Raw genomic sequence first — 144,179 nt, 5'->3', positions numbered from 1 at the left:
CCAGTTCGGGGGGACAAGAGCAAATTGAAAAAAATAAAAATAAATTGCGGCCCCTCCCCCGACTCACGGCACCCCCCCCCCCCCCCCAGCGTGACTCGTGGGGGGACGGGGGCACACAGGGCTAGTGTGGTGGCTGGTCTCCTGCTCTGTGTCACATGGGACGTGCACCACATGACAGATGCCGTCCCATGTGTGAAGGGGACCTTTTCTTTACTGGCCTCCCCCACTCCCATCTTGCTTCTCTTTGATCTATACTTAATGTTGCGGCTAGACTTATCTTACTCTCTTTTCGCTGCACATTTGCCTCCCCTTTCTGCCAGGTCCTCTCCAACTCCACTGCTCCCTATATTTCCAACCTCATCTCCATACATGCTCCCTGCTGCCCTCTTCGATCAGCCAATGATCATCACCTTTCCTCCCCTTTGGTAACCACATTTCACTCCCTTTTTCAAGATTTCTCCTGTGCTGCCCGCCAGCACTGGAATGATCTCCCTCATTTTATCAGACTATCCCCCTAGCCTGTACAGCTTCAAATGGTCATTGAAAACCCACTTGTTTAGAAATACCTACCAGTGCTCCACTTAACCATTTCATCATGTAATATACCTCACCCTCTTTAATCCTCCCACTCTTGCTTGTTGCCATCAAATCACCTTACATTGGCTCACCCTCATGTGTCAACTTTGTGTCTGCCCCTTTCACTTTAGATTATAAGCGCTAGTGGCAGGGCTCTCTTCCCTCCTGTCCTCATTGCATATAACTTTTGCTCACCAGCTACACTGTGCACCTCCTCCCTGGGCTCTCTGTCCATTGTCTCCACTTCTCCATTGTCTTTGCACCTTTCAGTGACTCATAATCCTTGCTAGTGGGCACAAGTTTCAGCCTGCGCTGTATAATACCAATATGCCCTTGCATCCCAGTAGCTGTGTTGATAACTGTAGTGTTATTTGTTTACTGTATTATACCAAGTACTGTATTGTTGTTTGCCCTCTGTATAGTGCTGCGGACCTTATGTGGTGCCATATAAGTAAAGGCTAATAATAATATAACATAATAAGAACAAAACGGAAAATAGTATACCGAACCAAAGTTTGTTGGCAACTATAGTGCCTCAGTGTTTGCAGAGTTACTATTACAAATCCTCTCAGTGATTTATTTGACGTTGTATTTTCTGTAGAGTTAATATTTTATTATGTGAATTAGTCACTTGTAAAGCTTTCAAAGCTGTCATACTAAAATAACTAATGAGCACTCTTAATGTACTGCATATTGTTTTCTTTAATATCAAGCTAATCTCTGAAACATAAGCATTAGTTTGTAGACCTATCATTGGGACCATCAACTGTGATAAATGAAAATATTTGGCAAGTTTTTTATTATTTATTTTATTTTCTTACATCATGGTATTATCACTAATCAATAGGAAATACGCTGTAAAGAAACATTAAAAAAATATAATAAGACACCTAGAACAGGAGAAGATTTATATTCCAGCATACACCATACAGCAAAATCCACATTTGAGTGGGCTAAATAAGAAAAAAAAAAAACAATGTATTGGCTAGTCCCAGTCAAAGCCCAGACTGCAATTAATTGTAATTGCAGCTTAAGGTACTTCTATCAATCATTAAAACACGGTGGTGGATCCTTATGTAATCAATTATTGCCTGCTTGTTATTTGCAATTAAATAAGAAAAATCTATATATTTGGGTTTTTTTGCCATTAGATATTAGAGTAAAATATGTTGATCAGTATTAAGAATTCCCACATAAATCCATCTGATTCCATGATGTAAGAAAATAAAATGTAAAAATGCCAAAGGGGCTGAATACTTTGTATAGCTTTGTATGTGTGTTTTGTTTTTTACTGCTTAAATGTGATTTGTTTGGGAGAGGCCAGTGATCTATTATATACACTCTAAACCAGGCCTGTCCAACCTGCGGCCCTCCAGATGTTGGGAAACTACAAGTCCCAGCATGCCCTTCCAGCTATCAACAGGTTGTCTACTGGCAAAGCATGCTGGGGCTTGTAGTTTCACAACATCTGGAGGGCCGCAGGTTGGACAGGCCTGCTCTAAACCAATGTAACTAAAAGCCTGAAAGACAAGGCACTTTAATGACCTAGAGCTTCTCATGTGTTCTATCCCAACATTAGAAACAAACAGCACATTTGGGAAAGTTGCTGGGAAGGACCATAGTCATACAGGTAGGTTGTGCTGAGACATGATTTGGAATGAAAAAATCAGTTGCAATCAGGTGTGGAACACATAGGGCTTGAGTCATTAAGGCAAAAAAAAGAGTAAATGTTCTCTGGGACAAACCATGTTTCAATGCAAGGGGTGCAAATTAGTTTATTATTTTGAAAATAAGTTAAGTACTGGCTGTTTTTTTCATCTAACACACAAATACTTTATTATTACACTGAAATTTAATGTTCATCTAGGACATGCCCTACCCCAACTATAAATCTGTTCCCACATTTTAAATTTACCTCCCCCTCCAATGCAACATGGTTTTGCCCAGGTGCAAATGATACTCCTTTTTTATGCTTTGCTCTCCTTAATGACTCAGGCCCATAGAGTTCACAATGCATATAATCACATGTGTACATTGTAGCTATGCTTCTGTAAATGAACACCAGCAGACACAGGAGTGCAGAATATTAATCATGTCAGTTAACCCCTATGATGTATCTATACTTTTACAAATAGCTGTTACATGTGCATCTTACACTATCCTAGCTGTAGTTTTCCTATAAACGAGTGTGTCCTATCCTGCACCGACTAATCGTAACAAACATTTCTATCACTTTTATTATTTGCACAAATCAGTTTTATGTGTACTCGTACCTTCCAAGAGACTGCAATCATTCATCTCCAACATCTCTTTCCTTCTCTTGCTGGGGTCATTTCAGGCAAAGCTGTGTTTTCATTCTAAGGGTTTTTTTTCACCTGTTTTGTGCAGTTCTCTTAAGCACTTATTTCCTCCCCCAGAAAGTTTGGTATGTGAATATCAAGTCCCTGAATGAGCCTTGTTACAGATTCTTCTTTAGATAGGTAAGAATTTTACTACAGATCTTTACAGAAGCTTTGAATTGTCACAAGGAGCAAATGATTAAAAATATAGATTAAGGAACCTATCATTATCAAAGAAGTGTTTAGATTTGCATGTAGTTTTGTTAATCTCATACATATATGCATAATGTGATAACATGTATAACAACCGAGCACAGATTATATCTCAAGGTGGCAGGTATGTGTAAAGAAGATATAGCCCAAAAGAAAATTTAAGAGGTTCACAGTGGCCTAGTGGTTAGCACTTCTGCCTCACAGCACTGGGGTCATGCGTTTGATTCCTGACTATGGCCTTATCTGTGTGGAGTTTGTATGTGTTTGCGTGGGTTTCCTCCAGGTGCTCTCGTTTCCTCCCACACTCCAAAAACATACTGGTAGGTTAATTGGCTGCTATCAAAATTGACCCTAGTCTCTCTCTCTCTCTGTCTGTCTGTCTGTCTCCCTCTCTGTCTGTGTGTGTATGTTAGGGAATTTAGACTGTAAGCTACAATGGGGCAGGGACTGATGTGAATGAGTTCTCTGTACAACACTGCGGAATTAGTGGCGCTATATAAATAAATGATGATGATGTATTACGAAGATGCAAAAATGTGAACCGCAGTGTAAATTACATTTTTGTGAAATCATCCATTTGTGCTGGAAGTACACAGATTTAGGTACAAAACTTTGACTTTTCTGATGGCAGTAGGTGGCTGAAGCTGAGCTAATCAGGGTGCTCCTTGCTGAATGTGAGCTTGTATTGTGCCCGCATGTAAAATAGAGATTTAATTTTGCAGGGTGAGATAGTTAAATGAGTCGTCAATGAGCTACAAATCATGTCCCCACAAAGGACTTGATTTGTAGCAGAGATCAGCCTATATCTTCAATAGGAAGCCATTTTCTCCTCCCAGGTGCACTGTATACTTAACATGTGGTACCCCAAAGCCCTGTTGAACAGCACAGATGCTTTTAAAACGCAGGGCTACAAGGGATTAATTGTGCTCCTGAAAACTTGTGCCCAGGAGTGATTGAGCCCAGGAGGAGGATGAAGGCCCTGATTGGCTGGGGGAGTAACAGGAAGAGGATGTGCAGGAAGGAGGAGAGAGAGCAGTATGGTAGAAGGAACAAGGGGGAGGACGTGCTGCCGAGCAGAGACAAGAGTGAGCTGCTGCCAGAACTGTGACATTGCCAGCAAAGCGGACGGAGAACAGCTGGGGACATGCAGCGGGGTGCCAAAGACAGTCTCCACTAACTGCAGAACCGTCTCACGGTAAAACCCTAGCCTGCAGTGTACTGCACACACCCCAGTGTCATAGGGAAGAGTGATGAGAGAATCTATCCAAAACTGACATTGCATTCTTGTACAAGGAAGGATTGTGAGAGCTTTTCCCCCAGACCATACCTTTACACAGGCTGCAGGGAACAATTAAGACGGTCGTTTCAGCTATATCCTGTGTGTGTGCTGATATCTGGACACCATACCCTGTTGCAGAGCACATGTGCTGACAGAGATTCATTGACTGTTGAGAGAACAGCGCCATCTTGTGGCTGAAATGAGCAACAGCCCTGCTTTCTACTATAATACTTAACCCTTGATGGAAACCTCTGCAGGACATTGGAACACTACCAAATTCCTGTGCACAGGTCAGCCCAGGACTGAGTGGAAAATATGGTAACGTTACCAGGGATAATATTGGTGCACCAAATGTTTTAGATGATGTTAATGTTATGTGATTTACCTAAGAATTGATTTATTAATATTGAAGGTGTGACATTCAGTGTTAGTGGTACCGCTGCAATTCAAGTTAACTCAGCAGTAGAAGTGGGGCGCCTGACCCATAGGGAATAGCACGGTACCCCAAACACCTGAATAAGAAGTAGCCCTCTAGTGGGCGCGGTAGTGACCGTAAGAGTCTTGATGGGTTATTATTGATGGTTTTTGCATCATCACCAGTCAGATATTGTTAACGTGAAAGTAGTAACTGTGATTACCAGTGTGCCTTATTAGACAATGTGCATTGAAGATGTTATCGTTATTCTGCCTTATACTCACCAGGTGTATGTCATATGTTAAATGCTATTGTGCTCTATGCTGATCAGACGCATTATTTTGTCATTACTATTGAGCTGAAGGGGTCAGTGGCGCGGTGTCTTACCGAAACTATCCTTACCGCATTCTCAATAAACCCAAGTTGTTTGACCAATCCTTGTCCCTTTCATTGAAGTATTTATCTCCTGACCACTGGATATCCGAACAGAAAAGAACCTGACTCGTGTCTGGAGGACAAGGTAAGGGAAGGATTCCCATCAGTACTCGACCACCACAAACACACATTATAGACTCTATTCTACCAATGTAATAAAACATTCAAATGTATGATAGTAATACATGGAAAAAAGAGGTGCCAATGTCAGCTCATACTCATGATTTATTTAAGACATAGATGAGGCTTGCCCAGCAGTATTTGAGAAGGAGAAATGAAAGGATGAAATGAATGAAGGGGAGTGGTCCAAATTGATAGTAGGTAGCAGTTACATGTCTATTCTTGCTACAATGCAAAAGTCACATTTGCGCACAACTGAGCAACCAAGGCACCAGAGTACGTTTTTCCAGTTCATAAATTAACACCCGCGTTAAACCTTTTTAGTGGAAACCTTTGTTTGTTCCGTTTCCTATTTTTAGGGAAAACCTAAATGTGTCCTAAGTGGCTGTGCAATGACAAAGGCAGGGATATATAGGGGCACATTTATCAATCTTATCATAAAGTGAAAAATAGTTTTCAATCCTTATCGCATTGATAAGGATTGAATTATTTCTCAAGTTTCTGTAAAACGCAACACAGAAGCAGCAGTTCCGATAAACTGCTGTTTCTGTGATAAAAAAATCACTTACCCCGCCTCTTCGCAACGCGATGTCCACGGATCTCCTCCAGGTCCTCTTCATTTTTCTTTACACTGGAATTGTGCATCGAACTGCACATGCGCACAGACATCCCCGCTCTGTCTCTAGCGGTGAGAGACAGGGAGGGATCATGTGATCCCTCCACATATGCGCTGTCCAGCTCTGCTCTTCGGAGCAGAGCTGACAACGCTGAAATCTTTCAATTATGATAATGTACGCTAGCTTCAGCTTTTTTTCGAAACTTGTTAGATTGCGGTTGGGAGCAGTCACCATACTGTAGAATGGTGACTGCTCCCAAAAACTAAAAGGAATGCTAAGCAGCAGATATCCACGATATCTGCTGCGATGCACCCTTCTTAAATATGCGGGGGACAAAGAGGGACATGTATTTTACAGTAAGTGCACAATAGTGCACTATCACAATTTGTTAAATATGCTCCATAATGTTTTACCAAACTACCCTGTTTCTCCCTTTAAAGCTACATTTGCCTCATTAAAATGGCTTTGTAGAGAGGGTGTGAATGGAAGGACCAAACCTAAGCGGCAGTCTGCATGATTGCGGCTTCTTGTCGGCTCTCCTGCTCAAACACATCTTCAGCAATGTCACACAGCCCCCACAGCACAACGGGATGGACCATTTTACAATAGGTGGTAATACAGCTTTAGCATATACTTGCTCTTCGTTCAGTTACAATTACACAACACTATTCATTTTTCTCTGTCAAAACTTTTGTTGAGAATTTCGATCTTTGCATTCTGTGGTATCTCCCATTGTCCCCCTGTGTCCTTTTGTATCTCTATGCTATTCTGTGTACTGTACATGGTATGCTGGGCAGTATATGACATAATTGAGTATTAAGAATTCAGAACCAGACTACAAGATTTGAGATGGACAGCTGGGCTTACAGTTTATGTATAAGTCAAAAAGCATGCATTTTTCATACATAATATTGTTTGGAGCTAATGGATTTGGAATATCTGCAAATATCAATAGTTGTTTTTATAGTTGTGTATATTTTACTTTAGATACAGTGTCCTTTTCTCCTAGAGGTTCATCTTGTCAAAACCGCTATTGTACAGTTAGAGCTACATCAGTGTTACAGCTTTGCTTTTTTCTCTTTTTAACGAACCTTAAGAAAAATGTAAATAAACCAAAATAAATCTGTGTATTTGGCAGAAAGCTTCCCAAAGAACTGCATATATATATATATATATGCCAACTTTTATTACCTCCCCTGGGAGATCCCAGAGGGAAGGTCAGGTGTCAAGTGTGGGAGGGGCGTAGAGACGCACTCGTGTCACAGCTATGTAATGCTGCCTAGCGGGAGTGGGGGCCTGATGATGCATATTGCATCATTAAGCCACATCCTCGTCTCTTTCGGGAGGACTCTCCAAAATTCAGGTGCCTCCCAGACTTTCCAGAGTATAGGCAAACATGACTGCATAAGATATAGTGATTTCAGATTGTGCAAAACAAATACAAATCTGTCAGAAATCAAGGGCCTGATTCATTAAGGATCTTAACTTGAGAAACTTCTTATTTCAGTCTCCTGGACAAAACCATGTTACAATGCAAGGGGTGCAAATTAGTATTCTGTTTTGCACATAAGTTATATACTGCCTGTTTTTTCATGTAGCACACAAATATCAACTTTAAATTTCAGTGTACAAATAAGCTATCAAGTATTTGTGTGCTACATGAAAAAACAGTCAGTATTTAACTTATGTGCAAAACAGAATACTAATTTGCACCCCTTGCATTGTAACATGGTTTTGTCCAGGAGACTGAAATAAGAAGTTTCTCAAGTTAAGATCCTTAATGAATCATGCTCCAAGTCTGCAATGAAGAAGTGGACAAGATGTAAATACAGAGTTCTTTCTGTAGAAGTACAGGTCTGAATTACACCTTGTGCCATGGGAAATCAGGGTTGTTGTAATAACCAGGGGAACGATAGAAACACTAAACATGTCCAGCATGTAAATGCCCAGAACCCCCATCGATATTGTTACATTTACAGTGCATACAGTAGAGCACATGAGCTATTCCCTAATGATAACTATCTTTATTTCACTACGTGAAAATACAATAAACTTAGACTTGCAATGAAGTTAATAAACACAAAATATATACCACGATTTAAAAACTATTTTTCTGGTCACCACTTACTCCCTATGGGCCTGAGTCATTAAGGAAAGTAAGGCAAAAAAAAGGAGTAAATCTTCCCCTGGACAAACCATGCTACAATGCAAGGGGTGCAAATTAGTTTATTATTTTGCACATAAGCTAAATACTGGCTGTTTTTTTCATATAGCACAGAAATACTTAATTTAGTTTTCAACTGAAATTTAAAGTTGATCTAGGACATGTCCTACCCCAACTATAAATCTGTCCCTACATTTTAAATTTACCTTCCCCTCCAACGAAACATGGTTTTGCCCAGGTGCAAAGTTACTCCTTTTTTATGCTTTGCTTTTCTTAATGACTCAGGCTCAATGTGTCTTTACAATTCCCCTTATGTTGCTGTCTTGCTTCTGGCAGTGGTCTGTACAATCCTGTGTAGTTGGATCAGACAAGGATATTATCTTGTAACAGTGCCATAGGTTCCGAAACAAATGTACATTGCATTCAAAGCAAGTTTGTTTTTTTTTGACTGTCCATTTCATTGACATTATAAAATGACACAATGAGTGAACTGGTATCAGATATTGCAGCTGTATTGCAAGTGTGCCAAATAAAGTGAAGACCCTGGCCAGACATGTTTTAAAACAAAGAAACATTGCACGTGACAAAGGCCTCTGTGAGGAATTTCACTCATGGTGGGCTGCTTCGTGGGGAACCCCATTGGTTGTGGTGCCCCATGGTCCACATGAACCCCCACCGAAGCTTAGGACGTTATTGGTCCATGCAGTCACTTTCCTCCATTCATAATGCAGCTCAGCTGAGGCTGTGGATGGGCCATCCACCCCACCAAAAACAACTGTGATATCCTGTTCTATTACCTGTCTTGTTTTACTGTGCATGAGTTTGTGTTATAAAAAATTAATAATTTATTAATTGATTATCAAGAGACAGTGGGATCTATATATTAAAATGCAGCAATAAGGCTGATTTTCTGTAGCCGGAAATCATATATCACTGCAATTTACTATTAAATTATTGCTAGGGCAGCTGAGCAATATTAAGCTTCCATGGCAACAATGGCCCAGAGAGGTAAGGGAGCCGAGTGCGCTGTGACTGTTTCTGTGCGTTATGCACTTAAAGCTTGTTTCTGCATATATTTGCCCACTCCTTAGAGAGAACATAACACGCATTTGAAACCTAGCTTAAAGTGTACCTGCCATCATACAGTAAGAATTACTAATTTAAATAGCACTTTGTCTATTAACTCCCCTCGCCTACCACCACCACTATATATCTCCTTTACTCTTCAATATATAGGTACCAATAGGTAACAGCCTATGTATGCAACCATCACAGACCTTATTTCCTGGTGGTACCACTATCTCTCCCTCCCAATGCCACACACATAATACTCGATTAGTTATATCATTCATATGATGCCATTGTGATTCAGGCTGACCCTTTGAGTTGTCTGACATAGGTGGTGATAGGGGGTGGCACTCCAATATGAATTTGAAATTAGTTTACACTGTACCTATTGGTAACTTAGAACAATTGCTAGTTTGGTTATGGGGAACACTGCAGTAAATGTTAGAAAAGTACAATTAGCCATACCCCACACTTCTAAGTGCACGATTGTGCCATTTGTCTAAATTAAACATTCTACATTTATAAGTCCCAGAGTTAACATACACTTATTAAAGTCCTCTAATTGGCACAGCACTAATATCCCTGTTCTACTTGGAATAAAACTTGTCAAAATATTCCATCTATGTTTTCCGGATGTTCTACAGAATCTTTGTTCAAGAGAGAGCTTGGTAACCTATTATGACAATATTGAACTTCCTCAGTGCTTTACATAGAACAGAACCAGAATTGGCATTCTGAAACCATTTTTTAATTCAAATGGCACCAGCCTCTCTGATGGAATGTGTTTGTTTCCTTTTCATAGCTCCTGAAGGAGTATAATTTCTGGCACTTGTCACTATGAATTTATCACTTAGCAGAAAAGATAACAATTGGTGAAACAATTGCTTCCATTATTTTTAAATCTAGTATCTGATCATTTATTCTGTTGCCATGAACTTTGCTAAGTCTATCTTGATTCACAATGCTTATTTTTAAATAATTTAAATTCCTTAAGCATCCAAATTAATAGAATAATAAAGTAACCAGAGCTTGCACTGGCAGTCGGGAGGGGGGGCAAAATGGAGGAGTCTTCATTGACCCCCTTGCGTTCTTTTACACTGAACGCAAGTAAATACAACACAAGGTCCTACATGAGTTCTACTTCATGTGTTTAATGACAACTAAATCTCCACTAATACATTTATGCTTAAAGTGGCTTAGTGGTTAGCACTTCTGCCACACAGCACTGGGGTCATGAGTTTGATTAACGACCATGGCCTTATCTGTGTGGAGTTTGTATGTTCTCCCAGTGTTGGCGTGGGTTTCCTCCAGTTGCTCTAGTTTCCTTCCACATTCCAAAAACATACTAGTAGTTTAATTGGCTGCTATGTAGTCTTTCAAGGTCTGTGTTTGTTTATGTATGTATGTTAGGGAATTTAGACTGTAAGCTCCAATGGTATAGGGACTGATGTGAGTGAGTTCTCTGTACAGCGTTGCAGAATTAGTGGCGCTATATAAATAGATGACGATGATAAAAGTTACTCTGCTTCAACAGAACTTCAGATAGTTGTATATTTGTGTTTGTTATAAAGTTGAATTTGCACTATTGTTCTCTGTTACCATTCTCTGACTATAAAACGCTGACTGCAGTGTCAGGGCACAGAATTAAATGCCATAAATTAGTCACAGTCTTGGAACTATTGATGACATTGGTTTGCACATATGCATTGCTAGAACAGCCAATTGGTCTGAAAACAAAGTTTAGAAGTTTAGACTATGTAATATAGAGAGATTCGTGCTTGAATTTTGTTTATATTTGGACTGACCTTAAATAAATCGTCCAATTCTCGAGCTCTGAAAGACTTACCACTGAGTCAGGAACAGTTGTTTTGAGTTTGGTCACTTGTTATATTCCTTTAGCACAGTCCTGGAATAGGGATGACGAAATGCTACTTTAACCCGAGAAGACATGCAGTGTGAGTTGATGTATATACTATTATAAAATATTACCCTAGCAGTGTCAGCATTCAGCCTGCTCGAGCTAGCCAGATCCAGTTTCAGTCTGGGGTTGAGGAAAGGGTCAGACTTGTTACCACATACCATGAGAATCTCTTTTTCATCAAATAAAACTTGGTGGGAACTTACAGCTCTCCCACCTTTTCATACTTGATAACACGCATTTTTTTTCCCATGTGAGATGCTGGCAATAGCTACCACCTAGGATTTATGTAAAAGAACTGTGGTATGTTCAGGAGCAAGTCCCTGGATAAGACAATAGCTGAGATGTTCCTTTTTTTCTAAGAAGCATTATTCATCTTCAAAATTGCTATTTATTTGCATGTGCCAAAACTGCTACATAGCTTTCAGTCAATTTCAGCTTCACTGTTTATCATGACTTTGTTTGTATTTCAATGTCATTTTGTTATGATCACGCAGACTCCACTAGCCTTTGCTTGACATTGAATGGTTTTGTGTTTGTTGGGGAACAGAAGGTGCACTATATCATTTAACTAGGCAATAGTGCAGCTTTACAGTTTACAGTTCTCATATGTCCCTCTGTGGTTTTTGTTCAAGATCATTTAAAGTCTTTATCAGCCTGCTTATTACATTATCTTTATAGTAAGATTTAGCTCACCAGAATATGTTTACATTAATAAGACCAAGGGGTCTAGTTATTAAAAAGCGGTCATAGAGCTGGTTTTATTTCGCATCTTGTCACAGTGATAGAAAACCTCCAATCGACATGATTTGCAAGAAAATATCACCATTACAGCTGAGCGATACTCAGTAATAATGGCTGGCAGTGATAAGAGTAGTCTTACCACTTCGCCGGGCCAGTTATTGTGGATTTTCGCATATGTGATTGGAGCAGATACCACTGTGATCCTTGTTAAATAGGATTCTCTGCTTAATAAATAGAGTCCCAAATGTTCATGAAAAATTTGGAAAATTCTACTACAATTGCCAAGCCATGAGCTTGGGGAACAGACCGGGTGCTCCGGTTTCCTCCCACATTCCAAAAGCATACTAGTAGGTTAATTGGCTGATAACAAATTGTCCCTAGTCTGTGTTTCTGTCTGTCTGTCTATGTGTGTGTGTGTTAGGGAATTTAGACTGTAAGCCCCAATGGGGCAGGGACTGATGTGAGTGAGTTCTCTGTACAGCACTGCAGAATTAGTGGCGCTATATAAATAAATGATGATGATGATGATGATAGGGAGCATGAAAGGAGTGCACTTCCATCAGGTGATTCTTTTTTATGTCTACTCAAAACAACAAAGACAAAAAATAGTCAAAAGAGTAGATAATATATGTATGTCATGGCTGCTTGTGGGATGAACATGTTTTTATAATAAAGTAGAATTGCAGTGTGACACTGTCCAGTAGTCTGATGTGTGTTGATGGCCTTGATGTCTGCCTACCGTACACTATGAGGGTTGTGACTAAGTTTTACAGTGCTCAGTGTTAAGCCTGCTCCTTCTCTAGAGTATATTAGATATATTATATTTTGTAACTCCCAATGGTGTATACCATATTGATGCAATTATTAGGCAATCAGGGGCAAAAGAGGATGTAAAAGTGTTTTTCAGGTTTATATTGATATATACAGTACAACAATCAGCCACAATGTTAAAACCACCGACAAGTGAAGTGAATAACATTGATTATCTCATTACAATGGCATTTACCACCTACCTGAACATTGTTGCAGAGCAAGTACACCCCTTCATGGCAGCGGTATCCCTGATGGTATTGGCCTCTTTCAGTAGGATAATGCGCCCTTCCACACTGCAGATATTGTTCAGGAATGGTTAGAGAAACATGGCAAATAGATCAAGGTGCTGCCTTGGCCTCCAAAGTTTCCAGATCTCAATTCGATCAAGCATTTGTGGGGTGTGCTGGAAAAATAAGTCCGAGCCATGGAGACCACACCTCGCAACTTACAGGACTTAAAGGATCTGCTGCTAACGTCTTGGTGCCAAACACTACAGGGCACCTTCAGAGGTCCTTTAGAGTCCATACCTCGATGGGTCAGAGTTGTTTTGGCAGCATGAGGGGGACCTACACAATATTAGGCAGGTGATTTTAATGTTGTGGCTGATCGGTGTACATTGCCAACTTAAGCAATGATTGTTGTCTCATTTATTTATTGTTCCTTCTCCTTCTCCTTCTCCTTCTCCTTCTCCTTCTCCTTCTCCTTCTCTAGGCAAAATATATACTGTATAGAAAATCTACACAGTAACAACACAGCAGATTCCCACCATATGTACATGTTACTCTCAGCCAGCTGTCAGTGCAGGCAGGAAGAAGGAAGCACAGACAGGAGAGATGTTCCAGTACCAAGATGAGCATGAAAAAATTGTTCAGAGACTGTGCGCAGGTTTTAGCTAGTGATTCATGCCCAGGAGGGATATGCTTATTGATGCAAGCACAGAAAATAATTTAATATTTCTGGGGGCAGTCCCCTTTTTCCAGTCTCGCCAAGGTGCACCTCTTAGTCGTCCTGGTGACGTGATTTTATCCAGCCCCACGTAAACAGATTTATACTGCACAGTTTTCTACAACATAGATAACAAAAAGAGCAACAGAGCTTGAATATGGCAATGGAGGTGTATGAGGCATGTAAAATGTCATTCACGAAAGTGCAGAACCACGGACCTACATTGCAAATTATATTTTGTAACTTCACGCACTTATTTTGTGTGTATTATAGCGGATAGACTACCAGGCAAAAATGTTTGCATCTGAGTGTGCAGTGTTGTATCGCTTGATGAGAAGAACTAGTCGGAAGTACTAACATTCCCCTTCCCATAAAAACACCCTAAGATTATTGGGAGGGATATCCTGCTCACCGTGGATACACCTCCCAATAATCCTAGCAGTCTAGACAAAAGTCTTCAGTTCCTTTGCAGCAAGACCCACAGAATCGGGACTGTCCCCCCTAAATCGGGACGGTTGGAAGGTATGCGCCTTTTGCACCTTCCAAGCATATTTCATATGGGAGAATATTCTAGGCATATTTTAACCAATATAACAAAAACAAATGCATTATAAGGATAAAGAAATGAGGTTGTACTAGTGTAAGCTGTGTCCAGTGCTATTTAGCGCTGGGGAACCTTTGGTGAGATTATGGTAAGCAGTAAAGTTTTCAGACCATTTTGAAAGATTTGAAGGCTGGACGAGAGTCTGATCAAGTGTAGTAAGGATTTCAATAAGTTGGTAGCGGCATAGGAGAAGTCTTGTTGGCTGGACTGAAAGGTAGTTACAAGGGACGAGGTGCAGGTCAGAGGTATATCTAAGATGGCATGGAGAGTATTGTCACGGGCACTAGGAGTCTTTACCCAGGGATCACCAGGTGATAGGCTTACCAGAGCAGTATAGGTGGTAATATGGTACTCTGGTAGCAGGGTGATCACGGAACAGGAAATAGCAGATGATGAGATGCTCAGGAAAGTCTATGACTAGCAGCACTGGCAATATGGAGGTAGTAATACACGAGGAACTGTATGGACAAAGGACACGTGAAGGTAGTCAGTGGTCTGCGGTAGCAAGTTGTACCACTGCTATAGTGAGGAGGAATGTCCAACAGAAACGAGGAGGTGATGAGAGTCAGCGGTCTGCGGATAGCAAGTTGTACCGCTGTCTGAGTGAAGGAATGGAATCCAAGTGGAGGTATCCGGGGAGTCAGTGGTCTGCGTTAGCAAGTTGTACCACTGCTATGTGAGAGGATACTGGAACAGGTGAAACTGTAAACAGGAGTCAGTGGTCTGCCACTAGCAAGTTGTACTACTGAATATATATGTGAGGAGGTGCACGGGGAGAGACTGCAACACAATATATACACGGGCACCTTGACTTTGATCCACAGTAATATGCACAATATAAATGTATAAATGACTGAACAACACTGCCAATATAGAAAGTCTCTTGAAGTAATCCGGCATGAGATAACACAGTCAATGATGGCAATAGACTCAGCGGATAGTACACTCCAGAGGAGAACCAACACAGTCCAGCAAGGTATGCAATACACAGCACAGTCAATGGGAAGTATGCATACCGTGGTTCAGGAGAAGGCAGTCAGAGGAGTGCAGAGATACCTGAAGGGCAGGAGGCCAGCAGGATACAAGTCCCTGGATGGGTGAAGCAGGGGTCTAGCAGGTGCAGCGCACAGGTAGGTAGACCAGCAGGGAACACAGGAAGGCGTGGAGAGCGGATCAGCAGTAGATGGATGAGTAGTGCTGAGGAGTAGCAGCAGCGGGTCTCTGCGGGAACACGGAGGTAGCCAATAGCAACCAGCAGGTGCAGTAACGATGGGACACGGGAGAGCAGAGTTGAACAGGCACTGTTGATCACGGAGAATAGCGGGTAGCAATAGTGGAGGCAGACACAAGGAAACACGGGAGCGTTGACAAGGACTGAAGACTGAAGCGCACAGAGGCAGCGGATAGGAATCAGCCAAACAGTCACGATGAAACACAGACGGGTTGCAGGTTGAAGACTGTAGTGCACGGAGGCAGCGGATAGGAATCAGCTAGCAGTCACGATGATGAAACACAGACGAGTTGCAGGTTGAAGACTGTAGTGCACGGAGGCAGCGGATAGGAATCAGCCAAACAGTCACGATGATGAAACACAGACGAGTTGCAGGTTGAAGCCTGTAGTGCACGGAGGCAGCGGATAGGAATCAGCTGGCAGTCACAATCATGAACAGGTGAGTGGATGTGGTTGAAGCCTGTAATGCACGGAGGCAGCGGATAGGCATCAGCTAACAGTCCCAATGATACATGGTAGAGTTGAAGTGATTAGAAGACTGTAGTGCACGGAGGCAGCGGATAGGAATCAGCTCACAGTCACGATGATACAGTAGATGGTAGAAGTGGTATGGGAACCACAGTAGCAGAAGTGGTTTGGAAACCACAGAGGTAGTAGTGGTTTGAAAACCACAGGAATCAGCAGGGCTGAATAAACAAGGAAACACAGGAACACCTTCAGAGACTCATGGGGAATGAGACTCCAAGATCAGGCAACGTGGTGTTGACCACAGGTGCTTAATATAGGGAGGTTGCCTGATCTGCCAATTAAGTTAAAGGAACATACACTGGAGGTATAGAAAGGGCTGCGCATGCGCAGTCCCTCAGGATGGAGGACGGCCACGGTTCCTAAATGTCCGGGAAGAAGCACTCACAGTCCGGTGAGTGACAGTACCCCCCCTTTTAAAGGTGGGCACAGAACGCCTGGAACCGGGCTTGTCCGGATTTTTGGAATAAAACTTCTTCAGAAGGGCAGGAGCATTAAGATCTTCAGCTTTGATCCATGAACGCTCTTCAGGACCAAAGCCCTTCCAATGAACGAGGAAACGGAGGACTCCTCGCGAAATTTTTGCATCCAATACCTCAGTAATCTCGAAATCCTCCTCCTGATGAACTTGAACTGGCTGCGGTGCTGAGGAAGGAGTCGAGAAACGGTTGATGATAAGAGGTTTGAGCAAGGACACATGGAAGGCATTGGAGATCCGAAGATTCTTAGGAAGAAGAAGTTTAACACATACTGGATTGATAACTTGAATGATCCTATATGGACCAATAAAACGAGGGGCGAATTTCATAGATGGAACCTTCAAACGAATATTTTTGGTAGATAACCAGACACGATCTCCAATTTTTAGTGGTGGAATAGCCCGCCTCTTCTTATCTGCGAAAGACTTATATTTGCTAGATGTCTTCTTTAAACAGGTTTTGACCTGAGACCAGATATTTTTGAAGGTCTGACAAGCAGTCTCCACAGCAGGAACTTGGGTGGGCGGGAGGGCAGGAAATTCCGGAAAAGACGGATGGTGACCGTAGACCACAAAGAATGGAGTTTTGGATGATGACTCATGGTACATGTTGTTATGGGCGAATTCAGCCCAAGGGAGCAATTCTACCCAGTTGTCTTGGTTGGCTGAAGAGAACATCCTAATAAAAGTCTCAAGATCTTGATTGACTCGTTCCGTTTGTCCGTTAGATTGCGGATGGTAAGACGATGAGAGTGCTAATCGTATGCCCAAGGTTTTACAAAGGGCCCGCCAGAATCTGGAAACGAATTGTACTCCTCTATCTGACACAATCTCAGACGGACATCCATGGATGCGGAAGATTTCTTTAATGAAATGTTCAGCCAGAGTAGACGAGGAAGGTAAACCGGACAGAGGGACGAAATGAGCCATCTTCGAAAATCTGTCTACCACTACCCAAATAGTATTGTGATTCTTACTTGGTGGCAAATCAGTAACGAAATCCATACTAATATGGGTCCAAGGCTTGGACGGAATGGGTAGTGGTCGCAGCAACCCTGCTGGAGTTCTGCGGGAGGATTTGAACTGAGAACATAAATCACAGGAAGCAATAAACTCTTTGACGTCTCTCCTCATTGAAGGCCACCAGTAACTACGAGAGAGAATCTCAAAGGTCTTATGTTCACCGGCGTGTCCAGAAAAACGAGAGGCATGGAACCACGAAAGGATTTTCCTCCTCAGAGTAGGAGGCACGAGGGTCTTCCCAAATGGTAGCATTTTGGTGGATGAAGCAGCCAGAGAAATACATTTGGGGTCTAGAATAGCATGGTTGGGAACCTCTTCTACATCAGAGGACGTCACAAAAGCTCGAGATAGAGCGTCAGCTTTCTTGTTCTTAGCAGCTGGTTTGAAGGTTATAATTAATTCAAAACGGGAAAAGAAAAGAGACCATCTTGCTTGACGAGGGTTCAAGCATTGAGCAGATTGCAAATATGACAAGTTCTTATGATCCGTGAAGATCGTCACCGGATGGCGAGCTCCTTCCAACAAGTATCTCCATTCCTCTAATGCAGCTTTGATGGCCAGCAACTCCTTGTCCCCGATAGTATAGTTTTTCTCTGCGGGCAGAAGACCCCGAGAGTAGAAGGCACAAGGATGTAATTTTTGTTGCTCCGAGCGTTGGGAGAGAATAGCTCCTAAGCCCACATTAGAGGCATCTACTTCTAGGAAGAAGGGGAGTGTCACATCAGGTTGTCGCAGAATGGGAGCAGACGAGAAGGACTCTTTGAGGATTTGAAAGGCTTGGAGAGCCTCAGATGACCATTGCTTAGTATTAGCCCCTTTCCCAGAATTTCCTGCCCTCCCGCCCACCCAAGTTCCTGCTGTTGAGACTTTGTGTCAAACCTTCAAAAATATTTGGGCTCGGCTAAAAACCTGTTTAAAGAAGACATCTGCCAGATATAAGTCTTTTGCGGACAAAAAGAGACGGGCTATTCCACCATTGAAAGTCGGAGACCGGGTGTGGCTATCTACTAAGAATATTCGTTTGAAGGTTCCATCCATGAAATTTGCTCCCCGTTTTATTGGTCCATATAGGATCATTCAAGTTATAAATCCAGTTTGCTTCAAACTTTTACTTCCCAAGAGTCTTCATATTTCCAACGCCTTCCATGTTTCCTTGCTCAAACCTCTCATCATCAACCGTTTCTCGGTCCCTCCTTCAGCACCTCGGCCACTTCAAGTTCATCAGGAGGAAGACTTTGAGATTACTCAGGTTTTGGATGCTAAAATTTCGCGAGGAGTTCTTCGTTTCCTCGTGCATTGGAAAGGCTTTGGTCCTGAGGAGCAATCATGGATCAAAGCTGAAGATCTCAACGCTCCAGCCCTCTTGAAAAAGTTCTATACCAAATTTCCGGACAAACCCGGTTCCAGGTGTTCTGTGCCCACCTTTAAAAGGGGGGGTACTGTCACTCACCAGACTGTGAGTGCTACTTCTAAGGTAGCTAGGAACCGTGTCCGTCCATTATAATGAGGTACTGCGCATGTGCAGTCCCTTTTAACCTTCAGTTCTGTTCCTTTAACTTAATTGGCTGATCAGGCAACACTCCCTATATTAAGCACCTGTGGTCAATACCACGTGGCCTGATCTTACTGTCACGGGCACTAGGAGTCTTTACCCAGGGATCACCAGGTGATAGGCTTACCAGAGCAGTATAGGTGGTAATATGGTACTCTGGTAGCAGGGTGATCACGGAACAGGAAATAGCAGATGATGAGATGCTCAGGAAAGTCTATGACTAGCAGCACTGGCAATATGGAGGTAGTAATACACGAGGAACTGTATGGACAAAGGACACGTGAAGGTAGTCAGTGGTCTGCGGTAGCAAGTTGTACCACTGCTATAGTGAGGAGGAATGTCCAACAGAAACGAGGAGGTGATGAGAGTCAGCGGTCTGCGGATAGCAAGTTGTACCGCTGTCTGAGTGAAGGAATGGAATCCAAGTGGAGGTATCCGGGGAGTCAGTGGTCTGCGTTAGCAAGTTGTACCACTGCTATGTGAGAGGATACTGGAACAGGTGAAACTGTAAACAGGAGTCAGTGGTCTGCCACTAGCAAGTTGTACTACTGAATATATATGTGAGGAGGTGCACGGGGAGAGACTGCAACACAATATATACACGGGCACCTTGACTTTGATCCACAGTAATATGCACAATATAAATGTATAAATGACTGAACAACACTGCCAATATAGAAAGTCTCTTGAAGTAATCCGGCATGAGATAACACAGTCAATGATGGCAATAGACTCAGCGGATAGTACACTCCAGAGGAGAACCAACACAGTCCAGCAAGGTATGCAATACACAGCACAGTCAATGGGAAGTATGCATACCGTGGTTCAGGAGAAGGCAGTCAGAGGAGTGCAGAGATACCTGAAGGGCAGGAGGCCAGCAGGATACAAGTCCCTGGATGGGTGAAGCAGGGGTCTAGCAGGTGCAGCGCACAGGTAGGTAGACCAGCAGGGAACACAGGAAGGCGTGGAGAGCGGATCAGCAGTAGATGGATGAGTAGTGCTGAGGAGTAGCAGCAGCGGGTCTCTGCGGGAACACGGAGGTAGCCAATAGCAACCAGCAGGTGCAGTAACGATGGGACACGGGAGAGCAGAGTTGAACAGGCACTGTTGATCACGGAGAATAGCGGGTAGCAATAGTGGAGGCAGACACAAGGAAACACGGGAGCGTTGACAAGGACTGAAGACTGAAGCGCACAGAGGCAGCGGATAGGAATCAGCCAAACAGTCACGATGAAACACAGACGGGTTGCAGGTTGAAGACTGTAGTGCACGGAGGCAGCGGATAGGAATCAGCTAGCAGTCACGATGATGAAACACAGACGAGTTGCAGGTTGAAGACTGTAGTGCACGGAGGCAGCGGATAGGAATCAGCCAAACAGTCACGATGATGAAACACAGACGAGTTGCAGGTTGAAGCCTGTAGTGCACGGAGGCAGCGGATAGGAATCAGCTGGCAGTCACAATCATGAACAGGTGAGTGGATGTGGTTGAAGCCTGTAATGCACGGAGGCAGCGGATAGGCATCAGCTAACAGTCCCAATGATACATGGTAGAGTTGAAGTGATTAGAAGACTGTAGTGCACGGAGGCAGCGGATAGGAATCAGCTCACAGTCACGATGATACAGTAGATGGTAGAAGTGGTATGGGAACCACAGTAGCAGAAGTGGTTTGGAAACCACAGAGGTAGAAGTGGTTTGAAAACCACAGGAATCAGCAGGGCTGAATAAACAAGGAAACACAGGAACACCTTCAGAGACTCATGGGGAATGAGACTCCAAGATCAGGCAACGTGGTGTTGACCACAGGTGCTTAATATAGGGAGGTTGCCTGATCTGCCAATTAAGTTAAAGGAACATACACTGGAGGTATAGAAAGGGCTGCGCATGCGCAGTCCCTCAGGATGGAGGACGGCCACGGTTCCTAAATGTCCGGGAAGAAGCACTCACAGTCCGGTGAGTGACAAGTATTTTGAGATGAGGTTTTGCTGGCGCTATATAAATTAAATGTTGATGATGATTATAAGGTTTGAAATGTATGAATGGGTGGTGTAGTTGAGGGCTTTGTAGGTGGGAGTTAGTCAATTGAATTGTGTTCTGGAGAATATAGAGAGCCAGTGTAGGTATTTTCAGAGTGGTGCAGCTAATATTGAGCTGCTAGAGGGGAAAGATCAGTCATACTATGGCACTTAGGATTTATTGAAGCAGGGATAGATGACTGAGGGTAATATCATCTAGGAAGAGGTTGCAGTAATTGAAGCAGGAGATGATGAGAACATAGATAAGAGTTTTGGTTGCATCTTGGGTACGAATGGATTGTATTCTATCAATATTTAGAAGGTGGAGGCAACAGAACTGGGTTTGGAAGACTCAGGAAATGGTGAAGTTGTTGACGTTTAAAAAAAATTGAAGAGAGGTGATGACTCTGGGAGGAGGTGAGTTGAGTAGCTTTGTTTTGGACATGTTAAGCTTGTTGAGAATTTCAGAGAGACAGTTGGCCATAAAATATAGAAGAGAACGGGATAAATCAGGAGGAGAGGCAGATTTGGGTGTCATCAACATAGAGGTGGTACTAGAGACCGAGTGAGAGAATTAATTCCCCAAGAGAAGAGGTGTATGGTGAGAAAAGCAGAGTCATGAGACTCCAACAGATAATGGGTGAGAGATGTGCAAGAGTTGACAAGTGAACCAGGAAAGACCTGTGTCATGAGGGCCAATGAAGTGTGGGGCACATTATTTTCTGGTTTAAAATGGGACGGTGATGGTGTGTTCACAGTATAATAATTATGTAATATGTTGATTAAAACTGCAAACAAGAATATATACAGTGTTGCAATTGAAATCTAACACACTGGGCAATTAATAGCTGTATAACACTTTTTCCATCTTTTAACACTTATCTCACACATATCACATAGTACAGTTATGCATATATATATAACAAAATCTAAGATTACATGGCCAGCTCATCTACTCGTATAAATTTTATTGGTGTCAATAGCACAGTGCTGATTTCTGGCCATCAGTTGCTAAGCACAGTCTATATAAAAGTAAACAGATGCAAACATTGACTATGTTCAAGAACGGGTTTACATTTATCAATACCCACATCCTTTCTCCATATACCTTCCTTAACATTCATGTTCCTTGTTTTCCTTACCTTGTATAACTTGAAGTCTTTAGCAAGTAATTTATCAATTATATTGTCAATGCCTTCATTCATTTGAGTTGTGATGGTCCCTAGGGATTTTCTGTGATCAGACTGCTCTGTTCTCATCAGTTGAAAGATTAGTAGTAAGAGAGGGAAAATCTAAGCTAGCCCCTTCTGTCCCAGACATGATGATTTATGTCATTCAATATGCTCCTTTTCTGATTGGTGCATTTGGGGAATGTTGGTACTGCATGAATAAAAGGATGATTGCATCCAGAATGTAAAAACCTGGGGTCCCTGAATATGTTACAATGCTACTTATTTAAGGGGTTCTAAAAACTTGTGTAACACATGCTAAATTGTTTAATTTTAGACCAAACTCATAACACAGTGGTTTGGTCTGGAGAATGCCCTCTAAACATCATTATGGGGCCTGTGTGCTCTGTTAACCACCTGGCACCACTCTATCATTGTATTACAAACTGGCCCTCGATAGCTTAGCTGATGAGTGCAAGGAATTCAAACCGGTTAAGGTTGCCTTGTGAAATGTTTGCATGTGCTATTGCATGGGTTCCCCGTCGAGCTCATAATTCCAAGAAATGTGGTCAGATTGCTGAAACATATACTTTCTACGTTTCTGCTTGCACTTACAATGGACCAGCGTCACTTGGCTCAAACTCTGACACTCTTCTAAATTGCAGAATTGCTCCAGATTGTTCCCTGATCTGTGAGTATATTAAATCAACTGAAATGGCGACATTCTCATCCATTCCACAAATCAACATAAAAATGTATGTGTCATGCACACTATAAAATATAAATAGTCTCCTATAAATATTGTCAAAGTAGAAGTCACTACTTTAAACATTTGCTGTAAGAAAATGGGATTTTTTTAAAAAATATTAATTTAAGTACATTCTACTGCCTCAGTTTGTCTCATGACAGGTACAACACTGTCTACAATTATCTCTTCCATCTCCAATAATCCCTGTTACAAACAATCTGGATCTGAGTGTTTAAATGTCCTAGAAACCTGTTTTTGAATTCTGGGATTTTGTATTCACATGGTAAAATTTTTGTGTCTTTAGCTATAGTTTTTCCTTTTGACAACGCAGGTGATTTTATTAATTTTACTATGGGGTAACAGTAAAGAAAATTTAGAAATTCTCCAGTATCACATCATTAGGATTATTTGACCCTTTTAAGAGTAAAATGGCAATACATACATATAGGATATTTGGGGGCATATTCAATTGTCCGCGGCGTTAAAACTACTACCGTTAGTATTTAGCTGAAATCCAGCGAGAAAATTACCGTAATAGCGAGAGATTTCCGGCGTTTCCGCCGACAACTGAATGTGCCCCTTGGTGTTGATATTTGCTTACTATGAGAAACACACGCTACCTCGCCACATTCTCTTTGTTATATTAGTAAACACTTTTCTTAATGTTAATACACTTCTTTTGGACCTTACAAAGATATATTGCTATATTACTTCACAATAGGGTTATTGGGACCATTTCAGACATAGAAAGTAAGTGGAAATTTATGTTCTGTATATGCGCTAATTAGTAGCTAGGACATATTGTGCATACTTTGAAAGCTATTATCCTTGTATTATGTAAGGGGGGATTTTAATTTAGACTTTCCCAAATGTGGTCACACAGTTGGCAACTTTGGGGAAAGTAGGCCAGAATGGATGGAAAGCCTGCTTGTGTGGGCTTCCACTGACCACCAATGGTGGCATAAGTGATTAAAATCAAATCTTTGTTTGTGTGCTCTCACCACTACATTAATGTTGCCCCATGCGATTTGGTCATTTGGCACAAACAACCACCCAGTTTGGCTACCCACTTGTGTAGGAAAACTAAGCACAGTTGTTTCTGTGTGATTTTAATGTGTGTGGCCTGTTTATTGGTTTAAAAGAAAATTAAGAAAAATGAAAGTGTTTTAATTCTAGTTTATTTCAGTAAGCAGAACTCAATGAAATTTATATTAAATGCTTTTATTTTTTATTTTACACATTTAAAAATGGGTGGGGGGGGGTGTATAAACATATGTTTTATGGCTTTCTTGGCAATCACTAGCAATATTAACAGGAGTGTTTGACTTCATTTTGCACTTCTTAAATTCATTTCTCCACAAGATCTAAAAATGGGCCACTCTGGCCATAATTTAGCTAATTAGCACTTTACGTATAGACAACCCACAAACAGTGTAGTTACTTTTGGGACATTTACAATTGAATTTTCAATACATGAGCTCCATGGAACAATTCGAGAAATATTTCACTGTATGTGCTAGCTGAAAAAGCCGTTTTATGTAAAGTATAAAGTATAAGCTATTTTTCAGAGCTAAATTTTAATGGTCCAAAAAACTCAGCAGAGATTGTTTTTATTGTAAAATCTATAGCTCTGTTAATTGTAAGGAGTAAATGTATCATTGCTGGATATTGGGAGCATAGCGATGGATCCAGAGAGACTTCTCCACCAGTGATGGAGACCTATGGAGTCCATTGGAAAGATAACCCAGCGCTAAATCGAGATAGCCTGAATTTTTTAAGGCTGGTTAAACGCGTCAGAACACAGTCCCCATAGAAGATTATAGGGGCTGCAGTGACCAGTGTAAAATAGGTTAAGGCAGGAGAAATCTCTGATTTCTGCTTTCACCCCTTAATAAATTTAATGAATGGATGCGGTAACCATTCTCTGGATAAAACCGTAGTTTTCTCCGGATTTTTGGCTCATCACAACTTAATAAATAGACCCCTAACTTTAAAATACATGATCGTTTCAATAAATAATATCATTTGAAAAAATGCTTTTTTCGTTAAATATCTCCTGTTAGAAGAAGGATTGTGGTGGTACAAGTACTGCTGCAATCCTAGTTAAAAAGGTTTCTGGAGAGACAAATCTGTTCTACGTCTGGGTCTATCACTGGCAATAGGCAGTGACCCTTTGATAGATAGGGAGAACCCTTGTCTCCTGCAAAAACTCCAATTTGCTACCAAAATAGGTATTTTTCATCATGATAAATAAGCTTGTATAAGGTGGATGTTCTTAAGCATTCCCGATTTTGATATTAAAGTCCTATCTACTGTTTGCTCTACTAATAAATATTTGAAATCTTATCTGTCTGGTTGTTGCAAGGTTACTTCCCTTTGGTGTCCTACTGCCATGTCTAGTGGTTAAATAATACAGCATTATGTACTGGTGAAATGGGCTCAGCTAAAAGCTACACAATTGTGTACCTTTTAACTGAGTCCAAGTAACAGGCCAAAGGTCAAGGGCAACTAGCAAACAATCAGGGTCCAGAAAAGCCAAGGGTCAGTAACAGAGAAACAATCCAAAGTCAGGAGACAATAACAAAGCAGGTCAGCAACACAAATCAGGGCCATCTTCACAACATTATGGGCCCCCGGGCAAAGCAGTGCACTGGGGCCCCTACATATTATATATATATATATATATATTACCACTAAATTTCTAAGCTACACAGGCACTTATAAGTGTGCAACCACAAAGTGATAGTGACAGAAAAAATAATTTGTATACTCAGTACATGAGATGGCAGCTCCCAATACATTCGACACCTATCTGCAGGTATCAGCCTAATAAAATACAAAAAGAGAAAGGGGCGCCAACATAGTGCATTAAATATATAACATCTTTGGGATAGTCCACAAATGTGCAATTCCCGTACCAGAAATTCAAATTCAAATAGCCTTGAATGAGTGCTCATAGACCTTCACATGAATATGGTCTGTAACGGACCGCTGTAACGTCCTGACTCCAACAAGGTCTTCTCCCAGAGTAATAGCACCACTTTGAATTGGCTAGAACTCAAAAAGAAGCCAATATAGTATAATACCATCACAATAAGTGAAAATAATAGAAAATTTTAATACAAAAGAGGCAATATAGCCTCAACTGCAGCTTAAGTATAATATGCTCGTACATAAAACACAATATAAAACAGCTTATCTGTCCAGTCTCTCGTGCAAAGATGAAACAGCATGCGGGGCAAGGTTAGCCAGTAAAACCACACTGATGCACCAGTACGGAACAGCGTGCAAAACGAATACCCAACGCGTTTCGTCCTTTCAATAAAGACTTTCTCAAGGGATAAGATTAGTACATCCATGCTGATCTTAAATAGACAGAGAATCCTCCTAATTAGGATATCGCCGGGAGATGGGCGGAGTCCAACAGGCGCAATACCTCACTTCCGGTATCTCACTTCCGGTCGGTGGACAGTGTAAATAAAGTTGCAAAGATTGACAAGCAACTGAAAAAAACTAAAAAAAGACTGAAACAAGTGCAAACGCATAACAGCGCATGCAATGACCTATGTCATAAACAAATAGCGAGACAAAGCTAGGTAAAAGGAGGAACCACTTTCCAATACTATTAATAGCCAGAGGAAATAATTACTCATACATATTCAAGGAAATGAATAACAATCACAATGGGGTACATATAAAATGCAACCCTATCTAGTACATATAACTCCTATCTAAACAAAAACACATACTGTGCATTAGAAGGGCTCAAAGTACTGTTGAACATGATAATGAATTCCAATACATCCAATTAATCTTAAATAGTCAATTGAATGGTAATCACAAAAAAAGTGAAAGTCATGCAACACAATCCTGACTAATACATATGGCTCCTAACTAAACAAAAATACATAATAAAAAGCTAGGATAATAGTGTCAAGATAGCATAACAATTAATAATACACAAACAAAGGGCATGAATCAATCATACCGATTGTATGATTACCCATATTAAAGCAGAATTGACCTACAAAAGAAGAAAAAATTAATAGCATATCATCAAACACCTCAAAAAAAGGCCATTAGATGAGAAAAGATGTCATTTCAAAAGCTTCATTTAGGCCTTTCGGCGCTAGAGTGTCAAGTTTATAGACCCAATACATTTTTCTACTACTCAGTTTCTTAGCCAAATCTCCACCACGTGCACCCAACACCACGTGTTCAATGCCTTTAAACCTCAGACCACTCGGGCCTGCATTATGACATGTAAGGAAGTGTCTATAAACAGTATGTAGTTCGGACTTATTTTTAATAGCCCTCACATGTTCCTGGAGGTGCAATTTTAAAGCCCTTTTTGTTTTCCCTACATATACCTTACCACAGGGGCATTCTAACAAGTAGATGACTGAAGTAGTTTTACAGTCAATTCGATCTTGAATTTTAAATTCTCTTTGATTTGAGGAATCCATGAAAGTTTTATTAAGAGGAGATAATAATCTACACATATTACAGTTATTACACCTGTAAGCACCTTTCCCTAGTTCAGCTAGGAAGGTTTCCTTAGTACCCTTTGCATCTCTCAAAAGGCTAGGTGCTAACAATGACTTCAGATTTTTAGTTTTCTTGAATACAATATCCGGTTTTTGTGAGACCATAGAACCCAAAACTGGATCCATAAGAATCAGTTTCCAGTGTTTATTTAAAACCGATTTAATCCTCTTCTCGTCCCTACTAAATTCTGTAATAAATGGGACAATTTCATTTTTCCCTTTCTCATTCTTATTTTTATACACCAGCATATCATTTCTCTCTATACCATCAGTTTTAGATAGCGCATCCAAGATGATCTGCTCAGGATAACATCTATCTCTGAATCTTTCAGCATAAACATGTGATTGTTCTCTATATATAGTTTCATCAGAACAGTTCCGTTTAACACGATTGAACTGAGATCTAGGAATATTATTTTTCCACTTAACAAGATGGCAGCTATCATAATGTAGATAGCTGTTCGAGTCCACTTCTTTAATGAATGTTTTTGTATGGATCTTATCACCCTCACATCGGAGATCTAAATCTAAAAATTCTATATTTGTATCACTAACCTTTGATGTGAATCTCAAATTCAGTTCATTCATATTAATATAGCACAAGAAGTCCTTCAGAGATTGTAAAGTGCCATCCCATATCAAAATGATATCATCTATATATCTGCGGTAGAATATAATATTAGCAACAAAGGGGTTATTTTCACCAAAGATGTAGTCCATTTCCCACTTACCCATAAAAAGGTTGGCGAAACTAGGGGCGAATATTGTCCCCATCGCCGTCCCGCAGATTTGCAGAAAAAATTCGTCCAAAAACTTAAAATAATTCCGAGATAGTATGAACCCAATTAATTTGCATATAAACTCTTTATGACAATCATCTAAATCACTATCTAATTGCAGAAAGTGATTGATGGCTTCTATCCCTTTGGTGTGATCAATGGAAGTGTACAAGGCCTGTACATCTACCGTTACCCATTTGAGACTGGGTTCCCATTGGATCCCGTCCAAAAGTTGTAACAAAGAAGTGGAATCCTTCAGGAATGCTGGTAAATGATTCACGTATTTCTCAATAAAGAAATCAACATACTGTGAAGCATGGGATGTAAGAGAACCTATCCCTGCTATAATGGGCCTCCCAGGAGGCTTCTCTAGAGATTTATGCACCTTAGGCAAGTGATAGAAAATTGGGATTATTGGTGATTCCTGCAAGAGGAATTGAAATTCATCACGAGTAAGTATATTTAGTTTTAGCGCCTCATATAATATAACCTTCAACTCCTCAACAAAAACTACTGTAGGATCTTTAGCAAGTTTTTTATAAGACACTTCATCACTTAGTAGTCTCAATGCTTCTGAAACATAATCACTTTTTATTTAGGATAACGATCCCCCTCTCCCTTTGTCAGCTTGCTTGATTACAATATCTTCATTACTCATTAGTTTATCAAGCGCTTGTTTTTCCTGATATGAAATATTTTTCTTATATTTTTTGGGTCTAATAGTTTGGCATAGCTCCTTCTTAACAAGCTGATAAAACATTTCAACATGACTCCCCTTAGACTCAAGTGGATAGAATTTAGAGGGCAACTTCAGTCCGGTGGCTGATTTATTTGTATTCACATACTCTATATCTTTATCACTATTTTTTATAAAATGCCTCTTAAGGGTGAGCCTTCTAATGAAACTATTAAGATCCAAAAAAAGGTGAAAATCATTGGAACTATTAGTGGGAGCAAATGATAATCCTCTGCTTAATAGTTTAAGTTCATCTTGGGTAAGACTATAGTCTGACAAATTAAAAATACCAAGTGGTCTAGGATCTAAAAATTTTTTCAGAAATGTCTTCTCTTTCTTTCTCTTGTTTCCTCCTCGTCTACCTCTTCGTCTAGGTACCTCCTTTTCATGGGAGAAGCTATATTGATATTTTCTCTTAGATTACATTTTCTGTATACCGTGTCCTCCTTTGGTGTTTGTGTGGGGGATAAAAAATCCTCCTCTGTACTCCAGAACCTATCCCTCTGTAATGGTGAGAACCTATTTCTAAGTTCTAGATGTTGCGGTGTTCTCCTATTCATACGAGGACCACGGGATTTTGGAGGTATAGGGACCCAATCATTTCTTTTTCTAAAATTAAATCTAAAGTTAGTCAGATCCATCTGTTTATTTCCTTGGATATTATTGCTAGGGCCCTCCTCAGCCTGCGGTTTTGCCCAACAGTATACTTGATTACTTTCATAGTCTCTTTTATCTCGTTGATATTTCCTCTCTTTCCTCCCTACAACCTCTGACTCCAACCTATCAAGTTTTTTTATGTAATACTTTTTCATTAATTTTATAATCCTCCTTAGGTTTATATAATTCAGCCTTAGTCTCTTTATCTTTTAACTCCAATTGAACTTTTTTAAGATTCTTTTGTTTCTCAGAAACAATCAGTCTCATTAGATTGATAGAACATTCATCAAGTGTCCTATCCCACTCTTTCATAAATAATGGATCCTCCAGACCAAAAGACGGAATCTTTTTAAATCTTAATCCTCTTGGAATCCTTTTATTTTTAATGTACTCCTCTAACCCAGCTATGTCCCACCACAGTCTGATTTCTTTAGCCAGTACCTTCTCAAGATTCCAAAAAAATGAATCTAATGAATCATCTTCATATCCTAATATATTGGTATCATTAAAAATCCTCTGACAATATTCATGTCTCCTACTGTCAAAATTCTCTGATCGAAACATATTAAAAATATTATAAAATAAACAATATTATAGAATTAGCAGCCCAGCTCAGAAGTGCAGATAAATACACCAAATTCCCACCAAATTTCTAAGCTACACAGGCGCTTATAAGTGTGCAACCACAAAGTGATAGTGACAGAAAAAATAATTTGTATACTCAGTACATGAGATGGCAGCTCCCAATACATTCGACACCTATCTGCAGGTATCAGCCTAATAAAATACAAAAAGAGAAAGGGGCGCCAACATAGTGCATTAAATATATAACATCTTTGGGATAGTCCACAAATGTGCAATTCCCGTACCAGAAATTCAAATTCAAATAGCCTTGAATGAGTGTTCATAGACCTTCACATGAATATGGTCTGTAACGGACCGCTGTAGTGTAACGTCCTGACTCCAACAAGGTCTTCTCCCAGAGTAATAGCACCACTTTGAATTGGCTAGAACTCAAAAAGAAGCCAATATAGTATAATACCATCACAACAAGTGAAAATAATAGAAAATTTTAATACAAAAGAGGCAATATAGCCTCAACTGCAGCTTAAGTATAATATGCTCGTACATAAAACACAATATAAAACAGCTTATCTGTCCAGTCTCTCGTGCAAAGATGAAACAGCATGCGGGGCAAGGTTAGCCAGTAAAACCACACTGATGCACCAGTCCGGAACAGCGTGCAAAACGAAATACCAACGCGTTTCGTCCTTTCAATAAAGACTTTCTCAAGGGATAAGATTAGTACATTCATGCTGATCTTAAATAGACAGAGAATCCTCCTAATTAGGATATCGCCGGGAGATGGGCGGAGTCCAACAGGCGTGATACCTCACTTCCGGTATCTCACTTCCGGTCGGCGGACAGTGTAAATAAAGTTGCAAACATTGACAAGCAACTGAAAAAAACTACAAAAAGACTGAAACAAGTGCAAACGCATAAAAGCTCATGCAATGACCTATGTCATATAGATATAGATATAGATGTATATGGGGCCCCCTTGCCCGTGGGGCCCCCGCGCACATGCCCATTGTGCCCAATGGAAAAGATGGCCCTGACACAAATTGAGAGCTATAACCAGCAGGGAGACTAAGCCCTCCCTGCTTATATACATAGGGGAGCCAATCATGATGCAGGGAGCACAGATACAACAATCAGCCTCAGAGGCTGTTTAATTGATTAAAAACACTGGCGCATGCGCCTGGCTGCCTCTCATGCAGGGATGCGGCGTTTCACACCCAGAGCTTCCCGACCGTTGTCTCGACAATACCCGGGGCAAAGAGCAAGGATCGTCATGGAGATGGCTGGGACACGGACCTGCAGGAGACAGTGAGCCGTGGCGACTTCACTTCTCCCTCCGATCCTGAGAGAAGTGTTACAGTTGTGCTGTGTGTGCATTACACATTTTCTCTCTTGAGGATGCAGTGCTTCCACCCAAGTCTTCTCTGCTGCACTCTGTGGGGATATGGGTGGCTTGTCCTACCAGAGGACGATTTGGGAAGCCCCATTGAATTCACACAGACCTCAGGAATAAAAAAAACACAGCATATTACTGAAAATCATGGTGGTGCATTTATTAAAAGTAAACGGTATTGGGAAGGTAGATTTAAATTTAACCAGCGGCGGTAGCTGAATTTAGACTTTGGGCGCCTGGGGGCAATTAAGACAGGGGGGCCCCTACGGTTGAAAATGAAGAGCATATTGTCATCATTCACAAGAGAGAGTTACAAGTAGGTGGTAAATATTAAACAGGTACCCAGACCAATTCTATCATAAATGGAATACTTATTTAACACATATACTAATACAATAGTGCAGTACAGTGGTCAAAGTAGAAATTTAGAAGTGGTAGTTTGGAAAATGACATCTCTCTTTCTCTCCCCCTCTCCCTTTCTTCCTGCTCTCCCCCTTATATATATATAGAGAGAGAGAGAGAAAGATATATATATATATATATATATGTGTGTGTGTGTGTGTGTATGTATATATGTGTGTGTGTATATATATATGACTAGCAGCCTATTTTAAAGGGGAAAAAAATGCAGGTGGCCCAGTGACCCAGCCATAGATTACACACTATGGGACTGGCCCAGAGGGGCAGATGCCCCCCTGCCCCCCAGCCCAGCCTGCCCCTGGTTTGAATTAAGATGCATTGTTGCTGTCATAGGAGGTAGATTAATGGATTAATACATGGCTCTGAATTTCCCGCCCGTCCATGGAAAGATTGTCCATCACCAGGAGAACATCTACTGGAAAGACTTTTATTGGACTTGCTTTTATGTTATGCCAGTCGCTGAAGCTATTTCTAAAAGCTTAATTGAATCTGAGCATGGACTTCAACATTTCAGTGGCAAAATAATCTGGTGTTATGTAATCATAATGTGTTCTAGTCCCTTCATAAATTAAACTGATGTATTTATAATCTGCTTTTATGCTTAAAATACCATACTAAATGAGTATTGATGCAAATGAAAGCAGTATCATGTTGCCATTGTAGAAAGCATTTGTCAGACCCCATGCAGGATACAGAGGACAGTTCTGGGCATCAGTTGTTAAAAAGAATAATATGCAATTTGAAAGTGCACATAAATAAGCTAAATAAGTGGCAGAATTGATTTATAAATCAAAATAATGTACTGTACAATTATATTTAGAATATAAAAAATAGTATGTGCTCATCGAAAGCCTTTGGGCCTGATTTAGCGTTTACACATTTGAGCCCTGGACGTACATGTGTATATTGAGTGGCACATATCACAAGATACATCCAACCTACAACACAGCAGAATTTCTACATTAGGCATACAGATCCATAGACTTATGCCCCAAGATTGCATAGAGAGACAGCTTGATAGCGTTATTAGTAAATGCAAAAGTCGCATTAACCTATTTGTACACAATATAATATAATGAAGAGTTATACACACAAGAGAGAGTTTCCATATAGCCTCATATTTGTTGTTAAATGCTTTTAAATTCCAATGGGAATCTTTCCTGCGATAGTCCAAATGGAAATTGCGAATAAAAATTCAGAATAGAGGGCCACAAGCAGCTAGATAGTTTTGCAGATGTCGTCATCACGTACCTTTATACTATGCCTAAAAGACACGCCTCTAAATAGTGTATCTAGGGTTGTGTCCAAGTCTAATTAGATAGCATCTTGAGGGGGTGCTGAATTCAACCTGACCTTGCCCACCCCATTCTGTCTTTCCAGGAATAAGGGCTGCAAGACTAGGATATGTTCAAATTTAAATGCTGATGCATTTTGGGGCACATGAGCAGTAAAGAAATGTTTGTAGTGGAGACTGCAATATTGCAGTTCCCTTTGCCAGTGTTTGGGCCCAAGGCAAAGATGACAAGTTGCACTCTGGGTTCCTCATATCAGATGACAAATCTGGTGATACTGCATAAAGTACTGTACTTGATTTGAAAAAAAAAATAGTATGCATGTTTTACAAACTTTTGAAGTAAGTAGTCAGAGATGGCATAACATTTGCAGTAAGTTACCGGTAGTTAAAACTTTACATTGGAGCTAAAGTCATCACTATTCATACCGTTTTGTTTTTATTTGGTGGTTGTTGTTACAGATACAGCACACTCAGGAGAAATTGGCACTAAGAAAAAAGTAAAGAGACTCTTGAGCTTTCAGAGGTATTTTCATGCATCAAGACTTCTCCGTGGAATTGTGCCACAAGCCTCACTGCATTTATTGGATGAAGACTATCTTGGCCAAGCACGGGTAAGCATGAAAAGACAGCTCTCAATATTCACAATGCTTACAATCAAGTCTCCCAAAAGGCAGAGGTTGTATTTATCATGTCAACTGCTCAGAGCATGCTGCTCATTTTTAAATAAAGAAAAACAAAACAACTTTTTCTTGAATTTAAGGTTGCAGAATATTGTGGCATACACATTTACAGCTAAATGTTAAACTTTGCAGAATATGAAGGGGTTTCATTCATTTTTAACTCAGAGTAATGTATAAATTGCTATAATTTAGTGCGGTTTGAAGTAACTGTTTTAAACTGCACTTAATGTCTAGAAACAGAGCAATTAAAAAAGCATGTTATACTAAACTCAGTGCTTTAGCGCAGGCCTGTCCAACCTGCGGCCCTCCAGATCTTGTGAAACTACAAGCCCCAGCATGCTTTGCTGGTAGACAACCAGTTGATAGCTGAAAGGGCATGCTGGGACTTGTAGTTTCACAACATCTGGAGGGCCGCAGGTTGGACAGGCCTGCTTTAGCGTCTGCAAAGGGAGTAATGGTAAACACATACACGTGAAGATAGCAAGAGCAGAGACCTGCAATGTTAACCACTGTCCAGCTGCACTTCTGTTCAGGGACTTACCTCCCAGTGTTCACCTCCACAACAGTGATTGCAGAATGTGTAACAATATGGAGATACCAAAGAAAAATCAACCTTGCCTAGATCAAGCCATGTTGATTTATTGAAAATAATTAAAAATTGTAATCGATTGCCTGTTGAAGGGCATGCTCCCCAAAACGCATAGCATGGGAATACTTTGGATCCTTGTTAACCTCGTTCACGGTCAGTCGCTAAATGTCCAAAGGTTATATAATCTGCAATTTTTTATATATTTTAATAAATCAACATGGCTTTATCTATGTGAGGTTTATTGCACTCTAGCACTCCTGATATTGCTATACATACTATACACAATGTTATGTGTGAACTTCTGGACAACATTTAAATTGCAGGCACCACTGATGCCTAATCATGTCCATCAAGAAGGTTATTGCCAGAAAGAATTAGAAGAGATATATATTGGGAGATCAAAACGGAATACTATCCTAGCCTTACTGCTAACCTTTACTTAGCCCATATTACATCATTTGCTCCAGTAAAAAAAAGAAAGATCAGATGATCACTTTTATTACACTTACAGCTACTGTGTATGACAGTGTTTTACCATACAGGAGCAATATAGGAGCAAATCATTAACTTGGAAAAAACATGTATTAAAAGGTTTTTCTTTCTAACCAAGCAATCCGTATGGAAGCTTCCACACCTACTGATAAGACGCAGTACACAGTTAGATATGTAATCCCTAACACAGCCCACTCTAGGGATAAAGAAACAAAACTCACTAGTTCCGCCATCGCATAGTTTTAACTTGAACCCATAATCTTTTAGTATATGGGCATTCCCAGAGACAATGGTATAAGGACACAATTTGGTAGGCACATTTAGGGCAGTTTGCGTAGCTTTTCAGTCATACATTATGGGACCTGTAGAGTGACAGCCCCTTTAAAGAAGCCTGAACAAATATTTTTCAGTATGTTCTAGCAGTCAAGTTATGTTTATCATAGATAAATACATTTCTGATTGTGTCCAATTGTAGTTGTGGGAAGTGTGCCAGCCAGGGAGACATCCCTGTCTCCTGTCTGCTGAAACATGGGGAGTAAACATGATATTATAAAATGTGGAGATCTTGTTGTTGCTACATCTAGAGGGTTGTTCCAATCGACTACAGGCAGTGGGGATAGTTGTGGCTGCATAGTGTTGTACCTGTTATACAGCGTCAGAGCTTTTATAGAGATAATATCTGCCTGCACCCAATGATTAAATAGATGCATGTCATGTTGGAAATCTAGATTTCTAAGGAAGGGTAAAATGAATGACTATCTACATGCAAGCCGTCATTTAAGTCTTATTTTGTTCCATACCGACCAGGTTGTCATTAATTGGGGATTATTCACATTTGGAATAAGTTGCTAGAAGCTTATTCTTACTGTTTTTATGATTAAAATATTGAAGGCTTACTAGGTGAACAGCGAATCAACGCAATTAAATGAATGTCATGTTATGTAGACCACACTACAATATGAACATTTGTCTGAAGCTCTGTGTATGTCACATAATGAAAGTCTGTGGGACTCCTGTCCACCCCACTGTGAATTATTGCTTCGAATTCTAGTTCCGTTCCTGGGTGTATTAAGGTAGTATTTTAGTGCACACCAGTTCTGTTAAATATTAACTTATAACATTACATTTTTGGTACATATACATTATACACAATATTTTCTTTCTGAGACATGTTGTATATAATATGTAAATAATGTACATTAGGTTACCTGCACAATTACTTATAGTTGAGAAAAAAGCCACACTGTAATATAATCATTTTTGTTTTATTAACAGCATATGCTATCTAAAGTGGGAATGTGGAATTTTGACATTTTCCTGTTTGACCGCCTGACAAATGGTAAGTTGGATATATTACATACAGATGTAGCATATGTCAAATTGTCTTTTAATGCCGGCTGATTTTAATATTCTTTTGCATGCTGCTACTTCAAGGAAACACATTACATCATGTCAAGTGTGTTTTCCAAACTGCAATATTGAAATTCACTGGAATATATTATTCTGCCACCTTTGAGAGAATCATGCTACACTTGTCAGATGAATGAATGGTATTCAGTGCATTCGTACTGTGCCTTATTAATCAAATTAATATTTTTAGTGTCCAGGCTCAAATTAGTACATCACAGTCATCTGTGGTCTAAGCAGAGGTATCAGTCACTTGCAGAAAAAACACATGTGGCTGAATAGTGGCGAGCTGCAAGTGATTGACAGCATGCCCCACAACCACCAATAAAATTCTCAACCAGGTCCAGCTCCTGGTAACCTGGGCTGGCTTCCACTCTAACATAGAGAACACGGATGTCTGTTATAGTAAAACTGGCAAGCACATGGCTCTGCCTCTAAGGGTAGGAGGCCACAGAAAACATTGTGCCCTTTCCCCAGGGGCTACAAGTTCTGTGCTGGCTAGTGATGGGACTGTTCACGACCTGGTCATACACATTTTTCATATAAAGTTAATTAAATATAAAACTCAACAAAACCTGTATTTACCACTTTATTAAATAAAAAAAAATTATTTCTTGGTCCATTGTAGCCCAATAGAAAATATATTTTTTTTTCCAGATCCAAATGGAAAACAAACAAACAAAAAAAAAAAGAAAAAACCTAGAAAAATCCACTTAACAAAGCAACCCAACTGCACACTACACAAAATGATCAAAGCCAATATTCCCTGGGAGTCCTCTTCCCTCCCACCCAACCACAAGCATTCTCCCACTTTGGACAACTGGCTAGCTTTGAGAGGGGATACCAGCTAGTCCATGTTTTAATCAGTTAGCAGCAGTCATTAATAGTGAGTGATTGTGTCGTTTATATGAGGATTTTTTTGGGGGGGGGGGGGGAGGGGAGAGGTTTTCTTGTTTTTTCACCATTTCTACTACAACAGACCATTTTTTAAAATTTAATAAAGTGGTGAATGATGGTTTTGGGAGTCTTTTTTTCCAAATAAAAATGTATTTATCTTTATTTTAACTTTTTGGTATAATGGGCAAGGTAGGGACCTGATCATATTGAATTTCCCAGTCCCCACAGCCCAGTAAAGTACGGAAGAGTACAGGGTTGGTAGATCCTAGAGACATCAGTCCTGCTATGATTAGCTAGGGACTGGTTTCACTAACAAAGGGGGACCCGACACTTTCTCTGTTGTAGTGGAAACCAATCTATGCCATCAAGGATTGGGGCTGGTTTAGGCTTTGGGGACACTGCTCATTTTTAAATCATATTTTTATTTTTTTTCAATAATAGTTTTTATTGAAATTTTGCAATTTACATAACATAAATAAAACAAACCAAAAAGGGGGAATAAGGGGAGGAGGGAGGGAAGGTATAGAGGGAGGAAAGTACAAGTACATTTGAAATATTCCAGCAATTACAGGCTATGCAATGGTTATCCAATCAAGTTACAGATACAGTCCCAGCCTTACCCAGGGGCTCTATTACTGCTGAGAAGACACTGATGGGTCTGCCGTAGCTTGAGAGCCAGAATGTTGGCTTATATAATCATTCTAAATAAACCATATTGTATGTGGTGAGACCGAGGCAGAAGAATATGGGACACCCAATGTCAAATCATTTATTTTTTAATACACATTGCAGCATCTCTGGTCTAATGGGAGACAATTAGAATTATTAAGCCGTATGTGTGTTTTTTCTGCAAGTGATTGACAGTTACCTCCACTCAGACTTCTGGCTGGAACCTCATATATATACAATACTAAAACAACAAACCACGTGGTTACACATAGTAAAAGTTATCAGTAGTTTGGTGTTTAACATTAAGATGACACCTAGAGAAATTGTAATTGACAATTGCTACATTTGTATATCACATTACCTGAAATGTACTTCATATTACCTAATGTGTAGAGCAATCTGGTGAATTTACCTCATTTACTCCTATCAACAAATAGTGGCATTGTTGTGTTTGATACATAAACTTTGTAAAAGAATGCAATAAGTAAGGAGAAGAAACCTTGCTTTCACAACTCCATAACCACTTCTGCTTGTGTCTAGACCTGGGAGTGGTTCTGGAAGCAAAGCAGTGTCTTTTGGATGCTGCCTTCTCTTTACACTCATGTTCAACTGCATGTGAATGCTAGGGATTCAATAGAGTTTCCTCCATTGACCCTTCCCGAACTGCAGGTGTGAACACTTGTTACATACCATGTGTCAAACGTGTTGTGCTTGAGAACAGTTGCCACATGCATTTTTATAACTGACCTGTGAGATACAGCTGTCTTGATGTCAGATATCTCTGAAGATTTAGTCTGCTTAGAGACATGTATCTTGTCCAACAAGGTGATCATAAGGAGATTAACTGAGCATGCAGCATTAACAGTGATGCCTGCAATCCTGGCTTAACAGTATAGTGCATTGCATAACAAAAATCTAATCAGCTTGAATCTGTCAGCAGATGGTGATAGTTTAAAATAGACACTTATGTGGCTTCAAGTAATTTACAGAAGATCTTATATATATAGAGCAGCAGGAGGTCATTTGGACAATGTATACTAAAGAAAATTCTCATTAGGCAAACCCATATTCACATGCTAGGGGCCCTGTGGCAGAGCTCTTCATGACAATGTCGGTATTGGTGTCTTAATGTTGTTGTTGGTATTTAGATGGGAACAGTTAAACTGATGGCTAAATTATCTACATGGCTTGTGATTCAAAGGACTACCATATGTTAGATACCACCAGCTTTGAATTGATCAGTTGCCAAAGGATCCACTGTTGGTGCTTAAGCCTAAATTGGCCCATAATCATTTCTGACTCAAGGAAACTTTATATTTACCCTAAAGTTCCAAAACCAATAATTTAATCAAATTATTGTATGTTATTGTTTCTGTAGTATAAAATGTAATTTTGTGATGTGTCCTATCATCTCCAGGCTGGCACTGGAAAGACCAGTCCTCCAGACATATAGCTGAAAAACCTAATTACTTAAAACATAGCTCAGTCAATAGTTTTTTTTTATAAATCTCAAAATACAGGACTCCTTACCATGTGCCATTCAACATACTTAATGAGACCTGTAGTAGAACGCTATTGTTTGTACCGAACTGGCAAAAAAGTTGCAGTAATGTTAAAAGTAATAAGTAAATTGAATAGTTGACACAAAACAGCTTAAAGTGTGCACAGGCCAGAGAAAATGTGTATACACACATCAGAGTTTCCAAGTTCTATAATAACCTAGAACTCCTGTATGAGTAGTATTGATTTTTTCTGATCCATCTCTGCAATGAACATAAAGAACTTTCGGTAACCGTATTACCTTTCTGCCAGCTGTAGAATGAATACACTTTTGTGATACACAATATTGCCCATATTCATTGGCTCACAGTCAGCGCTGCAGACAACAGTCATGTATTATAGTGGAAATGTCAAAAATAGAAAAGGTAAACAATCCTGCACCTTGGGGTACCAGGAGACTAATCTGTTGTAGTTAGAAATAATAGCTATCCCCTCCACACCATCCTTACTCTCTAGAGTTGTGAAAAAACTGTTGAAAAATGTGATTAACGATGTAAAAAATGTCTATTTTTGAAAACATATTTTGTAAATAATGCATATACAAACAGCATATTTCTTCTCTACAAGGTAACAGCCTAGTAACATTGCTGTGTCATCTATTCAACGTCCACGGGCTTATCCATCACTTCCAGCTTGACATGGTGAAACTACACAGATTTCTAGGTAGGTCTACTTTTATTAATGCAATCACAAAATTGACTGGGATCCGTCGCAATACACGTTTCTAACAATAGTTACATATCTATGTTCTTCCATTGGCCTGAAATAAGGGTGAATGCCCCTTTTTCCACTTTGTTTTATTTAAGCCAACAGCATAGTGTAATTTGCATGTAAATAACATGTTTCACAAATTCTCATAACCACAAGAATCCTACAGTATTGTATCTTTTATTAACTTAACATCATATACCATATAACACTGGGCAAAAACTCAGGAAGGGACCAAAGGTGTCCCAAGATAGGAAGGGACACAAAAGCTTCTGGTATAGGTCCTGTTGTCCCAATGTGTGAAAGTCTTTTTAGTCAAAATCACAGAGATTCTTTCAAATGTAGACTCCCAAATGTTGGGTAACAAAGTTGCATCCTTGTGGTTATATTGCTAAAATCCATGTCAGAAACAGTGGTTTTGAAATCAAATTCAGTCAGTTGATTAGAAGAAGAGTTTACTGAAAGTGAATTTAATAGGTACTTGGTATAATAATCCAGAGATGGTGATGTCCTAAACATTCCGTTTCTACTGTGACCTTCAATCCTCTGGGCATAATGTACAACCTTGTACAGAAGGATCCCCACAACTTAGTAAGATTTAATAAATCAAAATATATCCAACATTTCCCTGGGTCCTGTTTTATTTTGCTTTGTGGTTATGCTACAGCAATTGTGTACTGCTATCTAATAAACTAATTCTTAATCATATTTTATAAAGTTAGTTTTGTAAGTCCCTCATCTCTCCTATATGCTATATTAGGCTGTGTTGAGTTTGATGGAGTGAGGGCATTCCATGCAAAGTACAGAGTAAGTTGCATCGGTGTGCCTGGTAATGGTAGCAAACATGAGGCTTGGGTTGAAGGGATGAAAAGGGCACATCTTTGTTGGTTTTTAATGCTTTGTTTTAAGGCAGCACATCCATTTCCGCTCTGCAAGATAGTTTGCACCACCTCGGCTTTCATCCTATACTTTTAAATGGTTACATTTTGTGATATTTCTGGGTGCACTTTGTCCAATGTGTGTATATATATACACACACACACATATCTCTCTCTCTCTTTATATATATATATATATATATATATATATATATATATATAGTATATTTAACTTTTTTTCTTTCTTCTGTTAAAATGACATTGCTTAACATAAATATAATGACTCACCAACATTATTAATTATTCATTGTAGTTATGGTTCAAGAAGATTACCACAGCCAAAACCCATATCATAATGCTGTCCATGCTGCAGACGTCACACAAGCTATGCACTGCTATTTGAAAGAGCCCAAGGTATGATCTACTGTCTAATAACAGGGTGTGTGTGTGTTGTTTAATTGCATTTCTAATGCTAATAATAGGTTTTTAAAAGCTAATAGGTATAAAGACCCTTCCTTATTGTTGTCTATATAGTTTCACTACTTCCGACAATATTTTCATGATCTTAAAATCATTTATTTTGACCTTACTATACTTGTGGGATGTGATAGGACTTAATTGACCCTGGTACATTTTAACAAGTTGAACGTTCATTGCCTGCCATATTAGTAATATTACTAAACTACAAGAATGTGGAAACTATCCATTAGTGATAAGAGTCTGTAACCATCCTGTAATGTGTTTGCTTTCCACAATTTATTTTAGCTTATTAACCATTACACTACTCAGAGCCATGACAGACACACTATGGCGCCCTAGGATTAGTATGATTTCTGGGCCTCAGACATTGCTGTTACTCTGCCTCTCTCCATATTTTGGGCCTGGTTCATCTTTGGACATAAGTCCCTTTGTGTGCTGTATCTTACGTGAAATCGCTCTGGGGATGCACAGAAACTGACTTTACTCCTAAGAACGTGTCTACATGTAATTCATGTCTGAACGCAAATGACACTACTGTCTAAGACTAGAGATTCTGGGTTTCTCTTAAGTACGTGGTTTTTAGCCGTATCATTTGCACCAGCTACAGGGTGGATGTAAGTGCTGACTGATAATGATGACGAACATGGCATAGTCTTTGTTTTAAAAACTACACATATGGGTTCTACTAGATAGCACAGAACATGTGTCTGCACGTAAGATTAAAAAAAATTAAAAACAGATTTTTATTAATGATTATAGTATTATGTGTTGGTAATTTCATTTATTTCATACGTTCTGGTGGGACTTTATATTGCACATATGCATGTGTGTATCCTCTATCCTTAACATATGACATATACTGTTCAGGTAGAGCGTAATTATACCCAGATTCAATTGAAAACGAATCTTGAGATCCACTTGCATTTGAATACGGGCCCACGTACACTCAAGTTCCCTGCTTGTTTTAAAAACATAACTTGCTTGTAGGTTGCGTTCAAAAATTAATCAGGCCCTATGTGTTTATTAAAATATACGTCATCATTTAACATCAATGGCTGTAATCCTAGCTTTGCATCTACAAGTTCTCAGAATAGTTCTGTGATAAGCAATGTGAAAGAAAATAGTTGGATCACATGTCATTACCCTGGCTCTAGACTTTCCTTAAATGCCTTGGGCTCACTGCTACTCCAGGGAAGTGCAGTTTTGGCTGATGCTGACTTGAGGGCTATTGTAGGGCTGTGTTGTCTAGGGCAGCCATACAGAAATATTCAAATATACCAAGATTCATAGGAATACATTCTGTCAATTATTTGGAAGTGTTTTTCAGCAAAAAGGAAACGTGATGCTTTTGTGGACTTTTGTGTCCCAGTTGCCCGTTTTAAAAAATCTGGGTGCCCTTGCTGAGCTATATCTCCATTGACACAAAGTACAGATCTCTCCATGCCTGCTTCAATCCATATTACATCAGTTAGAACATACAAATCTGCTGTACTTGTACCTACACTTTGCAGACAAGTAAAGCTCTGCTTGCTTCTCACAGCTTGCCAGCTATCTCAGCCCTCTGGACGTAATGCTCGGGCTGCTAGCAGCAGCAGCACATGATGTGGATCATCCAGGAGTTAACCAGCCATTTTTGATAAAAACTAAACATCATCTTGCAAGTCTGTACCAGGTGAGAGTGACTGTGGGATTCATGTGGGGAGGAGGATTTGTCTTGTATTTTTCTTAGGAGCAATGGCCGTCCTATCAATATGTAACTGCAAATTATTATTTTTGTGCAATGCAGTATTGACTGATCAGCTTTCTACCCAGAGCACTGGTTATAATAACATATTATGCCTTTACCATGTGCTGTTTCTGATATTAACGTCTATGAGCCTGTAGATGCATCTCTTTGTGCGCTTTTCTCACCACCCTTGTTACACTTATTCCACCAAAAGGTGCACTGTGACTTTTGCCCTTACTAGTCATGCACCACGAAGAAAGCTACAAAGAGCAGATGGGACACTATGGCATGTAGAACTGTATGATAATTTAACTGGTTGTCTCACAAACAGCTCATTGTAAACACACAACACACGAGAATTGATAGAGCACGGGCATGACGCCAAGCTGTGGTAGTGTAATGCCAAATGACTGGTTTTACATAATAAGTTTGGGATAAATAAACAGGCACTATTAGTATAAAATAACGATTACTTGAAGAGTCTGTGGTTGACATTTATCGTGGTTGTTTCCTTCAATAGAACACATCTGTTTTAGAGAACCACCACTGGAGGTCCACTGTTGGCATGCTGAGGGAATCAAGGCTATTAGCACATCTCTCAAAGGAAACAACGTAAGTAGTATGAAACAACAGGACATTGCTCTTCATGTAACTCGTCAGATTTAAAATGCAAAAGAGATTCTTAAGCACAGAGCAAATGTCTTAAAGCAGAAGATACATGATCTATAATACCATTCTTCTGATGTACAACTAAACAGACTTCTAGTTTTTTGGTCTTACCGTGTGATGTTATTACTTCAGGCAGGATATCGAACAGCAGTTGGGCTCCTTGATATTATCAACAGACATCAATCGTCAGAATGAGTTTCTTGGTCGTTTTAAAGATCACCTCGACAACAAAGATCTCATCTTGACTGATCCAGATCACAGACATTTTATGTTACAGGTAATAATAGCTCAGTCCACACAGACAGTTAAATGTCCAATTGCTACCTGAACACGTAGACCATGCACTGGTACATAGCTCAGGAATGTCATTTCTATTCAGTCCAGAGCTGTCACCTCGGATTCTGCCATTCACATTAATAGGTCAGAAACAATGAGAAACCATGATTTACTACTGTGGTGCATGGTACCATGATCTGGACATACAGAGTCCATTAACCTTTTACTCCGTTTGGATGTTTATTTACACACCAAGTTATATACTGTACATTAATTGTAAATTAACTGATTTTGAGTCCTGGTACATTTACAGATTAATAAATGGCACAAAACCCACCATCACCGAACCATTGTGTTTTGCAGATTGCCCTGAAGTGCGCTGACATCTGCAATCCTTGCCGTGTGTGGGAACTGAGCAAGCAGTGGAGTGAAAGGGTCTGCGAAGAATTCTACAGACAAGGTTAGATATTGCCAGAAATTCAAAGCAGCTAGTCCCTCGGACAAACCAATACCTCCCATCTGTTTATTTAAGCAGAGGCCAAAATGTCCACTTAGTTCAAGGCTAAGTTTCTGAATCAGTTAGCAAACTAAAAGTAAATTAGCATTTGCTCATTTCCTTTCTGTAATAGAGCAGAAGTTAGGAAATATAGACTGTGCATTGCAGACTCAGAGATTTAGTGTTCCTAGTAAACTGAGCCTCAGGATTTACATATCCTTGTATGCAGTCATCTATGCTTACCGACCACTACTGCTTGAGTGAAGTACCCCTCTCTGCTTCCTGTACTTGCTCCACATCCTGAAATGTGGCTCTGCTGTGTTTATTTTACCGACTCACATCTAAGGCCAAATTATGTAGACAACATGAAAAGTTTTTGTTAGCATTAGTGTCCAAAACAGCATACATATTTTAATGTTATTATAATAATGGAATAATATTGAGATACTTTACATTTGATAAATATGTTAGTGTATATACATACTTCTAGTCATATGTTATTTTGGTTAAATTAGAACGCCACTGAAACACTATATTTTAAAAGCTTAATGTCTTGTCCATTTCTTGGCTGCACCATTCCTCTGTTTACCCAAGGCTTTGTGAACTGCATGTGGATCCTAACAGTTCCCAGCACATGAGCTTATACAACTGTTCGCTGCCTTTAGTCTGCGCCTGTCGCTTTAGTTTGATGCATGAATTAAATTGGTTGGAGGGGGGGAGTGTAGGTATTCTAGTGACATACGTCGAATAAATCTTTCCTGAAAGGATAAACAAAGCTTGTGCCAGTACTTTGGGATGTACTCATGGGTGGTACGTGCAATGGAAATGCAGGATGCTCACCACTCACTGTCAATTGACATGCAGATCCCCACAGGTACTGTAAGAACAGTTACAAAATGTCACATTCACACTTCGGCCAGCCTTGCAGGTTAAGATCACTTTGCTGCGACCATTAGGTGTAACAACAAGGACACTCTGAAGTGTGTCACATCCTTTAAATGTAGAGCACCTCATGGAAGCACAATATAACGATTATACATCCCTAGAACAAAGGCTTTATGTGCAGATGCAAGTTAAAAACACATCTTCAATGTGTGTGTATATATATATATATATATATATATATATATAAGCCACAAGAATAATGTTTACTATCTATAAATCGTTCCATTTATTAATAATTGAGTAAGAGAAGATGTATAATAAATCAATATATTTACTGCTAAAGCACCATACAATATTAAAACATATATTGGTCCCTATGATTTGTTATGAAACCACAGTCTCTCAAAACGTCCATAAAAGTTAGTGATATTAGTGTCAGTCTCAGTAATCACCATTCTCAATGAGTTCTTAAATAATAATTTGCAAACCATTCTCAATGTTAGTGCAAAGTCTCTATATATGTTGCAAACGCAGGAGCATGGCTCATACAGAACACCTGGCCTCCCAATTTGCTCCCCTGGGGAACCCAAATCAAGCAGCAAACAACCGCATATCCAATAATAAAGCTGGGAGCCGTGGCCAGCCAGCAGTTGTTTGACCGTGGCCTACCGGCTGCGGCCTAGTATTTGCCATTGGCGTCAGTTTATCTCTGGCTGCAGCTCCCAAGTGTTGGCACTTGCCAGAACCACGCCCCGTATGAAGTTATAATACTGCCAGGAGATGCCCAGACAGTCTAGCTGGTAAACCAGCTTCACATTCCAGCAGTCTGCTGCTAATAATCAGGCTCCATCCTTAAGAGGTCCTTTAAACCAGGTGGATTCAAAGGCTTCCATGGCCTGTGTAAAAACTGAGAACCCAGCTTGAGGCCTACCACCAAGACAGGTGCAGCGAGTACAGACTTTGAACAAACTGTTAACAGAACTATAACTATCTTAAAACATTTGAAAAGTATACTACTTCACCTACCTAATATTTACTGGTGTAACCTATTGGCAGAACATATGGGCCGATGTCTGTAATAGGTGTTAGCAGAATGTGAGAAGGATGTTAGGCCACACGTTAGTAACTTAATCAGATTGATGGTGTATTATCACAGGATATAGTGAAGTAACGTCTGTAATGCAGGATACAGGATATATGTACCTTACAGGTAAACAACAATCTTGTGTACAGCAGTATGGAGCAGGTCTTGTGGAACACAGATACACATATATATGTAGTCTCAGTGAGACTTCGATGTACCACACAGCCATGAAGTACATATACTATTTATTATATATAGGACAGACAGTGCAGCACATGTAAGATGCACCCCTGTGCAGAGTCCAAAATTAGCACAGTTACATACGCAGCAGCGTTACAGCCATGCTGCTAGCCGGATATACAGAAATGGGAGAGAGAGACAGGAACGGGGGGCATAGAGGGCATGCATGCACAGTAAGTTAAACCAGACAGGACGCGGTGGCACCCCACTTCTGGTTACTTGACCACCAGGGAAGGAGACGGACCATAGCGCTCCTCTTCAACAATATTGCAGTTACAGCTTTACAGAAAGTGATATCGCCTCACTACAACCCAACAACAAAGCTTTGTTGCCTCCAAGAGGCCATTCGTGAAATGACAGTTTTGTATTCTTCAAGGAAAACAGAAGACAACAATTTCCTTATAAAGAACTCCACTCTTCAATTTTCACTTCTCATAAAGTAAATTGTTCTCATTCAAGAGTTGACGTCTTAATGGTACATAAACGATTTCTTAGAAAAATTCTATTGCTGTGAGTTGTATTTCTGCAACCTAAATATCCAGTGGGCATGTAATGTGTATGCAGTCAGTTAGTAAGGTAATGGCTGAGAACTAAACACAAGCTTTTTATATTTGCTTCCTAGGAGACCTTGAACGGAAGTTTGGCCTAGAAATAAGTCCACTTTGCAATCAACAGAAGGATTTAATTCCTAGTATACAAGTTGGTAAGTACACCTAAACTCTTTCATATGTTTTACAGATATAATAGATTAAATGGTTAGCAGATATATTGTATCTATATATAATATATACATTTAATAATATACATTTGGCACGCAAAGCAATGATACATCCAATGACATGCTTACTGTAATCCTGCTCATGGAGACCTGGGTTATTTTAATAATGGACAAAATGGGCATCCTGAGCCAAATGGTAGTACTGGGAATGTATTGAGTCGTTATTGTAGCTTTCAGCATAGAAAAAAATACAGGGGCCCATAAGTGTGGAAACAGAAATGAGGAATGAAATATTAATCAAGTGTCTCCTCATATGATCTGGGTGTGGTTGAAAACTTTTTAGGGTCTGCGGCCATCTTGAAGTCGGCCAACTTATTTTATTTCCATTTTAAAAGAGTATTTCCACACTTATGGACATAAGGCATAAGGATTGGTACCACTTACACCTCAAAAGAATCTCTCTCTCCCTCTCCTCTCTCTTCTTTTTTGTTTTCTTTTGTGTCAGTGAAATACAATCCAGTATCACAATGTGTATGTATTTTCTGTCATTTCACCTATGAGTTTGGTTTTTCATGTTTTTCAAGATGTTTACCTTATCACCTTACATATTTATTTTCAATTTCTCAAAGGCTTCATAACCTACATTGCAGAGCCACTGTTTGTGGAGTGGGCAAGATTTACGGGGGACACTCCTCTATCTGTAAATATGCTAAATCACCTCAGGAAGAACAAGTCCAAGTGGAGGGCCCTATTACACAAGCAGCGCAGCAAGAGCAATGATCGCTTGGGACCGGTAACTGAAGGCAAAGAAGACCAAAAGATCAGTGAAGGTGGCGCCCCCTAGTGACAATGTCTTCTTCTCTGTAGCAATGCTGTCCTTTTCTTTGCTGCTTTCAATGAAGAGGGATTCATATAAGGCGCAGGTTGCCTGTTGTTGCCACAACAGGTTTAAGGAAGTTCAGAAGGAAGCAGAGTATAGTTATCTGGGTAATCTACTGCTCAGTCTGGTATCTTATTATATCAGCCTTTATTATGTCAGTATGAGCAAGACCAGCATCCCTAATTTCCAGTGATCAAACTGAATGACGGAGAACTGAGGACACAAAGATATGTGGATATGTTCCTGGATGAACTTTGCAACTAGAATACGCCATATCCAGAGTAATGTAGCAGCATATAGCACTTTCGGAACTACTTCTCAGAGCTTAGTGCAGCTATCCCCAACCTCTGGAGTACCACGCCACCACGTCCGCAAGAGTAAACAACCACACAAAAAAACACCAGCAACAACTGGACTCAGACGAGATCTGTCTGAGAGGACAACTTTGTAATATTATTATTATGTAAAAGATCACAAATAAGATACTCTTTTTTATTTTTACATTTTATATTCTCTAGATCAGAACAAAATGTAAATGTAAATGAAGCACTACCCAAACTACCCTACAAATGTACAGACACTTTTGAATGTTTTCACACCACTTTGGATTAACGAGCAGTGTGTCTCTTTCTGTAAAAGGAGAACAATGGCCACATAAACTGTTGGCAGGACGTGTTTGGCTTTTTTTTTTTCAACAACACATGGCCACTGTATCATTGGTATGACAGAGGGTTTATAAATGTAATTGCAACAGATGTATTTTTGCATCTGTACCTTTTTCTGTATATACTGAGCTACTGATCCTCATGCCAAATACTGTCGCATTGTGAAAACTGCTACCTGTACAGATATTGGCACTGTGAACAGAATACTGTTACTCTTAACGAAAAATATATATTATAGTATCTGTAAATATGGTACATAGAAGATTTCTAAAAGAATGCTCATGTTAAGGCCTTAAATTTTAACTTGTCATGTTTCAATTGTTGTATTTTCCACATAATTCACCAATGCCTTTTGTCAAACCTCCGCAGTTTCTCTATTAATAGTCACCATGAAACCAGACAGAAGGGCTCATTTATTAACAATGTCTTTAGGTACAAAACTTATACACAGCAATCCATCAGCAATCGGCTTTCAGCAAATAATTGTTACCTGTCTAGTGCAAATTAGTCAGTGAGTGTCTGATTGATTGCTATGGTTTAGTGGAACTTTTGCACCTAAATGCAATGTTAGTAACTAGAGAGTATTAGAAATTCTGTACTTCACAAGCATTCCACAAGGAATAGATTATGTACTACTAATGAATAGATTTTAAATGACCCCTGTAGTTAGAACTGAGTTTGTCATAGGGTACTTGATAGTTCCCAGGTGAAACTGACCTTCAACCTCAATCGAGCACATCTCTTGATATTGAACAACAAAAATTAGTTTTGAACCTATTAGTAATTCTTGACCTTAGAGAAATCAACATTTTATAAAGCAATCCACAAACGTGCATGGCAAGGTGCTGTGCAGCTACTGTACCACAAGACACACACCAGCTCTAATACCATAGTGTACTGTATAGTCACCACACCAAGAGACACACCAGCTCCAACACCATTAGACACTGTGTAGCTACTACACCAAGACACACACCAGCTCCAACACCATTAGACACTGTGTGGCTACTACACCAAGACACACACCAGCTCCAACACCATTAGACACTGTGTGGCTACTACACCAAGACACACACCAGCTCCAACACCATTAGACACTGTGTGGCTACTACACCAAGACACACACCAGCTCCAACACCATTAGACACTGTGTGGCTACTACACCAAGACACACACCAGCTCTAACACCATTAGACACTGTGTGGCTACTACACCAAGACACACACCAACTCCAACACCATTAGACACTGTGTGGCTACTGCACCAAGACACACACCAGCTCCAACACCATTAGGCACTGTGTGGCTACTGTACCAAGACACACACCAGCTCCAACACCATTAGGCACTGTGTGGCTACTACACCAAGACACATACCAGCTCCAACACCACTGGTCACCGTGAGATATTCTGCAGCTCTAGCTTCAGCAATAGTTCTATTACTACTACATCATCTATGAACTAGAGAGGGAGAGCTGAGAGCAAGGCATAGGTGTTGTAGGACTCTTCTGATGGAGTCCGGCCATAACATAACAGCTAATGGGGCAGGCAGATAGTGTAATCCTGGAGAGTGAGCAAGACATTTTTAAGAATGGTGGATTTAAAATTAAAAAATATTTTAAATTTATGTTTACTGGTCCTTTAATGTTGAGAGTATATTAGGAACTATTAGTTGTTAGAGTTTAATTGAGACATATACCATAGCACCCTTCATCTGCAAGCTGTTTAACTATTCTGTATTATTTCTTTTGCATTCTACATATATAGAAATCATCAAAAAATCCTTCTGCTATGCGACACAATGTACCCATTGCATACCATGCGTGTTTGCTGTCTTATTATCAGTTCCATACACTTGGTTTATGGTTACTTTTTGCATGCAGCGCTTGTATACATTTATATCTTGTATTTTAATAACAATTCATGGCTTACGTTTCAGAAAAGCTTGTGTCTCATTAACTTAGCTGTTTTGTTGATGAATTTGTTTAACATAGTACACATGGGACCTCATCTAGAGTCGGACGCAAAGTCTATTTTAGGGGCAAGTGTCCAAAATGCAGGCGGATTTGGTGCTTTCTGCACATGCATGATAGTGTTTTTTTGTTGGATGCGCCTAAAACGGACTTTGCGTCCAACTCTAAATGAGGTCCATGATCTTTAATCCCTAGCACAAACATGGAAAGGAAACTAACATAACAGACCTCCATACCGCCAAATGATAACAAAATGATTTGCAAAACATTGTTAAAACTATTCTGTCTAACAATTAAAACACAACTGTTAAACTCTCCAACTTTTCTACAACATATCGGGGTTCTATATTGAAACCTGCTCAAAACATCTCTAAATGATAATGGTTGGCTGCTTGTCAAGAGCTATTGTCATAATGTGATCAATGAGAGCTACTTAGGGGATGGGGGAGGGTGAAAACATGGATTAGTTGCTTTGCAAAGTGTCTTGATTTATTTGGGCTGGATTCTGCTTTGGTCAAGAATATGTGTTAAAATCAGCATGTGTAAGTGCTCTTTTTTTCAAGATTTAAGCGGGAAAATAAAATAAATAATGATGAATTGTCAATTTGGGGATATGAATTTAAATACATGGGTGGTATCCTGTAAGAGTGCGTTTTCATACTCCACCTTATGGATTAATTATGTAAGGGTAAAGAAATTGCACACTTAAACCACTTACATATAGAATTACTTTTAAAAGATTAAGGCTTCATGGTATTTTTGTATAATATTCTCTCTGATAATAAAAGGCATTTCTGTCTTACATTATTTTCTTCTATAAAAGCACACATCAAATTATCCTTTGTTGTTGACCATTCTCTTCAATCAGTGAATGCATCATGGAAGAAAAAAATGAAGTTCATATGTATAAGTAGTTTTTTTTTCTTTTTTCAATCTACTGAAGATTACATAAAGATACAGAAATTATATGTACAAACAGGTATAAAAAAGTATAATATTCACTTTTTTTTTAAGAACTTTAAACAATCAGGTATCTGTATCAAAGGGGGTAGAAGGATAGGTGGGAGTGGTGTCCTCATGGTTTTGCTCATAGACCTATGTGCCCGCAAAAATCTAAAAATAGTTATATTAGTGAGCAGCGACAAAGCCCGTTGACCAGCAAATATGGTTGCCAATTGTAATTCTATCAGGATCGCAGAATGGACTCACCCCTCTAGCAGTTAGCGGCTATCAGGGGAATCTTTAGTAATATAATCACCTATACCAAATTGCTGTAGAACGGTCTGAACAAGACATAGAGGTATCATTCATTGCCATATAAAAGTCTATTCTGGAGTACAAGTTTTTTAGTATCTGGTATTGTCTCTTGTCTTCTGGTTGCTGTAAGCACTATATTTTATATCTTCCCATGATGTTTTATCAGCCACATGTAAAGCACTGTGAAAGAAGTAGTTCACCCACAGCTAGGGTTCTGAGGACTGTAAGAAAATAATACTTTGTGAGAACAGTTGTCAGGAAGAAACATGGTTTGATGACATTATATTTATTTGATTTATCATGCAGATGGGCACAGTATGAAGACTTATGAGTGCCTGTCAAACAGTGCAATACCCACATTCCCAAATAGTGATTTGACTTGACCTAATTTTGATTTGTCTGACAGCTTCACAGAAACAACACCTTTGAAATCTCATTGTTTAAAAGGCTACTAGAAATATCTCATCATCAACCAAAATTCAAAATGGTCAAAATTGTCGGACAATGTTACATACTGATGAACACAACTATATACAAGTAATTAGCTCTTTCTGCCATTCCAGTAGGTTGGTATATATGGTCTGATCGTGCTATTTTATTGGAGGTTATTATACTATATATGTAACCTTATTATGTTAGAGGGGATTGTATACATAACATGTATGGGATTGTTTATGTAACATAGAGAAAGTATACCTTATCAATTAACATGGTTCAGTTACTATGAAAATGCATATCATGAGTGCCTACCATGTCACAATGCAACATCACTAGAATGAATCCTACCATAGCAGAATTCAATCATTTGTCTGCAAACTAGTATTCATTTTTACATTTTATGTTAATGTGTAAATTATGTATATCACTGACAAGACAGAAACAACACAAAGCAAGTAGGTATGGACATCATTGGGCAATATAGTTGTTGTTAGACTCTGCCTCCCATGAATCTTTGTCCCCCGCAGATAAAGCTTTGTGGGAAATATAGTCCACCCACAGCTTGTGTGCTGAAGACTGAAAATAGACAAAAATATGTAAGAATGTAAAACAATTTAGGATTGTGCACTTTAAAGCCACACATAGACAAATAATATTTTTTGGTGAACTCAAACAATTGTCATGATGTGAAAAATTAAAAGACATTACATTTTTTTGGGTAGATGTGCACATTCATCAACCCAAGTTGGTGGTGCTTCCCCCTGAGCAGGTAAATACACAGAGAGATTGATGGACGTCTGTCTAACAATGTAATACACACAGACAAAATGTTACAGTTGCCAAAATAACTATTAGTCTCGCGATATTTTTCGCATATAAGTAAATGTGATTTTCTTCAAATGAAAAGTACATTTTCTCAGTATTTAATCGTTAAATTATTATTATTGCAGATTTAATATTTACCAAATTGCATTACTTAAGAAATTAATATTTTATTTTTCTCTGTAGCTGATACTCTGTTAATTGAGTGACAACTATAGTTATTACCCCAAATCAAATTACTTTCGCACTGGTTATACACAATGGGAAAGATCCAATTCTAAAAGAAATTGCCACATAGTATCCCGCAACAGCCGCGAGACACTACGCTGAGATTTTTTTTCGCGCCCCACAGAGGTGCAAGCAAAAGTAAGCGTTACTTTTTACCGTATATAAGTAGGGCCACAATGTTCTCAGGAACATCACGCCCAATTGAATATGCCCCAATGAGTGGTTTGCTTCATGATTTTATTTCTACATGAATTATGTCACCTGGTACATAATGGTCTGTCCCTGCTCTTTATGACTATTTTTTAACTTGTGGTAAGCTGGGATGAATAAATGAATGAATGTTTAAAAAGGTGCCATCCACTCTAAAAATGAAGTGTATATCTTTAACATTAACCACTCTGATTACATGTAAGAAGACATCAGAGTTGTTCGTTTTTCACTAGGGTTTTGATTCAAGCTGCTATTATTGATATATAGTTTGATAGGCGTTATAAGATTACCACGGTAACCACAGTCATATGATATGATGTAGTGAGCAGACAGATTTTGGAAAGATTTTAGCATAAAACCACACCCACCCTTTCACTGCCATCATTTGACCAATGTGGAGATCGGTGACTGACTGGCACAGATTACCAAAAAAGGTTACACTCTTGTGGGAAGAAACAGAAACCAAATATCTCCATTTCGGAGACTCAGTGGCAGCCATATAAATCTCCCCACTGAGCAATTTTGCAAAGGGAAAGTGAGTTAAAGGAGAATATACTGATAAAATGAGCCTGAGCTTAATATTAAAAAATTACAAAAGTTCCTATTAAAGCAAAATAAAGTTTATAAGTGATTGCACATTTAAGTTGTGAATTCACCTGAAAGACTTAACAGTTCATAGTCTAAAAAGCTACTAGAAATATCAGCCTAAATTCAAAATGGTCAAAAATGTACAAACATTGATAGATACTGATAAAAAAGTAGTATGTTATACATACAACCATTAACAAACACCTAATTATAATAATCCATTTTAATCACCTTAACTCAAAAAAACAAAAATAATTTGAAAAAGAAAATCTATTTCTCTCTCCCTCACATTGTTGGTTCTCTCATCTCCTTGTTGGTAGGGGTGTTATTCAATTTTTTTTACAAGGGCCAATCAAAATTATGATTTCACTAATAGTTGGAAAACATACTTTACCCTGTATAAAAGATTTTTAACCATTCTGTAGTAAAGAAAACGTAAATTGGCGCACCTCTCAGTATTTCAAATGGCCAAAGAGGGAAGCACGATATAGATCTATAGGTTATAATTTCTGAAATGTCCTCTGAAATGTAGAAAGACAAAAGATTTGGTGTAGAAAACTGCATTTTCTTGCACTGACAGATGCACAAACCTGCATTAATAGTGACTGATGCGAGATGCCCGCATTCCATACAGCAGGATATTGGTTGATGTTACTAACGGCCTATAAAGAAATCTTGATAAATGTTTGGGAAATGGTAACATCAGGTAAAAAGACATTTCATGCTAATATAAATGCCATCTGTATATTAGTTTCCTTCCCTCCAACAGCAAAAACACAATTTGTAAGTCTGTAAAATACATTCAGATAAACTCCATTAAACATCCATACTACATCTGCATGTTAAAAATGGCCAATTTAGAAGGTATAGTTTCTCCATACTGATTACATGTTCATTAAAAAATATTACCTTTTACTAAAATTATTGGTGTGCCCAAAAGCCATCAAAGTTCATTTACAAAAAGGTCTAGCTTTTTTTAAATGTAATATAAATATTTTTTTATTGCTCCTAAATAATCAACATGTATATAATGGCTGCACCAAACAATAATATTATTATTATGTGTTGACCACATATTTCTCTTATTATCAAAGACTGAGATCCCTACCTGGGGGAGCAATGTTGTTTGTAGCATAGCTCTCAATTCACATTCGCAGTACAGGAACCTATGTAAATCAACAACCTATCCAGGAAACTACAGCCAAGGTAGTATAGAATATATCCATATATATGTGAATATATGCATTTTGCATTTTCCAACAAAGCATTGCAATGCTTGAAAATAAGGTGAGAACATCTTCTTTCCCTTTAAGAACTGTGTTGCAAAGTAGAAATGTACCCATTAACTTTCTTATGTGTGTAATGAGATATGTTGATGTAAATGACGAGTGCAGGAAACTCCCTATTGGATGAAAATTATCATTGTTAAATTTTTGTGCATATAACTGAGACACAGACAAGTTGTGTCCTTCTTGAAGGGAAGGGGGAGAGGGGGGCCTGGGGCAGGAGACAGAAAGTGACCCATATTGCAGTTTACCATGGTAGGTAATTATGGGAAGGACTGCAGCGATATCTAGCTATAATGGTTCAACAACTGTATACCTCCGCTGCTTATTTCCTCTTACGTTGTGTACTGAAATCTGCTATATTACATTTCATATTGGCCAGCAACTTCCACTTAATAGCCACATTGGTCTTATATTCAGATGTTCTGCAGAGTTGACTGTGTAGCACAAGGTAGAAGCTTCATCAACTTCTCAGTGCTGGCCATCATGTGCTAAAACAAGACTGGCCTATGGAGTAATAGCCTCTCTTGCTGGCATTTAACTATTCCTAGCTTCTTTTGCATTACCTCTCTCAGCAGGCTCTGAGAGCTAAACCTCTGAATATAAAGTAAAGAAGTGTACTTATCACCTACAAAAACTGTAGCCTGCAATTATGTGGGTTCAGACAATATGTATGAGAATGTAGCCCTTTAAATCACAAGGTGCTAGTGACACAATGAGACACAATGGGGGGCGAGACTGGGCTCAGCAGCCTATTAGGAACGTTTTAAAGGGAAACAAATGCAAATGCAAAAATTGTAGCCCACTATGAGACTGGCCTGGTGAGCAGATGTCCCCTTGCCCGCCTTCAGATAACAAAACAACTGTATTCACTGGGTAAGCTATGGGCAAACTCTAAAGCTTACATAAAATGTGTCATTGTTTTTGTTCTCCAGACACTGATGATTTGCCCCTTAAGTATGCAAATAGAACAGTTAATCATATTATAAGTAACCAAATGTTATGGTTCATTTACCTTCATCCAGTCTGTCCTTAATCGGGGATATATGTCTGGCCATGTTACATACAGACGTTTATTTATACTATCTGTAATTACATCAACGAATATATAGAATGATTGGTACATAAATGGAAATACAAATGCCTGTCCATAGTCTGGCTTTTAAGAAGAATGTTAAACAGTATAATGCAACAGGAAATGAGGATTGTTCTCTTGTAAAGGTCTGTTCTTATTGGTTAAACTTTACATAAAGGATAATGGCTGTTGTGAAGTATATACTGTTATTCTTTGTACAGTACTTGTATAAATCTTGTTTATTGTAGAGCATTTTATATGTCACACAAGTCCAGTTGAAAAGAACTGATATGCAGTGATGCCAAGAATTAAAGCAGAGACTTAACTGTATCTTTCAACAATGCTGCTGTAAACTATCCTTCAAATCAAGAGATGACAACTAATAAAATGATAAGAGGACTTCTGTGTGGGCCTTACAGTTAATTTGCTAGGAGTGATAACAGATTTATCTTTGTTTTGAAATATCTGTTGATATTTGACAAATAAGACAGAGTATGGACAAATGCTGTTATTTGTTATTATAGAACCTCATGCAGATTACTATAGACCCTTATGTCTACTATCTCTTATAGATGAAAAATATGACCTCTATAATTACACAATGCATATATTAGCACTGCGCCCTTAAAAGCACTTTAATAAGATCAAGATCACTGCTCTGCAAATTAAAGTGGACTTGACAACTGTATTTCCTACAACATAAGCATGAATTACATTCCGAAGGTTACTATGTATTCTGAGCCGCATGTATGTTAAGATAGGTGCGATTTAGAGTAGTACAAAATGTGTACATGTACCTTAGATAAGCTTAAAGCGTATCATTCGTTTAAAGCTTATGATACAGTCATATTTCTAATTGGGAGGGTTTCCCATGACCTGAACTAAGAAGATGGAAAATAGAAATAGAAAGGTGAATGAGGGCATTTAATTATTTTTATTTTAAAACCAGTGTCTGTGTGTTATTATTGGTGCACTACAGGCCCCAGCGGTGCCCTGTCAGCAATGTGTATGCTGGTGCTTGTAGTATTATGTGCATCAGCATTGCAGGCATTTAAAGGTGGCCTGGACATGCTGGGATCTGTAGTGTACCACGGACAAAATGGTTAATTATATTATTTACCAAATTAACCAACACCCACTGCCCAGGGATGTGGCAATAGCCTATTTTATTTATATGGTGCCAGCAAACATGCAGCGCTGTACAGAGAATATTTGTCATTCACATCAGTCCCAGCCCCAATGGAGCTTACAGTCTAAATGTCCTACACACACACACACACACATTCATTTTGACAGTGCTGGAACTGATCATTTCCAGAGGGACCCCATGATTTTTCTTCCCCCAATTTTACCAGTACTAAGTACTATGCAGGCAGCACTAGGGCCAGTTATACTTGTATGAGTATCCCATTTATTTTTGTATTTATTTTTAAGTGATTTTTTTTTTTAATTATTCCATGCAGGGACCATAAATATAAATCTTCAGCCAGGGTGGAAGCATCTGCAACAGTGTTTTCACTACAGAGAAAGAGGGGAAGGGGCCGCAGTTAAGCTGTAAGTATATTCATAAGAATGAGGTAGATACAAGTACATTTACAGAGGAGAAGGTCCTAGCAGAACTCTCAAAACTGAGAGTGGCTTAATCAATGCAGTCAGATGGGATAAATCCAAGGATACTAAAAGAGCTTATAGCAGGGCCGTAACTAGGGCTGTGCAATAGGGGGCGACCGCCCAGAGCGCAACGCTGAAGGGGGGCGCAGTTTAGGAAGGTTTTAGGTTCATTTGGTTAAAATTGAGGGCTAGTGGGGCGGCATTTGTCATTCTTGCCCCAGGCACTAGAATTGTATATTACGGCTCTGGCTTATAGGGGTGCTGGTAACACCAATAACAGAATAATTCAACCAGTCACTAGCTACAGGAATATTTACAGAGGACCGGAAAAGAGCGAATGTAGTCCCACTGCACTAAAGTGGAAGCAAGGAAGAGGCAAGTAATACAGACCAGTGAGCCTTACATCAGTAGTAGGGAAATTGATGGAAACACTGTTAAAAAAAGAGTTGTAGAATATCTCAATTCCAGTAACTTACAGAATCACAAACAGCATGGATTTACTGGGGGAAGATCGTGTCAAACAAATCGTACTGACTTTTTTGACTGCGTTACAAAAGTAATAGATCAAGAGGGATCGGAGATGTAGCTTAACTAGATTTTAGTAAGGCTTTTGACACTGTCCCACATCGCAGACTGTTAAATAGCCTCAAAAGCTTGGGATTGGAATCTAAGATGGATAAGATCTTGGTTGCAGGATAGAAAACAGAGTGTTATAGTAGATGAAGTGCATTCACAGGAGGGAAAGGTTACCAGTGGAGTACCCCAAAGATCTGTACTTGGACCAGTGCTTTTTAATATCTTTATTGGTGACATTGCAAATAGCATTGAAGGGAAAGATATGCAACATGGTAGACACACCAGGAGGGGTAAAATAAATGATCGATTATATAGGTCAAGGGTGGGGAACATCAGGCTGGAGGGCCATATAAGGCCCGCAAAATAATTTGGTCTGGCCCTGCCAAGGGCTGGCGGAACACGTAAGCGGGTTAAGCAAGGTGGAGGTCACAAGCCTGACAGGTGCTCCCCCCGACTGCAATCCCTGCTTCTCCGCCGGCCCAAAAGATTCTGTACACTGAATGTTGGACATGATGTCATCGCGCCCAACAGTTGCAGTGAGGAGCGCACCGAGAGGAGCCGTGAACAACACAGAAGAGAAAAAGAGTACCTGAAGAAGAGAAAACGGAAGGGGTATGTATCTATAATATTGGGACTGTCCCAAGATAGAAAAATTCTGCACAGAAATAGTTAGAATTGTTAAAATTATTATATTATATAACAGGCTAATTTTTAAGTTGATAATTTTGTGTGGCCCGCAAATGATGTTATAAATATCCAAATGGCTCTCATCCATCTTATGGTCAATAATCTCTTTGGGATTGCCAGTGTTATTGGTTATATAGTTAAAATGTCAAAAAGTTTCTTAGACACCATAGAGCCCCAAAATCATGAACTACCCCACAAGCATTTCTCCCCTTCACTTACCTTTTGATTGCCTTCGTTATTCTCTTCTGTTTTCTTTTCTTTAAGTTGTTTGCGGCTCCTTTCTATGCACTCCTCACTGCCAACTGTCGTGCCTGATGATGTCACGCCCGACATTCAAAGAGCAGGGAGGAGGGGAGGAGTGTACCGGTCTGTCAGAGAGGTATTTTTTTATTTTATTTTTCTATTTCTTTTGGGCTGGCGGAGAAGAGGGGGATGGCAGTCGGGAGGAGCGTCTCTCATGTTTGGTGCCCCCCACATTGCTTATCCCGCTTACTGTGTCAGAGCCAATGATTTCGCAGTCCTTATACAGCCCGCAGACTGAACTTTCCTCTACGTGTTCTGTAAATGTGTGCCTCTGCTAATGAAGTGTGGCATAGGGGTAAAGTAAAATGAGTCTGAACCGGTAAATATTAAAATGGTTTTAATAAAAGCACACAACACAGAACAGGACAATCTGCAATATGGTCTCACTTGGGAAAGGATATTATGATAGTGTCATATACTATCAAAGTGTAGACTGTTAAAGTCAAATTTTTAAAATTATATGAAAGATCAATCTGAATCAATGCATATTTATAATCATATCTTGTATGATGATATCGCAATTAAACGCACACATTTGTGTTAGTTGCTATCGTATTGTACACTGTTGTGATCACATCTGATTTATTAATATTATTGTTTCACTGTGTATAAAATCAGACTTTATATAACATTATGCCAAGTACACATATGTAACTCTTTAATGACAAGGGTCTGAGGGGGGATACTTGTGTAACCAGCATCTGGTCAGTGTTCAGGGGGGTTGAGCAGTAGGTTACATACACAGTTACTATGGAGAAGGACCCAAGCCTCAAGAACAGAGAACTGAAGAGCTGACCTAGAGTGAACCGTGTTATTGGCTGTCCCTGGGCTTTGATCTATAGAACAGTGACCAGTGCAACTATGACTGAAACTCCTGTTATGCAATCGACCCCCAAGCATCCTCTTGTACCTCTTGTATTTATATAAATATCTCAGCAATGTCCTTTGAACAGCAGAGTATTCTGAAGCTTCATGCTGGTACTAGCCTCGCTTGAGCACTTTATTGACGCTACTTTTGAACTTACTGTTATTTAAGAAATAAACTTTTTGTGCTTTGTAACCACAACCTGATTGGACATTCAATTATTTACCTTTAATATATTAGACAGTGTTTTATGTACAGTATATACAGGGGTAAACTAATATGGATGTCAAAAAGAAAAATACTCACTTGGCCCCAATTGATTTGGATGAAAACAAACCGTGAAATAATCTGCTTCTCAACAATTGATAAGGAAATAATAATAAAAAAACTCAGACAATTTTGAGGAGCACTCATGTCATGCAATATGGCAGACAGTGATAAGCAATAGTTTAATAAGTCTAATAGGGGAAACAGTTTGGCAAATTCAATGGAAAGGGTATCTCCGCTACTGAATATAATTCTGCTTGCGCATGCGCAGTTTGACACCAGGCGAGCAGTTAGCTGCGCAGCTGCCTTGGTTACATTTTTAATAAATATAAAATTTTCTAACGCCTTAGGGAGTAATAGAAGATCATCTTAACAGAGGGGTTTTAATAAATAGACCCCATAGTTTAAATCATAGTTACTTTTTCTTTGTTAAACAGCTGGGGAGACATACACCAAGTAGTACACATAATTCTTTCTTTTCTCAAGTAGAATATACCCAACTTAAAAGCTTATGAAGCTCTTCAGCTACATCTTTTGTTTAAGGCAAGTTGCATTCACACTTTGTTAGAAGCTGAATCAGGCCCAGTATCTTTTTTTTTTAAAAAAAAAATTTTATTGCGCAAAGAAATAAAGAAATAAGCAAGTTTACATCATATCAAATAATTGCAACATATTCTCTCAATGTACAAAAGATATTTTTCTTTTTTTTTTTTATCATACATGTAACATAAATAAGAAGAAAATAAAAGAAGAGAAAAGGAGATAGAATGCAAAAGGGAAAAGGGTAAGAAATAAAACAGGGAAGGGGGAACTGAGACTGACCAAGTTACTAAATAATGTGGTCTCCTGGTGTTTCTCATGGTACATTCCACAACTTCCCATTAATACCAGTTATCTGGCTATTCGCCAATCATTCTTGTTCTGGATAAAACTTATCCAACTCAACCTCCATCCTCATAAATTCCTCAGTAAAGACCACCTAGTATCCTCAAAAACCTGCAATATATGGAGCCAAGTCGATTCTTCCAGAGTGTCTATATATGTACCCAGGGCCATCTTAACAACATTATGGGCCCCCGGGCAAAGCAGTGCACCGGGGCCCCTAGATATAGATATATAGACGTATACAGATACAGATATAGATATAGAGAGATAGAGATAGATGTACTTGCTCAGTGACCCTTGTAGGTTTTTTTGCAGGTTTTTTTCTTTTGCAGGATTATTTATTCTCATTAAGAGCCGTGCCTATGGGGCCCCCTTGCCCGTGGGGCCCCCGGGCAGCTGCCCATCGTGCCCAATGGAAAAGATGGCCCTGTATGTACCCCATTTAGCATGAAAGCGCTCCACTCCTTTTCCTAAATCATGGAAGGTGGTTTGTCTATCAAAATACAATGTTTCCATCAACTCTGATGTAACCTCCAATATCGATGGGGTCTTTTTGGATGTCCAATTGCCTAGAATGGCTTTATTTGCTAAGGTGACCACGATTGTGAGTAACGGTATAATTCGCAAACCTTCTATCTGATCTTTCCAAGAATCAAAGACTGCGAACAATAGTACTTCATAATGAGCAGACACTTGTATTTTAAAGGTAAAATTTATATATGTTACCAGTTTATTCCAAAAACTTAGCAATCCTTGGACATGACCATATATTGTGTATCAGAGAGGCCTGAGCTTTCTGACATTTCGGACATATACCTGATTCTGTTGTTACCATAAATCGCCTCTGCAATTGTGATATATATGACCTATTAAATGTTTTGATATGGACCTCCTGGAGTCTGGCAGAACTGAGAGCTTTCATTGTATGCTTCGTATAACATAACATCTCTCCTGGAGGTCGTAGATTCGGGAGGTCTTGCTTCCAAGACTCCCATGTTTTGGCCCACACCTTATCAAGTTCAACATCAATTATGTCAGCATACAAATATTTGATCTTAAACCTATTTATTCTAGCAAAGACTAAGGTTGCTTCTAAATCACCTGTGCCTTCAACATCATTGCTTAATAACCATTCTCGTTGCTTGCTCAAAGCATTGTGTCGGATTTGTAAATAGATATAAAACTGATATTTGGGAAGGCAAGCTTTTCTCGTAGTTGCTGAAAAGAGTATATCGTGCCCCCTGGGTCAAAGAAATCTTTCACCGCCATAATTCCTTTCTCTCTCCAAGCTGTGAACATCTTATTTTCAAGTGAGGGTGAGAATTCTGGGTTACCCCAAAGTGGTAGGTATTTTGTAAATTTCGGGTAACTTTTAAACTTTTTATTTATTGCTATCCAGGCAGTGTACGTGTCTCTAAATAAAATGTTGTGTAGTTTTACCAATGGTACCTTTGCTCTGGGTAAATGAAGTAAGGCGGCCGGGGCATATGGATAGAAACATTCTTCCTCTAGAGATTTATTAGTAAAATGCTCAATCCCCAACAACCAGTCTGAGATGTATTGAAACATAGCAGATCTATTAAACGCTTGTATATCTGGGAAATCCAGCCCTCCCTTGGTCTTTGATAATATCAGTCTTTTCCTGGCCATTTTCGGCTTCTTATTTTGCCATATAAACTGGCTAAACAAAGTATTGCACTTCGCTATATCTCTCTTAGCTACTGCTATTGGGAGCATCAACATAGGATATGATAGCTTGGGAAAAATTATGTTTTTGATGATTATTATCCTTCCCATTAATGATACTCGTAGGTGTTTCCAGTTATTAAGCTGGGTCTGGATTTTGCTGATAATAGGGTTATAGTTGCATTGATATAATTTGTGGGGGGAGGTGGTCACCTGTATTCCCAAGTATTTTATTGTATTGTTCACTACTCGAAATATTCCAAAATCATGTTGTTCGCTATCAATTGTTTGAGGGTTACCTAAATACAATATCTCTGATTTGTTAAAGTTTATTTTATAGCCTGTAAAAGAGCTAAACCTTTTTATCATGTCTAGGATTATTGGAATCGTATCTTCGGGCTTGGAGATGAAGAGAATCATGTCATCTGCGAATACAGACAGCTTTACATCCTTTTTCCTTACTGTAATTCCTGAAAATGCCTGATTTTGCCTAAGAGCTATGGCTCTAACGCCAGTGCAGACAGAGTGGTGACAACGGGCAGCCTTGGCGTGTCCCTCTACATATATGAACCGGAGGAGATGCATGGCCATTCACCACTATCTGTGACAAAAAGCCTGTGTATAATGTCTTAAGAGTTTCTATGAATTGTACCGGGAAACCAAATTTGGAAAGGGTCTCGTAAAGGTGGTCCCAACTCACCATGTCGAAAGCTTTCTCGGCATCTAAGGATAGCAATAGTGCCGGATATTCTCCAGTATCTTTTTTGCACATATATGGATTTACCTACAGTAATTGAAACACCTGTTTTGATTGATACTCAGAAGTATTATTAACTTCTTGGGAAGAATTTATAGCTTTCTTAGGATAGAAGATATTGTTCAGGAAACTAGTTTGAAAGACAGCCAAGTGGTAAATCCACATCACATGGAAATGCTAGTGTATGTAACACATTGTGCAAGAAGTTTCACCACAAATGTAAACCATCTGTGTATCTAGCTGCTGTGTAAGCCCTTGGGATGTCATTGTGTGAGAATGATAACTTGAATTTAAAACTTCTACAACTTGGAGGTCTTCGGGTTAGATCATAAAGCAGGTGCTACTGATTTTAAAGCGAAAAGATGGCTGTGGATTAATACATGCAGTCTTAAACAGAGATTACGCAGAGATTACACATTACTGGTTATACTAAATAGTTTTGGTGCACTAAGAAGAAGTTATATGTGCAGGAGCAGATTGTTGCGACTGAAAGGAACCTTTGGCCACTGTTTAAGTAATAAATGTACAGACTTGATCATCATTGTGTACAGTAATCTTTTCCAGAAAGTTAGTGTTGAGTATTCCATAGGTTGACACTTATGAAGCAGATCACCATTTTAAAAGACTGGCTACATATAGAATTTTTATTCTGTTATAGGCCCAGATACTCCATAACAGACAAGGGCAAGCAATCTGACAGTGAAATCATCAGAGTGTATGTGAATAACCCACATAAGATAATAGAGTAAGCTCAGAGCTTAAACTAACAATGGCTAACTGAATAATGATAATTATCAGCTGTGAAAATGTAAAGTTCAGATGTTGCTCTGCAGGGATGACTTGTGGGAGTTTATTACTACAGAAAGACCAGAGGTTAATAGCCAAGAATAAAATACATTTCCAGAATTCGCACATATCTCACGCAAGACACTGCAAAAACCTTAATTCATGCACTTACAATCTCCCGCATTGACTATTGCAATTCCCTCCTTACTGGTCTTCCCCAAAACAGACTCAAACCCCTACAATCTATTTTGCATGCTGCGACAAGATTGATTTTCCTTGCAAATCGTTATTACTCTGTTGAATCACTCTGTATGTCTCTACACTGGTTGCCTGTTTTCTACCGAATCCAATATAAAATACTTTTACTAACCTACAAGGCCCTCAACAAAGCTGCACCAACATACATCTCCTCTCTTGTCTCAAAATATCTCCCAAATCGGCAACTCCGTTCTGCGTGTCTCATCCACCCTCATTACATCCTCCCATTCCCGGTTACAGGACTTTTGTCAGGCTGCACCCACTCTATGGAATTCTCTCCCTTGCACAATAAGACTCTCCTCTGGTCTACAAACTTTCAGGCGTTCTCTGAAAACCCACCTCTTCAGTCAAGCTTGTAATATTCCTCAACAACCCTCTTAACCTCCCTACATTACCCTATTACCACCCGTTACACAATTTCACACAAGACAACTACCCCCTGACCAACATTGTTGTGTGACAGGATCATTTAGGAGTCACTTTTACTTTTGCGGTCTGGCTGGGCCGAAATGCAAAATGTAGACTTAACCTCATGTGTCCCATAGATTGTAAGCTTGCGAGCAGGGCCTTCTCACAACTTTGTCTGTTTTACCCAGTTTGTTTATTAGTTTACTATGTTTGTCCCCAATTGTAAAGGGCTACGGAATATGTTGGTGCTATATAAATAAATGATGATGATGGGTGAGGACATAAAGCATAGCCACATGCTAGCCATACTTCTAGGCCCTCTACCTGATACAGTGCACTGATTATTGCTCTTGAAACAAAGCCTGAAGCAGAATTAACATTAGACTTTGTGAAAACCAGCCTTATAGATGAACACCAGTGTAGAAAGAAACGCATACATGACAACATGGACAGTGACACCACAATGGCCCTTAAACCCACAGGTATTAAGTCACACAATAAGGAAACAAGGGCAGGTTTTAGATCCAAGAAGCAGGGACACTTGAAGAACGATTGCTCAATATAAAAAGCAGAGCAACAGAGAATGTTTCCAAAAGTGTCCAAGCAGACAGTAATAACCACATTCACTGTTTCATGCACAAATCAGTGGAGTGGAAAGCTACAGAAGTTCACCTGTCTCATAATTGGAGCAACAAGTCGCATGAAGAATGATGGAAAGTTTGGATGGAAGAAGGACGATAGCTACTGTCGAGCAGACAGACACCTATATCATCGCAACAAAGAAAAGCACACACAGACACAACAATTGCATTCACATGTGATACAGATACCTGGAAAGCATACAAGTATTGTAAATGCAATACCTGACACGGGATTGTATATTGTCAACATATCTAGTAATGATGAGGTGCAGTTGTTGCATAAATGCTAAAGCCACAAGAGCAACAACTCCAAATGATAAACAAGAGTAGAGCCTCAAGATCACTCAATTTCATACACAGTGATGTGTGGTCCTATGAAATTACCCACACTGTGGGCAACAGATACATAGTGACCTTTACAAATGACTATTCAAGATATACAGTCACTTATCTAATTAGTAGTGCTACATGAAAAAACAGTTAGTATTTACCTTATGTGCAAAACAGAATACTAATTTGCACCCCTTGCATTGTAACATGGTTTTGTCCAGGAGACTGAAATAAGAAGTTTCTTAAGTTAGGATCCTTAATGAATCAGGCCCCTAGTTATTATTTATTTAGTACATTCTACAAAATGACAGCTAGAATCTGATTGGTTGTTATAGGCAACATCTCCACTTTTTCAAACCCACTGTTTAGTAAATATACCCCCAAGTGTCATCTTCAAGCAACATACAAAATTCTTCTTGCTGCTCAAGGGTAAAAAAGTGACAGCATTTTGCCTCTTGATAGCAATCTTGCTTCCGTGTGCAAAAGAAGATTCACATGCTTTGCACCAATTTCTAGACATAGTTTTCAATAATCACGTTTCGGACACATAGTTTGACTCATAGTTACTTTTTCTTTGTTAAATAGCTAGGGAGACATACACTGTTTAGAGTTAGCATCACCCTATTAACAGAAGCGCCGTGGAGTGGCGGGTGGCTTTCCATACATTTGCAAATGTGTGCAACTGATACTTCTGCATTTTTATGTACAAGTAGAAATGGAAGCTCCTTTGCTAGTTATATCAGTGTGCTGGGGGAATTTCTCTGTATTTGTTCCTTTCAGGATAACCCCACCCTTTCAAGCACCTGCTAGGAACCTATAAATTGATTGAGCAACTTTAACTTCTGTATTGAGATATGCACCAAGTAATACACAGAAAGCTTTATTTTTTCAAATAGAATGCACCCAACTGTTCTAGAATGCCTATCTTCAGCTAACACTACATAATTTTTGAGTGTTGTACATATATGAATTTAACCCATACGTGCCAACTCTCCCGGAATGTCCGGGAGACTCCCGAAATCCGGGTCGGTCTCCCGGACTCCCGGGAGAGCAGGCAAGTCTCCCGCATCCCATGGCTAAAATAACGCGATTTGTGGTGAATCGCGTCCCCCATGACAAAACGGCATTTTCGTTGTTGGGGGCGGGGTCAAAATAATGCGATTGACCACGCCCCACCCCCTCCCACCCTCTAGTCACACCCCTCTCCCGGACTGCACTGCCTGAAAGTAGGCAAGTATGATTTAACCTGCAGTAATAAAAACACCTGTTTTGATTGATACTCGGAAGTATTACTAACTTTCTTGGGAAGAATTGATAGCTTTCTTAGGATAGAAGATATTGTTTAGGAAACTAATTTGAAAGACAGCCAAGTGGTAAATTCCACATCACATGGAAATGCTAGTGTATGTAATACATTGTGCAAGAAGTTCCACCACAAACATAAAACATCTGTGTATCTAGCTGCTGTGTAAGCCCCTGGGATGTCATTGTGTGAGAATGATAACTTGAATTTAAAACTTCCACAATTTGGAGGTCATCGGATCTAGGTCATGAAGCAGGTGCTACTGATATTAAGAAGCAAGAAATACAGGCTTTCTGATGAAATCAGATATACAGAGATGGCTGGGAAACATACATGCAGTCTTGTATAGATATTCTACACAACTGGTTGTACACTAAGAAGTTGGTGCACTAAGAAGTTACTTGTACAGGAGCAGGATGCGGAGTCCAAAACCTGAATGGTGTCTTTGGCCAATTAATTTAAATAACTATAAACTCTGGATCACCATCTTGCACAGTTTAGGAAGAAAGCTAATTTTGAGTATTCCATTGCCAAGTCATAGGGTGACATTTATGAGGCCGTTCAAAATTTTTAAAGACTGGCTGCGTATAGAATTTTTTTTCTGTGGCATAGATTAAAATTGGGGAGAGATAAAATATTGTGATATAATTGGGTGAGAGTTTAATTCCAAAAATGTTTATAAAAGAAGGGTGCAGGTCAAACCTATCATATGAAAGGAACACGATTTATTGAAACTAATATTTTCTTTTTTTATTAAATGTTCCCCATGGCTTTTCTTGTTCAGAATGTTGCAATAGTTCTATTCTCGTCTATTCTTAAATGATGTAAACATAGGATTGTAGTTGTCATTATAAGGCACATTAAGGGACAAGTGAGTGGGAACTGTTGGTTGTGGTGCTGGCAGTGAGTTCAATTACAACTTGCTTATGGACAGTAAACAGTCTGTAAGATTACTTGCACTTGACTGAAGCAATGCAAGGTGGTGCAATCCTAGTTATACTAGCATTTGTCTTATAATAAAGACAGACACTTACAGCCTCATCCAGCCACTCAGCATGAGAGGACATGAACTCTTTCCAAGTTGGCCAATTAGGTCAGATCCAGATATTCACGCTCCAGTCTAGCAGTCAGATCAAATAAGGGCCATTTAGTGTGGCTGAAAGTTGACCACTCAAACCGGCTGTTAGCGGTTATTTTTGGCACACATTGATGGGTGCCCGAAAATTATCCAATAGTGCTTGGTCAAATCATTCTCTGTCCATGCACAGTGATACTGGGCCAATATGCCTAAATCCCCAGCGATATAGATATACTATTACATGACATGTAGAATAAGTTCATCTGTGTATTTGTGTAGAAAATATTAATCTCTCATTTTTCAGAATGTGTTTGGTGTTTTACATTAGAGAAAGGTTGTCCAACTGGCAGTCCTCCAAAGCTTTTTTTGGCCCCCATCTTCTTTGGAAGCTCTGTGGGATGACCTAATTTTTAGAACAGCATTTGGCATGTAAACACTTATTTATAACATAATATGTAAATACTTGGACTTCGCTGCATTAGCTTTACTGATTACGCGGTTATTTTTCTTTCCTACTGATGAATTAAGAATTATTGATATTTAAATAATTCCACACTCTCTGCTGCATGACAGTTCTCTACCCCAGCTTACACTAGCACTGTGTCAGGTTTGTACACAAAGGATGAGTGAGATCCTGCTGTCTCAGCTGGTATTTGCTAGACTCACCCAGAGGCGAGGGATCCCCGCAAGGAGATTTGGGCTTAGCGGCTTCCACCCTGCAGGTCTCGGCCCCCTAGGGAAGTTCCCAGTGAGACAGAACGGAGAGGTGACTTGGAGAGGCAACTTGACACTGAGGAGTAAAACCCAATGACGGGCAGATACATGAGTCTCTAATAGAACCCTGGAAAAAAGGAGATGATGACCCTGGACCGGACAATCCACGGTGAAGTAGCTAGGCAGAGGTCAGCGGAGAACTCTGCCTAGCGGGCGTTGATCACAGCGATTACCACTAACAAGTGGAACAAGTAAGCAGAGATCAGCGGTATACAGGGTTTGCAGAAGAAAGAGAACCACAGCTAACCACTTGGAGGTGGAACGGATCAGCAGAGGTCAGCGGTGCATGCAGAGTAGGTAGCAGGGATAGATCACAACGAAGGGAGCTGCTTCAGAGCAGGTGAAGACTCGAAAAACCAGCACTGAAAGGTGAGGGGAGGAGCCTATAAAGGAGTACTGACCAATGGCCAGATAGGCCAGGTAAGACAGGTGGAGCATAGCACAGGTGCAGACTGCTGCTGACAACATGCACAATGGGGAGAATAAAGATGAGGGCAGGTGTGCCGATCCTCGAGTGGAGATACCCGGAGAGCAGTGTGTGACACACTGCCAGTTACTCAGTTGATTTCTCCCACATCCTTTATTTATACAATCTCTTTCCTCCAAACAATCTGCTACTGCTTGCCATGTCAACCTATTTGTTGTTTGTTGTAACTCGGAAACTGCTCACCTCTCTGGGTCTCAAAGAAAAGGTATTATAAATGTTCTATTCAAAGTCTTTGACTATCCAGTATCAAAGCAATTAAATGTGTTGCCTGACAGGTTTCTGTAACAATAAACAACAGATTGTAATGTTTTTTTAATATATATATATATATATATATATATATATATATATATATATATATATATGTGTGTGTGTGTGTGTGTATGCTTTATCTAACCTTATGATGGTTTTATATGTGAAGAGCCGTTTGTCATTTGATGCTGCCCCCTAGTGGAAAATTAGGATATTGTACAATTGTGACAGCACACCAGTCAACACTGAAAATTCAATTAAATGACAAAGAGCATATAATAAAAAGTAAATCACATTTACATCATAGCACATTTTGCATATTAGCTTATTTTGGTCTATAACTTTCTTGCTGCTGCAATCCCATCCTTGTGTGGAATGATTTCTCTTCCATTTTTTGCCTAGGTGGTACTTAAATGTAGCCAGCTTGTTTAGTATGTCAATGATGCCTTGTATGTAGCTTTTTGTGTTTTTGTACTAGTAGTTTTAGGATATTTTCAACCTAGCCTAAATACAGTATATTCTTTGTTAAAGTACAGAGACCAGGTACAATTACAATTATGTCCCTGTTGTTTTTCAGAGGCTGTATAGAGCTCCTTATCCAGGGCAAGGGATTCAGTTTTGTTCCTGGGTGATTCAATGTACCAAATTCAATTTTGGATTGGTTACTGGAGGAGGAATCCACTTAGATTTATTTTTATACTATTTTATACTTGTGTTGTAAGTTCAATTGCAATGTACTTTTTAAGTGGATATATGCTTTAACTTATTCCAAAGGTCCTCAGTCTCAAAATCTGCCTCTACACTGACAATCTCTTATTATTCTTGACTTGAATTTGTTTAGAGTGACACTTATTGGACCTTGAGGGATTTGTGTCTATGTTCCACTAGGTTGTAGAACATTCATTTACATAGAAAATGCTAGCTTTGCATGCTCAAACACTTGGAAGAACAATAAAAAATATATATATTTAAATAATGACTAAAACCAATATTAATCGAAATGATACTTTTCAGCCAAAGAAATGGTAATAAAAAAAAATGCAGGTTCTCCCAAAATAATTATTCTTGTTAAATCCTTAACTCAGGGTGCTAAAAAAAAAGGCCATACTGGAACTAAAAAAAAAAAAGGTCAAAATGTTGCCGAGCTACAGAGGTCATGTACAGACCAGGATGATCGGGTGGGCTAAAGCTTTTAATCCTGCAGTATCACTGTGTGGATTCCCAGGAAGCTCACATGAACTTAAGACCTTAGAACTTTGCTTACAATCTAAACTAAATCATCAGTTCCCCATGACCTATTGTAGGTTCATGATATGAATATTTAGAATCATTTAATTTGCTTACAAAAAAATTTAAATAAATCTATGCATACTGGGGACTAGAAAACACCTTGGAATTGTATATAATCCCAAACAAAAACTCCCAAGTTTCAATCTGAGCCCTTAACAGTATGTTTTTGAGGTTACTCAGATGCCGCATGGAAACATTTGTTGGAATATCTGGTAACCCAATTATTTTGGATAGATACAGGAAAGCAGTTAACAGAATCACTGGGTGTCTCACTTTGGCCTTGTTCAATAACCCAAACAAAGATATTCTCCACATCTCACGTTAATTCATAGCTCATGTGTTGTCTGAAACTGGATCTTCCCTTGACCTAAAGTTAATCCTTCAGCTGAAAAACTTGATTTATGGTCCAACTGTTCCCATGTGTTTTAGTTACAAGATAACAAGGTGTATTAACATGGCAGGTTCAATTCTAGTTGGGGCAATGTTTAAAAAACAAAACAAAAACCCATAAACTTGGTATTTTTTGACCAGTTTTGTCAAATGCATAAACAAACAAGTGTCAACAGACCACAACAGAGCTCTCATGAGAGATAAAATGTAAGGCTTTATTTTTCAAACTATTTACAAAATGTACAACAATTTATTGTGCAATAAACATGAACAAATCTTTGTGACAATGCAGCAGCACTTTGCAATATTGCTGAATTTAAAGCCAAGTCTACAAAATAAACATGAAAAAGTACCAACTTTTTCAAATTACATTGCAAATGTGTAATAGTGCAACTTAAAAAACAAAAAAAAAAGTTCTGACAATTAGGTTGGATTTCAGAATTGGCAGCATCTACTTATAATTATGGACTAAAAACGTGTTTTTTTTTCTCTCAGTTGGGCTCTATTAAAACGAATATAAAAACAAAAATTTTAAAAAAATAAAATTATGTTTTTGTGTACAAAAAATATACCAAATAAGCCATCTAGTACGTTTAAATAAAGCCTTCAGAGACCATTTTAGCTCATATTCAATTTGCACGATTCACACGTGTATAAATTGTTATAGAATTTAAACAAAATAAGATTGGCCAGAAGTATGGGAGTGTTACAATATTATATCTTAAAGAGGGCCCCCTTGCATTATAACTGTGTTTTATATACGAGCTTCATTTAGTGCGCAGCATCACACAGGATATTCACCTGTAATTGGGAAGTGTCTTGTTTTACTTATCGCACATCTTTACTTTATCATAAGGAAATATTAATCCATAATTGGCAGATCTACAGCCGTTGCAGCGACTACAGGGCACGGAGGTAAGAGCTACTGCACTCATTGTAGTGGCTTCAGTTCCATTGGTGCCTGCACCTGCTACCTCTTATCACCAAAGAGCGTGGGCTGCAGGAGGCTGGACCGGCAATAGCTAGGATCCTCCAATATAGCTGTGCAGTGTTCCGTCTCTGTGTTCACTTCTCACTATCTAAAGCAAAGAAGGCAGCGAGCATCCTGAAATTCTTATGAAAAAACTGACGACTGTATTGCCAGGTTCATATGTAAACCAACATTAATAAAAGTTACTGTTTGTAGTCCATGTGGGGTGGACAGATTAAGGCCAATTACACATTGTTTGCTATGCTTTTTACGCAGATTAGCAGCTTTGAGCAGTGCCAGTCACGTGCATGAAACTAAACTTTACCACGTTTGCCAGCCAGAATGGTTTTTAAACAAAAATATAACGCTTTTGTATCTTCTGGCTGTTCATAGTGGTGGGGATAATGATATTGCACTTTTCTCTTGAACAAAGCCGCAGACCAAGCAGTATATGCTACCATCACAATACATATATGGACATGTCAGTCGTTGGGTTTAGATGAACTTGAAAAGCAACAAACTATCCCATATATACTAACCCACTCCATTAAGCAATTTAACATTTATTCCTTCCCACATTTCTGAACTGTGTTAGCTGGTCTATCAAGCTGCTGGTATATTTTAATATTAGCCATGGTATTTGCTTTTTACAGTGCGCCTGCTTCTCACTACTAAATGAGTGCCAATTAGTTCACATTTGCCAGTTTCAGCATGACAAGACAGTAAAAGGGAATACATTGATGAAGAATAATAAACGAACCGAATCCCCTTACCAAACTTTTCACATAAAACAACAATATACTTCTACAGTAAAACAGATTTAAAATTAGGACCTCATAGCCACAAAATTTAAAATCAGTAGGCGCAGACCCAGCATTGTTACACCGTGCTATAGACAGCATTGAAAAGACTGTCACTTGTTTTCAACAAGACTCATCCAGGTCGGCTTCCATCTTGTTTTTCTACACGTGGGGTCCAGATTTTACAAATACTTGCCGTTTTGACATATCTTTCTGCATTCTCTTTCCAGCGGGCTTCAGTAGGTGGCGCCCAAACTGCGGATGAAGAGGAAGTTAGATGTAGAAGTACCAAGCAATTCAACTGTTCAATCTACATGAACAAAGTGAGCTCCATTAACTTTTAAAACCATGTTAGTCATTCTGCCTCTTTTTCCTCCCCACATCATCTTCATACACAATTCACATATCACTAGACAAAGTATAATTTTAACAATGAATTGTCTGTTTATGGACGCTACAAATATATCAGTTTCTATATAATACTTGTTAGAATGATAAAATGTACCATTGGAGTTTCAGGACTGGAGAATGGAGATTCCTCATGAGATCTATTCTCTTTATCGAATAGGTCATCATTCTGTCTGTGTGCAAACTTCTGCTTTAAGGCATGAGCTATAATAGCTGCAGGGTCATTAAGAGAACACCTCTTCTTGTATTTGCTTGTTAAAGGTGTACCTCCTGGGGACCTAGAGAGAAGGGTGGGTGGATTAACATAACCATTCATATTGCATAATGATAAAGTGTCTCTGAAAATAAATTGTTGGTCACTGGTCAGTTCAATGCTCCATAGGGTAGAGACATATGTGTATTTTATCCTGAGGTATTTGCATTTACATACTCCATCTGCTATTTGTTGGCAAATAGAGCAAGTGCCAAGTTCCTGTCACACAAGCACCAACACACCATGACTATTTGTTCACACAGCTTACTTGTATGACAAGAACTTGAGAGCTTGATTCATCACAGACTCTCAAACCCCAAGTGAGGAGAGAGCCATAGCACAACATCAGGCATAAATGACAAATAGGCCATAATATCTAATATAATATTGTTTGGGTTGTTTATTTACACAACAATATTGTGATAACTTGCTGTATCTACTTTAATGATATCCATTTGTCTTCAACTGTACCAATGGACTCTATAATTTACGTTTGATAATCTCAATTATTATTTGTATACGTGTGGTGCATCATATCGCTGCTGTATTTTTAAATTGTCAGCACAGTGGCCTAGTGGTTAGCACTTCTGCCTCACAGCAGTGAGTTCAATTCCCGACCATGGCCTTATCTGTGAGGAGTTTGTATGTTCTCCCCGTGTTTGCGTGGGTTTCCTCCGGGTGCTTCAGTTTCCTCACACATTCCAAAAACATACTAGTAGGCTAATTAGCTGCAATCAAAAATTGATCGTCCGTCTGTATCTCGCTCTGTCTGTGTGTGTATGTTAGGGAATTTAGACTAAACTCGAATGGGGCTGATGTGAACGAGTTCTCTGTACAGCGCTGCGGAATTAGTGGCGCTATATAAATAAATGATGATGATGATGATGAAGAAAAGAAGGTAAAAATGTTTGGGGGAAAAAAATGCCACAGGGAACAATCACTGCTACCATATCAGTCTATGGACAGAGTTGCACAGCCACTTATAAGGGAGCGAATGCGGCTGTTGTCAATGTTCTCTGAGAATTATCAGCCTCAGGGAAAGTTAAGTAAAGTGTCAAGTTACTGTTATTTTTTCCTGATTATTCTACACTTTCTGAAAGTATTTATATCCACTTAATACCAGCCGGTAAGCTGAGGAACCCGACAGGAAATGTATACGTTGAGGCTCCACACACTATTGTGTCATAGCAAATACTGTATAGAATTAAATATATGCGCTGAGGCACTGTAAAAAACAAGACAAAAATACTCTTACAAAAACAGTGTGCATTGAATCATCAGACACCATTGTGCCAGATAGAGATATATTATTAACTGTTATATCTATGTATGTGACAAATGACCAGTAAACTATAGCAGTGGTAGTGAACATACACTACAGGAAAAGTGTACATTAAAGGATTACGTTCAATTTCTAACCAACTCTGCACCAGGCCTTTACTGTGCACACTGAAGCCTCTATACACTGCATTGAAGGCGTTCTTTCAAAAGTAAATATTCATTATTCGGTCGTTGTATGGGTTCTTATCTATAGGCCTGAAAGTTTCCAGCGATTTCCACTGTCTATACTCGTTGGCGTCAGAGTGTCCTCAGACGTAATGGCTTGTTATTGGAGTCTAACAATACAACAGAACACCATCACCATTCTGCATCTTGGCAGTTGCTTTACCAACACCGAGTAACACAGTCGCTAAGAAGAAGGGGGTACATGCAGCTTATGTCACCAGGGATAACTGGGGAATGTTTGGAAGGAATGGAGGGGACCTGGATGTGTTAATGGCAGAACATGAACGGAAAAGTGTTAAATAACAAGATCTTAACGTATTCTATGTACGCCCACATAAATACGTTAAGATATCAGGCACCTTTTACTATATGCTATGGTACTGATATAGTCATAGATATGTGGTATAAGTAGCCACTTAAGAAACATAACATAACAAGAACAGTGCACTTTGAGGCATCAGACAATTACATAACTCATTACCACAGTAGCCCTAGACATGTTCAAATAATAGTAATCCTATCCGCCACTGGGTTCAAGCATGCCAAGGCACCCAAATTATTTTGTTTGGTCCAATTAGCCAATGCTTATGCAGAAAGAGATTTGATATTTAGACAGACAGATATTAAAAATAATATATGATATCTGGAAAAAGAGTATTGATGTTTTTTAAACTAGCACTTAAAGGTCTACAGCTTAAAGACAGCAGTTCTGTTGTATTAATATTAAGGACATTTCCCAAATCAATTATGAAGAGTACTACCACTTCCGCATCTAAGAATGGATGCGGTAGTCTCATAACACAGAAGTAGAACTCTCAAAGGCCCCTCTTACCGTTCAACCGCACGCAGTCTAATGGAATTCATGCCTTTCAGAACATCCAACATACTGGGCAGCTTATTCACATTGCCTTCCTCGGCCACTTCCTTTTCCTTTGGACTGTGTTTGTGAGATGCCTTACGTTCTTTTATAAGATCAATTGCTGATTTCGCAGCGTTAACTTTAGGAGGTGGGAGTGGGGGTGGTGGAGGAGGTGGCGGCGGGGCTGGTGTTACAGTTTGTAGGAACTGCACAGAAAGGGGCGTAGAAGCTAATGAGGGCGACGAAAGAACACTATTTGGACTGTCAAATGAGTTAATAGTTTCATTACCTGCATAGGGAAAGAGAATATGAATATTTACAGTCTGTTAACCAAAGTATGTCGCAGTTAGACTAAAATATCTAGGGCGTGAACAGAGACACCAAATATAAATACAAGAGCTAGGATTACAAGAAAACATTACTACAGGGAAACTGAGAGACTTACAAGTTTGTATGTTTTTTGATTCTTGAATGGCAACAATGGCAGCAATCTGTGCTCGCAGCTGCATCAGCTCGTCTTCCAAAGCTGCTATCTTCTGAATAGCATGTTCACTTGGATCAATGCGACTATTTTCAGAGATGCTGCTACTTGAAATTGGTATCCACCCTGGATTGTTTTCACTATGTTCTGCCAACCTATGTTCTCCTGTTGGATTATTTGATGGAAGGGCATGTCTGATGAAAGAGGTCATTATAATTAAGTGGACTTTGACAAGACAACCGTCCACAAATGCAAAGAGACAAGATTATTACCTGAATCTGGTGAAAGACATCGCATCATCATCATCCAACAGACATGGAGCATCTGCTAGAGAGGGTATTTCAGGTCTGCAGACTGCTCCATATCCTGTAGGCTCTAATACTCCAGGACCTAAGACACGCTTCAGGAATAAATAACATAGGTCACATGACCTTGTACTAGTCAAGAATGGCAGCTTTCTGCTCAAATGAACATCAATTAGATGGCTATTGTTCCACATGCTAAAACTATAGAAAAATTACATTTAAAATTGATTCCGCCCCTGGATTTTCCTCTCACTAAATTGTTTGTCAGTGTTTTTAACAAAAGCAATGATAGATTTTTCTTTCTGATTTTTATTACTTTCTTGCCCTGATTGGGGTGTTGCATTTATTAGGCATGCATGGCATTTTGCTGGGTAGCACGTGAGCTGATTAATGTCAGATGGTGGCTTTACTTTAAACTATTAAATATTTCTATGCAATGTTTGTGATATCTTAAATGGGTCATTTTAAATTGCACAAACCTGGACATGGAGTCTATGGCAGGGTTCCAAAGGAAGTAAAGTTCCAATAATTCGAACAACGCTACGGGACCAACCATAGTCCTTACGCTCATATACTTGGAGAAGCTATGGAAGGGAAACATAAATTTGGTAATTAATTTAAACTGTATATCTACTTGGCAGAAAAGAGTAATAATAAAAAAAAAAAGAGATACAGGGCCCCTTATATAAAACAAAAAATCTAAATTAATTCTATTATACACTTTTGAACTAAAACCATAAAAAAAAAAACACACATTTGCTAATTCACAGCAGACAGATAAAAAAAAAGCTAACTGCTGATAGGTAGAGAGGGAGAAGGGAAAAGAGGGAGAGACATAGATTATGTTCACACCCAGACCTATGACGCATTATACGGCCAGGTATGCCATGATAGCTGAGCCTTCCACCCAATCAGGATAAATATTGTGATAAATATTGTGCCAGCAAACTCTTGCGTTATATTTTAATAAATGTAGGCTTTAAGATCTTGTCTGAACTCATGATGTGTGAAGAGGTATTCGATGTGTGAATTAAGCACTAGCCCTATCCACTTTACAACAAAGTACCACAACCCATCAGAAACAGGTTATTGAATAGTATGCGTGTCTCAAACATTGAGTGTCCCTATGCAAAATTTATGTATTATACCAACCATGTTTCTGAAAGCTGCATTGCCTTCTGTGTCAATTTATTTTTGTTTGTCACATTAAAACGGATACTAATTCATCATTTATTTTCTCACATGTGCAAAACAATGGAGGACTGTTTAGTAGTGCCTAGGAAAATGCATTACATTTTCCCTTTATGTCTCCAGTCAGTAATTCTATGACCATCTTAACTAGGTAGGATGAAAACTCCAGCCTGTTAGGTTGGTCCCATTGATATTATCCTTTCAAGAGAGGATACCTTGCTGCACAATCACAAACTTACCTACTCTCAGGGTTCTTTTGCAACCTGAATAATAGGATATATTATTATACCTGTATATCAATTCCTTGAAATAGTACTGCAGGAAGGCGATTTCCTAGAGCGCGCAGAAAACTACGTCGGTGAGTGTAATTTTCCCATATTGGCAACAGCTGGTAAAAGAATAATATTAATAATTATTCCCTGTAGGTCAAAAAAAAAAAAGCTAACAATACAAGTTTAAAAAAAACAAAACTGTACTAGAACCAAATACATATATATATATATATATATATATATATATATATATATATATATATATGCAACGTTCATTCCTTCAAAACCATGAAATGTTCATGAGAATGTCGTTAGTAGCCCCTGCATGTTGCACCTATAAGCACTATGTTACCATGAATGATAAAGGATGGTGCCACACAGGGGCTCTGAACGTTAGTGCTGTTCCAGTAAGAAAAACTCTAGTGTTCAGTTATTCCCACCGTGACAGATTTAAGTTCAAGTGGAATACTCCTCCCCTATCACACCAAGGCCTTGTAGGCAACGATTCGGAGCAGAGAAGGGAATGGGGAGGGAGGGGGGTATGATAGAAACTTTCAAATATATGAAGGGTTTTAACAAAATGCAGGAGGGAAACATTCTTCAGAATAAGAGAAATATTAGAACACAAGGACATGCACTGAAACTGGAGGGAAGTAGGTTCAGTGGAAATGTGGGGGAAAACTATAATAGCCTCCCATCAGAGGTCGTAAAGGCTAATACAGTAGAGCAATTCAAACATGCTTGGAATAGACATAAAGATATCCTTACAAAGAATAAAGGATCAAATAAAGTTTGAGGTTACCATAGGTTAATAAAAAAAATGGGTAGACTAGATGGGCCAAGCAGTTCTTATCCGATGTCAAATCCTATGTTTCCATGTTTATTTCCAAGCTTCATGCTCCCGTGTCACAGGGAACTCACATTACCCTCTTCAATGTGTCAACAAGGAAGAAATTATTCACTATGAACACATGCCTGTTTCTAAATTAAAATTATATCTACTTTATTATTTTCTATTATTTTATTTTAAACCCAAACCCTAACAGAGAACGCAGTAGATATGCTATCACATGGGAAGGGTACTCAGAAGACGGATCCCATATGCAGAACCTCATACAGCAATGTACACAAGGTGAATAGAAGACAGACTATATAGTTTTGTAACACATGTTACATAGTAAAAGTGATCATTTATATGTTGTCTGCTCAAATATGCTTGGTAAAGAAATATCCACTTCAGGAATGGCCAAAAACAGGAGAGTATCTTATACTGTTTGCCCGGACAATAAAAACACACCCCAAAAAATATTTTACAATTCATATATTGAAGCAGACTACGAGTTATATTTACTAAACTGCGGGTTTGAAAAAGTGGAGATGTAGCCTATAGCAACCAATCAGATTCTAGCTGTCATTTTGTAGAATGTACTAAATAAATAAATAATAACTAGAATCTGATTGGTTGCTAGAAGCAACATTTCTACTTTTTCAACCTAGCAGTTTAGTAAATATATAAGTATCTAAAACAGTGTTGTGGTACACCAGTGCCCATCATTATATAGCAAAATAAAAAACAAAAAATAAATAAATAAAAAGCAGAAAAACAAAACCAAGTCAGTTAATTGCTGCTACACTTATAAGCAATACACTGTTATTACAACTTGACAGTTTTGTTACAAATAATAATAATGGTGAAATAAAGCTAGCCTTGGTGTACATTGAAGCAAGAAAACATTCACTACATCACGCAATTTAGCTTCTATTTTAGTGTGGACACATTTGACAGTAAAACAGATGCCTTGCATTCATTAGGTCGGAGCCGATTTTTCCGACACATTTTTTACTCCTATTTAGATTTTCACACTATGGATGGGAGTTATTTATTTTGAAATTCAACAACTGAACAATGATCCATTGTATCCCTTGATGAATGTGCTCTCAGTGTTAAAAATTTTAAAACTAAATTATATATATATATATATATATATATATCAGGAGCCGCGGCGGCCTCGGGCACCGCCGCGACTCACTTCCTGTTCCTAGTGAACGTCCCGGCCGTCTCCATGACGACCGGGGCGTCACTTACGGTTCTCGGGCCCGACCGTTGCCAAGGTAATGGCCGGACGCCGAGTATAACAAGCGGTGCGCCCCGGCAAGTGAGGCAGCCTGGCGCATGCGCTAAAATAGCCTGTGGGCTAATTATTGTCGGGGCATGGGCTGTGATGTGTTGCAGGGCTAATCCCTGATTGGCCAAAGTCTGTATATAAGGCAGGGAGGGCTTAGCCTCCCTGCCGGTTATAGCGTCCAGTCTGCCTGTCAGCTAACCTGCTCCTGCTCCTGTTAGTTTTGGTGAAAACCTATTTGGACTGATTACCTGTGTATGACCCCTTGCCCGGATTTGACCCTGCCTGTGTATCCTGTGACCCTGACCTTCTTGCCTGTATCTGGACCTTGCTACCGTGCTTGTGACCCTTGATCGTGTACTGGATTCCCTGTCTGCTGCCGGCCCTTGACCCTTGCCTGGACTTCACTTTGCTTACCTGGGTTCCCCCTAGTCGGTACACACTTCACGACCCTCTGCTAGTCTGCGGCCAAGTCTGTCCCCACCACTAGGGGCTCCAGTGAACACCTGACTGGCAGAGCAGACTCCGGGTTGTGCTGTACTGGCTAGAGGGGTTCCTAACAATCAATATATATATATATATATATATATACATACATACACACACACACACACACTAGATTTTTTTTTTACACACACACACTCACTACAAAAAGGAAAAATAAGTAGTTTCCAGGAATAAAACCGAACAGCTATGTACTACTTTAGGCAGTAGATATGTTGGGGCCAGAGAGGAAACCAATGCTGAAGAAATGATAATCACTGGCTCTATTCTCCGGCGATGCACCTTGACATTAACTTATATGCATGTAGTTTTTTGTAACCTAAATTGAATTTCATTTTAGAATAACTAAGGGAAAGTGTTAGTATCGACTCAGCATGGGCCAGAGAATTTAATGTCAAACTCATAACAAAGTAGCATATAGCTATATATTCTTTTCATTTAGGAAAAAACCCAGTTAGATTTGAAATATTCACATTATCTATGGTTGCCTTTAGTGGACACATCTACTTTAAACATCCTGTATTTTGTGAAATAAAACAGAAAATATAAATAGTTCTCTCTACTTACCCTGTCAGTTGGAATGTTCAGGTATTCTAATAGCTGTCTAATAAGTTCCAGTAGCAAAGACATTTACAAATCCGGTGGATGACTTCGTACACACAATGCTTTTTCAGATTCCAAACATTCTGTATTCCTCCCTGAAAAACAAAAATAGTGAAGCGATAGCTACCTTGAAGGTAAGGTGTGGTGTGTGTATAAATAGGTCCACCATTAACACCCTTTTAAAATGGAAAGGAGTAAGGAAATATTAATCCAATGTCTACACATATGATCTGGGGCGTGGTGGAGAACTTATTAGGTATGTGGCTTGTGGTCAGTATGGTGGCCATCTTGGATGTAACTATTTGTTTTTTAAATGGAAAGGTTGTCATCTCAAACAGGTGCATAATTTTATAAGACAACAATGGTGCTTTTTGTTTTAACATAACTTTATTAATTCTCGAGTTGTAACCGAGTTTTCTTTTGCAGGTAGTGACACTAATGACAATGGTACTAACGCAAGCAGAATGTGTCCAGAATGTATGGATATCTGGAGATCGAAGCACACATGCTACAGTAAATGATTTCAACCAATGTCACCCAAATAGGCCACCGATTAATGACAGCGCAGTTGCCAAACTTCTTGCCAAATTTAAATAAACCAGATCAGTTGCAGATAAACCAAAAAGTGGACGAGCTCATATCTTACAGCAGTAATCCCATGAAAAAGGTAAGGTTTTGTTTCTTAAACATAAATCACTATGTCAGGCAGAAGAATGTTGGTATTTACCATTTTAGATTGGGTACGTACTGTTGACAATGGAAATGTTGACAGTGATTCTGTTGACATGAAAATGTCGGCAGGCTAAATGCTGACACTTCCATTCTGGTGACAGCTTCAAAATGTCAGCATTCACAATGTTCGGCGGCATTGTGATTGTCTGTAGACATTTTGAAGCAGTCACCAAAATGGAAGTGTCGGCATTTACGGTAACTGCCAAAATTTCCATTGTCATAAAATTTACCACATCCCACCATTTTTTTCTTGGTTAGTTTCTTCAGACTACTAATAATGATTTATAATTCTGCAGTGTCATGGACTACTATGGCAATTACAGTCACATAGCACATGATGTAGTGAGCAGAGGTGCTTTGGAACACCCCTCTGAGCTCTGTGTTCTGTAAAATCGGTTCCCTCTTTCTCCCCCGTCTGCATTCACATGACATGCTAAGAGCTGTAAGCATGTGTTGGACAGGCAGTCATACTTTGCACCCTCCAGAGAGATTTTGAAAAAGACATAAGATTTTTAGGAGGACAGCTAAGATAATCAGATGTATGCTTAAAATGTACTTAATTTGTCATTTAAAGAAAAAATACTGTTTGGGATTGCTGCTTTAAAATTTAAGTTTTGGGATGTAGCGATACTTAATGCTGCACTCCCAGATAGCTGTTGGTTATTTCTGCTATTTTCTGAGGTACAATCAAAAGCACTAATATCAGAGAGATTACAGCTTCTGGTCTGTCCTCTTGCTCATACCCCCTTCTCCCATCTAATTTTTAATGAGGGCTTTGAGTCTAACTATGGAGCCCCAAGAATAACGGCTGCACAGGGCAGTCTTGGTGGTTTGTGTAGAACGGTGCCCATGGTAGGGTGAAACTTTCATTTTACCTGGGTGAGGTGCTTTAAAATGCCTTTAACTGCAGTTAACTAAGCTTATGTGATTGCAATAGAAAAATAAGTGTGAAAAGCAGAAGTAGAGTATTATGTCATTGTGCAAAATAGGATCAGTTTGGCAAGTGTGAAAATGCACACAATTAGTAATGGTGCAGCAAGGGGCTGGGGGTATGAGGGGTGGGGTGGCTGATCCACAGGGGGCTACCTGCATTTTTGTTTTCTTTAACATGTTCCTAATAGGTTGCTGAGTCGCCTCTAGCCCCCAGGGCTAATATTTGCCAGCTCTCCCATATGCGCAGCCCTGCTATCCTATGCGTCAACGAGGCTCGTCCAGTGGGCAGCTGATGTGTGTATCGTAGAGCTCTATGTGATCACTGGGGTTTCGAATAATGTGCGTGTGGTTAATGGTTATAGATGGAGGTTTCTAACCAGAGGTCCGAAGAATCTCCCGTCACCGAACAGGTCAGCTGATGATCTCTCTGGAGTGCGCCCAACAATCGGCCGTAGATCTGCGCTGAATGTGGCGGCTCGGTGCGGCTCCCCGTCCCCGGTGTCCTGGGTCACTACTAGTAGGAAGCAACACAGGGAGAACGTACGAGACTCATTCAAACTCAGCGCCGCGAGATCACACGCTGCATGGTGATTGGATAGCTCAGCTTTGGGAGGACATGTGATAGTTCTGGCAGCCAATTAGCTGCCAGCAGCACAGAGTACTGCAGCAGGTAACGACTGTAGTGTCAGTAGTAACAGAGATCCCGACACCCCGACACCTGACAGCGAGGAGCGCTCCGCCGTGTGTGTTGTCATCTTAGTCTGCGGTCACTATCCGTGTGCTCGGTGAGATACAGATGTTGTGAACACGTGTGTTCCTATCTTGTCTATAGTGATGGCTCGCTGTGTGGACGGCGTGCAGTTGTCAGTGGTACAATTATAATCTGAACCGTTCAGGGTAAAAGAAATATATAGCAGTGTTGGACAAATCTCGGGAGAGTGGCAGCTAATTCACCTAACGTTTATGAGTAGTTTAATATGAAGTTGGTGGCTGTTCACCTTTTCTTTTAAAATATGTTTCTAGCTCCTAGACTTGTATGACTGGCTCCTGAATTCTACATTATTCTGCTTACCCATGATTATGGTAATGTTTTTGTACCTACTTTCTAGCAATGGCTGGAGGGCTCCTGAGTTTCTGGACCCCATATATCTCATAAACTGAGGCCTAGGGAAGATACATTGTACATGGGTTAGTAGATATGTGGTAGTATCCGGTGTACCAAGTTTCATAAACATCGGAGTCGGTGGGTGTTATGTCCTGGGTGGAATGACCCAAAACCATTTTCTAGTGCCTTGGGTCTTATATCTAGTTCTTCAGGTATCCACTTGTGTATTTCTGTTCATGAAATTTTTTAAGATGGACAACTGTGTTGGTACTCTTCCTGGTGGGAATTACAATTGCTAGAAGATTGGAGAGCTACATGTATTGTGGTGTCAGGAACTCTATGGGAGGAATTCAATTCCCCTCAGAATAACGCAGTGGTAAACTTATTACCGTTAACACTGTAATTTTAACACTGATTTCTGCTCAGGGAGCTGTGAGCAAAAGGCTGTCGTTGAAATTACCGGTAATAATGTGCACTATTACCGTGATATCGGAAAAAATGCGCAGGCCGCGTTACTTTTTACAGTAACCAGGCCAATTGAATACCCCCCTTAGGGGGGTATTCAATTGTTCCTCCGGGCGCCGCCGGAACAAGTGCGTTAAAACTATTAACGTTTATACGGTAATTACTCGCTCAATTTCAGCTCGCAGCCCCCTGAGCAGCGAGCTGAAATTGAGCAAGTAAATTACCGTATGAACGGTAATTACGCGCAATATTACCGTATAAACGGTAATAGTTTTAACGCGCTCGTTCCGGCGGCGCCCGGAGGAACAATTGAATACCCCCCTATAAGTCCGTTTTCAAGGTTAGGGAGGACAATAGGATCATGCCCCAATTCTTGCTTAAAGCAGCAATCCCACATAGGATATTTTATTTTCTTTTTTTAAATGTAAATGGCAACTTCATTACTATACACTATATACAGAGAAAAGTCCCCCAGCACACGGGGAACTGCTATTCTACTTGTACGTAAAATGCAGACATTTCAGATCCACACATTTGCAAATGTTTGATAAGCCATCCGCCAAACATGCCTCTCAGACAACAGTACAGCATGTCATGTGAAGGCAGAAGGTGTAGAAAAGGAGGAATGATATTACAGTGCAGACAGAGCTTACTACATCATGTGCCATGTGATACTAGTTGTCATAGTAGTCAACTCTGCAAAATTATAAATCATTAATAACTGAGGAAATATGTATATTAAGATTATTCTTCTTGCCTGTCACAGTATAGTGATTTATGTTTTTCTTAAAAAAAAAAAAAAAAAAAAAACACGTACAGTTGTATCTAAACTTCATATCTTTCCTTCTTTTGTTCCAAGTGTAAATACACTTACTGTACATCAAGACAGAACTAAAACAATATAAAATGATTTAAAAAAAAAAAAAAGAAACCATTTTTATAAGAGGGATTAGAAAGGACAAGCTCCAACTAAATATACCTTGTAAAGGTGACTTGGAGATAGCATTATTGGGTCATACAGAGCAGATAGGAAAGAAACTCCAAGCATTCTCAAAGCCCAATCGACCACAGCCATCGCTGCATCATGGTCAGAAAAAGCATAAGCCACTATGCAAATGGCACTATATAAATAGCTGATGATGATGCAAGGCAGTGAGTTGGAACTCTTTATATACCTTTTCTAAACATTATATTCCTGACGCCTCGGCAGAAGCAACATTTTGCAGAAAACTACAACCTGCGTCGGGGAAGGGAGGAGCTGACCTATAAGGTACTTACCTTGAGACTTTTCTTTCCTGTCTGGCCTTCTAGTGACCCAAGAATTAACCCATTAGTGTTTGCTGCCACAGAGGGCATTAAAATTAAAAGTAAAGGTAATAATTATACCCCATCCCATACACATGTGTGAAATACAGGGTGTGTAGTACAATATTTTATCACTGGTGAATCATGTAGCAACTGTGCTGGGAGGTGTCGCAACACCAGGAAGGTTGGGAACCACTGTTCTGGTGAATAAATGATAGGTGTTATTGTTTCTGAAATTTAAATCATTTATCGCTTCCAATATAGAAGTCCAAAAAAATTAACCCTCACTTCAGGGACCAAATATAGGAAAAACTTCTTAAACGGCATCAGATAAGTGGCATGTTATAGCTAAATGACCATAAGAAATAATGATGTTTATAATTATACACACATATATGAACTTTTAAGTAACTCTCTGTATCTCTTCCTCTGCACTTTGTTGTTCTAGCTAAACACAATTGAAAATGGATGCCCTGTCTGTTGTCGCCCACCTGAGGATCCTGGCTTCCAATCCACAGAACAGAACAAGTATTGTGAGAGAAAAGAGCTGCCTTGCAGGTCTGATCCTCTTTCTCAGCCATCAGGACACATCTGTGGTAGAGTGCGCCCTTCAGGTGAGGAAGTGCAGAGAAATCGCTGTGCATACCATAAGATGCTGAAATATCGTGGGATTAGGATGGCTATTTCACTTGCACTACCAGTTAGGGGAAACTGCTCACCTTAAGATATAGAGGGCGCTGTGTTTAGTAAGGCACTAAAGATCTGACTAGCCAGCTCCCCTCCCCTCTATGCCCCCTTCAGCCACTATCTTCAGTTTTTTTTATGTTGCTTACAGGGTAGGGCACGTTTTTAGTTGAGCCTTTTTTATTTTCTATTTTGATTAGAATAGGTTATTTTGTTGTTGTATGAGAACAGCTTAGTTCAATGGTGAATGCTGTGATTAGCAGTGAGTGAGAGCGCTTAATACATTTAAGTGCCGCCCCCCCCCCCCCCCCCCCCCCCCGACAAGTGCAAGTTCCCCGGAAAAGGGTCAGTCAGCACTAAAAATGTGTCTGGAGACCCACCAGCTGTTCAGGGCAGCGTTGCAGGCCGCCCTGGGGACCACGGCTGCAGCAGCTGTCTCTCAGGCAGAGGGGATGTCAGCCCGGTTTGTCACCTGCTCAGCAATTTGGCTGCGAATCAAGAAAAATTGTCTGGACGCCCAGTGGTGGAGATCGTGTACCAGGGGCATGTTACCAGTGTTGGGCTGTGATGGAGAGCGCAGTCCTCACCCAGTTCTAACACTCTGTGGGCAGGCATAAACGATTCAAAAGTGGCCATTTTTGACATTAAAAACTGCCATTTTACAGGGAAGTAACTAACAGTTGGTGACGCCCCAATACGTTCCCGGGCATTCTGTTTCGTCTGGCGCCATTGCAGCCTCCTGTCACATACAGCTCCCTGAGGACAGAGAGAGAGAGAGAAAAAATGAGAGAGAGTGAATTTTCAGCAGTTAGATAAATCCCCCTTTACCAAGGTAACTAACTGAATGTTGTGATTGAATGTTATGCTGTCTCTTCTTCCTATGTAATAAATAAATAGCTTGTGCAGTGACTGTGATACTGAGGACCTGTGTCAGCGCTCGTCTGGAGGAGCAGCTGAGGTGGCGGAACCGGTATGGGCTAGGGAACTATCGAGGGCCATTTCAGATATCTCAACGTCCACTTGAAGGTGCCAAGTTTTCGGATGGAGTCCATCCATTGAGCCATAAACTCTATGGAGAAGGAGAAGTTTTTGGCATCCTTAGACATCAAGGACGTGTACTTTCATGTCCTGATTTGGTCAGGCCACCAAAATTCCTCAGGTTTGCGGATTAGCCACAGCATTGAGAGTCTTTACCAAAATAAAAGCAGTAATGGCGGTGATTCTTCACCTACGAAGGGTAAAGCTGATTAACTATCTATACGATCTGCTGATAAAGGCAGGCATGGAGGATCTCCTTCGAAACCACCTGCACTTGACAGCGAAAACGTTGCAGGACTATGGCTGAATTCTAAATATCAAAAAATCCAGTCTGACACCTGCTCAACACATGGTGTTTCTAGGGCTTCTGTTCGACACCAATCAGATGGTATTTTGACCTCTGGGGAAGATTCTAACATTGCAGACCCAAGTGAATAAACTGCTGGCTCTCAAGAAGTTGTCAGTACTTCAGAGTATGAAACTAATGGCCGCATGGTGTCCTGTTACGAGGCGGTGCAGTGGGGCAATTTCACTCTCGACCTCTTCAAATGACAGTTTTGTCTCATTGGAAAGGTCAGACACCCGGTTAGCAATCCAGTTGTTCCATTTGTCAGCTACTGCTCGGCTATTCCTGCTATGGTGTTTGAACACCAACAATCTCAATAAGGGGTGTCCGTTTTCGGTTCCTCATTGGACTGTGGTGAAAACGGACGCCAGTCTCTCGGGTTGGGGAGCGGTTCTTCTAAATCTGAGATTACAGGGGACCTGGACCCCAGTGGAAGCGTGTTTACCCATCAATGTACTCGAACTAAGCGCAGTGTTATTCCAGGCACAGTGTTGACTCCGGCACACATCAGTATGGATCTAGTCAGACAACACCACGGCTGTGGCCTATATAAACTACCAGGGAGATACCAGAAACTCGCAGGCTAGGTTTTGGCCAATCCGCAGACTTTCTCACAATGTCCGTGTATCCTCCTTGGCGGCTGCCAAGCAGTCGGTTCTTTTAAGTCAAGGTCCATTCTTTCACCAGAATCTTGATCAATTAGCTTTAACGGCGTGGATGTTGAAACACTGATCCTTAAAAAGAAGGGTTTATCGGATAAAGTTATTCAGACTATGCTTCAGGCGAGGAAGACATCGTCTTCTAGGAATTATCATTGTGTCTGGAAGTTTTACATTGTTTGGTGTGAGATCCATAAATTGTCAACGGGTTCTTTTCATCTGGAAAAGTTGTTGGCTTTCCTGCAAGATGGCTTGAATAAGTCTCTGAATTGGCGGCTCTTTCTTGTCGCTCTCCCTGCCTGGATTTTCATGAAAATAGGGCAGTTTTACGTATCTTGCCGTTATTGCAGCCTAAAGTAGTGACTAAATTTCACACTAACCAGGATATTGTTATTCCTGCCTTCACTTGTGGCAGATCTTCGGGCCTGCAGAGTTCTAGCCCTCTTTTAGATGTTAAGGGCTTTGCGGGTTTATGTAGAATGTACAGCTTCTGTGCATAAGACGGATTCACCTCTGGTGCTTTATGATGTTCGGAAGCGTGACGAAACAGATGGATTACAGAAACGGTCAGGCTTATATTTCGAGTGACTCTCCCATTCCATATGGTCACATGGCCCATTCTATCAGATCGGTTAGCACTTCTTGGGTGGCAAGCAATGAGGCTTCGGTTCCCTCTCCCCCCTCCCTCTCCCCCTCTGCCAACCCTTCCTTTTGGCCACATACTCAAAATGACAGTGTTGATCCTGCCTTTGGTGAATGGGTGAATAAAGAAATAATAAATAATCCAGGTCACTTTACATAAATATAAAATCAACACCTGAGTGTTTTTTCTTGTTAAATATTGCTTGTTTGTCATCTGAGCAGATTCCCCTGTACAATACACCTGCCTAAAGATGTGTGTATTATACATGTTGTGCTTGTGTGTTACTGGACCTAAAAAGTAAAAAAGATTTAATTTTACTTTCTGTTGTGTGTTTTTTGTTTTTCCCCCTGAAACAGACCATTCGTTATTTATGTGAAAATCCTAATCACCGTGAAATAATGAAACGTGAACTTGGTATGATGGTGAGTTTAGAGAACATAAGAAAAAGGTAATTTAAGTTGATTTTTATAACCCCTTATGCCATTAATGTATTATAAACCTCTGTATTAGGAGACCATTATCTCCTGCTGAACGTGGGGGGAGGGGTATTGAGTACTTCTGATTAAAAAAAAAAAAAAAAAACAACAATGAATTTCTCTTCCGTCGTGTAAGAACGACCGTTCCTTGCAAAATGCTTATTTCAATAATCCAATTATGACTGTAATGGAAAAAGAAGCAAACCATCTCTGATCATAAATGGGTTATTTCTTAACCACTTGCTGACCGCCGCAGGTGATTTATTGCAGGTTGATTGTCTTTTAAATTGCTGTTTAACAGCAGCTATAGGTTCTCCTGTACGTTGCCATGATTGGACCTAATCTGACAGCTCTGAATCCTTTATGACAGGGCAGGAACCAAGTGATTCAGCATCTCACTGAGTTAAAGCAAACTCCGTGTGCTCACTGAAAGTGCACAGTTCAGTGGAGCGGAAATGCTGGGTAACTTCATGATGACGCCACCTGCAGTTCATGTGTGCTAGGGGCCCAATGGCCGTGTAGGAAAGGTCCACATTTGCTCTCCTCTTTTGAAACGATTAGATCCAGTATTGTTTGGATTTAAAAGCCATTTTAATGCAAGCTGCTCTTAGTTCCAGAGAGCTCCAAATCGACTATTGTTTAGTATGTATGGTACGTCTCTCAAGCGCTCTCCCTTCACTGCCTACCAAAGGTTTAGGAAATATAAAAAAAAATTAAATCTGGAATTTAATACAAATAAATAGTAAAACAAACAAAAAAAAAGAACCTTAAAATAATCTCCTCTTTACCTACGTAAACTCTTGCAGATCTTGACAATATGACATCTTGCATTTTCTGTAACATGCATTCTGCTTCTGGGGGAAGAATCTATGAAAAATTCACTTCCTGGCAGAGATCTGGCTACTTTGGTCATCTGGTTCCTAGCCATTGCCACAATGTGTGTACCCATATAGTCAGGTGAAACAGGTCTTCTTTGCTTTACTGATTATGCACTGTATGCCAGTTGTAGTGGAGTAGTACAGTCTTATGTTTCTCCTCCTGTATGTATTGTCCCTTTTACTAACCAGCTGTACTGGATAGTCAGACTTTTATTTAGTCCACCTGTATCTAGAATCCTTATGCCCAATTTTGTAGGAGCTGTAGGGATTTGACAACTGCTAGAACATACTACCCACTGATAATTGGCCTAAGGTTGTCTTGGCACCTTTACCAGTTAGTCAGCAATTTTTTGGCAGATACTATTTTCTGCAAGGACCAAAAGCTTGAGGGCTCTGGTGGTTTGTTCCTTGCTGAAATGACTGACGGGACAATGATAAACCTTTTGTGATAGATGTTTTTGCCGTACATAGCTGTTTACTATTTCAGTTCTAATCAGTGACTAACCCTTTAATTGATGTATGTTCTCTCAATGGGAAATTTTCCCCTTGAAGGATTATTCACAGATGCGCACAGAGAAAATGGCTAAAAATGCGTTCTCCAGGGCAATCTCGCCATATACAATGTGTTCCACTGCATCGCACATTAATGCATAAGTAATAAACCTAAGTACTCTTAACCCAATTCACTTCTCATTTTCACTAAAACAACTATTTTCTCCAATGACTGCATTGTCCTGTCCTAATCAGGCTGCCTCTTTCTATAACAAAACACTCACTTCAGCCCTAGACAATGCAGCTCCAGCTACTACATATAGTATAGTATACTAGTATATAGTATACCTTTCATCTTGCAGCACTGCCCTTTTAATTGCCAAAAAACATTCTTCAAATCTCTAATATCCACCCAGCTTTCTAACCCACGTCGCCTCTTTGCCACATTCAACTCACTTCTCTGCGTACCTGCACCACCTCCTGATACCTCCCTTAATGGCCATGATTTTGCCCCCTATTTTAAAAACAAATTTGACACCATTCAACAAGATATTTCCCCATGTCAAATTCCACTCGCTCTACCCACCTTTAGCTACACTTCCCAATCGGGGCAGCACAGTGGCGTAGTGGTTAGCACTTCTGCCTCACAGCACTGGGGTCATGAGTTTGATTCCTGACCATGGCCTTATCTGTGTGGAGTTTGTATGTTCTCCCTGGGTTTGCATGGGTTTCCTCCCACACTCCAAAAAACATACTGGTAGGTTAATTGGCTGCTATCAAATTGACCATAGTCTGTCTGTGTATGTGTGTATATGCTAGGGAATTTAGACTGTAAGCTCCAATGGGGCAGGGACTGATGTGAGCGAGTTCTCTGTACAGCGATGCGGAATTAGTGGTGCTATATAAATAGCTGATGATGATGATCCATCTTTAATTCATTCTCTCCAGTAACTGAAGACGAAGTCTCTGCACTCATCTTATATCTTCCTACAACCTGTCCACTCGACCCTATTCCCTCCCATACTACTCTTCTTCCTCTCTTCCACTGTATGCCCACCTCTAACTCAACTCTTCAACCTGTCTCTCTCCACTGCCACATTTACATCCTCATTTAAACATACACTCATCTCACATATTCTAAGGAAACCATCTCTCAATCCAGCATTTCTCTCCTCCCCTTTGTCTCTAAACTACTTGAGCGATTAGTGTACAAACGCCTGTTTCACTTTCTCTCTCCTCTCATTCCATTCTCGACTCTCTGCAATCAGGCTTCCACCCCCATTATTCCAGTGAAACTGCTGTCACAAAAGTGACCAATGATCTACTTTCTGCAAAATCTAATGGTAATTTCTCCATACTCATTCTCCTAGACCTCTCTGCTGTTTTTGATACTGTTGATCACCCTCTTCTCCTACACACCCTTCACTCCGTTGGGCTTCGTGACATAGTCCTTTCCTGGTTCACTTCCTACATATCGAACCACTCCTTTAGTGTTTCTATCTCTGGCACATCCTCCCCTTCACTCCCACTATCTGTTGGTGTCCCACAAGGCTCTGTTCTTGGTCCTTTACTTTTTTCTTTGTACATCTCTTCTCTTGGGGCACTAATTCGGCTATTCGGCCTCCAATACCACCTCTACGCTGATGACATCCAAATCTATCTCTCTTCCCCTGACCTCTCTCCTTCTATACGATCTTGTGTAACCAACTGTCTTTCTGCTATCTCCACATGGATGTCCCAACTCTACCTAAAGCTCAACATGTCCAAAACAGAACTTATTATCTTCCCTCCCAACAGAGTCACCACCTGCCTTAAATCTCCCTCACTGTCAATAACACTAAAATTACCTCAGTTTCCCAAGCCCACTGCCTTGGTGTCACACTTGATTCCACCCTCTGCTTTATTCCTCACATCCAGACTCTATGCCAGTCCTGTGGACTCCAACTTAAAACATTGCCAGAATACGCCCTTTTCTTACTTAACATGCTACCAAAACTCTTATCCATTCTCACATCTCCTGTCTTGACTATTGCAACCTCCTGCTATCTGGCATTCCTGACACCCATATATCCACACTTCAATCCATTCTAAATGCTGCTGCAAGACTGATCTTCCTCTCACCTCTGCACATCTGCTGCACCTCTTTGCAAATCCCTACACTGGCTTCCTGTGTCCTCCAGAATAAAATTCACATTACCTACAAAGCCCTCAACAACAACAACCCTGCATACATCTCATATCAAAATACTCTCCATCCTGCCCTCTTAGATCTACCTCTGACCTGTGGCTTGTCTAGTCTCTGATAACCACCTCTCACTCCCGTCTGCAAGACTTCTCCTGTGCTGTTTCCCACCTATGGAATTCCCTACCACGCTCAATCAGACTTTCCCATAGCCCTCAAATCTTTAGATGCTCTTTGAAAACCCATCTCTTTTTTTTTTTTTTTTTTTTTCTCCCAAGGTGACCTTATCCTCGATAACACTATTCACACTAATGCACCCTCACAACTATCCCAGTCTCCACTTTGAGCCATACTGAGCTGTTTCAGCTGTGCCCTCTTCCCTTTAGAATGTAAGCTCTTTAATGAGCAGGGTCCTCCATACCCTTTGTTTTCATGTCTCCAATTATTTTGTCTGTTCTTGTTTTACGTATGTCCTTGTCTTCCCTACTGTACGGTGCTGCGGAGCACTGTGGCGCCTTACAAATCTGCAATAATAATAGGTCTCTCTAAAATATTAAATGCAATTTTAGAAACTATTCGTCCTATTTTTGATGCGCTATTGAAACATCATTAACCTAGCGGGGAAGGATATATTCTGCCCTATTTGAAAGTTTACTCCTTGGATGCTCATTCACACCCTTCCACTATTGATACGCTTTTCAGCAGCTAACGCCTGAAAAATGCATTACTGTTAGAATGAATGGTTATCTTTTCAAACGTGGCTCAACTTATTTCTCATGTGTTACTACATGTTGCCTGTACAATAGATTGTATTGGTGAAAGAATTTCACATTTTTACTAATTTTTCCAGTGCATCTGTAAGCGAGCTGATATTTTGTATCCTGTTCAACTTGGCAGTTAAACATACACTATATGGACAAAAGTATTTACACTAACAGGGACTGTAATGACATTGTATTCAAATACATATACTTTAATATGGCTTTGGTTCCCCTTATGCAGCGATAACAGTTTCCACTCTTCCTGGAAGGCTTTCCACAAGATATTGTAGTGTTTCTGTGGGAATTTGTGCCCATTCATAAGGTCAGGCACTGATGTTGGACGAGAAGGCCTGGCTCGTAATTTCAATTCCAGTTCATCCCAAAGGTGTTCAATGGGGTTGAGGTCAGAGCTCTATGTGGGCCAGTCAAGTTCTTCCACACTGAACTCCTCAAACCATGTCTTTGTAGTCCTTGCTTTGTGCAGTGGGGCATAGTCATTGAAAAAGAAAAGGGCCTTCCCCAAACTGTTGCCACAAAGTTATAAGCTTGGCATTGTCCAAAATTACTTGCTTAAAATTGCCCTTCACTGGAAATAAGGGGCCTAGTCCAAACCCTGAAAAACAGCCCCATATCATCCCTCCTCCACCAAACTTCACAGTTGGCATAATGCAGTCAGGCAGGTAATATTCTCCCGGCATTCGCCAAACCCAGAACCTCTCATCTGACTGCCAAACAGAGAAGTGTGATTCGTCACTCCACAGACCACGTTTCCACTGCTCCACAGTCCAGTGTCAGTGTGCTTTACACCACTCCATCCAACGCTTGTTATTGGTCTTGGTGATGTGAGGCTTGCATGCAGCTGCTCGGCCATGAAACCACATTCCATTTATCTCCCACCGCACAGTTTTTGTGCTTACAATAATGCCAGTGGAAGTTCGGAACTCTTCAGCTATGGAATCAGCAGAGCATTGGAGACTTTTACACACCATGAACCTTAGTCGTCGTTGACCCCAGTCTGTGATTTTATGTGGCTGAGTTGCTGCTGTTCCTAAACACTTCCACTTTATAATAATGTGACTTACAGTGGACTGTGGAATATCCAGCAGTGATGAAATTTCACAAATCGTCTTATTACAAAGGTGGCATCCTATCTCAGTACCACTCTTGAAGTCATTGAGCTCTTCAGAATGACCCATTTGGTATCGCATATATTTGCAAATGGAGACTGTATGGCTAGGTGCTTGATTTTATACACCTCTGCAACAGGTATGATTGAAATACCTCAATTCAATAATTATCAGGTGTGCCCAAATACTTTTGTCCGTATAGTGTATGTTTACCCTGTAAACTTAGGCAGTTAATGGCTTGACAACTATATCCAGTTGAAAATGGTGTATCCTATCCTGTCTTGGTGGGTTTACCAGTTTTGAATGGTGTATACCATCCTATTTGGCTCTTTCCTTCTGTCCTACTTGGCAGTTATTTATTTGACATTATATTTTGTCCTCGTCTGATGTCTTTCCCTTTGACAAATGTATTCGGTCTTCCTCAGCAGTCGCATAACTCTCTTGGCAGGTTCTGTCCTTGTACTTGGTTATATTTGCTTCTTTTCTCGGGGAAAGACCCTGATTTAAAATTTTGTTAATGTAAAGAAAGACCTTGCTTGTTTGATAATGAATAATTTATATCTAGTTACCGTTCCACTGGCAGAACACGCTTAGTATCATTCGTTATATCTGTGTTTCCCATAGGCTTCTGATTTATCAGTAGTTTATAAATCTACTTTTTAAACCTTGCAAGGTCAAACAAAGGTATAGACACTTTGTACATATATATTTGGCAATGTTAGAGGATGCCATTCTATTCGATTGAACTGTATTTTAGTTTTAAAGTTATTTATTAAAATAAAGAGAAGACCTGAACACAACTAACCCTAGTCACACTGCCTCTCTTCTTTTTCTATCCCTCAGATGTGATGCCAGAACCCATATCAAACTACTTGCCCAGACCATTTACGTATTGCTAAGTGCGCCAATTCAGTTGCATACATCAGAAACAAAGAGTATTATAAACAAACCTCAATTCTTCATTTCAAGTTCCAACAAAAGAGCAAAAACCATAATGCTTCATATCCATGGACTAGATGATCTGGTAAGAGCTCTATATAAACAGTAAAATAGGAATGAGGTGTAAACTATTACCGCCTTGCTTCTAAACATGAAAGACCACAACCACACACACGCACGCGCGCGCGCTGGAAAATACATTATTTAGGCTTATGCTGACAGTCTACTGCAACTCTGCTAAACATTAATTACATCCTCAAATCTCTACAGGCAGAAGCTTCTCCAAGATCTTTAGACAAATGGTGTTTCATGTAGGCATTTGGGTTACTGTGATGTCATAAGACTCTTCCCTATGTGTCAATCCACAGTTAATTTTTGCACTGCAAGACTGTGCAAAAACTCTGCCTGCTTAGAGAAGGATCTTCCTCCTGCTGCATAGCTGGGAGAGCATGGGGGATGTATTTAGACATATAAACACCATTTATTTTTTTTAATTAATAGATCTTATTCACCTTCATATTATCCACCTTTCATATAGATTCATTTCAAATTGTGGCTGTACTTCATATTTAATTCAGCCGTTCATGGATTAAAACCTCTAAATCTGGCCTACTGTGCTTGCAAGACATTAGAAATAAAGGTTGAGAAACTGCATGCACACTGAAATTACAGAAAGCAGTCCAACGAAATGTTAAGTAAAACAATAGAGCATTTTCTGATGGCTTTTCCAGCAAAAAATACTATTTAATAGTGATTGTTGATATTAGATTATTTTGTAAAAATACAATATTTTAATAATAATATAACTTGATTTCAGGAAAGGAAATCCCTGTGTGAAGAGGTGTTATTGAAGGTCAAAGGTGTCATCAGCTTTACATTTCAGATAGCCAGGAGGAGATGCACTGTCCGAGTAAAGCCAGATTTGGCAACAGAAGTAAGAGTATTGAATTGCTTAATAATTCAAAATATATTGCATGCAGAACTGGTAATTCTAAAAAATGCAAGATGATAACACAGGAGTATTAAAGGGAAATAAGAGAGGTGGTATGCTGTGTGTATGGGGTGGTTGTTATTTTAACCATTGCCTTTTAATCAGAAAGTAGGGTTCAAATGGCGGGTCAAGTTTCAGCTTCTAGAAGGAAAGGTGAACTCAATATCAGAATAAGGTAGCACGCCATATTTCAGCAGCTACTTGTCAAATCGCAGCAGACTAGTGGCAGCCCCACCATGTATTCAGGCTATGATTAATAGGGGCGTATTCAATTGTTCCTCCGGCTGCAGGAAAAACTAGTGCGTTAAAACTATTACCGTTTATACGGTAATATTGTGCGTAAAAACCATTAATACGGTAGTTTACTCACTGAATTTCAATGAAATTCAGCGAGTAATTACCGTATCAACGGTAATAGTTTTAACGCGCTCGTTTTTCCGGCGGCCGGAGGAACAATTGAATACGCCCCATAGAGTCTTGCAAACAAAGAAAATGGTGAAGGATCTTGACGAATTACAAGCAACACTAGACATGTATTCCTAAGTCCGGGACCCATGGGGAAGCTTTGGATGATTTTGGACATCTGCATTGTTCCTTCCATTCATAAGCTTTTCTATCAGACCATCCTTTCAGATTGTTATCCCATGGTACCATGATCAAGGGGATAGCATTTATCTTTGACAAACTGGGTAAGACTTCTGGATTTTTTAAGGAATGCTGATTTTTCACCTTTGGAAACCTCATCTATGGGGGATATTGTAGCTGCAGAGGGTGTCCATCAGAGGCCTTCTTTGTTCCAGCGGGACTGCTATATGTCACTTGTCTGTGTGATTTTAGGTTCTCGGTCTTCTTCATAATTTCTTTGTGCATTACATGGTATCTTGGCCCTGTGGTCTAATTTAATTGGAGGTATCCTCTGCTCTATTGAGGATTGTATTGAAGCATTTGGTAAGGGCTTGTGAAATGTCCTACCTTGCTTCTGTTTCTGGAACTCCCATTTATTCCTTATATTCTGGCTCGGTTACCTAGGTTTCCCATCGGTTTGTGAAGGGCATGTGTTAGCGTGGCCTATTGTGTCATGTTAGCAGACATATAGTTAATTTTGAGATGACAATTGGCTAAGACTATCCAGAGACACTTCTGTTATTGATACCGCTTGTTTTAAGGAGGATATGTCAAGATTGGATGTCTGCCATTGCACCCATTAATCTTTGCAGCTATGCATGTACAGGTTTGTTTGACTACTATTTTGTTTTTACAAGTACTGATTTTGCTTTCTAGACCAGGCTTTTTAATCTCTATCTTCATTTTCAAGTGACAGTAGATGTATCCAATTACAAAAGCTGCTTTCTGTTTTAACACCGTACCACAAATGAAAGTGGCTATACTCTAACTATCTATCATAAAAATGCCAAGTGACTTGCCTGGTGTGAATGTATAACTGCATCTTTTACAACCAAATGTAGACTCAGGCATGAAACCAAGGTCTGCATCACTGGGATGTCAATGTCAGCTGTTGGGAGTTCCCAGAGAATACTTTGCAGATGTTAATAGCTCTTATTGAACTCACGATATTGTGAGTGTGTAATTGTTTACTTTGTTAAATATTTACAACTGTTTTCTCACTATGAAATGAATTTGTTCTGTCCTTTTGGTCTACATCAATAACTGTTTCCAAATATTTTGTTTATTTCAAGAAAAGGCATATGGTAGGAACATGTTTCAACCAAATAGCCTTTACCTACGTAGTGTAGGTGACGGGTATATTTCACATGTTAATACTGTATTTAATGGGGTGTATGTTTATGTAATAACATTATAAAAACTATAGTTACATTATATACAGTTTATATTACTTTACAGAGTTTAACATCTGCAATTGCTGAAACAAAAGTTATGAAGGCTCAGCAGGTGATAAAGCATGAATCTGGCAACGAGGTATGTATAGCAAGTTCCACAAACAAGCACATATTGTTTCTTATTTTAACTCAAAAGCTAAGTACTATTTATTAACTGGTGCAATATGAGAAATTTAATTGCAGATTGAGTGGCATCTCCTCATCTGGTGCCTGTTGCTAGGAATATATTCTATCAAATTGATTGAGAATAATGTATTTCCTAGAATTCGATCATTTCTCTGCTAGTAATTGTAAATATGCTAGTGTCTGAAATCGAGCTAATATTCACAATACCTGTATCCTTGGTCGTTTTAGAACCAGAAGTATTGTCAATATAGATTAAACACTTAATAAATCAGTTTAAAATTTCACCTCCTATGCAATTTCCTTGGGACCAAAATCTCCATGCCCATTATTGGTGGGCAATATCGTAGACTTCAGTACGACTGGAACCAAAGAAGAGAAGAAAAAAAACTGAGGCGGAGATTCAATTTGCCATGATGTTCCTCCGAAGATTGCAGCTGCGCATTTTCACAATAATAAAAAAAAAAATACAGCTCATTAAACGGGAGCTGCACTTTCACTTAAAAAAAAAAAAAAAAATTACAGCGTTATAGCTCGCAGTTGTTCTGGGACACTATGCTGCAATTTTATATTTTTCTTTTAATAGAATTGAATCTGTCCCATAATGTGTAATGTGCAACCAGTTAGTATCTTGTATATCAAATTAAGACTCACCCTTTTTACAGTAAGAAGCAGAGTCTAATTCAAAAGCTTATAATTTTATCGCGCCTCAGTTTTTGATCATAAAAGGAGGTGGAGAATAAGTTTGTACTGTATAGTGCTTATATTAAACTAGCTATTTACCCTACCTGGTGAGACTGATGATATACAGCACCTGCTCCCTGAGAGTTGTATCTTGTCCCATAGACGAGAGCAACTATCTTTAATGTGTACAGTGTGATAAAATTAGACTTATTCTATTCTCTTTTATAACTGCGGTGAAACTTACACCAAAAAGGATTTCCCTTTAATTCAGATACAAGAGAAGAAAATAACCAAACAATAATGTCAATATCTCCCAGTTTAAAGCGGCGCTAACTGCATCAGAGCCGACAGTATTTCAAGATTTTGTATAGAAGAAATGTGGGACTTCTGCTTTTTCCAGACTTCATATTCTGAACTTTAGTGTATATGTAAAAGGTACCTGTTCTTAGTGGTGCTGGTCATCTACATATGTGTGGAAGCTAAATAAAGACTGGTTGTATTATTCCCAAATGTTGCTAATGAAAAGTACCATTAATTGTTCTTATAACACCCTATATTCATAGGTCTATCTTCCACTGCAAAACATGGAAGCATATCCAATAGTGGAAAAGAACCTGTGCTTGCCAGACTACTTTCCAGAAGATGAAAGTCCACAGAAAGGTCTAGAAAAAGCAGTCACCCGCCCTGTGTCAAAGGATGAAAACAGTGGAAGCTGGTTTAATACTGCAGCTAATTTCCTCAGTAAAACATTTTACTGGTGACCTACACATGCAAATGTAATTTTAGATCTCCATGTATTTTGTGTTTTTACATGTAATTTAAATACTGCCTAGTAGACTGAAACACTAGTGAATGTGTAAATGTAAGGATGAATTTATGTTTCCAAGTAAGAGAGAAAAGCAAAGTGTTCCACCCCAAATAGCTTTCCTTATCAAAAGCATACTAGATGCCCTTTGGAAGATAGGGTATGGGCTGTTTTCTTTCTCCACCTGTCCCAACAGTGCCCACAGCCTTTATTGATGGGTTTGAGCACACAGCAAGGAGTATGCCAAATTCACTTTCCTGCACTAGAACTTTCTGTTTAAAAATTACAACAACAAAGCAGAGCCACCTACCCAAAATAGACACTAAGGGGTATCAGTAATGTATAAGAACAAGGTGTAAAAAATAAATACATTTTATTTAATGTTACAAGGGCTATAGCTGCTGTTAGCCTTCTTACAATTGGTGGCTCTGTCTTTGGTGTTTGTAAACAGACCTAACCCTACAGTGGGAGTGTAGAAGAGTTGTTTTTTTGTTACAATGTCATGGCTCCTATCAGTGACATTGTTTGGCATTTTGACTTCAGCAAATAGTATTTAACATGAAGTTATACTATAGCTTGGAATGCTAGGTTTTCTTTATGGCTCTAACTTGGATATCTCAAATTCTATTCATCTGTAAGGCACCTTGTGAAAAGGATGAGGGGACACCCTATACGAGCAAGGACAGGAACACTACGTTCCTTAACACTTACTGTCTAGATGTATCAAGCTGACTTTCCTTTTGAATGTTGCAAGCTTTGTAACGATATGATTTATACGTGTCTGTATGTAAAGTAACAAGATAAATATAAAACTGCATCTCAATGGTTTGTATTACTAGGGGATGTGTGTTTACATTGTTTCTAATTAGTTTGATACGCTTATTCTAAGAAACCCCCTTCTCCCAAGTACCTGCTATATAGACATACACTTGCTCATGAGGTTCAAGTTAATGGTGATGTGCACTGGCTTGTAACTACATCATTTCGAGTGATATCTGAACCAGAAAATTGTAAACACACCATGAAACCACATTTACAGCCTCCCAGGGGTGAAGACGGCCTGCATTTCTTTGTGCACAGTGGATCACTTCATAGCAGTAGAGCACTAGTTTAATGGCATGGAATACCTAATCATCATTGTGCATCAGGTGCATTCTCTGCCATTCAAAGACAGGGTAGAAGGACATACTCCACTGATTGTGCCCCCAACTCTTCTGGCTACTGTAAGCAGAACCATCCATTTTACTTTCCCTACATGACAAGATCTAATCATCTGTACAGAAAAAGGGGAATCCAATCATCACCAACTACAGACTTCACTTCTACGCAGGTTGCTGTACAAGATTGATCATTTGATATGTAACATTGCCAACAACTACATAGGTATTGTAACATTACCTGCTTACATAAAGTGTGCTTTATGACTAATGCTTTATAAACAGGTCAATATCTATCAAATTCTGCCCACAACTATTGCAGTGCATGGGTATGGTATGTGTACCCATTCCTTAAAATGCATCACCTCATCCTAGAAGCAAAGAAAGACAGAGCACTGCAGCTCAATACCAAAGTGCACTTTTTTCTTTATAATTGAAAAGTGTGCAGTGATATTGAGCTGCAGTGCCCTTTCCTCCTGGCACTATGTGTTTGAAGAGGACATCATTATGCTCTACTGAAAAAGCATCCCCATCCCAAAAATTATTTTCTATGGGGCCCAGCCTTTACATAGGGGCATACACACAGCTTTGATAGTTGTAGCATGGTCAGAGGGCGGCACGATTAAAAAGGAGTTTAAATTGCCAACTTTGCTTTCACACAACAAAGTGCACTGAAATAGTCAGCGGTGTTTGAGGAGAACATGCCAATTTACACAGGCATTGCAATGTTAATTCTGAATTTTTACCATAGAATTGGATTTGCTAAATAAAATTCAACACAAACAAATCAGTTGTACAAGAAAAGAGCCATAGGTTCAGGAAATATATTTGTAACAATCTGTTACAACTGCAAATTTTCTAGCTGTTCAACGTAATTTTACTGTATTCACGAATAGAGGAAATATAAAGGAACCATTCACAATCAATCTTTATCACACACCATGGCAGATACACACAGGATTAACGGAAACACTTAAAAGCAGATTCTTAAAAGTTGTAATTTTAAACAGCAATTACATTTACCAGTCTCTTCTGGAGTCTTGTTGGCATAAATCTACTCCACACCACACTTATCTTCTTTAAAACCACATTTCAATTGTTATTTAGCAACAAAATTAAAATACAACTAAGATGTTGATCGGATAGTGATTTCATAAAAAGGGAACTTGTGGAACCACTCTTCTTCCAGACACATCACTCCTATGAAAATAAATACAGGAGAAATGGTTATTCTTGAATGAAAGATTTCAGGGCTCCATTTATTATCATTCCACTAATGGCATGTACTTCACTGAACGGATTGCACCCAGCATGCAGGTGTTTGCTTTTTATAGCCTATAAATGAACAGTATCACAATAAAAGAGTAATATACCTCTGCAAAATAAGGATATTAGATAGCACTGGAGTTTCATGACTGAATGTCTGACAATCCACAAAGGCAAAAACACACCTGGATAGCAGGATCACCTCATGAAAATAAGAATTTGTATTATAAAGTGCCATTTGTAATAAAGTATTTAAAATACCACAATAATATAAAAAGAAAATTATATTTGGAATCATCCTCTAGTACCATGCTTTGACCTAATGCTTTCATTAGGTCAAAAAAGTGGTATGTAACTTCTAATATGCTTATTTTTCCATAGAAGTACATTATTCCCACTATAAGCAGTACTTTAAATAATTACTGCAAAAGCACCTTAACATTAAATGTAAGTTGCTTTAATTAAGAGCTACTAGTAATATGTGCAAATTTATATATAAAAATTATATGAACTTATCTGAACTGGACATTTAAGTTTAGAGGGCCAGTAAACCCTGCAACCATTTTTCCAAGCCCTTGTCACTATTAATGTATTGCTGTCCCCGCACCCTGTGTTGGTAAATGCAGTCAGAAAAGGACTGCTATCGACCTGTGTCTCCGGTCATCTTCTGAAAACACAGGGTCAAGTGACAGAGGAAAATGATGCATCCAAGAGCCAGATCTTGTTCAATTTAGCCACCAACTAGTGTCGCCAAACCGAATGCTGATCCTGTTACTGGGGCAAAGCACCGAACCAGTATTAGCAAGGCCTCCATCTTTTGTCCAAAGTACACAAGTTCAAATAGAAATGACTATCCTTAGGCTAGGTACACACTGGCCCGATGATTGCATAAAAAAACCTCCAATCAGCCGACATCCAACCGTTCGGTCAGATATCGTGAGAGCGGGACAAGTTTAGATTATTGTGTCACTATACACAAAGTGCTGATCATAATTTAATTTGATTGGTCGTACTGTTTAATATTGTCCGACCAATCATGTAGTGTGTATGCACTCATGCTCACCATCTCCATAGGAATTAACAGAGCCGGGCTCTTTTCAGACAATGCTAGCAATGAATGTGCCGGTAAATAAATGAAGAGACTGCTGTAGAAGGAATAATTAATTTATTCGTTCTGAGACAGAATGTTTCGTTTCAGAGTCACAGAATCTAACGAAATTCGTTATGACACATGGATAGCTATAACAAGGCTGTTTTAATCAGTGTGACAATAATGAATGTATTAATATTGTGCTGTCATTCTCTGAAGACTAGAGGACCAGATGAAGAACACAGATCTGAAGGTAAATCGTGTCAGTGTGTATACATGAATCGCCCGACTGATCGGACTGTGTGTACCTAGCCTTAGAATTAAAGAACTCACTTTTATCACCAATAAATCATAGCGATAGATCATATGACCCAAGCAAACACATTTTTTACTACAGGTACCACCATTTTCTACCTTTTCATCTTTGAGTCTCTCTTCCATTGCTTCATCTTCATCATCCACAAGACCATCGCCTTGGTACTTGTCATGGGTCCATTTTGGGCTGCCTCCAGACTTTTTAAAAGTAAAACGTCCCCTACCACGTTGGAAGTTGCCGCGTCCCCTTGCTCTCCTTGCCCAGTAATCCACTCCGTCATCTCTATCATCATGCTAGACCAACAAACGAGCCAGATTATTTTGCAGTCCACAAGCAAACCCACATGTAATCTTAATGAAGTCATATTCAACATAATAAAATCAAATAACTTATGTGCATGATTACAGACAACCTCAATTTGCAATTCTAAAACAGATGCAGATATTCAATATGTTCTATTGTAGCAAGTCAAAAAACTAAGATTTCTAAAAAAAAAATTATGATCAACAACTTGCTTTGAGCTCAAACTCAACTACTGTTTAGACATGTAATTCTGTTTACAGGGTGAAGGAAAATACTTGGGATCACTTTATTGAATGTACAATCAAGTATCATTTGCCTTTGTGTAAGGTCGTATTCCATGCGACATTAATGACAGATTAAAGATGCTTACCAGAAAATAAAACAGAAAAAAAATCCCCACAAAAAGTTTAATGCATTTTCTTTTGCCTTGTAACAAACTGCATGATTCAATATTCAACCAAGGCTGCAAATCAGAGTACAGTAGCTGGCATGGGGGTAATTTTTACAGAAACACTGGCCAGGGCAGCTGTTGCATCTAATAAATATGTATGGTATTGTGGGCAGTCTGTTCATGCAAAGGGAAAACCTTGAACACCCACCAGGAAGTATTTCTTGCTTTTAGGAGTATATTCTGGATCCCACTCCTCCTCTTTAGATCGCTTTTGAAAAGTTGGTGCTGTATTCACAGGAGCAGTACTTGTTCCAGCAAACACCCCTCGCGCGCGGCCTCTGCCTCTAATTCGGAACTGCTAAACAATTGGTTTAATTGGTGAAGTGTTCCCTTTGAACATGGCAAAGATGATTACTTGGTCAGTCTATGTGTCTAATATAACTGCTGACAAAAAGTAGTATATAAAAATTAAAGACAACAAATAACATGTCTTGGCACTTCTTTTGCTGAAGAGAACAACGGATTAGGATTTTTCATTGTAAGTACTTAATAATACAGAGCATATTTAAAGACAGCTGTCCCCATATGCTTTAACCTAAATTATAATGTAACAAACAATGTAATAAGAAACTATAATCAAAGTGCTGTTTAATTAAACATCACAAAGAGTACTTTTGACACCCTTGAAACAAAAAAATAGTTACAGCTACTTTTTCTCTTACAGATGCATAGTTTCCACTATTTGCTCAGGTGAAAGTTACTTTTTCAAAGCCCACAAACACTAAAAATGTTTAGACTGGTCTAATGGTCTGTTCCAGGAAAATGACTGCTAATGAAATGAGTTACCTCTTCATAGAATATAAACCGCATATAAAGACAACAAAAAACAAAAACTATAAACATGTTTAAAAACATAAAAATAATCTCCCGGAGTTCATATTGGCTACAGTGTGTTAATACTGTGGGTTGTAGAACACTATAAAAGTGAAAACACCCATCTCACATCACCCTTACTCTGGGTACCCACTTATGTTTTCAAATGCCAGTTTAAAAGGTCAATGAAACCACATGTCAAACACATTTGATTTGCAATTGTTTTACTTGCATTAACGTGGTCTTGGAGGCCACGCTATCTAACTCAATGTGTTTAACTTGATTTAACCACATTGAAAGGGGCAGGCATTAGGAAAAATCCCAAAATCGTGTAATATTCGATGGGTATTGGGGTTATCGGAAACCAGAGCATATTTATATTTAATTCCTTTTCCTCAAAATGCTCTGTGAAAAAGGAATTTTCCTTTTCCTCACAATGGGTTATATCCAGTCTAGCTTTCTAATGGAATAGAATGCAGTTCCTTCTTTCTGGTGTCTGAGACACTTTCAAAGCTGACCTTGAAAAACAGACAGACAGCATGGGAGGAAATATTAGGCTGTCGTGTAGTATTTTGAGGAAAAGGAATGGTCGGTAACTATAATTTGCTTATTTCCTCTTTAGTCTTCCATGACAGCCTACACAATGTGCAACAGGAATGGTGGAAAGAAAATCAACACTTGTAATGCATAATTGAAACTTTTATTGAATGACTGCCTGGAGAATTCCTCTCCCAAGCTGGATATTGGTAGAAGAGGTCACATCCAACAGATGCTTGGTGAAGGGGTGAATAGATGACTACCATGTCGCTTTACAGGGATTTACCATTGATGTCTGATCCCTACACTCCCACAAAGCTGCTGCTGCATTCATGGAGCAAGTTTTAAGAGTTTCTAGGACCTTATATCCATTCCTCTTGTATGCCTGTACAATGACCTCCCTAATCTATCCTGTAAGAGTCTGTTCTACATAAATAAAAAGTTTGCTCTGACCAGAACCAATGTATGTAGCTCTTCCTCTGTCATTAGCTGGTTGTGGAAATAGAGATGGAAATACAAGTTCTTCATTGATAAGGAAGGTGGAAACTACTTTGGTAATAAAGAATGGTTAGTTCTTAATACTACCTTGTCTGCATTGATGTTGAGAAAAAGTTCTTTCCACCAGAAGGCATGCAATTCCCCAATTCTGTGAGCAGAGAATTCTGACAAAAAAAAAACTAGTGTAAGCCTCCTTAGGGAGACCTCTTGTAAAGGCTCAAAATGATCAGAATATCAAATGTTTCAGGACAAAATTGATATCCTAAGGTGTCAAGATCAATCTGAATCTTCTTCACTACTTGAAAGAAAAAAAAAAACAGAAAAATGATCTGATGTTTGTCTGGTGTCCAGAAAAATATCAAGTGCAAACACCTAAACTTTTAGGGTCGAAAGAGTAAGGCTTTAAGGCCATCATGAAGAAATGGCAAGAATGTGTGGAATGTTAGCAGAGGATGGATCAAGTTTAGGCTTACACCACAGAACAAACTTCTTCCAACTTTTATAGTAAGAAACAATAGTTCTTTATCCTCACCTACAGAGACACATTAAACACCTTGTTAGAGATTCCCTTGCATTTTAATGTCCACTCAATATCCATGCCATCTAAGAGAGCCGCCGGAGTGCAGATGAAGGATTGGACCTCAGTACAGAGGTTGTTCAAAGTGTATCCCTCAGGCTTCTGCGGCCCATAGATATTGTGACCAACAGGAGGCATTTGAAGGATTGCTATGACTTCTACTTTTTCTTGCTTTATCTTTCTTAGGATATGGGCAAAGAGCGGGAAGTGAGGATACACATATCCTATTAGAAAATTCCATGCAACCAACAACATCTAACCCTTCCTCCCCAGGGACCTTGTGATGAGAGTAGAACTGAGCTAACTTGGTTTTCTGGGTTGTCGTCATCAGATATATTTGGGGAGGATTTCCTCATCAGTAAGTGAACGACCTTCTGGTGTAGTGATCTCTCTCCTGTACGGATCAGTCATTGGCTGAGATAATTGACTACTACATTTTGTTGGCTTGCCACATCAAGCGCAAAGAGACAGCAAACTGTATTCTGCCCATGCCTTGACTGCTGATACTTTTGTTATCATAGTCCTGGCTCCTGGTACCTCCTTGGTGGTTTAGAAAGGCTACTACAGTTTGGATGTCGGAAAATATTCTGACAGGTTTGGGTCATATACAAGGATTTAAAACGGCTGCATTTTACACTGCCCTCATTTAAAATGATTACGTGCAGTCTTTCATCATGAGGACATGAACCCTGTACCACTCATTTAAGAAGAAACTGGAATTTGTTGTAAGCAATATCCATTCTGGCTCTGAAAGAAAGTATACCTTCAAGTTTGAATCCTGCCACCAGTTAAAAGGTCCTTTTGGGATTCTTATGAGCTGAACAACATGATCTAGAAAGGTTTGTTTATAATCTCGAAAGTAAATACAGTTCAAGTTAATGCATATGCCACCTTACCCAAGGGAGAATGCCTATGGTAGAGGAAAACAATCCAAAAGACAAATCAAGTCCTTATCATGATTTGTTGTTGAGAGTGAAGCCAGTATGCTAGACTGAAGAGATTGATTAATGTTTCTTCTGGTAAAGACAGACAGACACTCTCATGCGGGGTCTATCTGAACACCCAGGAACTTTAGCTGCTTAGGGCACCAGATAACTTTTACCTGTATTTATGATCCAGCATTTTTCCTACAGAAATAATATTACACAAGATGTTTTGACTCGAACAGTGTGTTCCAACCACATCACTGGATGTCGACCAGATCGGGCCACAGAGTGATTCCTTGCTTCCTCAGACCTGCTACAAGTGTAACTTTCTTAAAATGGCCTTCCATCTTCATATACACAGAATCTTCTCAAAGGCCCATCATCTCCCACAGGGATAGTGGTTGTTGCTGCATCAACCTCAGGTACTGAACTAAATGTTTCAGTCTCACTATCTTGGAAAGGATACATGCTATCAATTCTTTTAAGGTTAATTTGACATCTATCCAGCTGTTCTCATTCCTTATAGATTAAATCTTTTACCACCCAGTGCACAGGGATAGACCAACTTTACTTGTGACAATCCTTAAGAAAGGGTCCTATAAGGAAGAGGGGACTGATTTTTAATCAATGGCCATGGTTCTATTAATTGGTTTAAGATAAATATTCACACTATCAAGGTTAACTAACCTAGGATACTCCTTACTCTCCTCACTGCCAGAGCACCAGTCAAGCTTAGTAACAAACTCCACAGACCCTTATGCGGATGGGCCAGATGTAACGTCCTCTAGGTCCAAACTTGCCTGTGATCTAGCTCACTTCGTTTGTATGGCACAGAAAGCTTCATTAGTGACAAAGAGGTCATGCATTGACTTCACAATCCAATAAAATAGTTCCTTAAATTGCCATGGGGACTGCATAATATATTAAGTAGGGGCATTAGGGCTACAACAAAAACCCTTTTAGTAAAGGCTTGTTCAATGCTCCACAAGCAAAATGATAAGTCTCTGTATTGTTCTTCCCCTCCACAAACTATGATAGAAGGCAAGAGTACTTCAACTAATACTGAGCAAAAATACATTTAGAAAGCGCCCCTTAACTAGGAGCTTATCTAGAAAGAGTGTTTTGTTTTTGGACTAGATGCTTGCAGTGCTCCATGATGCAATTATATGCAGTATATAGCAGTTACAGACGTATTCCAGAGTTCAGTGGTGTCCGTGCCAAAGTAATTGGCCTGTTGTACTGTAATGGGGAGTCTAAAAAAGTGGTGCAGCTGTTTCAAAACATTTCTGATGACTAGCATCCCTGATGTCCTCCATCTGATTCCTTGAACAGAATTCTTTGAACCCTGAACAGGTGTTTGCATATTTACGACAGGCTGACATGAGTGCAAGCTCATTGAATTCAAAATAAACCTGCATTTACTACCCAAAAGGTAGCAACTAACGGCCACAAGGGAGCCATTATGGCTTACAGCAACAGGTGTGCGCAAGGAGCCTCCAGGAATCAGGTTGGCCCGCTGCACTACAGAAAAACCAACTAACACCATTCCTGCACTACTCCTAGCTAGAAGCAGGAAAGACACCAGGAAGGAGTTGGAGCTGCACAATATACCATCCAGGGTGTGTTTTTTTAATTTTCCTTGTCTCGACTCAAGGTAGAAGGTTAACAAAGTTAATCTATTGTGCAGGCGGCCATTGAGGATTGAAGAGGAAATTATGGTTTCCATTTTCAGATCCACCTTCCATTTGTTGTACTAGCATAAAAAACGCTATTACAACGTACAAAATTGCAGCCGGTGTTTGCGTTAAGCACAGAAAATCAACAAATAGAGGAAAGAAAATGTAATGTGCCACAGCACACTACACTATGTTTGCAGTACACAATTGTTTCGAGGTTTACTTATTTATTTTTCTTTTAGTAGTTGCCATGCTAATTAATTTGAATCACACGGAAAATAAAAAATCTAAAACAAGCAATAAAAATGGAAGACAAAATATGGGAGTCCTGGAATGGTGGAGAGAAAATAAAAAAATAAAAAAGGACAAAGCCTTTGTTTGTCCAGGCCCAGAGTTACATGAAGCATGGAAAAAAATGACCCAGAAAACATACACCTGAAAAAAACACCTCCTACTCCATACAAAATGAATGGTAAAACACAATATGTTTCTAATCAACTATTCCACAATCTGCACTAGTTTTTTTGTTGTTGTTTTTCTATTTTTTTTTTATTTAACTTTAAATCCAAATTACTAAATATATACACAGCAATCCTGTGTGCCATCAGAAAACGGTTTATTCAGCATAAATTTGTTTTGTTATGGTTCATGTTGTTCCTATCAAACTGGTCAACCATCAATGGAACCTAATCTGTTATTCATGAAAAAGAGCAAGTTCAATCCTGCATCACCTGAACACATCATACATTAATGTGCTATGTGACGATCACAGACTTAAATGTAAACCAGAGAGAAAGCATACTTGCACCGTTTCATCCAACGCATCACTGTGTAAATACATGTGATGTATAGGAAATGCATTGCTGGTTTAATTAGGCCTTCAGCAAATGCAGGGTGAGAGCCAATACCCCACTCTAAAACTAATGTTTTGCTCAATTGTTGACATCGTCATAAACATACATAATCTTTATGCATACATACACTTAAAACTACTGTATCATAGTAGTAATCCTTTCATAGTTTCTTTACAACTTACAAATGTGCCCCTGGGCCTGCTGATTCCTGGAAAACCTGGATATTCTTTGGACTCTAAAGGGCCCTTGAACTCCTCATCTCTGAGTTCCTTCTTGTTGTCCTTATCGTCATCGGATGGAGGAGGAGAGGGCTCATGGTCTTTTCTTCTTTTGCTGTAAGAGAAAATTATAAAACACACATACAAAAAAGAACTCTTAAAATGAAAAAATAAATTCATGTTCACAAAACAGGCAAAACTGTTATTTTTTCAATGTCAATATATAACATCTATGAAACGTCGTTATTACACGGCACCACCCCTTTCTTCACTCACGTTCTGCCAGATATATTCTGGATCTGGGAACAATGAGTTCCCTTTTACATTGTTCTTGTTTAATGTATGATGCACACATTGCAATGGTAATTTATATCCAAAAGTGAGTAAAATGGCATGTGCATTTCTGGCCAGTGTTGTGCATGCTGCTTTATTCCCAATACATAAAAGCAAATGTTTGGCAACATGCAGTACGCTGCCTCTTTAAAAAGTGCTTACATCACTACGAGAAACATGTTGCCCAAATGAGAACATGCCACACAGAACTATTAGACTACTTTTATCTTTCCTGTTTCACGAACTATTCCTTTTCTAAACAATGTAAAAGTGGCTTAGAGCGTCATAAGCTCCTTAAAGGTACATCAAAACAAAGTTTTCAGAAGGTTGCTTATCCTGCAAAATCACACTGCAATAAAGACTCCTGGGGGGGATTCAATTCCCCCCGAAGTACCGCCGGCTAAAACTATTACCATTATAACGGTAATAGTGCGCGTAATTACTGTTATTACGGTAGTTCTAATGCCGACTACCTGAGCTGCGAGCAGAAAGCCGGGTTAATATTACCGTAATAATGGTAATATCTATAATGTGGCGGTACTTCGGGGGGGAATTGAATTCCCCCTTTAGTGCGATATGCTGTGTGTTGATTTCTCCGATTGACCAGTTGTGTGCGCGGTGTGAACAGTTTGTATCCTCTGTCACTTGTTGCTGTGTATCGGTGAATGCAATGTTTATTTTGAGCCCTCTTACAGCTGACCTGAATGACATTAACCAATATGTTTGCCACTTTGGCAAAACAATAAACAAGAATTGATATGACATTTTCTTTACACAAATATAAGATTTTCCACGCACACATTCATATCATGCAAACAGATATTAGTCTACATAAGAAATGAAAACTTGAAATTATTAGAAATGACACAAACTAAAACTAAAGTACCAGTTGACTTTCTACTGCATCTATAAAATTCCTGTCTCGTATAAGTAACAGAAAATAAACTCATCTTTCCAAAGTAAATATTTATATCATCCTTCCAGGCATACATCCCAAACAATGGTCAGAACAGAGAAATTCAATATTCTTTGTGTTTCTTGTATAAAATACATATGTTTTTCTTCTTTGGAAGGAATTACATTGAGAAGTCAACAGCAATCAGTGATTTAGTTCATACTGCGGTGTCATGAGTGGAAAAAATGCGGAATCAAGCATAACGAACCAAGGTTCTTACACAAACGGGTTCTAGAAATGCACTGCATTGAAGTCCAACTTCCTGATGTTGCCTGGACAATAGGACACAATAATTTGTCATTTTTAGCTTGCTATTCCAAAGTTTTTGTCCTCATCCACCATTAGTCGTGTAAAAGACAAATACAATTTTGCTGTAAAACAAACAATTGTGGTTGTTTACGTGAAACAAATCTTTGAAATAAGATTTAAAAAAGCAACACATTCAGTTTGTGGCTAGATATACATTCTGCTTACTTGTCATCCTTGAAACTTTTTAATTCTTTTAACTCTTTAGGTGTCTTTTCACGTTTGCGGGAATCACTTGATTCCCGGGAGCATTTTGAATCCCCCCGATCTTTACTGCGTTCCTTCCGGCGACGGTCAGAATCACCCCTCAGATCAATCAAGCTGCTCTTTAACTTTTTTTCTACCTGCAAACAGATGTTTTATGATGTTCTCTTAATAACTAAAATTGTATTTGTCCAATTTAAACCTTCACAAAATAGAAGTCTAAAAGGAAATGTCTCAAAGAAACAACAGATCCATATACGAATAATAATTAGCAAGAACATCAGGTAATGAGCTACCACAGCCCCCTCTTTAGCAACATGCATATCTAAAGCTCATTACAGTGATCCCTCTTTATCCTGTCAGCTTAAAGCACAGACTAGATTGGGCATTATAGAAGAGTGGTGACAAAAAGAGGATGACCGCATTTTAATGTACTTCTGTGCAGAGGAAATATTATTATTATTATTATTAATTTTTATTTATAGGGCGCCACTAGGTGTCCGTAGCGCCGTACAGGGACAAACGAGATTACAATACGAGGTGAGACAGCACAGTACAGTAAACAATAATCACAGTAACTCAGTGAGCTCAAAGCACCGCTAAAGGTACCTGTGAGCAGTGTTATAACAGGTAGTGTTCTAAAAAGAGAGCACTGTACATTTCATAGATCATACGTGCTGTACAGATGCTGCTATATAATTTGAGTAGAGATTATTCACATGCAGCCGATATACATTAGAGAGAAAAAAAGGATGAGAGGAACCCAAGCAGACATAAAATAAACATCAGTAATACATTGGTATACATCAAACACATGTTAAGCTTGTCCTCAACCAAAATCTGCACATTAAAATTAAGCAGAAGAGGCCTATATGATAAAATATTATGTTATTTTAGTCCCTGGTAACAACAGCTTGCGCCCCAGACAGGAAAACAGCTAGAAAACCAAGATTAGGATACTGTTAAAGTGCAAAGAATATGACAAACTAAATTTTACTAAAACCCATAGGGGGGTATTCAATTGTCGGCGGGATTGCCGAAAATCCCGCAGTCCGCGCACGATTACCGTAATCGCTAATTTACTCGCTGGATTTCAGCTCGCAGCTCAGGGAGCTGCGAGCTGAAATCCAGTGAGAGATTACCGTATAACGGTAATATTTTTTGAGCGCAGGATTTTCGGCAGTCCCGCCAACAATTGAATATGCCCCATAGTATTCAGCCAAGTAAATACAAATTTGAGAAAAAAATGGCTGCAGGGCGAAGTGGGAATATGTGTTCGTTTAATATTTGTAAGTTGGGAGAATCAATCATTTGAAAACCCTGCGCCGAATTTGAAGTAGCAATTTGGCACACATAGGTGTGTATAAAACAAATCCCAAATCAAAAACAACCTTCCTTTCATTGAAAAGAATGACTATTACCAACTTTGAAAGAGTCTCTTATACAGAGACGCCATCAGATTAGTACCTAAAAATTTATACCATATTGATCTGTTTCTAACTCAGTGCAGGGCTTTAAAATTACTGTTTAGCGTCCCTCGGAGGCTCCATAGTCAAATGTACATAGAAGCGGATACTGAACTTCACAAGAATCTGCTTATGAGTGATATGCATCCTTAGGATAAAAAGCCCAATAGGTGATGCCAGTTCTAAACACTCCACTACTGCAGGGGACAACTTTTTGCATGTTTTGTTATATAGACCGATCAGCCATAAGATTAAAACCACTGACAAGTGAATAAAATTGACTATCTCTTTACAATGACAACTGTCAAGGGGTGGGATATATTAAGCAGCATGTGAACCTTCAATGGGCAAGCGTCGGATCTGAGCGAGTTTGACATGGGCCAAATTGATGATAGAAAGGTGCCAGAACACAGTGCATTGCAGCTTGCTGCATATGTGGCTGATCAACGTATGTGTCCTGAAGCCTAACTGCCTTGTTCACAACGTCAATCACATAGATGTGGGGTGACGTCAGAACTCAGCATTATGCTAGAACTTCTAAATCATTACCCTAGTGTGAAAACCTAAGCAGCAAACCTAACACATTCAGAATGCCATGGCAATCACCCTCTACAGTAAAGACAATTTGTGCTTTTTGACTATGAGAATGAAATCTACAGCCATGTAAATATGTGACAACTTTACTGTTAAAAATTAAAAAAATAAAAAATACCTTTGCAGGCTCTTCCTTCGAAACCAAGTCCTTGTCTTCATTCTGCAAATATGTCTGTTTTCTCTGCATGCTAGGAGATAGATCCATTCTCCTGTGTGAACATAAGTAACAAATAAGAGCAATACCAATAAAAAGCCATAATTAACTTTATCTAAGTCAGTAAGCTTATGAACCACCTCAGTATTAAAAAGTATCCGTTTTGCACCTGAATTAAACATCTACAAATGTGCCAATGTTGCGTGGATTTCTTTTTTCTATCTAGTTATACCTTAGTTATAAATGCACATGTGGGCTTTTCTCACTGTTTAACATAAGATAAAAAGGTATGCAGGATCTTCTTCTAGCTATTCTGTTTTACAGACATCTCGGCACTTACCTATGTATCTCAGGGCTCTTTGGACGGCTGGCATGATCCTTGGTGACGGTTTGATACTTTGCAAACCTCTCACTGAGGGTCTGTCCATCACCCTTGAAATAATGCTCTGTTGGTTGAAAGGGAGAAAAAGTGCCCTTTTAGTTTTGCACCCCCTAAACACAATGCCACTGTCCGAGTGTGAGACTTGCATAATATGAACAAATATTAACTCACGCAATAAGACAAAAAAAAAGAAAAAATACATGTATTACATATAACATCTAACATTTTTCCTCATATTCAAATGTGTCAGCATTACTGAAATACAATGAATGTTCCTAATCATGGTAAAACAATTTTCCAATTTTTATTAATGAATTTCCCAACATTTATGAAGCAACTATTCTTTTTAAAGGATGTGTCCCAGTTCCAGGATGAGAAGTTCTCTGCTGTCCAAAATTCATTTTAATATTTATTAAATAATGGATGCATGAATCAAAATTCAGTTTTGTTTCCAATTCAGATAGTAACAGGATTGGAAGATGGATAGTGTACAAATAATGCAGTGATCTCATATTTTCCAGAAAGCAACAAGAAGGAAAAGACGACATCCACGCAAAATAATGTAATATTTCAAAAGAGAATATGTTATTTCACTAATTTGGTAAAATTTGTTCTGTTCTTACCTGCTCTGGGCTTAGTACTCACTTCTCACACGCTGCTCTCTCCCAATACATTTTATAAGCAACGCAATCCCCCATCTCCAGGCTAACTGCTGCATTCTTATAGCTAGCAGCACAAACCTCTACCACTGTCTCCAGATGGTTTCAATGATATCCCCCCTCCCCTATATCTGTAGGTTGACTACTGCACTGGCCATTCTGTTATCGCAGGGTTATACAAGATGCCCATGATTCAAACTTCACATAATTTAACATGTGCCACGGAACATGCAATAAAGGACAGTATTCTCCCAGAGCAACAAAACTCCAGCTACAAGATTTAATTCAGGTAGTCCAGCATGAATTGTGGCCAGGGACTATGCATCACTAATGTCATCACAGTTTATAATAATGTCAAACTACAAATATACCCTGTCCATAATGAGAGCCTGAGCCGTTAAGAAGAGATTCAGGACTCAAAAGGTATTTGCAATTTCAACAACATTAAACTGAATGATTTTCAGGTTAACATGGAATATTGAGGGACACCAGTGATCCCTACTTGTCGCTTCCTGGTTCCTCAACAGCATAAATACATTGCTAGGACCTGTTGTTTGTCTGGTATATTACAGCTGTGAGGAGCCACCTTGTGTCAAACCAGTTAGCTCTCGGTGAAGTAATTATAATTGAAAAAAAAAAAAAAAAAGAAATTCTCCGGTCAAAGGCACAATGAAAACATGTATAACAGGCGCGCAAAATGTGTAGTCTATTCCTTTTATAGCTGCTGTTGGCAATAATCAGTCTTTAAATGTAACACTTAAGAATCATCCTCTGTAGCTCAACAAAGAAACCGGTTTCACCGCTAACTCCAGTCTACAGCATTTTACAAAGTTAACATATGAAGTCAACTAAGACTGATCACAGTGTTTACCATTTAATGTTACACATTCTACCTTATCTCCATCCTCATGTCATTGCCAGTGCTAGTATTACATTGTTATGAAATAACAGCAGGTCAAAAGCATATGTTTTAAATGTGAAAGACAAGAAATCTTGAGCTATAAATACAATATATAAAGCAAGTTATCCTCTTTAAAAAGTTCAAAATTCAGCTATGTCCACTTACCGCCCAGCATCCAGCACATGCCTCAATATCAAGCAATACACCTGGAAAGAGCCACTACAAGGGTAGAGCCTCAAGCTTAATTCCAGCAAACCCAGGAATTTTTGGAGCTACCAATTCTGTTTTTTTGCCATTTGTGTCAGGAAGACTTTTTGCATGTTTTGCATCAGCAATAGAATATTTTATTGTGTTACATGGGTTTTCAAAACATTTTCCAGGACCTAGTCATAATGAAAAAGAAATCAACACTGGGCAGTTCCAGCTCATGGTCAACAGAGTGCTTTACACGGACAAACAGAACAGCACCAAATAAAAATAGCCCAGAATGATTGTGTAACAAACACTTATTTCTGGGCCAACCCACCCTCTTTAGTTAACTTCCCCCCACCTTCTTGCAAGGACTGGAGGTGTCCGTGCGATTGCTTTTGTTTATGGCCTGGAAGTGTGCAGTGAATTTGGCACCTGACTGGATGGCCACAGCACCTGTCAAATAACGTACAGGATTTGTTCTAGTATTCCTGTCCAAGAATTGTCTAACATTCCTGCTATGAAAGTTCTATGCTCACCATGCTTGCAAATGGCAGTGTATTGCTGTGATTACTGGGTAATGGAGGAAGTTCCAGAAGACCCTACACCAAATTGCCTAATGGGTGTGGGGCAGTGTTACTAAAGAGGGGAGGGGGGTTTGATCCAAAGTGGACAACCCTTTTAAATACATACTAACATACTATTTGCAATAACATCCATAGCAAAACAGAGATTGAGTACTCAAGCAAGAGGACACCGCTGCACAAAACAGTGCAGCCATAACGGTCACCTAGAAGCTATAAACATATCAGACAACTCCATGTTGCGACACCAAGTAACTTACCTTATTAATTTAGCTAAATAAAAACACTGCAAGGAAAATTGCCTTTTCTCAATTACATTATTTAAATGCAGAGCATAAACCATGTCCAAATATTTTTATATTGTTTTGAAACTCAAATTTTATCATTTCCGACACATATATACTAATTATGTAAAATAAGTTGCAGAGCTCAACAGGTTTAGTACTTTGGTGAACCAATGAAACAGCACTGTTACATCAAGTAAGCAGTGAGCTTTTCAATTACCTACCCAGTCAAATCTCCAGCACCAGTAAGGTGATGAGGCATTTGAATGAACGAGTGTTGCATAAAATGCACACTTCTCATTCTAGCACTTGGATGCCTAGGACAACTTCAGTCCTCAAATGTAAAAGCTCCCCTTTCCCATTTTTGTCCAATGTATGGTGGCTCATCTCAGCAAGTGTGGAGGGGATAATAATGCCCTGAAGCGGACAACCTTTTTGGTACATTTAAACTGAAGGCAAATATTTATGTTCAGAGAGATTATCTAGCCTTACATTACAGCAATTAGGCTATAATGAACAAATATTTTTTACAGAAAAAAGTACATATTAAGTAAGCAGAATTTGGTATGTTCAACAACAGTTAATTCAGAGCTGTAAGCTACTTGGCAAAGTGTAATATTGTAGTTTGCACAATACACAAGTGCAATGGACAAATGAGTCTATAGTCTCATTTGTCCATTGCAAAAATGCAGGTTTTTTGGGTTTTTTTTTTGCTTTTTTTTTTAAACATGTTTAAGGCATTATTTTAATGCAGTAATGAAACCCACATTAACCTTTTCCCAAACACTGTGGGTAAATTTCTGTCCGAGGTGGGCGAGTCTATACACAGTGCCCAGCTATCTTTTGGTTCCTGGTCAACAGACTGCTTTATACAGTACTCAAAGTCAATGCTATGTACAGCCCTTGGGGAAACAAGGACTTCCATCAATGATCCACAAAATACTGTGACGTCACAATAATGACAGGATCCCAATGCCAGATAAGTCAACAATAGGAGATTCTCCTTAGGCATATTTCAAACTAAGAGCACAAGAAGTCAATACCCCTCTCCATGAATCTTCAATACGTAAAGAGGGTAAACAGATTTCATGCACAGGATCATTAAATACATTGGGTGTGCTGCCAAATCAGTGCCACCAGATTGCAGGCAAGTGAAATTTTATATTTCATCTAGCTTAACTCCAAAAATGTATATTTTTTTAGTTTTGAGTACCATTACTCTTTAAAAAAAATATACTGGACTTTGTGTATAATGCATGAAGCAGGATAAGCAAAAGCATGTTTTTCGTTTGTTTTTAGATGATATGCTGTACGTTCACATAAGACAGTAACCATTATGCAGCTGTGACACTTTCTGCACTGTAATTTTAACCCATCTAAAAAGTTGAAAGACAAATTGTCAAAACGATTTTGAATATATAGGATCAAACTTTTTTATTTTTTTTTTAAATTAGTGAAAATTTTTTTGCTCAATAGGGCACAATTGTTTTGAGACAGCCTTGTAGTACTTACAGCAAATGCATAAATGAAAGTAAATATTGCTCCAGAACAATTTCCACAGTCAAGCTTTTAACCAAAGCAACCGTTCAAGACAGTCTTAAAAGAAACATTTTAGATATGCACAATATCTCGCATTCCTTGTAGTCGTTGGAATGCCAGAAGAGAAATAGTCAAAAGTAGTACATTGTTTTGCAGCAAAAATTGTTTGCAGACTAATTCTCTGCTTGATGTTTTGATGTGTTCCCAGATATCTATTAATACCAAATACTACCCTCCATAAAATGGCAAAGTAGAAAATAGATGGAGGAAATTTATTTGAGACAAATGTAATGAAAGAAACAACTAAGCACATCAGACTTGCTGCAAAAAGTGTCAAACTTATTTCAATTGCTACTCAAGAGTGGAAGAGGGTATCAGATTATAAAAACTACATTACGTAAGTTTCCTCGTTCCCTAATTTATGTTACAAAAGCTATTGGATCCTTTAACAATTGTTTTCTAAAAACATAAGGAACACATAATTGAAACTCACAGGGGACATCACAGGCTAATAAACTGGCGTATTGCATTTTATTGGGGCTAGACTTAAATTATCTTCTTATTAACTAATGTGTCTTGAGTAAAATAATCAAGATGGTAATTCTATTAAATTTCTGCATCACCATGACTTGCATTGGATATGCACACTTTATACAGTACAACAAAAAAAATTTGAATATATGTCTCTTAGAAATGTTTTGAATTCAATTTCATGTCAATTTGAATTATTCCATTTTATCAAGTGCACTAACTCTTATATTTAGTGGCATTACATATCATTTGGCCCAAATATTATACAGAACATTTGTAAAGTTGCACATGCCATGTTTATCACACAGCCTTTTGTTTAAACTACTTACCTTGCCAGAAAATAATTTAACAGCGAACAACGGGCTCTATATATGCATGCAACTTAGTAACTTATCATACATTCTTAGTTTGAATATGGTGTAGTTTCTTGTACTTACTATTCTGCAGATTGCTTTTAAATTATTTTTTAAAATTAGTTTTAATTCACTACTTTTTCTGTAGAGCATATGGTTACATGAGGGTGCATTAGGCACTTCCCATGGATGCAATACTGCACCACATCACAAGGGTGGTGGGTTTGATTAGCACTTGTGTTATATACAAACACAACTATGTTATATTAATCTCATTGATAGAGACCGGGTATACCAAAAATTTCAGAATACAAGCTAAGCACTTTTTGTAGGCCAGTGTGCACGATGTGTGTTTTTTTTTTAATTACATTTATATGCTATTTGCTCTGAAGAATCTGCAAATGTATTTACCTGTTTAGTATTCAAGACAAATGCATCAACACAGCACCTTTGGAGTAGCAAATGAATAAAATGCACAGCATCCTATTTACTTCATCCACTCAATACAGTATGTATGTGTGTAAATCTAAGCAACCAAGTGGCCTTGTGACATTTATATCGAATAAACATGATACATCTCTACATAAGAGAATAGCAGTAAGAATGCAAAATGTTTAAAAGAAACAAAAGTAACGGTCATACACCTGTACTTCTGGTTCTACAGCACAATATCAAAACGGTGGCTCTGAGCAGTGTATGGCAAAATCATGTGAAAACACACATTAGATGCTCTAATCTTTACTACAGCAAACAGTCTTCCAGCAGTTTAAACACCAAATATTTTAGAATAATCATTTCGCTGTCACAAAATCAACAGATTACTTACCTTTGACAAATTGTACTAAAGACACCACATGGTAGATAAATGACTGAGGAGATGTTTTGCTGGAGAACGAAACGTTCATGTGGTCAAAGATGGATCGGAAATCTTTCTGCCTCTTGACTGAATGTACAAGAGTACTGGCTAGCAGGCGGTCATTATTCATAACGGTTGTCCTTATGAAAACAGAAAAGAATATTTAGCTTATGATTGATTATTGTAGCATTACTCATCTAGGGTAGAACATATCATTACCTGGTATCATCAAGGGGCACAGCAATCATTCGTAGTTTGACCTCGGGGTGGTGAGACTCCGTTGCCACCATTTTGATCCTAAGCGGACTTTCCTCCCTGAACACTACCTTCTCTCTCACTTCAACACTCTGGTGTAAAGGAAAATTGCAACTGAACGAGTCTTTGATCTTTTCAATTATCACTGGGTCAGGTGACTTGGGGTCTTTTTTAATTATTGACCTATCAGTACCTTTGTCATCATCCTTATGTCTGTCTTTTGAGGACACTTTATGGCCCTTACCCTCTCTAATCTTGTCTCCTTCTTTACTCCCCTTTGCTACAGCTTTGGACTTGTATTTTGTCCCATCCTCCTCAGAGATCCAGTGGGACGTGGAAGAAAACCCTTTGCCTTGCTCAGCTAGCACAGACTTTCTAAACTGCCTGTAGTCTTCTGCTTCTTCTATGTCTTCACTTTCAGAAATTGACAAAAATTGAGTTTTAACAGGGTCTTTCTCCAAAAAATAATCCAAACTATCACGATTGTCCCAGCTTCTGCCGCCTCCTTTTTTGGACTTATCCAATGCCCTATCCTTTTGACTTTCTTTCTCTCCAACATTAACCCTTTCAATTGGAAATAAACTAGGTTCTTCATCAGTATACCTGCAGGTATAAAATATGAATGTATCAACAAAATGGGGACATTTACATGACATTACTATTTTCTACAACTTAAGTCTTATTTTACAACACTATAAGCAGAAAACAGCAGAATAACTTAACGGATACAAAAAAAATACATCACAGTCAACATATAAAACTATAAAAAAAACACATTCAGTGGGTCAGGAAAAAAGGTATACCTAAAGTTCCAGGTTACAAGCATAGATTAAGCAATCAATTTCATATTTAAAATGTTCCCACAGTTATATTATTTTTACTACCTTATTTAAATAATATAACGCCACTGCTAGCTCATCACCAATAGGAGAGACTGCTTACCTTTTTAGAAGCTTTACACCTTTAGCGAGTTCTTGTTCTACTGTGTCAGTGTACAGTGAATAGTGAGAACGCCCTTCGTCACGTGAAGAGTTCTGAGATAGCACAGTCTTTGCTGGGCTCTTTTTGGATGGAATATGAAGTGGACTGTTTTGTGAAGGACTATAGCGTGTGGAACCATTGCCACCTGAGCCAGACCCAGACCTTTCCGGGCTATGCGCAATGGAATGTGAATTTTGGGACAAAGTGTCTTTAGCAGAATGGACCACACTAAGGATAGGGCAATCAGATTGGGAAGAACTTTGGCTGGGTGGTGAGGCCACTGGAGAAGGGCTACAAGGAGACCTTGGACTGTTATCATATGCAGACAGTCCTGCCCAACTGTCACCATGCAAATCTAATTCTTTACCGAGTTCATCTAATGGCTCAGAGGGATCAAAAGCATCTTTGTGCTCATCGCCCGATTTGTCATTTGGGGGACTTTGTGATTTTTCAGCCCCTTCAGTTTTTTGTTTTGATTTCTCTTGGGAAACCCGAGATTTTGTCACTGGTGACTTGCTGTAACATGATGAGGAACGGGATGAAGACGACCTTGGTGACTGAGAGGACTTGTAAGATTTCTGGGATCGACTTCTAGACCTTTGAGATGATGCAGACCTTCTCTTTGGACTCCTAGAGCGAGACCGGCCACGCCGAGGACTTCTTGAGTACCTACGGTTCCACATTGGTCGGTAACCACCACGATAATACCTCCCACCACCTCCTTGGTAATAACCTCTTGCTCTTCCTCTAAAGCCGTAGGGACGCCTCATTCCTCTATTGTTCCTGTAATCTCTGCGGAAATCTCTATTGTAAACACGTTCTCTGCTGCGAGATCGAGAATATGTTCTTGACCGAGATCTGGAACTTAAAATTCAATGATTATTTTTCTGAAAAAATAAAAACATTACACTGGGGAAGTGGAAATTGTTGATAAGGGGGAAACAAAGAATAGAGGCTCATACTAGATTCCTGACAAGTCGTACAAGTATGCTGATTTACTTTGATTCTTTAAATAGATTGTTTATATGATGTATTTAGTAGGAAGATATAACAATTGATTATTCAGATAAAGTAACTCACATGGCTAACAACTAAACAAATAAGCTTCATTTGGTTGACACAAAAATTATGATGCAGTGGAATGTAAATAAACATTTTCTGTACACATATGCATTTTGGTTACAAAATGTATCGCAAAATTACAGCACTGTAATATATGTTATTATAGCTTTAAGAGGCATGCTCCATTTTGGTGGATGCTAACTTAATGTCACAGTTTCTTATTCACTATACAGAGGTTTATCTGGGACTACAGTGGATTAATTTGATTCCCCACTCAGACAGGTTATGGAGACAGCAGATAAGATGGGTGTAAAATTGAACAAAGACAAAAAATACAGCATGCCTCTTAAAGACAAATTTACCTAGGAATAGTGTGAAATATGCTGATATTGCTTTTCGGCAAGACATTTCCAAAAATGTAATCTTCAGTAAATTATCTCAATTCAATGGGCATATCTCACTTAGGCATTAAAAGAACTCTATTCTAATGGAATATTTCCCCATCTCTTCATCTTTCACTAATAGGACTGTCATGAAGTTCATTAGTAACTCACCCCTACCAACAAATGTCATGGTAAGTTCTATCTAGCTGATCGCCAGGAGACGTTTGAAAGTAAACTTTAGATATTGTGTATTTCACTAGACAGCTGTCTTGCTTTCATATAAGCTCCATCAACAACTTCCTAAAACCCTGCGTTTGCTTAAAAACTTCATGCAGAAGTCACACAGACACATTACTATTACATATACCAGCAGAGCCGAGTAACTCTGGAGTCCTGTGGGTTTCAAGCATGGCCATTCATAAAGATGGTGATTGCATGTATGTACCCTTTATCCTAAGGGAAAAAGCTGGTTATTTTAACATAGGTAACAGGGCTATTACCTAAACTTTTCTAAGCAAAGTGTAGTCATGTGAAATTAAACTAGAATGTCATAAGGGCCATTTAGAATAGGTTTCATGAAAAACAAGATAGCAGGAATGTGAAGGAAGCAAGCGTCTCTTTACCTGTATCTTTTCTTCCTTGAGTGTGACCTTGATCGAGAAGATGATGGAGATCGGGACTTCGACCTCGAAGAATGGGACCTAGAATTTGATCTGCCCATTTTCAAAGATGTACTTTAACAGTTTCCAACTGCACACAGAAAGGACCGTATCTGCATAAGGTAATCATACATAAATAAATCAATATATTATTTGTACTGCCTGTGAAAGTGTATTGATCATAAAAAAAAATGTTCAAAAAACATAAGCTACTGAAGACAGGGGAATTATCAACATTTTCAAACACTATATATAAAATGTTATCTCAAAACTCACTCTCACACCTTCGTCTAATATTGTAGGAAGGATCTGCAATGTGTTGCAAAGATACTTTTGCTTTAAAGACTCTCGGACTCAGGACACTTTATTAGGTACAACTTTCTAGCACTGGGTATGAACACTACCCCCCCCCCCTTTAGACTGTGGCCATAAAGGGATGCACATGGTCATCGGCTTAAGAAAACATTCCCAGAACACCATTACAGCATCACTAAGCTGCACTATTGACACAAGGCTGGATGGATCCATGTTGTTCATGCCAAATCCTGACCCTACCATATGCATGTCACAAATCATTTCTCCAATCTTCAACTGGCCAGTTTTTGTAAATCTGTACCCACGTTAGCCTCCATTTACTATTCTTAGCCGACAGGAGTAGAAGCTGGTGTAATCTTCTGCTGCTGTAGCCCATCCGCTTTAAGGTTCGACATGCTGCCCATTCAGAGATGGTCTTCTGCATACCACTGCTGTAACACAGGGTTATTTGAGTTACTGTTGCCTCCCTTTCAGCTTGACCCAATCTGATCATTCTCTACTGACCTCTCATTAATACCCCCCATTCATAGTGCGCAAAAAACCCGGTTTTTGGCAGGGCAAGCCCAGACGACCCGGGTCAAGGTGCAGTATGCATGGTGTCAGGTCTAATTCCCAGGACTTTCAGTGGGGTAATTCCCGGGTCCGACATGGGTCGCCTGCACTATGAATGGTGAGACCCGGATTTTTCAACCTGGGTCTCACCAAACAATTATAAAGTTGAAAAATTTTTTAAAAAAAAACACCTCACAAGAGGAGCCAATCAGAGCTCCTCTTGTGATGTTGCCATGGAGACCCAGGCAGACCCGTGTTCAGTATGAACACAGTCTACCCAGGAATTTCGCGCCATGGGAGCCTCTGTCTCCCGGCAATATCCCGGGTTCATATACCCGGGATATTGCCAGGACGGCAGTAAGAAAGCAGTATAACAGGGCATTTTTGCCCACGGAACTGTGGCTCACTGGATGTTTTTGGTTTGGTTTTATGCACCAACCTCCTTAAACAATTAAAACTGTTGTACATGAAAATCCCTGGAGATCAACTGTTTCTTCCAAACCACATCAACTGACACTAACAATAATTCCTTTTGGTGTTTGGCGACCAGGTCTGCATGCTTTTATGCATTGAGTTACTGCCACATGATTGCAGGGGGGCATCTAGATTTTTTTTGTTTGTTTGGGGGGAGGGGGGGGGAAGGTGGGCTATTTAGTCCCCACCCCCTTTTTTTAAAACAAACTTTTAACAGTATGGGCTGCCGGGCAACCCCACCCCAGCAGGGATGTTTTGTCTGCAGCCACACACTAAGAGCGGTCTGTGTCTGCAGATACAAGAGGTACTGGCCACTCTGATTCAGAGCGGGCAGCATAACTTGCCTGCTTGTCTCTGCAGATACGGGCTGGGCTGCACATAGTGTGTGGCTGCTGACAGAACATCCCTGCTAGGGGGCGCAATGCCCCATCGTGTCTCCCCCCCCCCCCAGATCCACTAGTCCAGGGTTTCCCAAACCCAGTCCTCAGGGCTCCCCAACAGTGCTGGTTTTCCGGATCACGTGTGACATAATTAGGACCACCTGTGGATCTGTTACAATGTGTCAGTCAGTAATGATTACACCTATGCTCCAGCAAGGAGATATGGAAAACCTGCACTGTTGGGGAGCCCTGAGGACTGGGTTTGGGAAACCCTGCACTAGTCCATGGTTGGCTGATTAGAGATTGGCATAACAAGTGTATATAGAGGAACAGTCTCTACTCTTGCATATTACATAGCAGACAGTTGTATGCATCCAGATAAGAATCCAAGCTCCTCACTGCAGTCTAGTTGAACACAAGCACAAACACTGAGCCATCAAAAAATAAGTTTGATTAACATCTTGGATGCAAAATTTAGAATGTTGTTTTCACCCATCAAGATCTAATTACTGTATGCAATACATCCCATTTACAACATTACTAACACTTATAAGCCTTTTTTCCACTTAATGTTTCAATTCTCCATTTTGGAGCATCTTAACTGATAGGAGATGCCATTGAAATTCTTTGCAGATGTCTTGTCAAACCTAAACAGGAAGTATCTATTTTGTGCCCACTTGTGTTCCACATGTGCAGAAATTATGGTGAATTTCATATCTGATAAAAATACAAGTGTATTTAAAAACATCCCTTTAACTCAAGAACATTTTTATTAGGTTTTCCAAAAGAACAAAAATAATATAAAGATATGACCAAGTAAATATTCATATACACGAACAATCAAAGGTTAAATGGCAAATAAAAGCATCATGTATTGTTAACACATACCCACAGCAAACACTTTCTTTCTAAATGCAGAACAAATAGCATTGGTGTGCTTGCCAAGTCGAAATCTGGTGCTTGAAACAGAATCAAGGGTTTTATGTACTGTAAGAAGGGTGTGAAAGTACAATGTGTACCATATTGTATAAAAGTGTTGAAGGTAAACAGTGCATCATGATATATACATGTACACTATGTCACAAAATATAATATATACAGGTTTGTGAAGTTAAACTACATATGTCATATATACAGGGTGTGGACGTACAAGGTGATACCTAAACACAATACTGTGAATGTATAGTACTGTCATAGATTATAGAAGTAATGGTAAATTATGTATAGACTCATGTAATAATATAAGTACAATACAAACATGTCAATAAATGTATAAATTCCTACAAATCTGTATACAACGCAAATTCTGATGTAATCACATCATCGTTCCTTAGCAAAACCTGTGTATTACTAGAAATAATGACTCTTTACTGTGAATTATTACAGATACCAGCAGTCACCTCATATTTCTAGGACATATATTAAAAACACCTTGCCTTGTTCTTTTTATATGGCTTCTTATAGTTCTATAATTGACACCAGGGAGAGCAGTATTCCATATATACGGAATATATTATAGAAACATTGGTAGGTGGAGATACAGGAGCACGTACTAACACACGGTGGTGGAGGTAGTACAAAGGAGCCATGTAATATGTGTGTGGTGAAGTGTTGCAGCACAAGTAGATATACAGAATTTGAGAGACAGTGCATATTATACAGTGCTGAAGGTATAGTGTGTCATCGTCTAATATATAACGGGGATGGAGGCACAGCGCATGTAATATAAACAAGGGGGATGAGGAACTGTCTCTTAGTAATATATACGGGGGTAAAGTAGGTAACGTACTGAGTGGTGTATATACAGCTATACAGACCGGCCTACACTGCAGGTACAGGGTGCAGCAGCACAACGCACCTGACAAAATGGACGCAGCTCACACACGCCTAAGCTCCCCGCTAGTCACCATTCCTCCGCCTCCTCTTCCTCCTGTCTCTCAAGCTAAGAGCTGGTAGGAGGTGACTGGTGGAGGAAGTGGGAGAACCGGAAGCAGAATGCTGGGGTGTGTGATAACGTCACCGCGTAACAGACGTAATACATATTGTAAGAATACATGGGAGGCACAATGCGACCACGCCCCTTGAACACGATTGCTCAGAGTTGCCTTCAATTCCTACCAAGCGAATGACCATGTATGGAACGTGTGACGTCACCATCCATTCTTGGGATATCATGACCCCAATGGTTGTTATTAATGTCACAGAAAATAACACTGCATCTTATTCGAGGCCAAAGTTAGCTTCTTAATCGACCAACTTCTTATTTAGAAAATATTATTTTTAAAGGAGTAAATCAAGTAGGATCACTAGTTTCTCATTAGATTAACACTAAAGGGGGGTCGCTTACACGAATTCCAATAGTATGTAGCCTGGCCCAACATAAGTTAGGGCATGACATCAGGTGGCAAAGTAGGCACAGGTAGCATTTTGATCATTTTGAATAAGTAGCTGTAATTTAGCAAGAGCTGATGGTTTTATTAAAAATTTGCAAAAAAAATAAATCCAATATCTCTTTGTCCAATATAAAATAGACTATCTACAATATCAAAGGGTAAAAAAGGACCAATAAGAACAAACAACACATTATCATAACACCCAATTTTACTACAATCCTACCACACAAAAAAAACTAATACATTACTTCACAAATAAAATAACTATATACACCAAAGAAACATGACATCCCCTAACACAATACTCTGCATTACAACAAACCCGCCACCAATCTATAATACCATCCACACACCCTTTACTGTCAGAAAATGAAAGGAAACTTTAAATGTATGCAAACCTTTACCAGGGCCGGACTGGGACTAAAAATCAGCCTTGGCATTTAAAGCACACAGGCCCACCTCTGTTGATAAGCTGGAAAAAAAAATGTGTGCCGCAGTGCAGTGGCGGTGCCGCCAAAGGCGTAGCTACATTATGTTGGGGGCGTGGTCAAAATGGTGCGTTGATACATACATTATAATAAAACATTACATTTATCAGACCCTCCCCATCCACATTACGCCACCCCCCCAGATACATTATGACACCCCCAGCCCACTGTACTTATCTATGCTTCTGATGCTGCTGACATTCCTGTAGAGTGAGCAGGGAAGCTCTTAGTCTCATGAGATTAATAAATCTCGTGAGACTTAGAGCTCCGCTGCTTGCTCTGCAGGCTGTGCCCTGTCCGGGACGGAGCACAGATCCTCCTGCTGACCAACTGGATTAAGGCTCGGGGGGCCCGGGCACTTAAGTCAGGGGGGCTCCTATGATGCAATTTGGCTATTAGACAATTTTTTGACAAATACAAAGGCAATACAGTGTGCACTACTGTTAGGTGCACGCAGTTCTGCCTTAACAAGCAGTACAGTGTGAAGCAGGACATATCTCCCAACTGTCCTTGTAGTCAGACCAAATCCTGACTAAGTGGGACAGTCACCCATCAAATTCAGAACAGTTGGCAGACTGTCCTGGTCTCTCCTACCTGTCTTGTCATGGTCACCACTTGTGGCTGCTGGTGTCTTTAGATCTGTTGCTGCTTGTCTGGATCCTGGAATGTTGGATGCCCTATTTGGAGAAAAAAATGAGCAGATGAAATTTAGCCCTGGTGTTAAATCAATATAGCATCCATGTTTTAAAATTAGGCCTCACTGCAGCCACAACATTAAAGTACTAGTATTCACATTTGATAAATACATCTATTTCTCTCCAACTAGCCCTGACATTAAATAGTATTCCCATTTAATAAATAAAACTATTTCCCTCTCTCCAAAGCACCCCAACATTAAATTAAAAATCCAATCACCCCATCTGAAATTGATAGGCCCCACTATTAAATTGCCCCCATCTTCACCCCACAAATAGAATAGCACCCAATAATTAGCCCCCACCTGCAATTCCCTATTAGATTAACAGCCTACCTCCCACATTATATTAAGAGCTACCCATACACACATTATGGTCATACACCGGCCCACACACACATACTATAGTTATACTGTTACACACATACACACTATAATCATAACCTGACACACACACATACTATAGTTATACTGTTACACACATACACACTATAATCATAAAGGTCATTCTTTGGATATTTTTTTTGGGGGTTATTTTTTTGGTAATTTGTATTCATTGTCATTCAGAGCTTGATTTATATATTTTTTAACTTTGTCGATCCCATTTTTATTGGCGCCTGTCAGTAAATTCTGTGTTATTTTTTGTTACACTATAATCATAACCTGTCACACAAATAGATAGATACCCTGTCACACAAATAAATAGATACCCTGTCACACAAATAAATAGATACCCTGTCACACAAATAGATACCCTGTCACACAAATAAATAGATACCATGTCACACAAATAAATAGATACCCTGTCACACATATAGCTCCCCTGTCACACATATAGCTCCCCTGTCCACATATAGCTTCCCTGTCACACATATAGCTCCCCTGTCACACATATAGCTCCCCTGTCACACATATAGCTTCCCTGTCCACATATAGCTCCCCTGTCACACATATAGCTTCCCTGTCACACATATAGCTCCCCTGTCACACATATAGCTCCCCTGTCACACATATAGCTCCCCTGTCCACATATAGCTTCCCTGTTTACATATAGCTTCCCTGTCACACATATAGCTCCCCTGTCACACATATAGCTCCCCTGTCACACATATAGCTCCCCTGTCACACATATAGCTTCCCTGTCCACATATAGCTCCCCTGTCACACATATAGCTTCCCTGTCACACATATAGCTCCCCTGTCACACATATAGCTCCCTTGTCACACATATAGCTCCCCTGTCACACATATAGCTCCCCTGTCCACATATAGCTCCCCTGTCACACATATAGCTCCCCTGTCCACATATAGCTCCCCTGTCACACATATAGCTCCCCTGTCACACATATAGCTCCCCTGTGTCACACATATAGCTCCCCTGTCACACATATAGCTTCCCTGTCACACATATAGCTCCCCTGTCACACATATAGCTCCCCTGTCCACATATAGCTCCCCTGTCACACATATAGCTCCCCTGTCCACATATAGCTCCCCTGTCACACATATAGCTTCCCTGTCACACATATAGCTCCCCTGTCACACATATAGCTCCCCTGTCCACATATAGCTCCCCTGTCACACATATAGCTTCCCTGTCACACATATAGCTCCCCTATCACACATATAGCTCCCCTGTCACACATATAGCTTCCCTGTCACACATATAGCTCCCCTGTCACACATATAGCTCCCCTGTCACACATATAGATCCCCTGTCACACATATAGCTCCCCTGTCACACATATAGATCCCCTGTCCACATATAGCTCCCCTGTCACACATATAGCTTCCCTGTCACACATATAGCTCCCCTGTCACACATATAGCTCCCCTGTCCACATATAGCTCCCCTGTCACACATATAGCTTCCCTGTCACACATATAGCTCCCCTATCACACATATAGCTCCCCTGTCACACATATAGATCCCCTGTCACACATATAGCTCCCCTGTCACACATATAGCTCCCCTGTGTCACACAAACTACCCCCTCCCTCTTACCTTGTGCGCTCCGCAGCGCGCTGTACAGTCTCTCCTAACACATGGGACGGCACCTATCACATGGTGCTCGTCCCATGAGACATCTCCAGAGCCATTCATAGAAGAGAGGGGAGGAGCGACCACACCAGGAAGTAAGTGTAGTGCCGACCCCACTGCTCAGCACACAGACTGTCATGCTGAATTCTGGCATGACAGTCTGTGTGCTGAGCGATGGGGCCGGCCAGCTAGTAACCGGCCCATCTGGCCATCGGCCCTTCTGGCATTTGCCAGAAGTGCCAGATGGCCAGTCCGGCCCTGAACCTTACTATAAAAAAGGGATTTCCACAAAATCTAATGGTGAAAGAACAGGATAGATAACAAACAATCGTGAGACTGCCAGATGTTAGCTACCACCTAGAGAGGTCTCAACCCCCGCCAGAGTCTACCACAGCTCACAGCATCCATCCGGCCCCTCTCCATTTACCTTATTTTCCAAACCTCATGTAGAATATTATCCACCACCTCAGTACAGGAAAGGATTTTGCTCCTAATGGACACTAAACAACGTGCACTTCACATGTAGAATCTGAACAACTGCGCTAACTAAAAAATGAGTGCTTAAATCAAAATCCCCGCACCTTTTGAGCGCTCTCTACACCCACTCAGGGTAACAAATCCCCGAAAGACATGGAAGGCCTAACAGGGCTGTCTTTCCCCCTGGGCACGCTGGGCAGTTGCCCGGGGGCCCTATGAGCATAGGGGCCCCAAAGGCAGGGCCCAATAGAGAGAAAATCTATTCACCCATGTATCAAGGCACGGCTCCCGTGGACAATCACGATCATCACCCCTATGCTTCAGGTTTCCTTTAATGAAGACCCTCCTGTGAAACTCAAGCCAACTGAGATCTCTAAACTTCAGAGGAATACACTTGAAAGTCACCAAAGACAGACCCTTTGAGCACATATCACCTGGGCAAATCTTTATTTACAGGGGCACATCAAAGTGAGTATGCAAAATCCTCCTCTCCAACACCCTCCTAGAGGATTTTTTTAGCTTCATCCACCTCAATCTGCCATTTCTTTGTCACCATCAAACCTTTAATCACACCATGTTTATTACCTATGCTTAACTCAAAGATTTTTTACGGGACCCCCATCCAACCATGTGTAGAGAAACAGGTGTGCCCAAACTTGAAAGCCAGTTGGCTTCCAAGAGGAAGACTCCAAAAAGAGACTACAGATACGAAGCTTCAAGAAGGTAGCACTAAAGAACAGCATTGGGTTTACCATTCCCAGGCCACCATCATCCTTTGGTTTGTATGTCACACTCCTCTTGATGAAGTTCAACTTGTTCCCCCATAACAACTGAAAGAACAAGGAACTGACCTGAAGGAGGCTAAATACTATTGCAAGTTGTGTAAGGGACACCCTTTAGAGTTAATATGATGTGAAATCAGTGATCCAACTTGATTTAATCCTTTAAAAATAAACTTTTCTGAATAAAAAGCTTGAGCGTGAATAAGAAGTGAAAATTACAGCTTTCATACTGCCGGCCCTGCAATTTCCCGGGTTTTTCAAGCCGAGTTTTTGACGAGGCACAAGCGTCCCAGCTCAGAGACCATGTTCACACTGCACCTTGGACCCGGGAATTTCCTGGGTCGACCCCATTCATACTGAATACAGGTCTGCCCTGGGAATAAATGTGAGTCATCACAAGAGAAGCTTTCATTGGCTGAAAAATATTGAGGTCATTTAAAGGGGACTAGTTTTCTTGCACACAAAGATGAGGTCAAAGTGGTTGGTGACTGTTCACAGCATTGCTTTAATCATGGCCGACGAGTCACTATTGTGTAGCCCAGAGTTCATGTTTTATTGCGTTTATTTGCTGTTTTATATAGCAAATGAGAACTTGATGCAGCTGGTAACACTGTGCTACCTTGCACAGTGTCATTTCATGAGGAGAAAGGAGCAATTTCTGGCACAGGGGGAGAATATTTGGCATCTGTATATGCACAGGAGGAGAGCTTTTCCCAGGGCCATCATTTCCTTCATATTGAGATTCAGTGCTGCGACTGACCGAACAATGTGGGCCAGAGAACGCAGCCACAGAGAAGCTTTCTGGTCTACTGTGGAATCTTTTGAGCACCAGCAGTGGATGGCACACTTTCATATGTCACATGGGACATTTCACTGTGTGCTGGACCTTATCACCTCAGCACTTTCTAAACAGTCAACAAACTTCAGAAAACCCATTGCACCAAATAGGAGGCTAGCAATTGTGTTGTGGTGGTATGCTACAGCTGGCAAAGTCTGCACAATCTCCTGCTTGTTTGGAGTGGGGATATCCACAGTTTGCACTCTAGTGCATGAAGTCACCAAGGCATTGCTGGAAGCCCTTTACCATTGTTTCTTCTCCTTACCTGAAGGACAGCGACTGGATGACACCATCACTGGATTACTGCAACGTGAATATCCACAGTGTGCTGGAGCAATCGATGGGACACACATCCCTATCATTGCCCCCACAGACAACCCTGCGGATTACTACAACCACACAGGCTGGCATTCCATTATACTAAAGGCTGTAGTTGACCAAAACTATTGGTAAGCATCATATTTTAGATTAATGTGACTGTGTCTTATGATGTGTATTCTAAAACAAAGGTATATATATTTTATTTTCAGTTTCACATAAGTCTTTATTGGCTGGCCAATTCTGATCTGTACCAGATTGCAGAGGACAGACAAGATGGCCGGTTGTTCCCTAGAGAGGTAAATATCTATATTTTGTTGGATGATGTTTTCCTCAGCTAGATAATACATACATGTATTTTTTGGTATGTAATGCACCTGTTCCTCTCTAGATGTTCCGCTTTCAAAATACACTTAAAACATATACCAGCAGGTGTATTCTGTTCTGTAACCAACATTTGGGTAGCGTGTTCATGTTTTTTTTATTTGGAGCTAGACATTATAGATTGAAAGATTAATAGGTGTACTGATTCTTTTAAATGTTCCAATATTCTCTGTAAAGCACTATTGAAATTTAATGTGTTACATTTCTTTACAGAAATCAAAGTTTGTGAATGGTGTGGAGATCCCAGTACACATCATCGGGGATGCAGCTTACCCTTTGCGGCGATGGTTGATGAAGGGCTTCACACAGCAACATCAACTGTCTGTGGAACAAATTCACTTCACCCATACCCTCAGCTCAGCTCGGATGGTGGTAGAAAATGCCTTTGGACGCTTGAAAGGACGTTGGTGGTGTTTATTGAAGCACAATGACATTGACCCCATGTAGTTGCTGCTTGCTGTATTTTACACAATATTTGTGAAATACAGAAAGGACTCTGACCTATCAGTGCTTTCTGTGGACTCTATGAGTTATGAGCTAGAACGCACAAATACCTCTGCAGAACTCATTCGTACCATCATCACTACCAATCTGTCCTCCATTATTAAGTAGAGCAGACAAGGGATAAAAGTAAAGAAAATATTTTTATTAAAAAAGTTTTTTTCTTTGTTAAATGGTATTTCCTCATATGTACCTATATAAAGTGCTGATTTGCAAAAAGCTCAAAAATATAACAATAGTAAAAAAACATAAATGTACGCACCCATGTGCGCAAACAGTAGTGCAAGTCTACACTTTCTTTCAGTGTTTGCTTAGATCACAAAACATTTTTAACTTTAAATAACAATATACATATTGTTGCCTTACAATCAGACAATAACAAAATTATAATTGTTCACAACATTATTTCATTACCTACAACTGTCGATAATGTGGGTAGTCTTCATTTGGTTGACTTGCTGTGTACTCAGGGTTATGGACAGTAGTTGGATATTTTTGATTATGGGTAATAGGTGGGTAGTCAAGGTTATGTGTAGCCATTTGTGTTTGATGATGTGTGGTGTTTATTGGAGTACCTGAGTTAGGGTGCACCATTTGTTGGTCTCTGTTATACACGGGTTAAGGCGCCTCTACATGGTATGGCGGTTGTGCATGTCCCTGCAATCTTGGCAGGAGTCGATCCAGGTAACCCATCATATATTCACAGTTCTCACAAAGAATACGCTTTTGCATACCCATGATTTGGGTTATAAACGATTCCTGGAGCTCGCGCTCCTTTTCCATGAATCTTTGTAGACGTGCATCCTCTTGGGCAGCCAAAGCCGCATCCATTTCCTTTAGGTGGTCTAACATCACTGTGGTCATGGTTTTACTAGCCATTTCCATCTTATTTGGTCTCTTCCTTTTTTTAGGAACATTGTAAACTAGAAATGGGACAAAGAAAGTAAAACATTAGGATCACTGAGGATGACAGAATATTGCTGCAAAATTAAATAGCAGTGTTGTAAGCAGATATGTGCTTGAGGCCTCCTCCTCCCTCCTGCGCAATAGCTTCACGCTGCAACATATACGTGTTCATGTTTTAATATGTTTGTATGTTTAATTTAGGAGTCAAGTAGTTGTAGTTTTGTAAATGTAGTTGTAGGTTTGTAGATATAGTTGTTGTGAACATAAAGTTGTTGTATAGATGTAGTTGTTGGGTATTTTTATAGTTGTAGTTGTGCCTAGTTGTTAGTTTATTAATTTTACACTTTCATTAATTTAATTTAATTTATTTCATTACATTTACAAATTAAGAAACATAACGTTGTGGTCTGCGGTGATTGCAAAGGTTGGTTCGTTCACAACGGTTGCATCTCTTGCATGGACTGCGTATCTACTGCAGGCTGTGCTGATGCCAAAGGTTGCGAATCTTCAAATTCATCTGCGGACAGATTGATTGTGTCTTCTGCACTGTTGGACCACTCCAAATCAGCATGTTCCTCTACTGACTCGTCGCTAGACTGACTGCTTTCTGGTGGAGGAGTAGGAGCATCCCGGCAACTAGATGAAGACCACCATGTTGCATTGTTCGTAAAACAGCCATTCCATTCTCGTAGCACCGCTTTTCCAACAATTGTTATCATGGACTTTTGCATATAGTTTACGCAGGGATTTTAATTTGTTCACAACCTGTTGCTGGCTGCGCTTTATTCCACGTTATCTCTTGATTTTTGCAATGTTTGAATAAATAGTAGCATCCTTTACAGTCCCTGTAATTTGTCTTTTTATCTCTTCCTCACCTCTGATGGTTAGCAACTCTCTGACCTCTTTTTCCATCCAATGTGACATTCTCTCAATGCTTCTCTCAATGCTTCCTCTTCTCCTTCTAGACTTTTCTGCAGCAACATAATGATGACGTCATCCTCAAGCGTTCCAGACACCCAATCAGCTTCTTTCTGTGACACCATTTATACTGCAGGCTAACCAGGGCCGACACGGGAATTACCCTACCTAAAGTCCTGGGTCTAAATCCGGGTTTTCAGACCCGTGAGTTTTCACTAACGCCATTCATACTGCGCCTAAACCCGGGTCGCCTGGGCTTGCCCCAGCAAAAACCCGGGTTTTTCCATGCAGTATGAATGGGGTATAAGAAGCTGGCCGAATACGAAACTAACTTCAGCATCTAAGATGTACAAAAAGGATGATGGGGATGATTGCCTGTGGTTCACCTCTAAAGCACTGGATGGTAGTGGCTTAACTTTTTACCTTCATTTCAGAGTTTGCAAACTACAACAAAACATATAAAGCTTTTAAATATAGTTAAGAATTCAGTAAAAACTCTGTAAGTAGTACTCTTGAGCAACTTATAATATCCATATCATTGACAACATGAAGTGCATACAGAAAGAGCAGTTTCTACCAGAGTGGAATGTACAGGACTCTATATATGTATATGTGTATATATATATATATATATATATATATATATATATATATATATATATATATATTTATATATATATATATATATATATATATATACATACATACATATATATATGTGTATGTATATATATATATATATATTGTAACAAAAGGAGGAATTTAACTGGCAATATGCAGAGAAAGCAGGGAAGTAGAGTAAAACATTTGTGCAGTAATGCACCTAGATTGAATGTAAAGACCTATGTATGAAAAGCAATAGTTTAAATTTGGTTTAACTTACATGACTTGAAATCCTTCCTCTCAGCAAACAGACAGGGTGTGTCTGTTTGAATTACAGAGCCAGTGATGGGCGTTTCCTTTCAAAGAGAAGGTGGGTGTGTCACCTGTCCATCAAGCTAAGGCTGGGGGAGGAGTATCAGGTATAAAAGCTTGTTTAGATCATTTGTGTATGGAGTCCAACGTTGGGTGAGCTGGCTGGTCCTGAGAGAGAGCTGGACTATGTATAGCTAGTGTTTAGGGTCTCCATGATTGCTGTGCAAGTATACGGTGTCAAAACATTTACCATCCTGACAATAAAGCACCATAAAAAGGAAGAAGTTGTTCGCGTGTGCTTCTGCAGTAACGGGCTTTTGCCACAATAAATATATATATATATATATATATATATATGTGTGTGCGTGTATTTATATATATGTATATATATATATATATATATATATATATATATATATATATTGTGACACATATGGTTTGGTGTGTGTGTGTGTGCGTGCGTGCGTGCGTGCGTGCCATAAGGTCCTACACATGAGAGAGGGCCTCCATAAATGTATTAGTTAGTAGCCAGACGGCTAGGATGTTTTTTATATTTTGTTTTTGTTTACAAGCTGGTGAATAAACTGGCTGTGGCTGTTATCCTGAAACTTCTAGACTCATGTGTCTTACTACTGCTGTTCACCCAGGAGATGGTATCTGTTCCCCTGATTATACTACATATGGTGGAGAATTGGCTTGCAAAGATCTGCGCAGATCAAGAATAGCAGCAGTCTTGCAGATACTTACAGAAACCAGCTCTGTGTGTGTGCTTGGAAAGTTTGAAAAGGGACAGACACCGTGGAAAAATATGTGCATGTCTTTTCGTGTGGATAAAAGCAGCTAAAAATTGGAATGTTTATGTACAGCAACAGTGGGATCCAGAGAACCACATGGGTGTGAGTAATAAATCCTACTGTGAAATGCTGTTTAAACAGATTTGCTGCATATATGATGATTTGATAGGAGTTAAATGTTGTCAGTGAAAACTGGCTATTTGTGTTGGAAAAACAGAAGTGTAAGGCAAATAAATCAATTATTTCATGGACTGAGTCTGTTAATTGCTCTAAAACAGAGTCAATACAAATTTGTTTGTGAAGCCATTCTCCATGTTTAGAAAGATGGAATTAGTGCAACCATTGCATTGTGGTTTATTTCAATGTCCAAGGGGCTTCCGCAAAGAGCAGCAAGATATCTCAGAAAAAATTTGCATATTATTGGCACAGATATGTTTCTTAATGCAAAGACTGAGTTTTGTTAATTGATGGAAAGCAGGTGTGTTCATTAAGACTGGGAAGAAAACCCAAGTATGTTGCTGAAGTTATGTCTGCAAAGCATAAGTTGGAGGTGGCCTGGTTCTGTGCATAAGCAAAGAGCAAGAGACTTTAAAGAAAAGTTTATTGAGAATCTTTGTCAATGTAAAGTGCATGTTTCTGGGTTGAAACAACAGAAACATGCAAATGTGTTTGCAAAACCATTGAGCAGAAGTTAAAGGAAAAAAAGAAATAACTTTTGCTCTGCAAAGGAAAAGTTTGTGATATATGCTGAGTGTTGTAGTTCCACACATCTTAAGTCAAGTAAGGTGCTCCTTCTATAAAAAAAAGTGCTTTGTCCGTATAAAGATAAAATTGGCTGCTTCTCAAGCTAAATGGGCAAGAAAAAGCAGAAGCCTACTGTCTCAACCCAGAAAGAGTGCATACATGTGTGTCAAAGTGTCAATATGGAGAGAGACAAAAATCAGAACTTTGAGCACGTTTGTGTAGTGGTAGATTATGACCCTTATCATTGTGCTAGGTTAAAAGAGGAGGATGTTTCTGATAAAGACTTACTACAAACCGCCATTACAAGATGCTGCAGTTATGTCTGATAAAGGGCTAGATGCACATTTCTTTGAACTCTGGGAAAAGGCTGTGATGCAGTGCCCTGAAAAGGAGAACATGCTGTCACAAGCCGCGGCGGTACTCACAGCCGCCGCGGCTCGCTTCCTGTGCCCTCTGGCATCCCGGCCGTCACCTTGACGACCGGGACGTCATTTCCAGTTCCTGCCCGGCCGTTGCCAAGGCAACGGCCGGACGCTTCTCCTCTGGCGCTGCGTCCCGGCGGTACTGGTAGCCGGGCGCATGCGCGCAAAATAACACAGCCTGTGGGCTGATTAATTTAATTAGTACTAGGGACTGTGTGAGACTCAGAGCTAGGCTCTGATTGGTGGCCTTTGGTATTTAGGGCGGTGAGGTCTGCAGCCTCACTGCCGGTTATAGCGTCCTGTCCTCAGTTCTGCTGCCTGCTTGTTCTCACTCTGCTTGGTTATTATTACCTTTTGATTGACCTCCCATGTATGACCTTTGCTTGTTCCTGGACCACTGAACCTACGCTTCTGACCCCGACCATTTGCCTGAAAACCGGATTCTGCTCCTCCGCTAGTGCACCTGACCTTTCGCTTGTCCCTGGATTTCGAACCTGTGCTTGTGACCTCTGACCTTGGTTTTCCTGGCCGCTACTGTCTGCCAATCACTCCACACCTGGGTTCTCCTTAAGTCAGTATACGTTACCCGACCCTCTGTCGGCCCGCGGCCAAGTCTGTCCCCACCACTAGGGGCTCCAGCGAACACCGGGCCTTCGGGGCAGACCCCGAATTTCATTGTACTGGCTTGGGAGTTCCTAACACATGCTTAAAGACTTTTTACAAGCTGTTATGGTCCAGAAATCAGCTGTGGCCCACCAATCCGCCCTAAGTCAACAGCGGTTACAGGATGGAGGGAACAGCAACAAAACCTTGAAACCCTCCGTAAAAATGTAAGCTCTATTAAAGCGAAAGAAAAGTCTTAGGGCCAAGTCATAGAAATGCTGCAACAAGAAAAAGAAATTGCGGAAACAAGGCTTGAAGCCGCACAAGTAGAATGTTCAAAATATCAGCAGCATATGGAGCAAATGGGAAGAGAAATAAATGAGCTACAAGATAATCTGAAAACAGAGCGGGGAAAAGCTCTGGTAACTGCAGACAGGGAGAAGAAAAGGTCAGATGCAAAGTCGGACACACTTAAGGAAGAATTTGATGAAATAAAAGTAAAGAGCAGTGTTCTTACTTAGGAAAAAGAGAAGCTGCAGGCGGAGAAAGTCCTGTTGCAGCGGCAGATTGAGGAGTTAAAGGGGCAAATGAGAAGTAGTCATGTCCCAGCACAGCTGCACGCAGACACCAAGAGAGCCTGCGAGGAGACCATTGCTCACGAAGCCACAAATTAGCAGAGTCAGAGCAGAATCACAGAAAGGCTGAGCTGGAGCAGGGCAAGTTACTGGTGGAGAAAAAGGCACTAAAGGAGGGTATGATGCTTCTCCAAGCATCTTCCACTCCTCGCCAGGAGCATGGAAAAGATATGAAGGATATGCAGTTAAGAATCATACAACTGAAGAAGCAGTTGGCAGATGTGTCACACAAATGTGAAGAGGAGGCAAACAGAGTAAGCTCTCTCCTCTCAGAAAATGCAAGTCTGCGGGAAAACCACATACCACTGACAACACCCTGCAAGCCTCTGCCGCACTGACCATAGAGTTGGAGAATGCTAAAGCTGAGCTAGCCGTGATCAGGAAGCAACTTGAGAGTGAGACAAAAAACTTGACTGAGATACGGACAGAGCTGCAGAGAGAGGTTACTAGGCAAGCAGCCCTGCAAGCTCAGTTGGACAGGGAGATAGCTCTAAAATCAGAGTTGCAGTCGCAGCTGAAGAGTGGGGTTGGAAAAGAGGCAGGCTTGCAAGAAAGGCTGAAAAGCGAGGCTGCAGTAAATGCAGAGTTGCAAGATCAAATAACTAAAGAAGCTGTCATACATGTAAAATTGCAATCACAGTTGCAGAAATTGAGAGAACAGATGTATTCTGACTATGTGATGCAGAAGGTACATGAGGAAAAAGTGAACAGTGAAATACCGCAACTTCAAGCTAAGATACAGAAGCTTGAAGCAGATATGTTACTGTTGCAAAAAATTTAACTCCAAACTCGACAAGAAAAGAGAAACGTTGCTGGCGGAAAAGAAGTTTCTTGTGGAATATGTAAAAAGTGAGAGGGCCCAAATACAGCAGCTCACTGAAGG

The 144,179-nt window shown here is 39.6% G+C and overlaps 4 protein-coding genes and 1 long non-coding RNA gene across 18 annotated transcripts in view; 3 read left to right on the top strand and 2 right to left on the bottom strand.

Annotated features, from left to right (window-relative positions):
- The window catches only part of PDE7B (phosphodiesterase 7B), a 363,754-nt gene extending 311,547 nt beyond the window's left edge, over positions 1-52,207 (top strand). For both annotated transcript variants that reach the window (XM_075203180.1, XM_075203179.1), the window contains 10 exons: positions 33,859-34,010; positions 36,436-36,499; positions 40,261-40,356; positions 41,593-41,693; positions 43,300-43,431; positions 44,006-44,097; positions 44,287-44,431; positions 44,794-44,890; positions 47,758-47,838; positions 48,483-52,207. In XM_075203180.1, the coding sequence (XP_075059281.1) occupies positions 33,859-34,010; positions 36,436-36,499; positions 40,261-40,356; positions 41,593-41,693; positions 43,300-43,431; positions 44,006-44,097; positions 44,287-44,431; positions 44,794-44,890; positions 47,758-47,838; positions 48,483-48,697 (1,175 nt within the window). In that variant the 3' untranslated portion in view covers positions 48,698-52,207. The remainder of the gene's footprint in view (positions 1-33,858; positions 34,011-36,435; positions 36,500-40,260; positions 40,357-41,592; positions 41,694-43,299; positions 43,432-44,005; positions 44,098-44,286; positions 44,432-44,793; positions 44,891-47,757; positions 47,839-48,482) is intronic.
- A 22,356-nt stretch (positions 52,208-74,563) lies between these two features.
- Positions 74,564-85,296, bottom strand: MTFR2 (mitochondrial fission regulator 2). Its single transcript, XM_075200675.1, has 9 exons — positions 85,226-85,296; positions 83,148-83,278; positions 79,971-80,069; positions 78,970-79,074; positions 78,458-78,585; positions 78,150-78,379; positions 77,678-77,993; positions 75,184-75,364; positions 74,564-74,933 (listed from the first exon to the last, which is right to left on the bottom strand). Exons 2-9 carry the CDS (start codon positions 83,208-83,210, stop codon positions 74,841-74,843), a joined length of 1,215 nt encoding a protein of 404 aa, XP_075056776.1. The 5' UTR covers positions 83,211-83,278; positions 85,226-85,296; the 3' UTR covers positions 74,564-74,840.
- Positions 85,297-85,494: 198 nt separating this feature from the next.
- Positions 85,495-103,233, top strand: LOC142144391 (armadillo repeat-containing protein 1-like). Of its 5 annotated transcripts, none has more exons than XM_075203173.1 (7): positions 85,495-85,633; positions 88,172-88,337; positions 91,450-91,541; positions 97,853-98,033; positions 98,766-98,882; positions 100,803-100,877; positions 102,169-103,233. In XM_075203173.1, the coding sequence occupies exons 2-7, from the start codon at positions 88,188-88,190 to the stop codon at positions 102,364-102,366; spliced, it is 813 nt and encodes a 270-aa protein (XP_075059274.1). In that variant the 5' UTR covers positions 85,495-85,633; positions 88,172-88,187; the 3' UTR covers positions 102,367-103,233. The 5 variants fall into 5 exon arrangements, with proteins under 5 accessions (XP_075059274.1, XP_075059278.1, XP_075059277.1 ...); XM_075203176.1 differs by lacking the exon at positions 85,495-85,633 and adding an exon at positions 85,648-85,745; XM_075203174.1 differs by lacking the exon at positions 85,495-85,633 and adding an exon at positions 85,744-85,830.
- Positions 103,234-104,377: 1,144 nt separating this feature from the next.
- Positions 104,378-130,415, bottom strand: BCLAF1 (BCL2 associated transcription factor 1). 9 transcript variants are annotated; one of them, XM_075203166.1, is made up of 12 exons: positions 130,302-130,413; positions 126,687-126,835; positions 124,580-125,482; positions 123,602-124,240; positions 123,353-123,522; positions 117,445-117,550; positions 117,069-117,159; positions 114,855-115,030; positions 113,057-113,207; positions 107,142-107,291; positions 106,338-106,532; positions 104,378-104,767 (listed from the first exon to the last, which is right to left on the bottom strand). In XM_075203166.1, the coding sequence occupies exons 2-12, from the start codon at positions 126,782-126,784 to the stop codon at positions 104,762-104,764; spliced, it is 2,685 nt and encodes an 894-aa protein (XP_075059267.1). In that variant the 5' UTR covers positions 126,785-126,835; positions 130,302-130,413; the 3' UTR covers positions 104,378-104,761. The 9 variants fall into 9 exon arrangements, 6 of the variants coding, with proteins under 6 accessions (XP_075059267.1, XP_075059268.1, XP_075059269.1 ...); XM_075203167.1 differs by having other exon boundaries at positions 107,142-107,288; XM_075203168.1 differs by having other exon boundaries at positions 124,580-125,476.
- A 3,512-nt stretch (positions 130,416-133,927) lies between these two features.
- On the top strand, positions 133,928-139,051 carry LOC142142889 (uncharacterized). The gene is made up of 3 exons (XR_012689379.1): positions 133,928-136,605; positions 136,687-136,773; positions 137,072-139,051. It is a non-coding gene; the product is annotated as an uncharacterized LOC142142889 (long non-coding RNA).
- The last annotated feature ends 5,128 nt before the right edge of the window (positions 139,052-144,179 follow it).

This window comes from Mixophyes fleayi, chromosome 3 (genome assembly GCF_038048845.1).
Source record: "Mixophyes fleayi isolate aMixFle1 chromosome 3, aMixFle1.hap1, whole genome shotgun sequence".
NCBI lineage: Eukaryota > Metazoa > Chordata > Amphibia > Anura > Limnodynastidae > Mixophyes > Mixophyes fleayi.
Note: the sequence above shows the minus strand (reverse complement) of the source record. Positions and strands in the feature narration are given on the sequence as shown.

Excerpts from the sequence above, each read along its gene's own strand:
- BCLAF1 (XM_075203166.1), bottom strand. The coding sequence starts at position 126,784 with ATGGGCAGATCAAATTCTAGGTCCCATTCTTCGAGGTCGAAGTCCCGA. Across the intron at positions 117,160-117,444 it reads AAGAGCCCTGAGATACATAG|GAGAATGGATCTATCTCCTA; the intron begins GTAAGTGCCGAG and ends ATGTTCACACAG. Across the intron at positions 115,031-117,068 it reads CGAAGGAAGAGCCTGCAAAG|GTAGAAAAAAAGTTAAAGAG; the intron begins GTATTTTTTATT and ends ATCTGTTTGCAG.
- MTFR2 (XM_075200675.1), bottom strand. The coding sequence starts at position 83,210 with ATGTCTTTGCTACTGGAACTTATTAGACAGCTATTAGAATACCTGAAC. Across the intron at positions 80,070-83,147 it reads TGAACATTCCAACTGACAGG|CTGTTGCCAATATGGGAAAA; the intron begins GTAAGTAGAGAG and ends TTCTTTTACCAG. Across the intron at positions 78,586-78,969 it reads GCCATAGACTCCATGTCCAG|CGTGTCTTAGGTCCTGGAGT; the intron begins GTTTGTGCAATT and ends TTATTCCTGAAG.
- LOC142144391 (XM_075203173.1), top strand. The coding sequence starts at position 88,188 with ATGGATGCCCTGTCTGTTGTCGCCCACCTGAGGATCCTGGCTTCCAAT. Across the intron at positions 88,338-91,449 it reads TGGTAGAGTGCGCCCTTCAG|ACCATTCGTTATTTATGTGA; the intron begins GTGAGGAAGTGC and ends CCCCTGAAACAG. Across the intron at positions 98,034-98,765 it reads TCCATGGACTAGATGATCTG|GAAAGGAAATCCCTGTGTGA; the intron begins GTAAGAGCTCTA and ends ACTTGATTTCAG.